The sequence below is a fragment of the Mobula birostris genome, chromosome 8 (genome assembly GCF_030028105.1).
Source record: "Mobula birostris isolate sMobBir1 chromosome 8, sMobBir1.hap1, whole genome shotgun sequence".
In the NCBI taxonomy this organism is placed as follows: Eukaryota; Metazoa; Chordata; class Chondrichthyes; order Myliobatiformes; family Myliobatidae; genus Mobula; species Mobula birostris.
In genome coordinates, this window is record NC_092377.1 from 129771150 (window position 1) to 129915328 (window position 144179).

General features: G+C 45.6%; 1 protein-coding gene across 1 annotated transcript; it reads right to left on the reverse strand.

Annotated features, from left to right (window-relative positions):
- Positions 1-42833: 42833 nt before the first annotated feature.
- Positions 42834-98059, reverse strand: LOC140201707 (alpha-tectorin-like). Its single transcript, XM_072266253.1, has 22 exons — positions 98031-98059; positions 89768-89962; positions 89239-89309; positions 85974-86020; positions 85322-85360; positions 77828-77958; positions 76042-76323; positions 75333-75470; positions 74616-74775; positions 71863-72272; positions 70943-71513; positions 67663-67862; positions 65913-66293; positions 64894-65168; positions 62784-63052; positions 59347-59466; positions 54209-54393; positions 51570-51727; positions 49820-50068; positions 47722-47881; positions 44829-44922; positions 42834-44503 (listed from the first exon to the last, which is right to left on the reverse strand). The coding sequence occupies exons 3-22, from the start codon at positions 89259-89261 to the stop codon at positions 44403-44405; spliced, it is 3993 nt and encodes a 1330-aa protein (XP_072122354.1). The 5' UTR covers positions 89262-89309; positions 89768-89962; positions 98031-98059; the 3' UTR covers positions 42834-44402.
- Positions 98060-144179: the final 46120 nt, after the last annotated feature.

Below are 144179 nucleotides of genomic sequence, written 5' to 3' on the forward strand. Positions count from 1 at the left end.
AATGACTTAGAGAGGTACATAGATAGGAAATATTAAGACAGATATAGGACAAACGCAGGTAGATGGGGTTAGTTTGGATCGGAATCTTGGTCAGCATAGACCAGTTGAGCCAAAGGGCCTTTTTCTCTGCTTTGTGACTCTGTCAGTGTCTGGGGAGTGAGGTGGTTCGACATTTCCCTCTGGTGGCAGTGTAGATTGCGGCTCCTCTCTCCAATTTTCCACTCCCTGGGTGTATTAATATAACCTTGCTTTTCACAATCAGAATCAGGTTTATTAGCACTGACACTTGCATGAGATTTGTTATTTTGTGGCAGCAGTACTCTGCAAGACAAAAAAAGTGTACAAGTTACAAAATAATTCACTTATGCAAAATATGAATAATGAAGCAGGGCTCATGGGTTCATGGTCCATTCAAAAGTCTGATGGCAGAGGGCAAGAGGCTGTTCCTGAATTGTTGAGTTTGGGTCGACAGGCTTCTGTACCTCCTTGCTGATGATAGTAATGAAAAGAGGGCATGTACCAGGTGGTGAGAGTCCATAGTGATGGATGCTGCCTTCTTGAGTCACAATATTTTGAAGATATCCTCGATGGTGAGGAGGGCTCTGCTTCTCCTGCACTCTCTCCAAAAACTTCCTGTAATGGCATGACCAGAACTAAATGCAATACTCTAGATGTGGTTTGACCAGGGCTTTATAAAGCTGTGACGTAACTTCTCGACTCTCTTGATCTCATTCTATGAGATTACAGCTGAACTTCCCGTTGCTTCAACTCCTCTTCTGTTCCATTTATCCTGCTCCCTCTGCCAGTCATCCGACCTACACCACATGCCAAGGCAGAGAATTGCCGAGATCCCCAACATAGCTGTAAAGATCTGATGTGTCCCAATTACAAATGACCACTCCCTGATCTTGTAACTGTCCACTTGATTGAGACGCTCCCACTGGGGAAAACAGATCTTCATCTCCCCTATCCCATCTCTTTAGGGACTGAGATGTGTCAGTAAGGTCAACATTCAGTTTACGAAACCCTGACCAATGTAGAGCTGGAGAATTATACAGCGCAGAGAGAGGCCCTTCAGTCCACATCCTCTATGCTGACCAAGTTGTCTACTTGAGCTTTTCCCATTTTCTCAGTTTGGCCCATATCCCTTTAAATCTTTCCCATCCATGGATCGGATCAAGTATATCTTAAACATGGTAATTCCACCCACATCTATCACTTCCTCTGACAGCTTATTCCATACACCAACGCCCTCTGTGTGAAAATTCTTCCCCTTTAATTCTTACCTCTCGCACCTTAAACCTCTGCCCTCACGTTTTAGACTCCACTACCCTGCGGAAAGGACTGTGAACATTCACCTTATCAACACCCCTCATGATTTTATAAACCTCCAAGGTCACCCCACAGCCTCCTTCAGTCCAGGGAAAACTGTCCCAGCCTGTCCAGTCTCTCCTTATAACTCAAGCCCCCCAGTCCGAGTAACATCCCCCTGAGTCTTTCCTTCACTCTCTCCAGTTTAATAACACAGAAACAGAATTAGGCATTTGGCCAATGGAGTCTGCTGTGCCATTCCATGTCTGAAGGAAGATAAGTCACCTGGATCAGTGTTCTGGAAGAGCTGGGTGAAGTAGGCGTTAGTAATTATCTTTCAAGAATCTCTAGATTCTCGAATGGTTCCGGAAAACTGGAAAATTGCAGATGTCACTCCACCAATCAGCAGTTGCGTGACACAATTACCAATGGTAGGTGATGTAGATGGTTTGGATATGATTCAATGCAGGACAACATACCACCGATCAATAGACCAATGGTAGGAACATTCCTGCTTCCACAACAGTATATTTGGATTGAACAGAACACCTCAGTGTGTTCATTGTCCAAATTCCGGAAGAGTGTTCCTGTGTGACAGTAGCAGCCTCACACCTCCCAGGTTCCCTAGAATTAGATTCCAATCTAGGAGTGTGTGCCAGCATCCAAAACCCCATACATAAACCCCTCAGAACTGGGCTGTCTGTTACTCCATTTCTCAATATAAACCCACAAGCCGCTCGATAAGATCCCATCCTGTAACCACCTGCCGTGGAACTGTAACTCTGTATATAAACTCCCACCCCACACCTCCCTTTGATCCCATGGATTAGATCTAAGCCTGTAACCAACCCCTGGGGTCTATGTTATTCTATATATAATAACCCCACCCAAGCCTTGGATTAGATCGTGCTGTTTACCCCACTTTCTGGGATCTGTTATTCTATATATAACACCCCGACCCAGCCCTGAATTAGGTCCCAGCCTGTAACCCACTGCGGAAATCTGTTTTACTATATATAACCCCACCTCCTTGAAACCCTGTATTATATTCCAGACTGTACCCTACTTCCAGGGATCTGTTACTCTATATATAAACTCCCTGAACCCTCGGATTAGATTCCAGACTGTTATTCTACATACTGGGTCACCCAGAATAGAACATTGAACATAGAATAGTACAGCCCAGTACAGGCTCTTCGGCCCACAATGTTGTGCCGACCCTCAAACCCTGCTTCCCATATAACCCCCCACCTTAAATTCCTCCATGTACCTGCCTAGTAGTCTCTTAAACTTCACCAGAGTATCTGCCTCCACCACTGACTCAGGCAGTGCATTCCACGCACCAACCACTCTCTGAGTAAAATGCTTTCCTCTAATATCCCCCTTGAACTTCCCACCCCTTACCTTAAAGCTATGTCCTCTTGTATTGAGCAGTGGTGCCCTGGGGAAGAGGTGCTGGCTATCCACTCTATGTATTCCTCTTATTATCTTGTACACCTCTATCATGTCTCCTCTCATCCTCCTTTTTTCCAAAGAGTAAAGCCCTAGCTCCCTTAATCTCTGATCATAATGCATACTTTCTAAACCAGGCCGCATCCTGGTAAATCTCCTCTGTACCCTTTCCAATGCTTCCACATCCTTCCTGTAGTGAGGTGGCCGGAACTAGACACAGTACTCCAAGTGTGGCCTAATTTTATAGTTTTATAGAGCTGCATCATTACATCGCGACTCTTAAACTCTATCCCTCGACTTATGAAAGCTAAAACCCCATAAGCTTTCTTAACTACCCTAACCACCTGTGAGGCAACTTTTAGGGATCTATGGACATGTACCCCGAGATCCCTCTGCTCCTACACACTACCAAGTATCCTGCCATTTACTTTGTACTCTGCCTTGGAGTTTGTCCTTCCAAAGTGTGCCACCTCACACTTCTCCGGGTTGAACTCCATCTGCCACTTCTCAGCCCACTTCTGCATCCTATCAATGTCTCTCTGCAATCTTTGACAATCCTCTACACTATCTACAACACCACCAACCTTTGTGTCGTCTGCAAACTTGCCAACCCACCCTTCTACCCCCACATCTAGGTCGTTAATAAAAATCACGAAAAGTGGAGGTCCCAGAACAGATCCTTGTGGGACACCACTAGTCACAATCCTCCAATCTGAATGTACTCCCTCCACCACCACCCTCTGCCTTCTGCAGGCAAACCAATTCTGAATCCACCTGGCCAAACTTCCCTGGATCCCATGCCTTCTGACTTTCTGAATAAGCCTACCGTGTGGAACCTTGTCAAATGCCTTACTAAAATCCATATAGGTCACATCCACTGCACTACCCTCATCTATATGCCTGGTCACCTCCTCAAAGAACTCTATCAGGCTTGTTAGACACGATCTGCCCTTCACAAAGCCATGCTGACTGTCCCTGATCAGACCATGATTCTCTAAATGCCTATAGATCTTACCTCTAAGAATCTTTTCCAACAGCTTTCCCACCACAGACGTAAGGCTCACTGGTCTATAATTACCCGGACTATCCCTACTACCTTTTTTGAACAAGGGAACAACATTCGCCTCCCTCCAATCCTCCGGTACCAATAATGTGGACAACGAGGACATAAAGATCCTAGCTAGAGGCTCAGCAATCTCTTCTCTCGCCTCGTGGAGCAGCCTGGGGAATATTCCGTCAGGCCCCGGGGACTTATCTGTCCTAACGTATTTTAACAACTCCAACACCTCCTCTCCCTTAATATCAACATGCTCCAGAACATCAACCTCACTCATATTGTCCTCACCATCATCATGTTCCCTCTCATTGGTGAATACCGAAGAGAAGTGTTCATTGAGGACCTCGCTCACTTCCACAGCCTCCAGGCACATCTTCCCACCTTTATCTCTAATCTGTCCTATCTTCACTCCTGTCATCCTTTTTTTCTACACATAATTGATGAATGCCTTGGGGTTTTCCTTTACCCTACTTGCCAAGGGCTTCTCATGCCCCCTTCTTGCTCTTCTCAGCCCCTTCTTAAGCTCCTTTCTTGCTTCCCTATATTCCTCAATTGACCCATCTGATCCCTGCTTCCTAAACCTCATGTATGCTGCCTTCTTCCACCTGACTAGATTTTCCACCTCACTTGTCACCCATGGTTCCTTCACCCTACCATTCTTTATCTTCCTCACCGGGACAAATTTATCCCTTACATCCCGCAAGAGATCTCTAAACATCGACCACATGTCCATAGTACATTTCCCTGCAAAAACATCATCCCAATTCACACCCGCAAGTTCTAGCCTTATAGCCTCATAATTTGCCCTTCCCCAATTAAAAATTTCCCTGTCCTCTTTGATTCTATCCTTTTCCATGATAATTATAAAGGCCAGGGAGCGGTGGTCACTGTCCCCCAGATGCTCACCCACTGAGAGATCTGTGACCTGCCCCGCTTCATTACCTCGTACTAGATCTAGTATGGCATTCCGCCTGGTCGGCCTGTCCACATACTGTGATAGGAATCCATCCTGGACACACTTAACAAACTCTGCCCCATCTAAACCTTTGGAACTAATCAGGTGCCAATCAATATTAGGGAAGTTAAAGTCACCCATGATAACAACCCTGTTATTTTTGCACCTTTCCAAAATCTGCCTCCCAATCTGCTCCTCTATATCTCTGCTGCTACCAGGGGGCCTATAGAATACCCCCAATAGAGTAACTGCTCCCTTCCTGTTCCTGACTTCCAATCATATTGACTCAAAAGAGGATCCTGCTACATTACCCACCCTTTCTGTAACTGTAATAGTATCCCTGACCAGTAATGCCACCCCTCCTCCCCTTTTTCCGCCCTCTCTATCCCTTTTAAAGCACTGAAATCCAGAAATATTGAGAATCCATTCCTGCCCTGGTGCCAACCAAGTCTCTGTGATGGCCACTACATCATAATTCCATGTATGTATCCAAGCTCTCAGTTCATCACCTTTGTTTCTGATGCTTCTTGCATTGAGGTACACACATTTCAGCCCTTCTACCTTACTGTCTTCACACCATTTATTCTGCTTCTCTTTCCTCAAAGCCTCTCTGTATGTTAGATCTGGCTTTACTCCATGCACTTCTTTCACTGCTCTATTGCTCTGGCTCCCATCCCCCTCGCAAATTAGTTTAAACCCTCCCGAACCATGCTAGCAAACCTACCTGCAAAGATATTGCTCCCCCTCGAGTTCAGGTGCAACCCATCCAATCTGTACAGGTCCCACCTTTCCCAGAAGAGATCCCAATGATCTAAAAATCTAAACCCCTGCTCCCTGCACCAACTCCTCAGCCACGCATTCAACTGCCATCTCCTCCAATTCTTACCATCACTGTCACGTAGCACTGGCAGCAATTCTGAGAACGTCACCCTTGAGTCCTGTTCTTCAGCCTTCTGCCTGATTCCCGAATCTCACACTTCAGGACCTCATCCCTCTTCCTCCCTATGTCGTTGATCCCAACATGTATCACGACTTCTGGTTGCTTTACCTCGCGTACCACGATGTCGTGCACCCGGTCAGAGACATCCCGGACCCTGGCACCCGGGAGGCAACAAACCATGAGGGTGTACTTCTCACGTCCACAAAATCTCCTGTCTGCTCCCCTGACTATAGAGTCTCCAATGACGACTGCTCTCCTCTTCTCCGTCCCACCCTTCTGCACCACAGGGTCAGACTCAGTGCCGGTGGCCCTGCCACCGTGGCTCACACCTGGTCGGTCATCCCCGACAACAGTATCCAGGACGGTAAACTTATTATTCAGGGGAATGGCTACAGGGGTGCTCTGCACTACCTGTCTGCTCACCTTCGCTTTCCCCCCTCTGACTGATACCCAACGACTTGCTTCCGACAGCCTATGTGTGACTACCTCCCTGTAGCTCTCATCTATGACTGCCTCATTCTCCCTTATGAGTCAAAGGTCATCCAGCTGCTGCTCCAGATTCCTTACACCGTCTTCCAGATCACCCAGCCGTATGCACTCTGGCAGATGTGACTCTGCGGGAGAGGGGTGTTCCCCCAAGACTGCCACATTTCACCTGAAAGGCACATCACCATCTCAGGAGACATTGTAAAAACTAATTGTGAGCGAGCTTGTCCTCCGCCTCTTCCCGTCGAAGCCTCTCAATTCAAAGCCTCAAAGCTCCACTCCTTCACTGGCCCACTCATGCACTGGCCGCTTCGCTTGAGCTATCCCTCTATTTATCTGTTTGAGCTTTTCAAAATATTTGGTCACCTGACCTCGACTGCCCAATCAGCTGCTTACTGCTGAGTCTGAACTATTCAAATCTTGATTGTCTAATCAACGGCTTTCTGCTGATCTATTCAAATCTTGATTGACTTGATTGCACAGACCAACTGCCAAAACTGCCAGAATCTCTCGAGTCAAAGCCTCAAAGCTCCACTCCTTCACTGGCCCACTCACGCACTGGCCGTTTTCTGCGGGAACGTAGATGCTAATAGCGGGAACGTTACAGGAAAAAAATATGATTATGTTGCATTTGTACAAGACATTGGCGAGGCTGCAAATGGAGCACGATATGGAGTTTTGTTCAGCCTGTTACAGAATGTAGAGGATAGAACTGTACAGCACACCGGGCCTTCCAACTTATATAAAGCAGCTCCACAATCAACCTAAAGCTTCTCTCTTACTCAACCATGAACTCTCTTGTTTTTCTTTCATCCATGTGCCTATCTAAGAATCTCCTAAATGTCCTGAATGTATCTATATGCCTCTATCACCACGTCCGGCAGTGTGTGCCATGCACTTACCACTCCCTGTAAAAACAATCTAACTCTGACATCTCACCTAAACTTTTCTCCACTCACTTCACCCCGATGTCCTCTGGTATTACCCACTGCCAGCTTGGGGAAAAAAGGCTCTGGCTGACCACTCTATCTGTACCTCATATAATCATATACACCTGTATCAAGTCACCTCTCACCCTCCTTCACTCCAAACAGAAAAGCCCTCACTCTCACAATGTGGGCGCTGGTAGCGGACCCAAATGCAAGATACAGACAATGAAGTACAAGGAACAAGACTTGACCAGAGTAGGGACGTGACCGGATACAAACAAGGAGCAGGGACAAGAACGCAGACTTGGGCTTGGACCCCGAGCCAGAGACTGGACAAGGACCCAGAACCTGGGTTTTGCCTCGGGCTCGGGCCCCAGAACTAGGCAAGGACATGACATGACTGCAGGACTGGAGGCTGGGGTCTTGAGGCTTGAGCTTGGGGACTTGGCTCTTGAAGTTTGAGGCTGGGGTCTTGGCCTTGAGGCCTGCAGGATGGTGTCTTGGGTCCTGAAATGCAGAGGCTTCGGTATGGACTCTGAGCCAGACACTGAGCAAGGACCCAGAACCTGGGACTTGACTCGGGCTCGGACTCCAAAACTAGGCGAGGACAAGACGAGGCTACAGGACTGGACATGGCTTGGGTGAGGAACTCCGGGGTAGGGCGAGACACAAGGGCAGGTAAAGGCACATGGACAGGACTCGGATAGGACTGGATTAGGCACAGACAGGACGAGGGCCTTCAGGAGCACGGACCCTTGAACGAGAAGAGACAGGAGCACGGAACACAGAGCTGGGACCCTTCCTTGGGAACAGGACGTAGGGCCGGGACTCACACCTACCACAGAGCCGGGATCCCTCCTTGGGAACAGGACGTGGGACCGGGACTCACACACATAACACAGAGCCGGGACCCCTCCTTGGGAGCAGGACGTAGGGCCGGGACACATACACAGAACACTGAACATGAAGAGACGGATCCGAACACCAGGTGGCGGCAAACGGCCGGACCCACCTAGCGAAGGTGAGGACACAGAGGGACAATTCCACACAACGAAAGACAGTTCCTTATCTTGACCGAGCAAGGCTCCGCTCTGGCTCCGGCGGGAACACTTCAGCGATACAGGCGGGGTATCCAGGCCAGGTGAGCAGGCAGAGAGTCATGAGAGGTATCCAGGCAAAGAGTCAGGCAAGGGGTGAAAGACAAGGAAGGGAACAGAACAGTCCAGCCGGAAATCCCTGGTTTGCAGAGGTATTTACGTCTCAGCCCCAAAACGAGAAACATGTGCCAAACAGAAACTGGGGAAAACCAGAAACCCCGGAACAAGGAACCGTGAACCGGAACAGGGACTTCACGGACCGGACCATGACACTCACTCGCTCAATCTTTCCCCATGAGACATGTTCTCTTATGGAAGCAGCATCCTGGTAAACTCCAAAGCTTTCACATTCTTCCCATAATGATGTGACCAAACATGAATACAATACTCAGTGTGGTCTCGTCATAGTTTTACAGAGCTGCAGCATTCCTCTGTGCAGCTTGAACTCAATCACCACACCTCTATCAAGTTGGCTCTCATCTTTCTTCACTCCAAAAAGAAAAGCCTTAGCTTGCTCAGTCTTTCCTTATAAGGCAGGATTTTGCAATCCAGACAACATCGGGGTAAAACCCCTCTGCAACCTCTCTGAGGCCTCCACATCACTCCTATAATGAGGTGACCAGAACTGAACACAATGCTCCACGTGTGGTCTAACCAGAGTTATATCGAGTTGTAACATCACCACGTGGCTCTTGAACTCAATCCTCCAACTAGTGAAGACTAACGCACCACATGCCTTCTTAACCACCCGATCAGCTTGGCATGGCAATTTTGAGGGATCTATGGACGTTGACCCCAAGATCCCTCCGTTCCTTGACACAGCCAAGAATCCTGTGGTTAGACTTGTAATCTGCGTTCGGCAGTACGGTAACGCCGTGGTTAGCACAATGCTTTGCAGTACAGCTGACCTGGGTTCAATTCTCGTTATTGCCTGTAAAGAGTTTGTACGTTCTCCTGATAACCACATGGATTTCCTCCCACAGTCTAAAACCTACCAGTTGGTAGGTTAATTGGTCATTGTAAATAGTCCCGTGATTAGGCTAGGATTAAATTGGGGTATTGCTGAGCAGTGTGGTTCGAAGGGACGGCAGGGCCTTCTTCACACTGTCTCCCAAATAATAAATAAATAAATTGATAGCGAGATAGACAGATAGGGAGATAGATAGATAAATAGACAGATCTGACCTTCTAAAGTGCATCACTTCTCATTTTTTTGAACTGAGCTCCATCAGCCAATTCTCTGCCCGGCTCTGTATGCGATAAGAACAATATCATTAAGCTGGAAAGAGTGCGGAGATTTACGAGAATATTGACCTGACTAGGGGACTGAGTTGAGAAGTTGAGCAGTCTAGGTTTTTTATTCAATGAAGCATGGAAGATTGCAGGATAACTTAAAGGTGCTTCTACCGCCACTTCCAGCAGTGTGTTCCATGCAATTACTACTCTTTGAGTGGGTAATTTACTCTTCTCTCTCTGGGATCACTTCTCACGCTCCAACAAAAAGTGTGTTTATTACCCTTGAGAGTATTGCGTGAATGGTAGAGAGCGGGGCAAGATGAGAGAGACAATAGGCTACAGGGAGGGAGGGAATCGATGCTACCGCTTTGAGGGCTGGCAGGAACTAAAACGGGCTGAATGCCCTTCTGAATTACAACCGGACAACTCGTTACGGGCGCACTGCTACCAGTGCACGACCTGGTGCCGCCGCACTTGGCTGTAGTAGATGTACAGAAAGCTCAGGAATCCGAGGAGAACGAAGGTAATCGAGACGGCAGCCAAGAAGTACCAGACAGCGATCATGGCGTTGCTCTCTGCCGCCGCTCCTCTCCCGTAAGGATCTAGCACTTTCAGGTGGAAAGAAGCGGCCAGTTCACCGGACACGTAGCACCTGTACGCCCCCTCGTCGTCCTTCTGCGCTCCGGCAATGGTGTAGGTGCTGCGCCCGGTGAGCTCGTCTAAGGAATGGGCGCTCCCTCGCCGTCCAGAGAGCTCGTCCCGCGTTATGTAGACGGAGTCCTTCCGCCAGGAGACCGGCGTGAAGGCGGAGGCGCCGGGACACCTGAGGCTCACGTTTCCGTTGACGTAGACCAGGTAAATCTCGATAAGGAGGATGCAGGGTAGGTCGAGCGGGACGGATCTCCGACCCGGCAGCTCCAAGCGCTTGACGTGCGCTCCGTAAGGTGATTCTGTGAGGCACGGAACCTGGCAGGGTTCCAGCGCTATCTCGGGACCCCGACTGGCCAGGTCGGGACGCCCGGCTGAATCCGAGATTTCGCAGGGCACGGCTTCTCCTGCCCAACGATGGGCCTGGCGTAGCAGAAACCGACGAGCCTCATTTCCCCGGGACGCTGCACCAGTCGCAATCTTGCCAGGCGTTCCAGACGCTGTAAAATTTCCACTGCTGCCCCTTTACTTCTCGAAAGGTGCTGGGTAGCGCCGGGACTCCGACGGACTTGTCCGAGAGGTGGGTTTTCCCTACGTCCTGGATGTCCGCCTCGTAGTAAGCCAAGTTCTTGCCGTCCATCTGACACATATAGACGCCGGAGTCCCGCACAGTGGCGGGTCGTATGGAGATGTGCGGCGGGGAGAACCGGCAACGGGACTGCAGATCGCCCAAGCATCCTCCCCTGAGCGGGACGGCCCCCGCTCCCACCAGCACCACCACCACGGAGCCGGGCTCCGAGCTGTTGGAGTACGCCCAGGTCACCTCTCCGGGCTGGGACGGGACGTTGGGACAGATCAGAGTGGCCGGGTTGCGGCTCAGAAACGGGATTAGGCACGACCGGTTTGGGTCGCAGGAGATCGAAGAGCCAGCGGACGCCGAGAGAGCGCTGGTCAAAAGCAGCGTTATTGGAAGAATTGGGGACACCACTAGTGTGACGCAGCTCAGCCGTCTTTCCATCTGCCCAGAGTCCTAAAGAGAGAAGTCCTAAAGATCTGGTTCCCTCCCCCATTTCCCCAAATCGCCTACGTTACATCTCCGAGAGACGGACAATGGTCTTGCACCTCAACAATGGAAACAGAGCGTACGGTTCGATGACGTCCTGGGGCAGAACTAGAGGCGGGAACATCACACTGCACGTGTTGTGAAACGACAAAAAAGCGTTGATTTTCGACCCGGTTTTAAGATAGCCCCTTCCACATTTGCACGTCCAAAACAAAGCACCCACGACCGGAACAATCCCTTTGACAGACCCTTGACTGGGTTACAGTCTGGGATCTACTCTATGGATTTCAAGGGGGTTATATATAAAATAACAGATTCCTTGGAGTAGGTTACAGTCTGAGATCTAATCCATTGATTGAAAGGTTTATCTGCAGGGTAGCCAGGATTTAGTTATGGGCTAGGATCTAATCCAAGGGAGGTTATATTGTAGGGTGATGTAATTAGCGTGTGTACATCATTTTCAACCACCGACATCAGAGTTGGTGTTTCAATTTAAGAGGCGGGTCACGTGATGACGTAGCTTTTGCCGCGCTTTGTGTTCAGTTATTTTGGAGTGCAATATGGAGCTGTACGGTTTTTTTTTAAATTAAACATGAAATAACTTATGTCGTTTCATTTGGCAAAACCTATATTGGTGACCCCGATTCCAGAGTTATTACGCATGTCGGCCAACGCAAACCTCACTAAGCCCACATGCTTCACTACAGTGTCAAAGCATGGTGTTGAGCGCCACATTCCCATAACTGGCCCGCCAGTCCGTGCCGCACGCGTAGAATGGGCCCAGAAAAGGTGGCACCGCGAGGGCTGAGTTTGCCAACATCGTACGTTGGTCGAATCGCCCCTCCTTATAGTTCTTAAATCCAATGGGGGTTGCCGCCTATGAGGCGATTACCGACGCCCGAACCAGACCAGCAGCCCGATTATTACCAGCTGTCTCAAATCCCAGAATTTCGGCAGATTAAGCCGGAAATTTATTTTTGCCAAAGTCGATCTAGTTGGGAGCTACCATCAGGTGTCTGTGCGCTTGGGGACCTTCCGAAAAACGCTGTGATAACCCCGTTTTGCCCTCTTTTTCTGCACATGCTGTTGGGGCTGAAAATGCAGCACAGACTTTCCAACGAATGATGGACTATCTATAGAAACCCTTAGCTTTTCTTTTTGCTTACCTGGATGATATACATAGGCCATTCATATAGGCGCAGAAACTGGCCATTTGGCCCATTGAGTCTGCTATGCTTTTTCATCATGGCTGATCCAATTTTCCTCTCAGACCCAATCTCCTGCCTTCTCCCCGTAATCCTTCATGCCCTGACCAATCAAGAATCTCTGAACCTCTGCCTTAAATGTACATAAAGACTTGGCCTCCACAGCTACCAAAGAATTTCACAGAATCACTACTCTCTGCCTAAAGAAATTCCCCCTCATCTCCATTCTAAAAAGATGCCCCTCTATCCTGAAGCTATGCCCTCTGGTCTAGACTCTTCCACATTCACTCTATCAAGGCCTTTCACCTTTAGATAGATTTCAATTAGGTGACCACTCATATTTCTGAATTCTAGTGAATACAGGCCAATAGCCATCAAACGCTCTTCATACGACAAGCTATGCAATCCTAGAATAATTTTTGTGAACCTCCTTTGAACCCTCTCCACTTTCAGCCGATCCTTTCTCAGATAAGGGGTCCAAACATGCTCACAATACTCCATTTGAGGCCTCAGCAGCGCTTTATAACCCTTCAACATTACATCCTTGCTTTTATCTATTACGCTTGAAATGAATGCCAACATTGAATTTGCCTTCCTCACCACAGACTCTACCTGAGAATTAACCTTAAGGTAATCCTGTATGAGGACTTCCAAGGTCCTTTGCACCTCAGTTTTTGTTTGTATTTCTCTCCATTTAGAAAATCTTCAACCCTTTCATTTCTTCTACCAAAGTGCATACACTTTATGGCACTCTATTCCATCTGCCATTTCTTTGCCCACTATCCTGATCTGTCTAGTAAGTCCTTCTGTAGCCTCCCTACTACCTGCCACTCAATTTATCTTCAGACTTTGCAACAAAGCCATCAATTCCATCATCCAAATCATTGACATATAATGTAAGAAGAATCAGTCCCCGCACAGGCCCCTGTGGAACACCACTTATCAGCCGCATCCGTTCAGATAAGTCTCCCTTCATTCCCACACTTTGCCTACTGCCAATCGGCCACTACTTTATCCATGCCAGAATCTTTCTTGTAACACCATGGGTCTTAGCTTGGTAAGCAGCCTCATGTGTGACAACTTGTCAAATGCATTCTGAAAATCCAAGTACACAACATCAACAGATTCTCCTTTGTCTATCCTGCTTGTTATTTCTCCAAAGAATTCCAACAGATTTGTCAGGCAAGATTTCCCCTTGAGGAAACCATGCTGATTAGGGTCTCAGTATGCTGACATGCACAGTAACTCTGGAATTGTCCGAGGGAACCGGGGTCACCAATATAGGTTTTGGTGAAATCACCAAAATGATTTCATTTCATTTTTTACCAACCGAGCAGCACTGCTCCCTCTGACTTCCTGCCTGTCCTTTCGATACAATGTGTATCCATTGGACATTAAGCTCACACTTATAATCTTTCAGGCATGAGTCAGTGCTGCCTACAACATCAGAACTGCCAAACTGAAACTATGCTGCAAATTCATCTACCTTTTACCGCATACTGTGCGCATTCAAATAGAACACCTTCAGTCCTGTATTCACCCTCTTTGATTTTGCCCATCTTTTACAATGCAACTCAACTTGTTGACTACAATTTCTCCCTATCCTTGCTACATATTGCCTCTGTTTGTAAACCAGCTGCCTCATCTTCAGCACTATCATCTATCTTTCCTACGATACTTCTTGCGTTGCAATACAGGCAGCTCAGGACACCACACCTTGCTCAACCTTTTGATTCCTAACTTTGTCTGAGGTCTTACCAACCTTCGCCTCCACAACCTCTCCACTAACTGTTCTAGCACTGTGGTTCCCATCCCCCTGCAACTCTAGTTTAAACCCCAGCATGCAGCATTAACAAACCTTCCTGTTATGGTCAGGTGTAAACCATACCGTCTGTATAGGCCCTACCTTCCCTAAAAGAGAGCCAATGATCTAAATATTGTATGTTTTCCCTCCCCCACCACACCAACTCCTTAGCCACATATTAAACTGTATAATCCTTCCAGTTAGGCATCATCAGCGCATGGCACAGGTAGCAATCCTGAGATCACAGCCCTGGAGTTCTTGTCCTTTAACATAGCACCTAACTCCCTGAACTTCCTACGCAGAACTTTGTTGTTCATCCCACACACGACATTAGTACCTATGTGGATCACAACTTCTGGCTATTCACCTTCCCACTTAAGAATGGTGAGGATTCGATTCAAGATATCACGGATCCTGGCACCCGGGAAGCAACATACCATCTGGGAATCCTGTTCTCGCCCAAATAACTTCCTGCCCATTCCCCTAATTAATCACCCTGTCACCAGAGCGTGCCTCTCCTCCACCCTACCCTTCTGAATCAGACTCAGCGGGATGATTATTAATGCTGCTTATTGCCTGGTTTGGTTGTCAGTCACAAACAGGAGGACATTTACAGACGCTGGAAATCCAAGCCACACACACAAAATGCTGGAGGAACTCAGCAGGCAGGCCGCATCTACAGAAAAGAGTAAACAGTTGAGGTTGCAGGCTGAGATACTTCAACAGCACTGGAGAAAAGAGGTGAGAAGTCAGAGTAATAAGCTGTGGGGGCGGGAAAGGAAGAATACAAGATCGTAGGTGATAGGTGAAACTGAAAGGGGGTGAAGTAAAGAGCTGGGAAGTCGATTGGTGACAAAGGGATGCAGAAGGGGGAATCTGATAGGAGAGGACAGGAGGACAGGATGTCATGGAAGAAAAGGAAGGGGGAGGAGCACCAGAGGGAGGTGATGGATTGGTAAGGTGTTAAGGTGAGAGAGGGAAATTAGAAAGGGGAATGGTGAAGGTGGGAGGGATGGCCCATTACCAGAAGTTCAAGCAGTCGATGTTCATGCCTTTAGGTTGGAGGCTACCCAGGTGGAATATAGGGCGTTGCTCCTCCAACCTAAGTGTGGCCTCATCGCAGCAGCAGAGGAGGCCATGGCTGAAAGAAAGGCATGCATAGCTGGGACCCATGTGAAAGTCGACAAAAAGGCAGGACTTGCATGGGTCACACCTATCCCTGCTTTTTTGTCGGCCACGTTGAACAGTCTATGTTCCAAGCCTACACTGGTATAACTTCCCAACTTTTCCTATGCTGCATTGATGTCTGCATTGGTGCTGCTCCCTGCACCCATGCAGAGCTCACTGACTTCATCAACTTTGCCTCCATTTTCCACCATGCCCTCAGATTTACCCGGTTCATTGCTGAAACCTCTTTCCCCTTTCTCCATCTCTCTGTCTCTGTCTCTGGAGACAGCTTATCCACTGATGTCTATCATAAACTCACTGACTCTCACAGCTACCTGAACTATACCTCTTCCCACCCCGTTACTTGTAAAAATGCCATTCCCTTCTCTTAATTCCTCCATCTCCACCGCATCTGCTCTCGATGAGACTTTTCATTGCAGAACTGTCCTCCTTCTTCAAAGAATGGGGCTTCCCTTCTTCCGCCATCAATGCTGCCCGTAACCACATCACTTCCATCTCATACACGTCTGCCTTCATCCCATCCTCCCACCACCCCGCCAGGTATAGGAATCTCTTGTCCTCAGCCACCATCCAACTGCCTCCGCATCCAGCACGTAATTCCACTTAACTCCCGCCACCTCCATTGCGATCCCACCACCAAGCACATCTTTCATTTCAACCCCCGCACCACGACTATCTGCTTTCTATAGGGATATCTTCCTACGTGACACCTTTGTCGTTTCATCCCCCCAACCCCCGACACATCCTTGCAAGCAGAAGAAGTGCGACAACCGCCCCCGTTACTTGTCCCTCACTACCATTCAGGGCCCCAAACAGTCCTTCCAGGTGAGATGACACTTCACCTGTGAGACTGTTGGGGTCATCGACTGTATCCGGTGCTTTCAGTGAGGCCTCCTGTATATCAGTGAGACCTGATGTACATTGGCAGACCACCAATCACCTAAGCTCTGTCGCCAAAAAAGAGGGATCTCCCAGAGGCCACCCATTTTAATTCCACTTCCCTTTCCAATTCAGATATGTCAGTCCATGGTCTCCTCTACTGTTGTGATGAGGCCACACTCAGGTTGGAGGAACAACACCTTACATTCCACCTGGATAGCCCCAACCTAATGGCACTTTTCGAACTTCCAGTAAAGTTCCCCTCCCCCCCCTTACTATTCCCCATTCACGTTTCCGTCACTCACCTTATCACCTTACCTGCCCATCAACTTCTCTCCTGGTGCTTCCTCCCCTTTTCTTTCCTCCATGGCCTTCTCTCCTCTCCCATCACCGTGCACTTCTCGGTCAAAACATCGCTCAGGGACCTCAGAAAGCTTGCGTGGCACGGCCTCTGGAAAGACATGTATGACTGGGCTGCAGCCTGTGTGGGGTGCCAGTGTTCAAATATTAACCATCATACCCAGGCGCCATTGACACTTTTTGAGGCCCCTGAGTGACGTTTTGACCACGTCAATGTGAACCTTGTTGGTCCTCCCACCCCCCACCCACAGTTTCACGCACCTCATTACCATGGTAGAGGGTCATCCCCCTAGCATGAACGACAGCTGCAGACGTGGCTCGGCCATTCATCAGCACCTGGGTTGTTCGATTTGGCACCCCATCTGATACTTCCTCTGAGCCCAATTCATATCAGACCTCTGGGCTGCGATGGCCTAGAACCTCGGCGTTAGGTTACTCGCACCACGGCGTATCACCCGTAGACCAATGGCCTATGCGAGCGGTTTCATCGCTCCTTAAAGGCTGCTCTGGCTTCTAATGCTTGGTGATAACATGCCTGATGCCACCGCCACCTAGTTGACCACTCAATAGAATTCCAGCGACCTCAGTATATTCAATTCCTTTTCTCCTATTCCTGCTTCTCATCACGGTGTACAGCACATATGGGTTCCTGTTGACCGACATTTCGCCTCGCTTGTTTTCGTCCGCCATTATGCACGCCAATATCCCCTTAGGCCCCCTTACGATAGTCCGTTCCGCATTTTGGAACGAGAAGAAAAGACATACATTGCACATCCCTCCCCACTCTCGGTAGAATCTACAGGAGGCGCTGCCTCAACAAGCAAAGATTCCCGCCGTATGAGCCATACCTTCTTCTCGCTGCTCCGTCCCACCTCCCAGCTACCACCTCCCTCTCTCTGTGACCCACTACAGCCCTCTCTGTCCCTGAATTCCCACCGGCTCCTACACCCTTACCAATCTTCTTGTTCGTGTCTCTGTTAGCCCCTCCAGCCCCTACACCACCTCTGTGACCCGCTCTAGTTACTACAAACTTCCCCATCTTTTGGAATCTCTATGGTTCCTACACTATTCTTCATCTCTGTAATCCGCTCCAGCTCCTACACTCCTCCCCATATCTGTGACCCGTCCGGCACCTACATTCCTCCAATCTCTGTAACACCTTCCAACACCTACCCACGTCCCCTTCTCTGTGACCCGATCTGGCCTCTAAACCCTTCCCTGCCTCTGCGTCCACCTTCAGCCCATGTCTTTAACTCACCGCTCTGGGCCCTAGACCCTCCCCAACCCTGTGATCCTCACCAGCCCCTTTACCCCTCTCTGTATCTGTGATCCCCTCTGGCCCATGCTCCCCTTTCTATCTCTGTGACCCTTTTCACTTAGGTGATACCTTTCTCAGCGGTGACCTCTGTTGATAAAATATTGCGCCCTCTCCCGATCTGCAGGTGAGAGATAGTCTGGGAGGTGCTTGATGGGGACATGGGGAGGGCAAGTCGCAGGAATACAGAGATTAATCATCTCGAAGTCCGGTATGGACAAGAATGTTTGTATATTGTAATGGGTCGATCAGGGCTGAGGGAGATTAGAGCCGAGTGCTGTCCTGTTTACCAGCGACAGTGACTGACATTTGATCTATCTCTCTGTCTCTCTCTCTCTCTCTCTGTTCTTCTTCCTTCTATTGCACCTTCTCTTTCCACTTTTCTTATTTATTTCTTTTTTCTGTTTTATTTTTTCTTCTTACCTCTTTCTCTCACCTTTTCCTTTCCCTTTCCCTCTCCTATTCTACATATTCGCCTATCACTCTTGCTCCTCGCTCTCTTCTTTCACACTTTCTTCTCTGCTCCTTTCTCCTCCCCTTTTTTCTTCCTCTCTCCTCCCTCTCATCTCTCGCTCACCTTCCTCTTCTTCATTCGTTCTTTCATTCTCACTCTTCATATTTTATCTTTCCCTTTTTCATTCCTTTCCTATTTCTCCTTTTGATTTCACTTTCGCTGTCCCTCTCTCCACTCCCCAATCTCTCTCTTCAATTTCTACCCTCTCTCATTTTCTCTCTCTCCTGCCATCCGTCAGGCGACTCAACCCACTCTCCCTCTCGACAATCACTTCTCTCCCTTACCCTCTCTTACTGGATCTCACTTTCGATCTCTCTGTCCCTCTATCTTCCTTCCTCCCTCTCTCCTCTCACTGCACTCCCCCCCTCCACCCCCGCCCCCACAGGAAACGGACCCATCCAACTCTGGCAATTCCTGCTGGAGTTGCTCCTGGACAAATCCTGTCAGTCCTTCATCAGCTGGACCGGAAACGGCTGGGAGTTTAAACTCTCCGATCCCGATGAGGTGAGATGCTTCTCGTCGGCCAGATGGAACTGGAATTGGGGTTGGAATTGTTTTATTGTTGACACAGGTACCGAGATGCAATCTTGTTTATACAGATAACAAGTACAAAGTGAATTGAGGTTGAACAAGCTAAAACAGTAACAATTCGGAATAAAGTGTAAATAAAGACACGGAAAGTGCAGTGCGGTGCACTGCGCAAAGTTATAACGAGGTAGATTGTGAGGTCAAGAGTCCATGTTTTCAAGAGCCTGATAACAGTGAGGTAGAAACTCACTTTGAGCCTGGTGGTATGTGCTTTTCAGGTTTGTATGTTTCTTTTGCCCGATGTGACAGGGGAGAAGAGAGAATGTCCAACCTCCGTACTCAAGAAAAGAGGAATGTATCACAGAGGGAGCGCAGTGCAGATTCAGCTGAAGCGTATTGAGTAGGTTAATGTCAGTAGCCTCTGTGCCACTGATTCCATATCTGATCACTGTTCACAGTTCTGTTCCCCTTATCAACGGATGCACTTGCCTGAGAGGGAGTGTGGTGAAAAGTCACCAGACAGGCTTTGGAAACGCGTAGGTTTGCAGACGGAAAGAGATGAAATAGTCTTGGACTATTATTGTGACATGTACCGCGATAGAGTGAAAAACTTTTGTTTTGCATGTCATCCACACCTATCATTTAATTACATCAGTTCATCGAGATTGTACAAGGGAAAAAAACAGAATGAAGAAAAAAAGTGTAAAGGTTAAAGTGCAGTGCAGCCAGACAATAATGTGAAAGGGCGATAACGAGGTAAGTTGTGAGGCCAAGAGTCGATCTTATCGTATAAGTGAAATCAAATTTTTAACTGCAAGATAGAAGTTGTCCTTGAGCCTGGCGGTCCGTATCTGATTTGATCTGAACCAAGCACCAGTACCAACAGGAATTCTTCTCTCTCTTTCTCCTCTTCTCCTCGCTGCTCTTCTCACTCCACTCTCCTCGTAGCTCTCTCTCGCATCCCTCTCTCCCTCCCTCTCTTTCCCCCTCCCTCTCCCCTCCCCGCTCTCTCTCTCCATCGGCCCCTCCTCGCCCCTCCCCTCTCAGGTGGCCAAACGTTGGGGCAATCGGAAGAACAAACCTAAGATGAACTACGAGAAGCTGAGTCGTTGTCTCAGGTACTATTACCACCGGGACATCATTCAGAAGACGTCAGGCAAACTCGACGTCTATCAATTTGCCTGTGACGTCCAAGGCCTTCTGGGAAAGACACCCCAGGAAATCCACGCTCATCTGAATGTCAAGCCAGGGCCGGGACCTTGAGGAATTAAAGCCATTTTTTCGTGTTACTTAACATAAGGTTTGAAGACAGAGAGTGACACATTGGATTCACTTGAAAATTGGAACTGGTAAACGGTCTAATGATTAGAGTTGCTCAGCACTCAAACAGGCCCTTCGGCTCAACTCGTTTATGCTTGTCCATCCAAGCTCGTCCAATTTGCCTGCACTTGGCCCTCGAAACCTTTCCTATTCCTATACCTGTCCAAGTGTTTATAAATGCTGTTATTGTACCTGCATCAACTACTTCCTCTGGCAATTCGTTCCATATTTAGACTGCACTCTGTGTGAAGCAGTTACTCCTCACGTTGACTGTAATTCTTTCTCCTCACACCTTAAACCTGTGCCGCCGAGCTTTAGACTGCTCTGCCTTAGTGAAAAGCACTGTGTCCGTCCGCTTTATCTACGCCTCTCATAGTTTTATAAACATCTAAAAGGTCACCTCTCAGCCTCCTTCACTCCAGGGAAAACAGTGCCAGACGCATCAATGAAAGGGAATAAATTCTTTGGGTTGAGGCGCTTCATCAGGACTGGAAGGAAAAGTGGCACAAGCCAGAGGAAGAAGGTGGGGGTGGGGGGAGAGGGAGGAGTAAATCTGGCGGGTGATAGTTCAATCTGGCTGAGACGGGGAAAGTAGGAGGGTGGGGGAGTGGTGACAAAGTGATTGATGTGTGAAACGAGGAGGTGATAGGTGGAAGAAGAGAGGATCTGACAGAAAAGGGCAGTGGATTTAGAATGAAGGGGAGGGGCTGGGAACCAGACTGAAGAAAGCGTGGGCTGGTTATGATGGTGGGGAGGGGAGAGTGGGTGAGAGGGCAAACAGAATGAGAGAAAAAAGAGGATGAGTGTCGAAGATAGAAACAGAGGGGAGTGGATACTAGAGGTTAGAGAAATCAATGTTCATGCCACCAAGCTGGAAGCTACCAAGATAGAATACAGGGGCCACACAGGTTGCTGGAGAAACTCGGCAAGTCAGGTCGAAGCTAAGCGGGGCAATAAACCGTCGACATTTTGGGTCAAAATCCTTCATTAGACTAGAAAGTAAGGAGGCAGCAGCCAAAATAAGGTGTGGGAGGGGAAGGAGTAAGAAAGGAGGAGGTAGAAATTTACTGAAGGTTAGAGAAATCGACCTTCATGCTATCAGGTCGGAGGCCACTCAGACTGTATATGAGGTGATGCTTCTCAATCTGGGTTCGGCCTCCTCATAGCAGTAGAGGAGACCACGGGCACACGTTTTGGAATTGGAATGGATGGCCACCTGGATGTCCTGTCAAAGCAGTGCCCAAATCTGCATCGGGTCTCACTGATGTAGAGGAGGCCGCACGGGGAATACTGGGTATAGTAGATGGCCCCATCAGACTTGCAAGTGAAGTGTTATCTTACCTGGAAGATCTGTTTAGGCACCTGAATGGTGGTGAGCGAGAAAGTGAAGGGACAGGTTCATCACTTGTCCCTCTTACGGGGGTAAGAGCAAGGAGAGAGATCAGGGGAGAGGGACGAAGACAAAGTTCAAAATACATATGTGTCACTATATACAACCCCGAGATTCATTTTCTTGTGGGCATTCTCAGCAAATCTATAGAATAGTAACTATAACAGGATCAACCAGAGTGCAGAAGAGAACAAACTGTTCAACTGCAAATATAAACAAATAACAATAAGTAATGAGAACATGAGATAATGAGATAAAGCGTATTTGAAAGTGAGATCACTGATTGTGGGAACATTTCAATGATGGGGCAAGTGAAGACGAGTGTATTTACCCTTTTGTTCAAGAGCCTGATGGTTGAGGGGTAGTAACTGTTCCTGGACCTGGTGGCGAGTGTCCCGTGACCCTTGTACCTTCTTCCTGACGGCAGCTGCGAGAAGAGAGCATGATCTGTGGGGTGGGGATCTCTGATGATCAAAGCTGCTCTCCTACGTCAGCGTTTCATGTGCGAAATGGTTGAGAGGGCTTTACCCGTTATGTACTGGGCCGAATTCACTACAGTTTGCAGGATTTTCCGTTCAAAGACATTGTGTTTCCATATCAGTAAATATACTCTCCACTACACATCTATAGGTGTTTGTCCAAGTTTTAGATGTCGTGCTGAATTTCTGCAAACTCCCAAGGAAGTAAGGGCACTGCCGTGCTTAATTCACATTTGCATTTACGTGCTGGGGCCAGGAATTTTAAGCTGCTAACACTCTCTACCTCAAATTCTCCGCTGAGGACTGGCTCATGGGCTTCTGTTTCCCCTGTCTTGGTCTATAATAACTTACTTGTTCTTGGTCTTGCAAATTGAGTGACAAGTCGTTGTTATGACACCACTCAGCAAGCGAGACAAGTGAGTCCTGTAGAGAGTGATATTAAAACTGATTGTGAATGTAGATTATGATTTAGACTATATGCTGGATTAGAATTAGGCCATTTGGCCCATCGAGTCTGCTTCACCGTTCCATCATGGCTGATTTATTATCCCTCTCAACCGCTTTCTTCCACCTTCTTATTAGGCGCCATTCAACCTCCATTTTGAATATACTCAAAGACTTAGCCTCCAGAAGCGGCAATGAATTTCACAGATTTATCGGTCTCTGGTTAAAGAAATTCCTCCTCACCTCTGTTCTAAAGAGGCGTCCTTCTATTGTGAGTCTGTGCCCTCTCCCCTTTCTGTTTCCCGCAGGGATCGCTCCCTACGCGACTCCCTTGTCCATTCGTCGCCCCAGCCCTTCCCACCGATCTTCCCCCCGGCACTTATCCTTGTAAGCGGAAGAAGTGCTACACCTGTCCTTACACTTCCTCCCTCACCACCATTCAGGGCCCCAGACAGTCCTTCCAGGTGAGGCGACACTTCAACTGTGAATTTAAAAACGCAAACACGAGGAAATCTACAGATGCTGGAAATTCAAGAAGCACACACAAAATGCTGGTGGAACGCAGCAGGTCAGGCAGCATCTACAGGAAGCGGTACAGTCGAAGTTCCGGCAGAGACCGTATGTCAGGACAAAGGGTCTCCGCCCGAAACGTCGACTATACCTCTTCCTATAGACGCTTCTTGACTTGCTGCGTTCACCAGCATTTTATGTGTGTTACTTCACCTGTGAGTCGGCTGATGTGATATACTGCGTCCGGTGCTCCCGGTGTGGCCTTCTATATATTGGTGAGACCCGACGCAGACTGGGAGACTGTTTCGCTGAAAACCTACGCTCTGTCCGCCAAAGAAAGCGGGATCTCCCAGTGACCACACATTTTAACTCCACGTCCCATTCCCATTCTGATACGTCAATCCACGGCCTCCTCTACTGTAAAGATGAAGCCACACTCAGGTTGGAGGAACAACACTTTATATTCCGTCTGGGTAACCTCCAACCTGATGGCATGAACATGGATTTCCCTAACTTCCTTTAATGCCCCTCCTCCCCTTCTTACCCCATCCTTTAGTTATTTTTACACCCCCCCCCTTTTGTTTCTCTCTGTCCCTCTCACAATAATTCCTTGCCTGCTCTCCATCTTCCTCTGGGTCCCCCTCCCCCTTTCTTTCTCTCTGGGCCTTCTGTCCCATGATCCTTCCCCTTCTCCAACCCTGTGTCCCTTTTGCCAATCAACTTTCCAGCTGTTAGCTTTTTCCTCCCTCTCCCGTCTTCTCCTATTATTTCGGATCTCCCCTCCCCCTCCCCCTCCCACTTTCAAATCTCTTACTATCTCTTCTTTCAGTTAGTCCTGACGAATGGTCTCGGCCCGAAACGTCGACAGTACCTCTTCCTAGAGATGCTGCCTGGCTGCTCGTTCCACCAGCATTTTGTGTGCGTACCTGTTATGTCTCACCTGATTTGGATGGTTATTTTATTTCTAATTACTAAATCTCGCCTCACAGATTTGATTGCTCATTATCGTGTGTTAAACAATTAGCTTTCGTTATCAGGGCGGCCATTTTATATCTTTGTATGTTTCATTGGTAGTTAGAAGTCGAAGGAATTTCAATCAATATTTGAATTTCCTTTCATTAGAACACCGGAAAGTACTGTCTTGAGTACTGTAACCGCGTTGGTGAATAACAAAACCGCTTCCAACTACAGCTATGCCGGAACTGGAGTTATAGGCCTGATCAGCTTGAGAAACGGGGAAAACTCGAGTGAGGGCAGAACTGGAAGAGTGGTATCCCGCCGAGGTAATGTAGACTGCTCACTTCAACAAACTCGTCCTGACCCTAGACTTCTAGCAGGGAGCCAAAGTCTGCGGGAGCTAGGAGACCTGCTATTAGAGTTGCAGGCTGCCAAAACTGAGAACTACTGACGTGGCTTGTCTGCCTCGACTCTACACAACGAATTCATACTATCTTGGAGAAACTCCCCTTTAGTCTGCAGGAGAAATGGACTTCTGAGATGCTAACTGGAAAAGAAAGTCACTTTCCCACTTTCTCCTTTTCTAGTTTCATCCGGACTGAAGCAAAATGAAGATCGACCTCATCTTCAATGTGACCGCCTCTAGCTCAGCGCCAGTTAAATCAGAAATCTGTTTGAGGCCCTGTCAGGGTGCACAGGACTTAGATGGACAGAGCTATCCAAAAATGATAATTCTAAAATCACAGAAGATCCTAACAAAGAGCGTCCTCTACATCGGAAACCACACCCTCTCCGGAAGTGTAGAGGCGTCAGAGAGAACCCTCCAGAGGAATGAAGGGATTTCCTTAAAAAACACTCCATATGTTTCCGCTGCTGTTCCTCAACCAGCCGCCGGGCGACTGACTGTAATGTTGGCATCCTAGTGCTCTGAATGCGACAGAGACAAACACATTTCAGCTCTTCTTTTTGACCTGCCTCCCTGGTCTGTGTAGACCATCATAAGTATCTGCTTGTAGCATGAAGGGGAGGGAATCCCCTTCCTCCCTGGTTGCCACCTCTTCCTGTTCTGAGGTCTGTGGGGAAAACTCTGCCAGTAAGTCGTGTTGAAGGATCTGCCTCGTCAATGATTACCCAGAAGGATCAGGATGTATGTTGTCTTGAACGATCAGTGCAATAAGTCTCCAGCTAAATTATTTCCTCAACGTCTTCAACATGACCGATGGAGCCTCACCTTATACACTTGAGACATATGTAAGAGTGTCACAGATGGTTGGGCGAAGAGCAAGAAGTTTCATTGTCGAATCTGTTGATGGAAAAGACTCCTTTAGCTCTTCCCACGCTCCTGGAGTGTGAGGAACTTCCAGACAACACAAAGGAAATCCTCACTCCAGAAGCAGCGACTTACCACACTCGGCTGAGGTCCCTAGCCACCAAAATACCATCACTCGACCTGGGATCTTGTTCCTGCTTGGAACAGACATCATACACAACCTACTCGAGCTACGGAATTGGCCTCCAAATGCTCCCTTTGCGCAGAGTTTAGCACTTGGGTGGGTCATAGCAGGAGCCGTCTGCCTAGGAGGTGCACACAAACCTTCATCTGTGTACTTGTTCAGAACTAGCATTCCAGAAAAACGGCGCCCCAGTCTGATGGCTCCCTGCCTTTGCACCATCCAGCTTCGGCCAGTTCTGCCAGCCTTCTGTCTCTCCCGCCTTGACCTCACAACAGATTTTTGATAAGAAATACATGGGTGAAGCTGCTTTGCCCATATCGAGGACAACAAACCAGCACCTTCCATGGATGACCTTACTTTCCTGAGATTGATGGATAACTGGTTCCATCATGACAGCTCAAAGGGACGAGTGGCACATTTCCCCATCTGTAGCACATGACAACACCACCCGAACAGTCGTGAGCAAGCAGTTGCTTTCACGTATGCTCAACAAACGTCCTAAAATTACTGGGGAAAGAAACGAACAGTATAATTGCAAAACTAGAAATTTGGAAAATGGTTGAAACATGAACACCGGTTACAAATCTGTTAAAACGAAGACAATATATTTTTTTTATATAGATTCCAGATTTGTTTTGGACTCTGTATTTTTCATACTATCTAATTGGCTTATTTGGAAGTTTGGATGGTGATCCCTCTTGAAAGACAGAATTTTACTTCTGTACTTCGAATCCATTTGAAGGTCTTGTTATTTTTTAGTATTTGACTGTGCTATTCAATTGATCGGGAGCATTAACTCTAATATGTTTAATATTAGAAACCATAGAAAAACTACAGCACAGAAACAGGCCTTTTGGCTCTTCTTGGCTGTGCCGAACCATTTTCTGCCTAGTCCCACTGACCTGCTCACGGACCATATCCTTCCATACACTTCCCATCCATGTATCTGTCCAATTTATTCTTAAATGTTAAAAAAGAACCTGCATTTACCACCTCGTCTGGCAGCTCAATCCATACTCCCACCGCTCTCTGTATGAAGAAGACCCCCAATATTCCCTTTAAACTCCCCCCCTCACCCTTAACCTATGTCGTCTGGTTTTTTTTCTCCCCTTGCCTCAGTGGAAAAAGCCTGCTTGTATTCACTCTGTCTATACCCATCATAATTTTATATACCTCTATCAAATCTCCCCTCATTCTTCTACGCTCCAGGGAATAAAGTCCTAACCTATTCAACCTTTCTCTGTAAATGAGCTACTCAAGTCCTGGCAACACCCTTGTAAACCTTTTCTGCGCTCTTTCAACCTTATTTATATCCTTCCTGTAATTTGGTGACCAAAACTGAACACAGTACTCGAGACTCGGCCTCACCAATGCCTTATACAACCTCATCACAACATTCCAGCTCTTATACTCAATACTTTGATTAATAAAGGCCAATGTATCAAAAGCTCTCTACGACCCTATCTACCTGTGACACCACTTTTAGGGAATTTTTTATCTGTATTCCCAGATCCCTCTGTTCTACTGCACTCCTCAGTGCCTTACCATTTACCCTGTATGTTCTACCTTGGTTTGTCCTTCCAAAGTGCAATAGCTCACACTTGTTTGTATTAAACTCCATCTGCCATATTTCAGCCCATTTTTCCAGCTGGTCCAAGTCCCTCTGCAGGCTTTGAAAACCTTCCTCACTGTCTACTACACCTCCAATCTTTGTATCATCAGCAAATTTGCTGATCCAATTTATCACATTATCATCCAGATCATTGATATAGATGACAAATAACAATGGACCCAGCACTGATCCCTGTGGCACACCACTAGTCACAGGCCTCCACTCGGAGAAGCAATTCTCTACTACCACTCCTTGGCTTCTTCCATTGAGCCAATGTCTAATCCAATTTACCACCTCTCCATGTATACCTAGCGACTGAATTTTCCTAACTAACCTCCCATGTGGGACCTTGTCAAAAGCCTTACTGAGGTCCATGTAGACAACATCCACTACATCCACTTTCCTGGTAACCTCCTGGAAAAACTCCAATAGATTGGTCAAACATGACCTACCACGCACAAAGCCATGTTACTCTCCTTAATCAGTCCCTGTCTATCCAAATGCTTGTAGATTCTGTCTCTTAGTACTCCCTCCAGTAACTGACCCACTACCAACGTCAAATTTACCGGCCTATAATTTCCCGGATTACTTTTCGTTCCTTTTTTAAACAACGGAACAACACGAGGCACTCTTCAATCCTCCGGCACCTCACCCGTAGACACCGATATTTTAAATATATCTGCCAGGGCCACTGTAATTTCAACACTAGTCTCCTTCAAGGTCCGAGGGAATACCCTGTCAGATCCTGTGGATTTATCCACTTTAATTTGCCTCAAGATAGCAAGCACCTCCCCCTTTTCAATCTGTACAGTTTCCATGATCTCACTACTTGTTTCCCTTAATTCCATCGACTTCATGCCAGTTTCCTTAGTAAATACAGATGCAAAAAACCCATTTAAGATCTCCCCCATTTCTTTTGGTTCCGCACATAGCCGACCACTCTGATCTTCAAGAGGACCAATTTTATCCCTTACTCTTAATATACCTGTAAAAGCTCTTTGGATTATCCTTCACTTTGACTGCCAAGGCAACCTCATGTCTTCTTTTAGCCCTCCTGATTTCCTTCTTAGGTATTTTCTTGCACTTTTTATACTCCTCATGTACCTTATTTACCCCCTGTTTCCTATACATGTCATACAAGTCTCTCTTCTTTATCAGAGTTGCAATATCCCTTGAGAATTAAGGTTCCTTATTCCTATTCACTTTGCCTTTAATCCTGACAGGAATATACAAGCTCTGCACTCTTTCAAATTTTCTCCTTGAAGGCTTGCCACTAACCAATCACATCCTTGCCAGAGAACAACTTGTCCCAATCCACGCTTTTTAGATCCTTTCTCATTTCTTCAAATTTGGCCTTCTTCCAGTTCAGAACCTCAACCCTAGGACCAGATCTATCCTTGTCCATGATCAAGTTGAAACTAATGGTGTTATGATCACTGGAACCAAAGTGTTCCCCTACACACCCTTCCATCACTTGTCCTAGCAACACACATAAAAGTTGCTGGTGAACGCAGCAGGCCAGGCAGCATCTCTAGGAAGAGGTGCAGTCGACGTTTCAGGCCGAGACCCTTCGTCAGGACTAACTGAAGGAAGAGTGAGTAAGGGATTTGAAAGTTGGAGGGGGAGGGGGAGATCCAAAATGATAGGAGAAGACAGGAGGGGGAGGGATGGAGCCAAGAGCTGGACAGGTGATAGGCAAAAGGGATATGAGAGGATCATGGGACAGGAGGTCCGGGAAGAAAGACAAGGGTGGGGGGGGGGGAACCCAGAGGATGGGCAACGGGTATATTCAGAGGGACAGAGGGAGAAAAAGGAGAGTGAGAGAAAGAATGTGTGCATAAAAATAAGTAACAGATGGGGTACGAGGGGAAGGTGGGGCCTTAGCGGAAGTTAGAGAAGTCGATGTTCATGCCATCAGGTTGGAGGCTACCCAGACGGAATATAAGGTGTTGTTCCTCCAACCTGAGTGTGGCTTCATCTTTACAGTAGAGGAGGCCGTGGATAGACATGTCAGAATGGGAAAGGGATGTGGAATTAAAATGTGTGGCCACTGGGAGATCCTGCTTTCTCTGGCGGACAGAGCGTAGTTGTTCAGCAAAGCGGTCTCCCAGTCTGTGTCGGGTCTCGCCACTATATAAAAGGCCCCATCGGGAGCACCGGACGCAGTATATCACCCCAGCCGACTCATAGGTGAAGTGTTGCCTCACCTGGAAGGACTGTCTGTGGCCCTGAATGGTGGTAAGGGAGGAAGTGTAAGGGCATGTGTAGCACTTGTTCCGCTTACACGGATAAGTGCCAGGAGGGAGATCAGTGGGGAAGGATGGGGGGGACGAATGGACAAGGGAGTCGCGTAGGGAGGGATCCCTGTGGAATGCAGAGAGAGGTGGGGAGGGAAAGATGTGCTTAGTGGTGGGATCCCGTTGGAGGTGGCGGAAGTTACGGAGAATAATATGTTGGACCCGGAGGCTGGTGGGGTGGTAAGTGAGGACCAGGGGAACCCTATTCCTAGTGGGGTGGCGGGAGGATGGAGTGAGAGCAGATGTACGTGAAATGGGGGAGATGCGTTTAAGAGCAGAGTTGATAGTGGAGGAAGGGAAGCCCCTTTCTTTAAAAAAGGAAGACTTAAAAAAGGATCACTTGTCCTAACTCGTTTCCTAACAGGAGATCCAATATTGCATCCCCTCTAGTTGGTACCTCTAGATATTGATTTAGAAAACTTTACTGAATACATTTTACAAACTCTAAACCATCTAGACCCCTAACAGTATAGGAGTCCCAATCAATATGCGGAAAATTAAAATCCCCTACCACCACAACTTTATGTTTCCTGCAGTTGCCTGCTATCTCTCTGCAGATTTGCTCCTCCAATTCTCGCTGACTATTGGGTGGTCTATAATACAACCCCACTAATGTGGCCATACCTTTCCTGTTTGTCAGCTCCACCCATAAGGACTCAGTAGACACGCCCTCTAATCTGTACTGCCTGAGCACTGCTGAAACATTTTCCCTGACAAGCAATACTACCCCCCGCCCCAACTTCATTTCTCTGCCTCTATCAAATCTGAAACATTGGAACCCTGGAATATTAAGCTGCCAATCCTGCCCCTCCTGTAGCCAAGTTTCACTAATTGCTATAACGTCATAATTCCACATGTCAATCCACGCCTTCAACTCGTCTGCCTTCCCCGCAATACTCCAGCATTGAAATATAAACACCTCACAAGATTTTTACCACCACTCACAACCTTTCTATTTGCGGCTTTGATTGAACTTTTAACATCACTTATTTTTACCCCAGCCACACCGTCAGCTCTGGCACTCTGGTTCCCACCCTCCTGCAAATCTAGTTTAAAGCCTCCCCAATAGCACTAACAAACCTTGCTGAAAGGATATTGGTCCCCTTGTAGTTCAAGTGTAACCCGTCTCTCTTGTACTGGTCCCACCTGCCTCAGAAGAGGTCCCAATGATCCTGAACTCTGAAACCCTGCCCCCTACACCAGTTCCTAGCCACTTGTTCATCCTCCAGAGCATCCTATTCTTACCCTCACTAGCACGTAGCACAGGTAGCAATCCTGAGATTACCACCTTCGAGGTCCTGCTTTTCAACTTCCTACCAAGCTCTCTATACTCACTCTCCAAGATCTTCTCACTCTTCCTTGCTATGTCATTGGTACGGATGTGCACCACGACATCTGATGATCACCCTCCCACTTCAGAATGTCATGCAAGCGATCAGAGACATCCGTGACCCTGGCACCCGGGAGGCAACAAACCATCCTGGATTCTGTGTCACGACCACAGAACCTCCTATCTGTACTTCTAACTATCGAGTCCCCTATCACTACCGCTCTCCTCTTTTTCCACCCTCTCTTCTGCACTGCAGAACCAGACTCGGTGCCGGAGATCTGGTAAGTCATCCCCCCAACAGTATCCAATGCGGTATACTTGTTGAGGGGAATGGCCACAGGGGAACCCTGCTCTGCCTGCCCTTTCCTCTTCCCTCGCCTGAAAGTGACCCAATTTCCTGTGCTCTGCTCCTTTGGCGTAACTACATCCCTGTAGCTACCATCTATAATCTCCTCATTCTCCCGTTGTTGTTTTTTTTGTGACAGCCATAAGTTCAGTTGGTGTCATCTTTTACAGGTACCAGGCGGGTAGTGTTATGTCTGTCCTGATTTGGATTGTTATTTTATTTCTAATTGCTATATCTCACTGCTTACTTGTGGATCCACAGCTGTTGTTGATTGCTCATCGCTGCGTTGTTAGGCAATTAGCTGTCGTTATCAGGTCGGCTATTTTATATCTTCGTACATTTCATTTAGTAGTTAGAAGTCGAACGAATTAACAGGGAGAGGCTGTGCAAGTCAGGACGTTCTCTAACTTTCGATCACTCCCCTTTGTCCCTTATCCTTATCTCTGCGATCCTTTTACCCCTCTTTACATTCCTCCCGCCCTCACCACCTGCCCATTGTCCACATCTTCCTTCCTTCCTTCCTCTGGTTTCCCAACTACTCCACTTTATTCCATATTCTCCAGCCCTTTGTCTCTTCGACGTATCGTACCCCAGCGTCTCAGATCATCTTCTTTCCGCTCCCTCCTTCACTGATGTACGTACCCACGCACAAATACACATACGGACGCACGCACACGCTCAGCATCTGAGATCGTAATTTGGAGCTTCCAGGCGGCTTCTCTACCGACTGCGCCACTGTTCCACCCATAGATGTTTTTTACATTGAAATGATTTATTGAAGTAAAGTTTAAGCTAAACCCCCCACTGCCATTTATATTTTTCTACAACAAATTTATCACCAGTCATTTTTCCTCAACAGTACCATGTCCCTCGTAATGTTGAAAATATATGCGGTCAGATATTTTGTATATAAATGCGATTTAAAAAAAAACAGTTGTCATAATTTTTTCTTGGCTTCGTATGGCTGTAATTTGCACTGATGTGGTTCAAAATTATAATCAGGGTTGTATTTACTTACTTAGTTGACGTAACATTCTACATTTTGCAATAATAAAGACACGAAATAACTATATATTACTGACTATTGCAAAACAAGAATACTGAGAGTGTGATTGAAGGAAATTGGAAAGGGGATGTCAGAGTTAAGTTTTTTATACAGAGTCTTGGGTGCTTGGAACATCCTACCAGGTGTGTGGTGGAAGCAGATATATTAGGAACACCTAAGAAACTCTTATGCACATAGATGATAGAAGAATGGAGGAATTTGCGGGAGGGGATGGTTAGATTGATCAGAGTTGTCATTGTCTGGTCCGTGAAGTCCGTTTTCCGGTTCACGGTCCGGTCCATCGACCCTCGCTCCAGGTTTTCCTGTCTACTCTGTGTCTGTTCTTGTTGAGCTCTAATTGAGTCAGCTGATGCTCGTTGGGGCTGGCTGCATAAATACCTCCAGAGACCAGGGCGAGGCTGCTGGATTGTTCTTGTCCTTACTCCTTGTATCCCTTCCTCTGCCTTCTGTTTCCTCGCCTGAAGCCCTGCCTTGTCTTGCCGGTAACTCTTGCCTCGCCTGAAGTTCTCGTCTCGCCTTGCTTTGCCAGAAGCCTTGCCTTGTCTTGCCAGTAACTCTCGCCTCACCTGAAGCTCTCGTCTTGCCATGCATTGCCTGAAGCCTTGTCTTGTCTTGCTGGTAACTCTCGTCTCGTCTCGCCTGCAGTCTTGTCCTGGACCCACCCTGTACCTAGCTCCCTTCCTGTCCCTTGCCTCCGTCGGGTAAGCCAGGCCGTCTTGCCGTTACCTGTGGTTGGTTCTGTCCCTTCCTGTCCCTTGCCTCCGTTGGGTGGTGATCCGCGCCCTGCCCAGGTGAACCGCGCCCTGCCCAGGAGGAGCCTGCCTAGCCTCAAGCCTGAAGACTCCAGCCTCCTGCCTAGCCTCAAGCCTGAAGACTCCATCCTCCTGCCCAGCCTCAAGCCTGAATACTCCAGTCTCCTGCCTAGCCTCAAGCCTGAAGACCCTAGCCTCCTGCCTCCTGCCAAGCCTCGTCTCCAGCCTCTAGCCTCAAGCCTGGAGACTCCAGCCTCCTGCCTCCTGCCAAGCTTTGCCTCTAGCCTCAAGCCTGAAGACTCCAGCCTCGTCCTGCCTGCCTGCCAAGCCTCGTCCTTGCCTAGTTCTGGGGTCCGAGCCAGAGGCAAGACCAAGATACTGGGTCCTTGTCCAGTCTCTGGCTCGGAGTCCAAGCCCAGGCTCCTAGCTCTCTTGTCCAGTCCTGTTCCGGGTTCCCGGTTTTCGTGTCCATGTCCTTGCCTTCAGCCTGTATCCTAGTCCTGTCCCTAGTACTTCAGTGTCTGTGTCTTGCACTTGGGTCTGTTCCCAGCCACCTCCGTATGACAAGAGTAGGTTAAAAGTTCGGCGCAACATTATGGGTTGAAGGTACAATGTTATAATATTGTCATATGTTCTATGAGGCAGTGTTGATGGAAGGGGAAGAAGCTGTTCCTGAATCAAGTGTAGGTCTTCAAGCTCCCGAATATCTTCCCGTAAGAGGTCATGTATTAACGAGCTGAGGGTCCTTGGTGCCAGGTGTCGTCTTCTTGAGGCATCTATTCTGTCCCAACACAATGATGCAATCACAAAGAAGGTGCATCAGTGGCTCTACTTCATGAGGAGTTTGAGGAGATTTGGCACGTTACCAAAGGTTCTTTCACGTTTCTACAGATGTGCCATGAAGAGCATTCTGACTGGTTGCGTCACTGCCTGGTACGGGGGCTCCAAAGTGCAGGATTGCATGAGGCTGCAGGGGGTTATCGATTTAGTCAGATTCAGAATGTTCATGTCCCTCTCCACCATCGAGGGCATCTTCAACATGCATTGCGTCAAAAAGGCATCGTCCTGCAAAGGACCCTCACCATCCACACATCACTTTCGTCAGGGAGGAGGTACAGGAGCCGGAAGCTCAACATTGAATAATTCAGGAACACATTTTCCCCCTCGGATATTGGATTTCTGAATGGTCCATGAAGCCATGATCGCCACCTTGCAATTCGTCTTTTGCACTATTTAATATTCTGTAGTTTACAGTAATTTGTCTTGCGATGTACTACTGCTGCAAAACAATTCATTTCACGACATATGTCAGTGATAATAAGCCTGATTCTGATAAGCCTGGTTCTAATTGTAAGGGCAGAGGGGGAAAGTGTAAAGGGGATATGCAGGACAAGTTGGGTTATTTCCCCACACAGTGGTTCGTGCCTGCAATGTGCTGTGAAGGCTGGTGATGGAGGCGGATACAGTAGAGGTGTTTCGATAGACACATGAATGTGCGGGTAATGTGGGCCCTGTGCAGGCATAAGAAATGTTGTTTAATTGGCTTTGTGTTTTCACAGAAATTGTGGGCTGAAGTGCCTGTTCCTGTGCTATAGTGTTCTATGTAATTTATAAGAACTCATAATTTTTAATTCACTCTTTTAACAATTAAGGGTAGCTCAATTAATTCTCCAGTGAATCTATGTAAAGGGAGAGCAGAAACTGCTTTCCAACAGAACTGATTATCCAGTGAGCCGGAATCCAGCAGTTCAGGGTACCTCACTGAAAGTGGCCACAAAAGTGACAGGGTGGTACAGAAGCAATGCCGAATGCTTGCGTTTATTAGTCAAGGTGCTGAGTTCAAGGGTCATGAAGTTATAAAACTGTGGCTGGGTTGCAGCAGGATTATTACAATCAGTTTTGGTTGCCCCATCGCAAATAAGGGTGTCGAGGCTTTGGAGAGGGTACAGAAGAGGGCTTCTAGGATGCTGTCTGGATTAGAAGACGTGAGCTATGAGAAGAGGTTGGACAGACCTGGGTTCTTTTCTCTGGAGTGGTGGAGGCTGAGAAGAGACATATGTTTATAACACTATGAAAGACATGGATAGAATATACAGTTAGTATCTCTTTCCCCCAGTGTTAAAATATCTGACATTAGAGCGTCTACATTTAAATTGGGGGGTGGGCGGCGGGGGTGATAAGATCAAATGATATGAATTGGGTGAGTTTTGTTCACACAGAGTTGTGAATTCCTGAATGTGCTACCGGGGTTGTGGTGGAGGCTAAAATGATTGAGGTGTTTAAGAGGCTATGAGATAGACAGGTGAAACTATGCAGGGAATGGGGGTATATGGATCATGTGCAGGCTGAAAGGATTAGTTTCGTTAGCATTTTGGTTTATTTATTTCTGCACAACATCATGCGACAAAGGGCTTGTTCCTGTGCTGTACTGTTCCAGGACCTTTGAGAGCTGTACATAATTATGAGGGACAAAGAAGGTTTACCAAGAATGTTGTTTGAACTTGAGGGTCTGAGTTATAGGGAGAGGCTGGGCAGGCTAGGACTTCATTCCTTGGAGCGTAGGAGACTGGAGGAGGAGGGTGATCTTTTTTTTGTAATTTATTTTTTATTGAAGTTCATCATCAAACAAAACTTGCCATAAGATGTTATTTCAGTTACTGTACATACATATCATATAGTCATATTTGTCACATATCTCCACATAATGTTTATCTGAGTAATACACTTATAGAAAGGAGAGGAAAAAAAAGAACAATCGAAAGAAGAAAACTATGTACAAAGTAGGAAGTAATCTTTTTTTTTACAACATATTCATTGACTTGTGAGAATAAAATCAGGCCTATGAGGTGTTATGTAGTTCAACCATTTTTTCCCAGTATGAATCAAATTGTTCCAACTTATGATTAACAGATGCTGTTATCTTCTCCATTTTGTAAATGTCCATTGTAATTTCCACCCATACATTTAAAGTGGGGCTGTACTGTGATAACCATTTCCTGGTAAGGGTCTTTTTACCGGACACCAGCAGTATATTCATTAAATATTTATCTCTTTTCAACCATTCTTGAGGTATAAACCCAAAACATATGGTCTTACTCTCTAAGGGTATTTCACATTTAGGGTTGTCTTGTAGGGAGGAGGGCGATCTTATAGAGGTGTATACAGTCATGGGGAATCAAAAATTAGAAGGAACAAGTACAATGTTGGGGGGCGGGGTTAAATTTTTAGAGCAGCAGCAATAGTTCCACACAATGTTGTGCCAACATTTTAACCTCCTCTATAATGAATCTACACCCTGCCCCCCCCCATGGCTCTCCATTTTTCTGTCATCCGTGTCTGTCTCTAAGAGTTTCTCACTTTGACAATAATGTATCTGCTTCTACAACTGTACCTGAAAGACCGTTCCATGCACTCATCTCTCTCTATGTAAAGAACTTGCCTATGACACCCCATTATACTTTAATCCTAAAATTATGTCCCCTGGTATTAGCTACTTCTGCCCCGAGTGAAAAAGAAGTCTGACTACCCACTCAATCTATGCCTATTATCATCTTGTACATCTCTATCAAGTCGCCTCCAACATCCTTCGCTTCAAAGGAAACAGCTCAAACTCACTCAATCTAGTATCCTCATAAGACATGACTTCTAGTCTAACCAGTGTCTGGGTAAAACTCCTCTGCACCCTCTCTAAAGCTTTCACATCCTGCTTAAAATTAGGTGACCAGAACTGAAGACGATATTCTGAGTGTGGTATAACCAGAGTTTTATAGAGCTGCAACATTACTTTATGGCTACTGAATTCCCAGACTAATGGCCAACACACCATATGCCTTCTTATCCACCTTATCAACTTGTGTGGCAACTTTGAGGGAATTGTAGATGTGGACCCCAAGATCTCTCTGTTCCTTCACCTTCCAAAGTGAATTCCTTCACACTATTCCAGATTAAACTCCATCTGTCACTTCCCAGCCCAGCTCTGCATTTTGTCAGCCCCGTTGTAACCTACGAGAACTTTCTATACTGTCTACAACGTCACCAAAATCCATATCATCTGTAAACTTACCAACCCCCCTCTCCACTTCCTCATCTAAGTCACTGATTAAATATCTCAAAGAACAGGGGCCCCAAAACAGACTCCTGCAAAACACCACGTGTCTTCGACCTCCAGTACGGTCCATCTACAACTACACTGTGCCTTCTATGGTCAATCCAATTCAGAATTCACACAGCCAAGTTTCCCTGGATCCCACACTCCTGACTTTCGGAGTGAGGCTACCATGGGAAAACTGATCAAAGACCTTACTGAGGTCCATAGATATCACAACCACCGCTCTACCTTCATCACGAACGTTGTCACATCCGCAAATAATTCAATCAGGCTCGTGGGGCATAACCTGCCTTTACAAAGCCATGCTGACTATCCCTAATCAGACCATGCTCATAGATCATGCCTATAAGAATCTGCTCCAAAAATTTGTCCACCACTGAAGAAATGCTCATTGTTCTATAACATAGAACATAGAACATAGAACATAGAATAGTACAGCACAGTACAGGCCCTTCGGCCCAGAATGTTGTTCCGACCCTCTAACCCTGCCTCCCATATAAGCCCCCACCTAGTAGTCTCTTAAACTTCAGTAGTGTATCTGCCTGCACCACTGACTCAGGCGATTCCACGATTATCCCTACTCCCTTTCTTGAACAAAAGAATAACATTTACCACCCACCGTCCAGTCATCTGGTACTATTCTTGTGGCCAGTGAGAATGTAATGATCATCGCCAAAGGCACAACCATCTCTACCCATGCTCCCTGTAATAGTCTGGGCTATATCAAGTCCGACCCCGAGAACTTGTATTGTAGGATACTGTAACTGTTGGAAAAGTACAATACATAATTCACTACCACCGACATTGAGGTGGGGTTCACTTTAAGAAGCTGGTCTGTCGTGATGACGTAATTATCATTACGTCACGCGAGTTTCTGTTACCGCGATTTGTGTTCAGTTTTTGGAGTACAATAAATGAATTAATGTGTTTTTTCTCAAACTTAAAATACTTCACGCCGTTTTCTTTGTGAAAACCTACATTGGTGACCCCGATCCTCTAGGACATCCCCGAGTTCTTGAACATGCCGGCCAATGCAGTCGCTCTGAAACTACCGGAGGGTTGGAAGCAAAGTGCTATTGCTTGGTCTGTACAAGCCGAGGCCCAATTCATACTGCGAGATATCTCCGCCGACAACACAAAATTTTATTAAGTGGTGGCGTCGGTCAGCAACACCACGACTGTAAGACTGGCAAGTCTACTAGAACACCTACCTAGACACGACAAATAAAAATCGTTGAAAACTCACCTTTTGCAGTCTTTTGAACTACAGGTATTGGAGCCTAAGCGCGCCGAACTGCTTCTCTCCTTGTTCGGTCTTCGGGATGCTAAGCCATCGGAGCTAATGGGTCACATGTTGCCTCTCCTGAGAAATCTCCATACTTGTTTTATTTTTTTTTAAAAGTCTTCACGTAACAAATGCCTGATCAAGTTCACATGGTCCTCGCTAATGCATCTGTGAAGGACTATAGGCTGCTTGCTAAAATGGCTGTCAGTCTACGCCCAGCCAGGCAGAGGTGCGTCATTCCTCCTAATCCTGCTTCAGTAACCCTGGTCAGAAAAGCCTCCAACATAAGGAGGTCCGCGGCTACGAAACAGACAACGCCAGATCTGTGTTTTTACCACGCTCACCTTGGTACGAACGCTAGGAAGTTCCGACCGCCTTACATCTTCGACAGTGCCAGCTCATCGGGACATCAGAGATCTGTGAACACTGTGGGTTCCAGCTGAAGAGCAGCAGGATCCAGACTTACAGAATACGACGGGCGACGCACTGCTTCAGTGGGCATCGTAACACATGGGACTTCGTCCTGGCGAAAGTGGCTTGACCACTGCTCGGTGCAGATTTCCTCTGTGCCCAAGTACTGTTAGTCGATCTAAGGAATGCGGCTCGTGGATGTCAAGGACATTCCTGCTCCCCCAATGAGTTCCCGACAACGACTCTGTAAGCGCATTTCCCATCGCATGAGTTTATTCGACAGCTGGGCGAATTCCCGAACCTCTCCAAGCTCACATTCCCTGCTACAGTCACACAACATAGGATTGAACACCACACTCCCACAACTGGCTCGCCAGTCTATGCCAACATGGAAAGCCTTGGTATTGTACGCCAGTCGAGTGGCCCCTGCGCTTCGCTCCTCCATATGGTCCCTAACGCCGAAGGTAGTTGCCGCCCATGTGGCGATTACCGACGCCTTAACGAGGTCACCACGCCCGATCGTTACCCGGTCCCACAGATGCAAGACTTTTGGACAGATTCGTAAAGTTATTTCCTTTTTTTCCTAAGTTGACTTAGTTAGGGGCCACCATTAGGTACCTACGTGCTCGGAGAACATTCCGAAAACGGCTGTGATAAGCTCGTTTAGCCTCTGAGTTTCTACGCATGTCATTTGGGCTGAAAAGTACAGTAGAGACTTTCTAACGGCTGGACGTCAGTGCATCCAAACCCGAGCACCGACAGTATCTTATATCCCCACACTTTCCGAGAGCTTAAGCCAACATGAGTTGATTATTCACCCTTCGAAGTTCCAGTTTGGGTTGTCAACCATCCCATCTCCTCAGAAACCCCTCCTATCAAAAGTAGTCGCTAAATGGATTTCGCTCCATCGCACACTACTAAAAATCTGCAGAAGTTTTAGGCATGGTGAATTTCTATCACCGCTTCATTCCGCGAGCTGCTCAACTTATACTTACCCTGTATAGTGCACTTAAAGGAAATGCCCATAATCACATGCTTGTCTGGTCAGTCCACATAACCCGGGCATTTGATGACACCAAACAAGCTCTTTCCAACGCGACCCTACTAGCGCACCCGCTCCGCAACACAGCTCTGGACTTTACTACTGATGCTTCTGACGCTGTGTGTGCTGTGCACGAATACTTGGTCGGAGGTGTGTGGCGTCTCCTCGTATTTCTTCAGCCGGCAGTTCAGTCCCTCCGAAAGGAAGTACAGCATGTTTGACCGTGAGCTTCTTGGTTTCTATCTAGCTGTCAGCCATTTTCGTTTTCTTCTAGAGGGTCGTTTGTTGACCACAAACCCCCCCCCTGAACGCGATGGCCAAAATATCAGCCCCCTGGTCTGCACGGCAGCAACGCCAATTGACCTACTTATCAGAGTTCACAACTGACATATAACATATCAAGGGAAAAATAATGCTGTGGCTGACTGCCTCTCATGGCCTGTCGTTCAGGCCATACACATAGGAATGATTATGCTGGCATGGCAGCCGACCAAGCTACTGACCCAGAGGACCAGGTTTACCGAAAAGCAGTCAATGGGCCTGCGGTTGGATGACATTAAGTTCGGGGAAGCTGGGGCTCTCTCTCGTACGATGTGTCATCCGGTCGCCCTGATTCCATGGTGCCAGCAATCTGTAGGCGGACTTTTTTTTATGAGCTTTGACCTGCGACTAATCCAGACCGGAAGTTTTGAGAGGAGGGGACTTCAATCAGGTCCACAGTCCGAGTACAAAAGGCAGTAGCAGATCGCTTACAGCGAAAGAGAACTTTGACCAGCGACCAATCCGAATATTGGAAGTCTTGAGAGGAGAGGTTTTCAATCAGGCCCACTGCCCGGGTTCAAAAGTCGCTACAGCGAAAAAGAGCTTTCACCACAGATGAGCTCGCGTTTGGGATTGATTAGCAATCGTGTGAGTAGGCAGAGTCGTGTGAGTAGGCAGAGTCAGAATGATGATCTTGAGGCTTTAGCTCTTCAATGCTTCAGCGAAGTGTGGTTCAGCCAGGGAAAGGAACTGAAAAGAAAACATTTTTCCCCATCCCGTCTTTATATCTGCTCAGCTAGGACCTTAGAGATGCCAGGCAGCGCAGTTGAAGGTTCCTGTTACGGGATGTGGTAAGGCAGAGAGACCTCCAGTGACCCTGATGACTACAACGGCGAAAAGTGCATCCAGCTGCAGCTTCTAACAATCCGCATTAAAGAAATGGCGGAGTAGACTCAATGGGCCAAATTGCTTAATTCGGCTCCTAAGTCTTATAGTCTAATTTCATACATAGCTTATCGCATCTGGGCCGGAAGGCCTCTCAGAAATTGGTTGCACTAAAGTCTGAGTGGCACGGTCTTAGAAAGGACGTGTGTGATTGCACTGCAGCCTGCGTGGAGTGCCAGCGGGTAAAAATTACCCGTAATGTCCAGAAGCCCTAGCAACTTTTGAGGTCCCTGAGTGGTGGTTTGACCGTCTCAATGTGGACCTTGTTGGTCCTCTTCCACCCTCCCAGATACACCTCATTATTATGGTTACCGTACCACCAGGTGGCCTTAGGCCCTGTTATGATGGCCTGTTCCTGATTTTGGAACAGAGGGAAAAGCCTTTTATCATAAATAAGATGAGTAAACCTGAATATATTTAGGTAAATCACCTTAAACTGGCTCACAAAGATTTGCAGAGTTCTGCTACCATGCCCCTGGAATCAGGACATGACCATGAGCATGTCAACATCCCTCAGGATGAGCCAGAAGCACCTGCTGTTTCTCCACCCGTGGAGCATAGGACCCGAGCCAGGTTGCTCGTCCAAGCTCCGACCAGGCTCACAAAGCCGGTTTTAGTGATTTTTTTTGGCGGGGTGGGGGCTGTGTAGGGAATGCAATTGGTGGAAAAGCAGATAATTCATAACCTCCGATATTAAGTTGGGGTTCACTTTAAGAGGCTGGCCTGACGTGATGACGTAATTGCACGAGCTTTTCTGTTACAGTGCTTGCGGTGCAATAATTGAGTTGTTACAGTTTCTCTTAAACATGAAACACCTCGTGTCGTTTTATTTGTGAAAATGTACAATATATCCTAAGGCTTTTCAAAAGTTCCAGCACATCCTCTTTCTTAACGAATATGCTGTTGTCACATTTGTCAAGGTCCCTGTCATTGGTGGAAACTGAAACAAAGTATTTATTAAGGACCTCCCCGACTCCTCTCACTCCAAGCACAATTCCTCTTCTATACTTGATAGCTCTTACCTTCACACCAGTTATCCACCTGTTCTTCACATACATGTAGAGCATATTGGGGTTTTCCTTAATCCTACTGGCCAAGGCCTTCTCACGCGCCCTTCTGGCACTCCTAAATCCATTCTTCAATTCCTTCTGTGGGCGTAAATATGCTTATTGCTTCCTTTTTACAAGTTGTTCGTAATCTCTTTTCAATCATTGTTCTTTCACCGTATTGTCCCTTCCCTTCCTCAATGGAACAAACCTATCCTGGAGTCCACACTTTGATTGTACATTTCCCTAAGTACATCTATTCCCAGTTTATGCACCCCAGTTCCTGCCTAATAGCTTCAGAATTCCCCTCCTTCAATTAAATACTTTCACATACCATCTGCTCCTATCCTTGTCTAAGGCTATGTATGGTAAAGGTTGTGATCACTATCCCCAAAATGCTCACCGACTGAGCAATCTGATACGTGACCTGGTACATTGCCTAGCACCAGATCCAGTCTGGTCTCTCCCTGCTAGTTGGCCTGTCCACATATTGATTCGATAATCATTCGTGGACACACCTCACAAATTCTGTTCTACCTAAACCTTTTGCACTAAGGAGTGCAAGTCAGTATTAAGGAAGCTGAAATCACGTGTAGCCCCCTGGTAAACCTCAGGCTCGCTCAGCTCGCTTTAGTCAAGGGGGAGCAGCCTTCGGCCCCGTCAAACTGAGCAATCAAGTTTGTGTAGATGCTGTGTGATGTACCCCACCATGCCAAATAACAGACAGTACACTATATGTGATTAAATGATTACATTTTATAATTCTTACTTTGACTATGTAGATAGTAAAGGAACATAATAAGAACTGTTTTTTAAAAAAGAAAAATGCGCCATTATTATTAGCCAGTTCGTGCACACATCGTTGGAGCTCTTACAGAAACGGGTCCTCTTTCCTCCAGTCGATGTTCGCCGAACTCTGCCGACCCACGAATGGGACCACCCTCGGTGATCGACAAAACGCTCTACTCGAGTCTGTCCACGTCTCCACTCCTCGCCGAAGACCCTGCGCCTCGGACTCCCGCTCGGGGTCCGTTCCGTCGCTCAGTTTACAGCATCGCGTCTTCTCTCTCTGTTCCCATCCGCCTTCTGCCCAAAGCCCGCGAAAACAATAGCTTACAGACACACAAGAAAGAATAAAATCTATCCCAATTGGTTAGCAAATGAATACAATTCTCGTTATCAGTAATTATAACCCAAGCAAGCTGCTAGAGAGAGAACCACTGTCTCAGTGGTTAACATCACAGAGAAGCCATTTTTTTTAACATACTGTAACAAAGAGGTCATTTTATTAGTGTTAGCAATAACATAAAAGAAGAAACCCCTTATACACGCATGAAAACACCCTGTTATTTTCCCACCTTTCCATAATCTGCCTCCCAATCATCCTCAGTGTCTCTGTTGCTATTGACTTAAATAGGAACCTGAGGGGTAACATTTTCACCAAGAGATGGGTCTATGGGATGAGCTGCCAGAGGAAGAGGGTGAGACAGGTGCATTGACAACGTTTAAAGGACAGTTGACCAGGGACATGGATTGGGAACCTGAAGCTGAATATAGGTCAGGCATGGCAAATGAGACTAAATTAGATGGGGATCTACGCTCAGTGACCACTTTATTAGATACACCTACTGGTTAATGCAAATATCTAGTCAGCTAATGGCGTGACAGCAATTCAATGCATAAAAGCATGCAGACAAGACCAAGAGGTTCATTTGTTGTTCAGACCAAACCTCAGAATGGGGAAGAGATGTGATCTAAGTGACTCTGACTATGGAACAATTGTTGGTGCCAGATGAGGTGGTTTGAGTATCTCAGAAACTGCTGACCTCCCGGGATTTTCACACACAACAGTCTCCAGAGTTTACGGAGAATGGTGTAAAATAGAACATCCAGTGAGTGGAAGTTCTGTGGGTGCAAATGCCTTGTTAATGAGAGAGGTCAGAGGAGAATGTCCAGACTGGTTCAGGGTGTCAGTGAATAATCACACATTACAACAGTGGTGTGTAGAAGAGCATCTCTGAATGCACAACTTGTGGAACCTGAAGTGGATGTGATGCAGTAGGAGAAGATCACACTGGGTTCTACCCTTAAAGTGGCCACTGAGTGAAAGTCACCATAGGCCAGCTAATCGCACCGGCCTGTTGCCATGCTGTATGAGTCTTTGATATTGAAATATCCATGTACTGAATACTAACATTCAACATAATAATTTGCTTTGATGAGTATAGTTTATTCAGAAAGGAGCATCAGAGACTGAAAAGGTCACGACACCGAAACCACACACAAGATTCTATCAATACGGGAGAGAATGCAAAAGGGTATGATTGTTTTATCGATCGAGATTGACTTAACATTGGATTACAAAACTAAAAATGGGCCCTCAAATTTGTAGAATATGTTGAAGGAACAGGCAGTTGAGGAAAAGGAAGCCAGACGTCAGTGGAGAGCTGGAGATCGCGTGGTTGCCATCGAGCATGAATCCTGTCAAAGAAAAGTGACACAGTGTTAGTATTCATACAGGGAAGGGATGTGTGTGTGTGTGTGTGTGTGTGTGTGTGTGTGTGTGTGCGTGTGTGTGTGTGTGTGTGAGAGAGAGAGAGAGAGACGGAAGGAGCGGGGGGAGAGAGAGAGACGGACGGAAGGAAGGGGGAGGGGGAGCTATTGGTGATGTTCACACCTAGGACTTCAAACAAGACACCTATGGATGTACCTTTGAACAGAGTGTTTAAGGTAGAACAAGAGTTGCGCACACAATGAATACAGCAGATTTAAAGGCCCCAGTAGTTTTATTCTGTTTTTGACGTACCTGCAGTACTTCTCCTTTTGAGTGGGCCAATGCTGAAAGTTCCTGTTTGCTTAGTGCCTCCAGCATTCCTAGCGATTCTCTGGAGTGGACAATTCTGAAATATACACAAGAGGTATCACTGCTTGTTATCATGCAGAACAGAGGGACCTAGAGGAACAGATGCAGTCTTTCCTGAAAGTGTGACACAGACGGACAAGGTGGTGAAGATGGCAGGATATCGTATTATTGGTGTACAGGACATCAGTGAGACTGCACGGAGTACTTCGTCACGCAGCTTTAGGAAGGGTGTCAGTAAGCTGAAGAGGATGCAGCAAAGATTCAGGAGGATGTGACCAGGACAGGAGAGCTTGAGATATGAGAGGCTGGGCAGGCCGGGACTGATGTCTCTGGAGCGAAAGAAGCTAAGGGGTGACCTAATGAAGGTTTACAGGATTACAGAGGATGTACAGGAGCCAGAAGACCCACATTCAGTTTTTCAGCAGCAGCTTTATCCTCTCTGCCATCAGATTAATGACTGGCCCAGTTGCATTATTGTTTTTCTGTTATGACTTATAGACATATTTTATGCCATGCATGATACTGCTGCCACAAAAGAACGAATTTCACATCAAACACAAAGGCGGGATTCGTAGTAATGTGGGTCCATGTCCACAGATCTCTCACAGTTGCCAAGCAACTTGATAAGGTGCTTAAAGAGACTTATGGTGCATTTGCCGTAATTAGGTAGGGGATTGAGTTCAAGATCAATAAAGAAATGTTGCAGCTCTTCAAATTCTGGTTAGACCACACTTGGGGTATTGTGTTGGAGTTTGTTGGCTTCATTATAGAGAGGACCTGGAAGCTTTAGAGAGGGTGCAGAGGAGATTTACCAGGATGCTACATGGACTAGAGATCCTGCCTTATGAGGAAAGATTAAGCAAGTTAGGGATTTTCTCTTTAGGGTGAAGGAGGATGTGAAGGAGGATAATAGCGGTGTGCAAGATGATGAGAGGCATAGATGGAGTGGAATGGCAGCAACTTTTTCCTAGAGCAGCCATGGGTCATACATTAGGGCATACGTTAAAAGCGATTGGAAGAAAGTATAGGGTAGGGTAGGAGTGGTATGTGTGTGGCACGCACAGCCAGATGTGGTGGTAGAAGCACCACGTATTAATGATACATAAGAGACTCTGAAGTACATGGATGGAAGAGAAATGGATGGCTCTGTGGGAGGGAATGGTTAGATTGATCTTGGAGCAGGTTAAAAGGTCGGCACAACATTGTGGGCTGAAGGGTCTGTACTGTGCTGTTCTGTTCTATGTTCTATATAAGACAGTGTTAATAAACATGATTCTGATTCTGAAACGTGGGCAGATGGGATTAGGTTACAAGGGACACTTTAGTCAGCATGGACCAGTTGGGCTGAAGGGCTTGTTTTTGTGCTGTCTGACTCTATGACGGTATAAAGAAACCTAACCCTATGCCGTCTAATGTGTGTGACTAAGGAGATGAAACATTTTAATTTAATAGAGTGGTTAGTTGAGAAGTAAGATTTTATCATCTCGGATTTCCTCAAGGTTTATTGCAGATTGGGTCCGTAGTAAAGAAGGCAAGTGCAGTATTAGCGTTCATTTTGAAAGCACTAAAATAGAAGGATGTAATGCTGAAGCTTTATAAAGTGCTGGTCAGACCATATTTGGGACACTGTGAGCAAGTTTGAACCCCACATCTAAGGAAGGATGTGCTGGCTCTGGTGAAGGCTGAGAGATGGTTTATAAATTTTAATGTACGAAGAAAGTTTCATGTCTCTGGTCCTGTTCTCAGTGGAGATCAGAGGGATGTTGCGGAGGCAGGGGGGGGGGATAATCTCACTGAAACACACAAGGTACTGAAAGGCTTGCGTAGAATGGACATGGAGAGAATGTTTCCATCAACAGGAGAGTCTAGGATCTGAGGCACAGATTCAGAATAAAGTGATGTCCCTTTAGAACAGAGACAAAGTTCAATTTCTTCAGCCAGGGGGTGGTGAATCTATGGAATTCATTGCCACAGACCGCTGGGGAGGCCAATTGATTGGATATATTTAAGGTGGAGGTAGATAGGCTCATAATCAGTCAGGGCATCAAAGAGAATGGCGTTGAGAAAATCTAGACATGATTGAATGATGGGGAAAATCTGATGCCTCCAAAGAACATCCTTTGCGTGGAACACACACAAAAGTTGCTGGTGAACGCAGCAGGCTAGGCAGCATCTCTAGGAAGAGGTGCAGTCGACGTTTCAGGCCGAGACCCTTCGTCAGAACCTTTGCATGGATGCTGCATGATCTGCTGAGTTTCTCCAGCGTTTTGTGTGTGTTACTCTGCATTTCCAGCATTTGCAGTCAATAACCTTGACATTGAGTTTGGAGGCTTGTGTGTCTCATTGACCTGGAGAGGTCTGCTGGCTGGAGTCAGGTTATTATGCTTTGGCTCTTCGTAAGGTCACTCATGCCAAACAGGTCAAAGGGTAGAGGTCAGACTGTGTGGTTTACTAGTCCTCCAAGTTCAGGAGATCAGATCAGGGCGAACAACCTTGATTGGTCAAACAAAATTGTTACCGAAACAGCAACGAAGAATCCTACATCTGAGTGTGATGGTATTGCTGGGTCTCCACCGGGGACTAGCATGTCTGAAAGTAGAGAACCCTGAGAAGTTGCTACTGACATGATAAAGGAAGCCCTGAAACCACCAAGACCAAGACCAAAAAATGGTCAAGGGTAGACAGAGATGGAAGACCTTTATTGCTCCCCTAAGCATCAGCAGCGTGGGGGCAGTAAGTAAGCAGATTTGATGGGCATAATAGGCTATTTCTGCTCCTGTATCTTATGGTCTTATTAATGTATCAGCGTAGCCACAAGGATGGGATGTGGGCTTACCAGTGAGCACTGGGTCGTTCGGAAATTGCACAGCTGAATTTGACAATGCACATAGACATCATTCACCTCGCCCTGAAACTTAAAAGCTGAGAATTTGAATCGGCAAATGGGGGAGACGCCGCTTTCTTCAATCACCACCTCACTGAGAGAATTCGGGCACCTGCGTAAAAAATAAATAAGAAAACATATTAGACACTGGGAGTGCTGGAGCTACTCAGATTGGCAAAGCTAACTCCGTTTCTCATACAGAACGTGTAGGACCTCAGCATCCATGGAAAGCAGTAGACAGTCGGCGTTTCAGCCCAAGACCCCTCATCAGTACTGGGAAGCCAGAAGACGGCGGCAAGGGAACGGAAGGAGTAGGAGGACAAGCTAGAAGGTGGTACGTGCTCCTCCCCTTCCCCGAAACACCTTATTCTGGCTTTGCACCCCTCCTTTCCAGGGCTGATAAATAGACTCAGCCTGAAACTTCAACTAATCATCCCCTTGCATGGATGCTGCCTGACCTGCTGAGTTTCTCCAGCGTGTTGTGTGTGTGTTACTCTTCATTTCCAGCATCTGCAGAATCCCTTATGTTTATAACTGTTTCCCTATTTCCGACCTGCTGTGTTCTTCCAATCTGTTTTGCTTTGTTACTGTTTCGGAATGTACGTATCCTTTGAAAGTGTATGCATTAATTGGTATAGGTGTATCTTTGTATCGTGTACCGAGATACAGTGAGGCTTTGGCCTGCCTGTCATCCACCCCGATAATTTAATATGCAAGTGCATCGAGGTAGTGAAAATGAGAAACAGATTGCAGAACATAGCTTTACTGAGAAGCGTTATAGTGTTACAGAGGGTGGTCTGGAATGCGTGGTCTGTATCACAGTTTTATGCAGCAACAGCTTGGCTCGTGGCCACAAGATGCTGCCGGGTGTTGTGAATACGGCTCAGCACTTCACGGAAACCAACCTCCCCTCTATGGATTGTGTCTGCACTTCCCACTGCCTCGGTAAAGCAGCCAGCATAATCAAAGACCCCACCCACCCGGGACATGCTCTCTTCTTCCCACCCCCATCAGGAAGAAAGTACAAAAGCCTGAAACCACAGACCACCAGACACAAGGAGAGCATCTATCGGGCTATTACAAGACTACTGAATGGTCCCTATTACGATAAGATGGACTCTGGACCTCACAATCTACCTTGCCGTCACCCTGCACTTAGCTGTCTGACTGCAGTGCACTTTCTCTGTAACTGTAACACTTTATTCTGCATTCTGTTATTTTCCCCGCTCTACCCTGATGCACAGATGTGATGAAATGATCTGTACGGATGGCGTGCAAGATGAAGCTTTTCAAAGTAGCTCAGCACGTGTGACAATAATAAACTAATTTTCCAATTAACCACCAACTCAACTTGAATGTTAAACTTAAAGGAATGCTGAACTCGAACTCCCCACCTCCTATGCACTCTAATTTCTGAATGATCTCTGGAGCCATAGAGCACTACGCCACAGATAAAGGCTCTTTGACCCATCTAGTCCGTGGTGACCATCTTCTGCCTTGTCCCATGCCCCCGTACCCAGACTATTTCGCTCTCAACCATATACCTATCCAAACTTATCTCAGAACCCACATCCACCACTTCTGTTGGTAGCCCAATCCATATTTTCATCACCCTCTGAGTGAAGATAGTCCACACTTTATTCTTCATAACAAAGTGCATCACAATACCGCCATGGATGGCCCCAAGCCCGGCTGCGAAAGGAGGAGGGTTGGACAAGGGGTATGCAAACCCACCCTGTAAAAACCCAGGGCTACAGAAACGCCAACAGATGCTCCAAAGACCTCATCCCTGGGAGAGAAAGGATCTTTGCCCAGAAGATGTATGAAATCACGTGGTGAAAGTGGAAGCCACAGGGCTGATCAAACTTCTACAGGCCCAGGGCAGAGGAACTTGGCGAGCTGCTGTTGGCATACTATGCCCCAGTGGTGATGACGGGTTTAACAAGAAAAAATAGTGCAAAACACATTTCCCTCCACTGCATTCCATCTGCCAATTCTTTCCCAATTCTCCCAATCAGCACAAGACTCCCTTCCTCCGAGACGTACTTACTGATTGGTTATAAGTCCCCATTTAACCTGTGATGACGGGTCGCTTATGGGAGTGGCCCAGCAGTTCTCCAGTGTCGCTACGAACTGGTCAGCATCAAGGCCCTGGACGTGAATCCCGATGTAAACCTGACTCCCGACATCGAGGAAGATGGGCGTCTCGGTGTAGGCCTGGCTGTATCGCGCATCGCGGTACATGATCATTGTCGCTTCGAAGCGCTCGGTACCAGTAGGCAACACGATGCTTACAACGCTGTTTAATGAAAGGAAGACTTGCTTGAAATCACAGAACATAGGGCAGTAACAACAATGATGAAACTACAACAAAGAACCACAATAACATACGAGAAGTAGGCTATTGCAAAATCTATCTTGCCTCACCATTCATAAGACATTGGACATTGAACAGTACAGAACAGGAAATGGTCCTTCGGCCCCCCAATGTTGTGCAAAACCAATTAAAATAGTAAACAAATGTCCAACTAAACTAATCCCTTCTTCCTACATAATGTCCATATCTTTCCATTCCTTGAACATTCATGTGCCTATCTAAGGACTTCTTAAATTCCTCTCCGGTATCTGCCTCCACCACCACCCCTGGCAGCACAATCCAGGCATCCACCACTCTCTGTGTAAAAAGATTCCCTCTCACATCTCCTTTATCTGGAATTACACATCTTGACCCTGGAGAGAAAGATGCTCAGTAATTTTCATCATCTTAAGGACATTGATCAGACGGTTGTAGACTCAGCCAGCTCCATCATAGGCATAACCCTCCTCTCCCCACCATTGAGGAAAGTTTCAAAAGGTGGCCCCTCAGGTATGGGGCACCCATCATTAAGGTCCCTGACAATCAGGATCATGGCCTCTTCTCATTACTGCCATTGGGGAGGAGGTACAGGAGCCTGAAGACCTACTCTCAATGATTCAGGAACACCTTCTTCCCCTCTGCCATCAGATTTCTGAACAGTCAATGAACCCATGGACACTACCTCATCATTTGTCTATGTTTACACCATTTGTTTCTTCGTATAATTTATGCTTTTTTTTCACTGCACTCCCTCCGCAAAACAACAGACTTCATGTCAGCTGAGTCAGTGATAATAAACCGGGTTCTGATTCTGGAGAAATACAACATCTCAGTTTTAATGGCATGCCTCGTTATTCCGGGGCTGGTAAATTACCTCACTGAGCCCGTACATTGTTGGGATGTGGGAGGTAACGGGGTCAGGAGATGTTTTCTGATGCTAATTAAGATCGGCGCCCGTTCCATCAGCACCCCACTCACCAGCCCCATGAACAATCCCTCCCTCCACCTCCGGAACACACTGGGCATATTCGACAGAATACACCATGCTTACTTACCCTGGGCTACTCCAACAGCCCTTTCTGAAATCTCCTCCCAGCTCTGCCTGCTCGGTAAAGAAGGCAGTGGGGGTGGGGGGTGCTGGCAGGGAACAGTGTCTCCCACAGGATTCCACCCCCTCCCTTTCTGACTCAGAAATCTGTCAGCCATTCATTCGGTGCTGCTGGATCTGAACCTTGGGATCCTTCCCGACCAGAAACGCAACCATGTGACTATCTCCCCCACACAGACTGCACCAAAGAGGTGGCTCACTCCCACCTTGTCACGGGAGGTGGTCAGGGATTATGTAAAAAAATAATGGTCCTGTCAATGAAACCCAGCAACTGTTGAAAATTAATAAAAATTAAAGTTGTTGACAATGATACACCAGGCGACATAAAGACCTTACCTCTTCACAATGCTCCCCAAAGGAAGGGACAGATTAATTGTCAGCGGGACTGCGCAGGAGAATTCTACGGATAGTGCCCGGTTCCTTACAACAATTCCATTTCCTGCACCATTATATCCGTGGACAGTGTTGGAATGTATAAAGTGTGTTCTATTTACCTAGTTGTTAGAAAACATCATATTATTGAGTCATAGAGTATGGAAGTGAGCCCTTCGGCCCAACTCATCAATACTTGAGTGTCCATATTAACTTTGTCCCTCTTTCCTCATAGATGCTGTCTGACCTGCTGAGTGTTTCAAGATTCAAGATTGTTTATTATTATTCTTTAGTAAACAGGCGTAAAGGAGAACGAAATGATTGTTACTCTGGATCCAATGCAGCATAACACACATACACACACATCATTAGCTTAAAAACACAAAATATAAGAGTAACCACTCTCGTAAAATACAATGTACTCATTTGTTTGAGCGTGAGATGAGATGAAGGTGTCCCTTTAGAACAGAGATGAGGAGGAATTCATTTTGCCAGAGGGTGGTGAATCCGTGAAACTTATTGCCACAGATAGTTGTGGGGGCTAAGTTATTGAGTGTATTTTATGTGAATGTTGATAGGTTCCTGATTAGAAAGGGCGTCAAAGGTTATGGTGAGAAAGCAGGAGAATGGGGTTGAGAGGGATAATAAATCAGCCATGATGGAATGGCGGAGCAGACTCCCTGATGGGAGTGGGACAAGCAGTCCCTGAGCATCTCTGGAGCTGCACACTCCAGCATACTCTGAGATTGTAGGCATTGAATTGTACAGCACAGATTCAGCCCACCCTGTCTAGGTCAATTGTAATTCCCCTCCATAATAATCGTGCGTTAATCTCATACCTCTCCATGTCCGGTTCATGCAGATACGTGCCCAGATGACACGCAAATACGGGTACTGCTCCTGCCCCCACTGCCTCCTCTGGCAGCTCATTCCACAATCACGAAGAAGGCACGCCCGCACTTCCACCCCATTAGGAGTTTGGCGAAATTTTCTATATCACCAAAGGAGCTGGAAGACTTCTCCAGATGTACCATGGAGAGCATTCTGATGGTTTGCATCACCACCTGGTACAGAAGCTTCCGAGCACAGGATCGCAAGAGGCTGCAGTGTGGTGAGGTGAAGACCCAGCTATCTCGATCAGGAGCACTGCCCCCCAACCATCGGGGACAGCTTCTAGAGGAGGTGTTTCAGTGTCACTCAGTGTAAGACATGCCCTCTTCTCAATACTAGAGAAAGACCCGCACTCAATGGTTTAGGAACAATTTCTTCCCTATCACCATCAAATTTCCGGTTGCTCCCTAAGCACTTAGATCACTCTTCCTCTTTTGCACTACTTACGTATTTACAGGGTTGAAAGGTCAAATGCTAGTCAGCACGCACTTAAGGTGAGACACGGTAAGTTTAATTGCGATGTGAGGAGCAAGTTTTTTTAAACCGAGATTAATGTGTGCCTGGAATGTACTGCCAGGAGTGCTGGAAGTGTTATTTAGATAAATAAGCGTATGAATGTGTGAAGTAAAAGGAATCTGACAGTACGCTATGGGATAAAGGGCAGGAGGTGGGTAACCAGAGGGACGTAGGAGGGGGGAGGAGAAGGGGGAGGGGGGCCAGAAGAATGAGAGAAATCAACGGGGGAATTGGAATTTGCTGTTGGAATTGGTTTATTGTCATCACGTGTACCAAGATACAGTGAAAAGCTTGTCTCGCATACTGTTCATACAGATAAGATCATTACTCAGTACATTGGGGTAGAACAAGGTAAAACAATAACAGATTGCAGAATAAAGTATAACAATTACAGAGAAAGTGCAGTGCAGGTAAACGATAAAGTGCAAGGTAGATTGTGAGGCTAAGAGTCCAATTCGTTTCGTTGGAACTATGGAACTACAGTATCCCATAACAGCAGGATGGAAGCTGCATTTGAGGCTCGTGGTATGTACTCTCAGACTTTTGCATCTTCTGCCCAATGTGAGAGGGAAGAAGAGGAACTGGCCGTGATCGGGGTTGGAGGGGTAGTCTTTGATTATGCTGGATGCTTCACCAAGGCAGTGGGAAGCTTAGACAGAGTGAAGCTGATTCCTGTGACGTGCTGAGTTGTGTCCATGATTCTTTGGATGTTTCTTGCGGTTATGGTCAGAGCAGTTGCCATCGCAAGCCGTGATGCATTCAGATAGGATGCTTGCATGGGACATCGATAAGTGTTGGTATAAGTTATCAAGGACACGCCAGATTTCTTTTTGTAAAGACAACCCCAGAAGGACTAGCATATAAAAGCAAGGATGTACAGCTTAGGCTTTATAAGGCGCTGGTCAGACTGCATTTGGAAGTTAGTACTTTGACAAAAATTGGTAAGGGTGGACGGGGACATGCCAGATTTCTCCAGCCTGGGTCTGACATCATTGTGGCAGTAGAGGAGGCTATGGACAGGCATGTTGGTGTGGGAATGGCATGTGGAATTGAAATTATGGCTACTGGGATCAATATATAGGGGGAACGTCGACTCAGACCATGAGAGGGCTGCGTCGGGCCTTTTCATGCCTTACAAAGGGCAGATTGGAAGTCTGTGTGGGGCGCTAATCAATATATAATTGGTATGTAATTACCTGGAGCTTCGAGCCGCAGGATCTTTGATGGCTGTTGAAAGTGAACATAGTCCTCCCGTGGCTGAGACTGGCCTTGCAGTTGGGATCATTCAGGTGAAGAGATTGAGCCACCCACCCATCGCTGAATAAAAGGCAGCGTGCGAATGAGATGCTGCTGTTGGAGCCATTGCACGTTAGCTTGTAGTCTGCAAAAGGAAGGCCATTTCCGTCAGTAACTGAGAATTGACAGGGTCGGTTTCCGAGTAAACAACATCAATAGCCTGCCCAGGTACAAACAGGTGTACACCATGGACAGTAAAGTTCACCAACACTTCCAATCCTTCAAGGGGGTAAAGATATTTGACATGCCCGATTAAACCTCTCAAATGTTTATCGATGAGGGTTCTTATTAATGGATACCACCTTCCTGAGGAATCACCTCTTAAAGATGTTCTGGATGTTATCACTGCACCATGAATGGATGTGTCATGGCTTGTACTGCAATTGCTCTTCCCATAAAAACAAGAGACTGCTGAGAGCTGTGGACACAGCTCAGCACATCATGGAAACCAGCCTCCCCTCCATGGACTCTGTCTACATTTTTCACTGCCTCGGTAAAACAACTAGCATGATCAAAGACCCACCCACCCTGGAAATTCTCTCTTCTTCCTCCTCCCATCAGGCAGAAGACACAAAACCCTGAAAACACAAACCACTAGCTCAAGGACACCTTCTGCCCTGCTGTTACTAGGCCATTAAATGGTTCACTAGTTTAATTAGTTGCACTCTTGATCTTGAAATCTACTATATTGCCTTGCACATTATTGTTTACCTGAACTGCATTTTTTCTGTAGCTGTTACAATTTATTCTGCATTTTTATTGTTTGACCTTTGCACTGTGTAATGAATCGATCTGTATCAATCTAATGCAATACAGGTTGTCCACTCTATCTCAGTACATAAACCGTTTTCAGTTCAATTTCTTGATGGGGTCCCTATCCCTCGGGCATGAAATTGATGAGAACAAGGTTGGTATTTAACTGAGTGGGTAAACAGACTGGTCCAGATAGGGTAATGGATCATACCCCATCTAGCTAACTGACTATTCTAGTTAGAATGCCGAATAAAGGCCATAAGACACAGAGCATAGAGCTAGAATATAGGACATTAAACTTGGAACAATACAGCACAGAAACAGGACCTTCAAGCCTCACGTCTGTATCCAACATGAATCCGCTCTGCCTGCCGCACATTCCAGGCTCCCACCATGCTCTGTATGAAAAGCTTGCCCCGCAGATCTCCACTGAACTTAAATGTATGCCTTTTGGTGTTGGACATGTCAACCTGGGAATAAGATGCCAGCTGACTACCCTATCTATGCCTCTCATAATTTTATACACTTCTATCAGGTCTCCCCTCATCCTCCACTGCTCCAGAGAAAACAACCCAAGTTTGTTCAACCTTGCTTTGCAGTACATACCCTCTAATCCAGCAAGCATGCCGGTGAACTTCTTCCTGCATCTCCTCCAAAGTTTCCATATTCTTCCTCTGATGTGGCGAACAGCACTGCACACGACACTCCAAGTGTGGCTGAACCTAGGTTTTATACAGCTGCAACGTGCCACGTTCTCTCTCCTGTATTTATCCCCAACCGATGAAGGCAGGCATGCCATTTGCTTTCTTCCCCAACTTGTCTTCTTACGTTGCCACTTACGATGGTCTTGAACCCCAACATCCCTCTGTATATATGTGCTGTTAGGGGCCCCGCCCGTAACTGTCTGCATTTCCCTTACAAGTGCAGCACCTCACACTTGCCTGGATGAAGCTCAACCCAGATCTGTGACCGATTTATATCCCGTTACATCTTTCGAAAACCCTCTTCACTGTTCACAACACGGCAATTGTTATGTCATCTGTATGTAAACTAACCAACCTACCTCCAGAGAAAAACCTTGTTTTACATGCCATCCATACAGAACATTTCATTAGAGCCCCTGTATCCAACACATCATCCAGTGCAATATCCCCCATCTCCAAAGGAATCCTACCACTAACCACCTCCCCACCTCTCCCACTTTCCACAGGGATTTCTCCCTCTGCGACTCCCCTGTCCATCCATCCCTGTCCACAGGTCTCCCTCTCGGCACCTATCTCTGCAAGCGGCCCAACTGCCACACCTTCTCATTCACTTCCTCCCTCAGTTCCATTCAGTGGCCCCAAACAGTCCTACTAGGTAAAGCGATACTTCACCTGTGAGTCTGCTGGGGTCGTCCACTGTGCCCAGTGTTCTGATACGGTTCTATATTGGTGACACCAGTCGTAAACTGGGGGACCACTTGGTCGAACACCAACGCTCCATCCACCAAAAGCGGAACTTCCCAGTGGCCGAACATTTTAATTCTGATTCCCATACCCATTCAGAAATGGGCTCCATGGCCTCTTCTTGTGTCAAGATGAGGCCACCCTCAGGGTGGAGGAGCTACAGCCTCCGACCTGATGGCATGAATATCGATTTCCCCTCTTCTTCTATTACCCACTCTAGCCTTTTACCTCTTCCTATCTCTATCACCTCTCCCTGGGTCCCATCCTCCTTCCCTTTCTCCTATGGTCCGTTCTCTTTGCCTATCAGATTTCTTCCTCTCTAGCTCTTTGTCTTCCCTACCCACCTGGCTTCACCTATCAGCTTTTAGCTATCCTCCTTCCATTCCCCCCACCTTGTGTCTTCCCCTTTCCTTATCAGTTCTGAAGAAGGGCCTCGGCCCAAAACATCCACTGTTGATACATTTCCACAAATTCTGACTGGCCTGCTGAGTTCCTCCAACATTTTTTGTGAGTTGCTTTGGATTTCCGGTACCTTCAGACTTTCTCGTGTTCATTATTTCATTGCACTGCTGCGTTGAGGAGTACAAGGGAAAAGCATAAAAAAGTATAATAAACTGCGGCAATTACAGAGAAAATATAGTGCAGGCAGACAGTAAGGTGTAAGGTCATGACGAAGTGGACTATAAGGTCGAGAGTCCATCTTGTCATACTGGAGGACTATTCAATAGTCTTCTAACAGCAGGGTAAAAGCTGTCCTTGAGCCTGCCGATGGGGTGGGGGGTAAAGAGAGAGTGTCCATGGGAGGTGAGGTCTTTGATTATGTTGGCTGATTTACTGAACTGGTGAGAAGTACAGACAGAGTCCATGGAGGGGAGACCAGTTTCAGTGATATACTGAGCTGTGTCCATAACTCTCTGCAGGGCAGTTACTGTCAAGCCGTGATGCATCCAGATTGGATGTATTCCCAATGCTTCATCCATAAGAATCACTGAAGGCCAATGGGGACATGCTGGATTTCTTGTGTGGAAGTCTAAGCTATAGATGTGTCGTGGACAGTATATTGACTGGCTGCATCACAGCCTGATGTGGAAACACCAATGCCCTTGAACGGCTCAATCATCAGGCTCTTGAACTAAAGGGGATAACTTCACTCATCTTCACTTGCCTTATCATTGAAATGTACCAAAAACCAATGGACCCAGTTACCAGGACTCTGCGTCTTATGTTCTTGCTATGGACGTATTTATTTATCTATTGATCAGTTAATCTGTCTATTTGTTTGTTTATTCACTCATTCATCCATCCATCAATTAATCTTTCTATTTATTTATTGATTGATAATTGCTGTCCTTTGCACAATGATTGAATGCCCAAGTTGGTGAGATCTTTCATTGATTCTGTTATGTCTAATATTCTATTATGGATTCATTGAATATGCCCATAAGAAAATGAATCTCAATGTTATAGATGTTGACATATATGTCCTTTGATAATTTCTCTTTGAACTTTGAAACCAGGGTATGACTAGAATATAAAATCAAGGATGTACTGCTGAGAATTTATAAGGCACAGGCTAGACCACGTTTGGAATATTGTGAGCAGTTTTGGGCCCCGTATCTAATGAAGAATGTACTGACATTGGATAGCGTCCAGAAGAGGTCTACAAGAAGGATCAGAGAAAGAAAAGCTTAATTATGAGGAGCGTTTGATGTCTTTGGGCGTGTCTTGATGGAGATCACAAGGATGGGGAAGGGGGTCTATCTTTATTGAGACTGCCTGATAGTAGAAGTCCTGGATAGAGTGGACGTTGAGGGGACTTTTCCATCTCTATGATGCCACAGCATCAGAGTATTTAGAACTAAGATGAGGTGGAATTTATTCAGCCAGCAAGTGGTGAATCTGTGGAATTTGTTCCAAATTTGGGTGTATTTAAGGCGAACATTTTTAGATTCTTGATCAGTAGGGGGTTTTGAGGGTTATGGAGGGAGAGTGGAGTTGAAAAACATAACAACGTTTGAATGGCAGACTCAATGGGCTAAATGGTTTAATTCTTCCCCTAAACCTCGTGTTGCACCTGTGCAAGAATGCACTTTGCTTTTTACACTAAAATGGGCTTTATTTCATGTTCTAATTGTGTTCTTTCTTCCAAAAAATATAGTTTAATTTATGCTTAGTTTGTATTTTTCTCTGAACATCGCTTCCAATGTCTTTAATTTTAATTTAGCTCTGTGATTATATGATGCTAATTGTCAACGATGATGTTACAAGCATTTCACTGCACACGTGCCTGACAATACACTAGACTTTGACTTTGACAGCCTGGTATGGCAGAGAGTTACAGGTTCAGCCACCTCCATCATTATTGAGGATATCTTCAAGAGGCTGTGTCTCAAGAAGGCGGCACCCATGGTCGAGTACCCTCGCTCTCCGGAACATGCTCTCCTATTATTACCATAATAAGGGAGGAAGCACATGAGCCTGAAGATTCACTCTCAATGAATCAGGTACAGCTTCATCCCTTCCACCATTAGATTCCTGAACAGTCCATGAATGCTACGGTATCATGCTATTCCTCTTTCATACTAATTATCTTTTGCTGCTTGCAGCATTTTTGTGCCTTGCACTGTACTGTTGCCGCAAAACAACAAATTTCACAGCATAGGAATGTCAGAGATAATTAACGTGATTAAGATACTCGCTACTTCCAGAGTAACGTGTACCCTATTGGCCTCCATCAGCCTTGTAGTACTTGCTGTAATAAATAAACATAATTGCAAACTTATCAGCTGTTCAATGGCGAACAAAATTAATTCAGGAAGAAGAGCTTGCTCCATTACCGTAAGTGCGGTGATTGGCGAGATTGGTTGTCGTATTACAGAAGCAGCCGTAATTGCCTCCTCGCTCTCCACACCACTCTTCAGCCGTGCATTCCTGATCTCTGCATGGATTGGTTATCGCTGAGGAAAACACCGGGGCGTTAGTTCACCGCGAGAATCAAACCTCGATGGATCTACACACACAGACATTCAATGTTGACACAAACCTGGCTAAATAGTCTACCCCTCCCCGCTCGCCCCCTGTGGGTCGTGGAGTGATACACAAGGTTAAATAGAACAATGTTGCACAGAGTCAGACAGACCGCAGAGTACGTTACCCCGAGAGCAGCATTACAGGTACTAGAGGTTAGACCACACTTGGAGAATTGTTATCAGTTGTGGCCACCTCATTATAGGAAGAATGCGTAAATTTTCGAGAGGGGGAAGAGGAGTTTTACCAGGACGCTGCCAGGATTAGAGAACATGTCTTAGGAGGAAAGGTAAAGCAAACTAGGCTTTTCTCTTTGGAATGAAGGATGATGTGAGGAGACGCAATGGGGGTGTCTAAGGCAATAGGGGCACAGATGAATAGACATCCAGGGACATTTTCCAGAGTGGCATTGGCTAATACTAGAGGGCATTCCTTTTAAGTCAAGTGAGGAATATTTAGGGGAGATGGCCGAAGGGTGGGCTTTTACACCGAGAGTGGTAAATGCATGAAACACACTGCTGGAGTGTAGTAGAGGCAGATACAGTAAGGACATTTAAGGGCCTCTAGGTAGGGATATGAGTGAAAAGAAAAATGGAGGACTACGTGGGAAGGAATGGTTATACAGACCGTGCAGTAGGTTAAAAAGTCGGCACAACATTGTCTTATGAGGATAGATTGAGTGAGCTAGGGCTTTTCTTTTTGAAGGGAAGGAGGATGAGAGGCTACTTTATGGAGGTGTACAAGATAAGAGGGATCAATAGAGTAGAGAGCCAGAGACGTTTTTTCCAATACAAGGGGGCATAATTTTAAGATGTCTGGAGGTGGGGGTGTGGGGAAGATGTCAGAGGCAATTCAAACATAAGTTTTTTTGCAGAGAGTACTGTGTGTGTGGAACACACTGCCAGCATAGTGGTAGTAGATGAAAATACTCGGGAGATATTGAAGAGACTCTCAGATAGGCAGACGAATTATAGGAAATGGAGGTCTATATAGGAGGGAAGTGTTAGATTGATCTTAGGCTAGGTTAAAAGGCCAGCACGCATCATGGGCCAAAGGGCCTGTACAGAGCTGTTGATCCCTAGGGGAATGAAGAGTGGCTAAAATGGGGTGGATAATACCACGAGGGGAATAGGCAGGGTGAGGGCATCGTCTTTTCCTCTCATTCGGGAAAATTAAGAACTAGAAGGCAGAGGTTCAGAGTGGAATGGGAAAGATTTAATAGGACCATTTTACTGAAAGGGTGGCTTAGATGTGCAGTGAGCTGCCATTGAATGTGATTAGGGCAGGTATAATAACAATTTTAAAAAGACGTTTGGAAAGGTAAACGGATAGGAAAGGTTTGAAGGGATATAGACCAAATGCAGGAAAATGTAACTAGCTTGGACTGGACACCGTGGTTGGCATGGATTGGTGGGGCTGAGGGGCCTGTTTCCTCTAACTCGATGAGAAACTGAATGAGCGGAGCTTGTTCAGCCAACAGAGGCTGGGTCTGTCCTTCCTGAAGGCTGAAGGGGGGACTTAATCGAGGCATACTAGGTCACCAAAGGCAGATCAGATTTAGTAACCTTCTTTCCAGAGCAGAGATGGCTAAAGGTTTAGGGTGAGCATAGGCCGGTTTGGAGGAATCTGTTTTTATAATCCCTCCCTCACCAGACGGTGTTTGGGATCTGGGAAACCCTGCCTGAGCACCAGTGCTTTCCAGCACCCCGTCATTCACTGTTCAGAGTAAACTCTTCACCATCCTCAGACCTACATGAGAACATAAGAAAATCTGACTGAGTGGTGCCACGACAACAATCTCTCACTCAATGGCAGCAAAACCAAAGTGCTGATTGTTGACAACATGAGGAGGAAGTCGGAGGCCCATGAGGCAGTCCTCATTAGGGGATCAGAGGTGGAGAGGGTCAGTAACTCTAAGTTGTTAGGCATTATCATTTCAGATATCTGTCCTGGAACCACCACATAAATGCCATCAAAATTAAGGCACGACAATATCTCTATTGTCATAGAAGTTTACGTAGATTCAGCTTGTTACTTAAAAGTTTCGCAAACTTCCATAGATACACAGTGGAGAGTATCCTGACTAGCTGCGTCACAGCCTGGTACAGAAACACCAATGCCCAGGATCAGAAAAGTACACTGATTTTGTTCATTTACTAATTAATCAAAAGCACGCATACCAGGATGAATTCCTCCATCGATAACTATTAGGAATTAGTACACAATTTTATAGCGCTGTAGCAGTATTGGGAGTGTTCTAATTGACTCCATATTTCATTTAAATACATAATATATTACTCAGTTAAATGGTAGTTTGTCTTTTTATACCATTTTAATTATTTCCATGAAACTTCAGCTAATAAGGACAGATGCTTAATTGAGCTAAAACGTACTGGTCCTGATGTTCCCCAATGAACTAGAATCCTTTGTATTGCCATTTGAATTTTTTTGTATTTGCACACTTTGTCATCTTCTGCACATTGGTTCTTTGCCAGTCTTTATTTATGTCCAACTTTTCATAAATTCCATTGTATTTCTTTTTATGTAAATGCTTGCAAGAAATTGAATCTCATGGTGGTGTATACATACTTTGGTAAGAAGGACCTGCCCAAAGTCCAGGGAATTTTGGTAAATTATCACAAATATATCTATTACAACTACTGCCAATTCTTTCAGTGTCCTTAAATGTATCCCACCAGGACCAGCGGACATGTCTACCAGTTTGTTGATCACCACACCCTTTAGTGTCAATGAGTGTATCGAGGTCCTCACTTCCCATTGCAGCCCTAAAATCTCCCTTTGTCATGTTCGACGTGTCTTTGTGAAAACTAACAGAAAATAGTCACTCAAGGCCTCAGCGATATCCACATAAACTATTATAAATTACCCCTTCTCATCTTACAAGTTCCTACGTCCACGTAAGCAACCTTTTCCGTTTTATACAATTACCAAAACTTGTACTGTCCTTTTTTTATATCTTGCGTTACTTTACTTAGATAATCATTCTTCTGCTTCTTTATTGATCTCTTTATGGTTCTTTCTTTCTTTATAAAGTCTTCCTAATCTTTCAGTTTCCCACTAACTTGCTCTGGAACTAAGGTCACCCTGACCAAAATAAAATTGAGAAGAATTCCTCCCAAGACCCCTTGCACCTGAAGTTATGCCCCCTGATACCACACACTTCTTTCATGTGGCGGGAGACTTTCTAGAATATAGGAATGAACAAAAATATATTTGTAGTTCTTACGGCAAATTCTGGGATTGCGCAAGGCGGGAATATGCACCCCCTCGAGGATGCATCCTTTCTCGTAAGTGGTGATGGCTCTGCAAAGCCGTGTACCATTCGTGCCATGGAGGCACAGATCGTACACACAGGACTTGTAAAAGTTCTCAGGGTCCAGACGACGGTGACAGGCAGCGAAGGGTCCGGCGATGTCGAGGATGATGGAGCACAGGGACTCAAAAGAGGGAGACTGGGGACACCGAAGTTCGGTCACGTTGGAGTTATCTTCACACCTACAGGAGAACAGAATTCAGTGCATGGCAGGCCAGTTATGGTAGGAGGCCATTTTGTCTGCGTGTGACCTGTTCCCCCGTGAGATTGTGTGTGTGAAGGAGGGGTACCCCATGTGTGTGTGAACGATTGACAGAAGGAGACAGAGAGAGAGAGAGAGAGAGAGAGAGAGAGAGAGAGAGAGAGAGAGAGAGAGAGAGAGAGAGACAGAGAGAGAGAGACAGAGAGAGGGATATCCCCTCCAGTGGTGGGTCAAAGGACCTGTTTCTGTGCTGTACAACTTGATGCATCTGATACTCAGTGATGCTAATCCATTTCCTTTGCCTTCACATTCTCATCCGCTCTCGCCACCAAACCCTTCCCCTCCACCTCCAAGAGTCTCCCCTCGCCCAGACTCCAGCTGGAAATTTACAGTGATTGGTTAATCCTCTGAGCCTGGATCTCTGGGTTGTGGGACAGAACCGCCTCCTCCAGGAAGCAGTTAAGCAGTTACACAGGTTGCGGGGGTGCTAAGGAATGTAGACAACAGGCCTGTCTTTATTAGTCAGCGAATGTAGGTATAAAACTCTGGTCTAGAGTATCGCATTCAGTTCTGGTCACCATAGTACAGGAAGGATGTTGAGGATTCGAGGAGGGTGCAGAAGAGGTTGCCCAGGATGCTATTTGTATCAGAGGGTATGAACTATAAGGACTATTTGGACTAACCTCGGTTGTTTTCTCTGTAGGGGCCAAGGCTGGGGGAGAGCGGATGGAAGTTTATGAGATTACGAGAGAGGTAGAAAGAGTAGACACGTAGAATAGTTTCCTACAATCCAGAAATATCTAATATCAGAGGATATGCATTTAAGGTGAGAGGGGGAAAGTTGAAAGGAGGTGTGCGGGGCAAATTAAACTGCACTCAGCCCCTCTTACACAATGTCCATATCCCTGTATATTCATGTGTCTCTCTCTAAGAGCCTCGTAAATGCACCTATCGTATCAGCCTTCACCAACGCCCTCCCCCCAGCAACGCATTCCAGGCCCCCACCACTCTCATTGACCCACACAATTGCTTTGAACTTGTCCCTGCTCACCTTAAATGTATGCCCTCTAGTATTAGATATTTCAACCCTGAGGAGAAAGAAACCGCCAGTCTACTCTTTCTATGCCTCTCATCATCTTATAGACTACTATCAGGCCTCTGCCGCTCCAGAGAAGACAATAGGGTGGGGAAGAGAGTGTTTGGCACTCTTCCTTCATCATTCCAGGCACTGAGTACAGGAGATGGGACGTCATGCTACAACCTATACAAGATGTTGGTGAGACCACACTTGGAGTACTGTACTGTATGCAGTTCTTGCCACCCAGCTATGGGAAGAATGCCATTAGACTGGGGAGGGTGCAGGAGCGACTCACAGGGATGTTACCAGTGATGGAGAGGCTGGACAGGCTGGGACTGTTTTCCTGGAGTGAAGGGGGCTGAGGGGTGACCTGATAGAGGTTTATAAACCATGAGGGGGAAAGATAAGGTGGATGGTCACAGTATTCCCCTGGGGTCAGGGAATCTAAAACCAGGGGGCAAGACGGGAAGGAGAAGATTTAAACGTACAGGTTTCCACAGACGACGAATGTAAGGAGTTGATGGAGGAAGTGGCAGAACCAGGTACATCAAAGACCTTCAGAAGATATTTGGACAAGTACTTGGACAGGAAAAGTTCAGAGGGATTGATTGTGGAGTGGGTTAGTAGGTTGACTCAACACTGTGGGCCGAATGGCCTATCCTGGCTGTTCTGCTCCATGTTCTAAGATGCTTTCCCTCAGCGAATGGGACTGTATAAACAAGTGTTCTGCAAGCCGTTCCCACCTCTGAGAGCTGTTGGTGATTCCCCAGGCGTAGCCGGGCTCGCTGCCATTTCTGGAAGGCTCCAGATCGTCATCAGAAGGATCGTCATTCCAGTTGCCACACATCCCACGCAGGAGGCCGGCAGAGGACAGTCCTACCCTCACAAAGATGGTCCCCTCCCCATCGAAACGCACGTCCAGCTGGGACGCTGTGACTGCTATGACATCACCACCCACACTGGATACGCGGGCGAGGGAGGGGCTGGTGAAGGGTAGAGAGATGAGTGCCCCGTTCATCTGAGAGGAAAAGCAAAGTGAGAAGTTAGTTTGGTTGTCCACTTGATACCATTCTGTCTTCCTCCACACCGTCCCATCACTCAGACCCGAGGTCAGACACAGAGTAAAGATCCCTCGACAATGTCCCATCACACACTACCGGGGTCAGACACAGAGTAAAGCTCCCTCCACACTGTCCCATCGCACACTCCTGGCATCAGATGCAGAGTGAGGCTCCTTCCACACCGTCCCATCAACTCTGAGTTTATTGTCTGATGCTCAAGCCTATGTATGCACAGGTGCAAAGAAAAACTTGCTTGCCGCAGCATCGCAGGTACTGAGCGTCGGAGACACAACATTCACAAGCACGGTAGTATAAAGGTCAGCGCAGCATTTTACAGCACCAGCCTCACTGATCGTGGTCCAGTTCACGTCGCTATCTGCAAGGAGATTTCACTTTTCCCCATGACCACATGGGTTTTCTCCTGGTGCTCCAGTTCCTCCCACAGTAACCAAAGGGTTGGTAAGTTGTGGGCATCCTATGTTGACACTAGAAGTTTGGCAACACTTGCGGGCTGCATTACGCTGCACAATACTCTATGCAATCACTACTACAGTCTATAACAGTCACTATTCTGGTCTATGCTGCTGACTCTCCTCCTCTCTACACACTCTAGTCTACCTCCTACTGTACGCTACTCACTGAACTCACTACGCTACTCGCCGCGCTGCTTGGCTCTTCGTGGTTCATCCCTCGCCACTCACCGTCGGCGGCCTTCCCCTTTCAAGTACGAAGTCGGCGCCCACCAGCTGGACCCTGACACGGGTGACCCCCTCTGCCATCTCGCCTTCCTGCCACTTCTCCGCCGTCACTCGAAACCAGGGGACGGAGGCATTGCAGCAGACCTCGGCCAGCGTGTGTGTGCAGTAACCCCGGAGGTTGGCCAGTCGGCTGTCGAAGGTGAGGAGGTGGGCCCCTCCGCCTGTGACGGTGCAGAGGGCCTGGGCGGTGAAGCAGCCCCTCCTGCCCCCGCGGATGGTGCACACCTCCCCAGCCCCGCAGCCCAAGGGGACGCACTGGACCCTTCTTCCCTGGGAGCACTGGCAAACCTCCGCACACTCTGGAGACACCCTTCGCTCTCCCAACTGCAAATAGACAGAAAGACATTAGTTCCTGGCTGAGAGACAGCCACTGTAACAGTGTGTAAAGACACTGGCTCGAATCTCCAGAATACGGGTTCGATTCCAACCTCCTGCCCTGCGTACTTATGTGCAAATTAGAATATGTGTGTGCATTAGAGACAGTGTGTGTGTGTGTGTGTGTGTGTGTGTGTGTGTGTGTCTGTGTGTGTGCGCGCTTGTGCGTGAGAGAGAGACTGAGAGAGACGCATGGAGTTAATACACGTGTTTATGCATGTTAGAGACCATCTGTGCGAAACACAGTGTGGGAGTGAGGAAACTGCATACGTGTAACAACTCACACAAAATGCTGGAGAAACTCCACAGGCCAGGCAAAAGAGTAAAAGAGTTGACGTTTCTGGCCCAGACCTCGTCGACTGTTTACACTTTTCCATAGATGTTGCTTGGTCTGCTGAGTTCCTCCAGCATTTTGTGTGTTGTTTTGGATTTCCAGTATCTGCAGATTTTCCTGGGTTTGTATACGTGTATGTGCTGGTGAAATAGGTAATGTGTGGGTACTTTAGATACAGTACATGAGAGAGACAGACAGATCGGGACAGAGACAGATTCAGAGAGCCAGAGCAATTGAGAGAGCGAGAGAGGGCCAGAGAGAGCCAACGAGACGACACAGTGCCAGAGCGATAGAGAGCCAAAAAGAGCCGAGAACGAGAGCGCCAGAAAGAGCCGAGAGCGAGAGCGCCAGAAAGAACCAGAGAGCGAGAGAGACAGAGAGCGCTACACAGAGCCAGGGCGAGAGAGCCAGAAAGTGCCAGAGAGCATGACGCAGAGCCAGAGCGAGAGAGAGACAGAGACAGAGAGACAGAGAGCGTGATACGGAGCCAAAGTGAGAGAGCCAGAAAAAGCCAGAGAACTGGAGAGACAGAGTGCGTGACGCACAGCCAGAGCGAGAGAGCCAGAAAGTGCGAGAGAGCGTGACGCAGAGCCAGAGCGAGAGAGAGAGCGCCAGAGAGGCGACACAGGGCCAGAGAGAGAGCGCATGACGCAGAGCGAAGGAGGGAGAGCGCTAGGGGGGAGCGCGAACGGGAGGGGGGGAGAGCGAGCGACAGAGGGAGTGTGCGCGCACCACACGGAGCGAGCTGGAGGGGGAGAGCACGCGAGCCACACGGAGCGAGACAGCGAGAGCGCGAGATATAGAGATAGAGATAGAGACGCAAAGCCAGAGCGAGCGAGAGAGGTAGACAGTGAGACGCAGAGCCACTGTGAGCGAGAGAGCACGAATGAGTATGTAAATGTGTGTGGAAAAGCTCGCAGCATTAGGCCACAGTGGTTCACGGGTCCATTTGTGGGTAAGACCGCGACGAGACTGAGCTCTTGCCTTCATGTAGACACCGTGATGCAAACAGCCGCAGCGATCCGGGGGGACGCATTCGCTCCCGTCGCGGATGTAGCCCGGATCACAGAAACACCCTTCCGAGCACGACTCGTTGCAGTGTAAAGCGGGGGAACTGAAGACACAATCCCGGCCGCACTCATTCCCACACGCCTCATAGTGACTGTTGGCCGGACACCGGATGCCTGGAAGAGAGAACGACAGAATAAACCTCGCCAACGCTCTGCGCAATACTCTCAAACCTTCTCTACAAGACTCTGTACATTTTGCTGCCTCGGTGAAGCCAGGAAAGCTTGCCGTACCCCTGCTTCCCCCGGAAGCTAAAGAAATTCAGCGTGTTCCCGATACCCCTCCCCCGATTTATTACCATCATCCATAGAAAGTACACCGCGTGAGGCGGGGTCTTTGATTTATTGGCTGTTTTTCTAAGGCAGCGAGGTAAACATGCGCTATGATAAACTTACTTGCAGTAACATCACAGGCACATGTCAGCATCAGATAAACCATATTCACAAGAAAAAACATATTTTACAAGGAAGAACACAATTAGAACAACAAAAGTTCATTGTAGTGCAAAGTTGATATACTGAGGCGGTGATTAGGGGTGTGCCGGTTGGTTCAGGAACCGAATTGTTGAAGGAAAGTAGCTGTTCCTGAACCTGGTGATGTGGGACTTCAGGCTTCTGTATCTCCTGCCCCACGGGAACCGTGAGAAGATAGCATGGCCCTTTGATAATGGATTTTGCCGCCTTGAGTCAGTACCTCCTGGTGGGAAGGGATGTATTGGATTGAGCCCACGACTCTGATGGCCTTTTCCGTGCTGTAATTGTTATATGGTTATATGTAGTGCAAAGTGGTCCTGGTGTTGCTATACTGAGATACTGATTAGGGTTGTGCTGATTGGTTCAAGAACCGAATTGTTGAAGGGAAGTAGCTGTTCCTGAACCTGGTGATGTGGGACTTCAGGCATCTGTATCTCCTGCCCGATGGTAATTGAGAGAAGATGGCGTCGCCCGGATGGTGGGGATCTTTGATGACGGATGTTGCCTTCTCAGGTGGGACATTCGGGGGCTGAGGCGTGACCTGACAGAAGTTTATAAAGTCACGAGGGGTTCCAGATCAACAAAGCAAGGTCCCCTTGTGACTTATCAAATGCCTTTCTGAAAATCATATTACCAAATATGGTACCCCTATGCCATATATGGTTTTTCCAAGGCATTTGATGAGATACCCCAGGCAAGGCTTATTGAGAAAGTAAGGAGGCATGGGATCTAAGGGGACATTGCTTTGTTGATCCAGAACTGGCTTGCACACAGAAGGCAAAGAGTGGTTATAGACCGGTCATATTCTGCATGGAGGTTGGTGATCAGTGCTGTGCCTCAGGGATCTGTTCGGGGACCCCTATTCTTTGTGATTTTTATAAATGACTTGGATGAGGAAGTGGATGGATGGATTAGTAAATTTGCTGATGACACAAAGGTTGGGGGTGTTGTGGATAGTGTGGAGGGCTGTCAAAGGTTACATCACGACATTCATAGGAAACAGAACTGGGCTGAGAAGTGGCAGGTGGAGTTCAACCCAGGTAAGTGTGAAGTGGTTCATTTTGGTGGGTCAAATATGATGGCAGAATATAGTATGAATGGTAAGACTCTTGGAAGTGTGGAGGATCAGAGGGATCTTGGGGTCCGAGTCCATAGGACACTCAAAGCTGCTGCGCAGGTTGCCTGTGTGGTTAAGAAGGCATATGGTGTATTGGCATTCATCAACCATGGGATTGAGTTCAAGAGCTGAGAGGTAATGTTACAGCTATATAGGATCCTGGTCAGACCCCGCTTGGAGTACTGCGCTCAGTTCTGGTCATCGTACTGCAGGAAGGATGTGGAAACTATAGTAAGGGTGCAGAGGAGATTTACAAGGATGTTGCCTGGATTGGAAAACATGCCTTATGAGAATAGGTTGAGAGAACTTGGCCTTTTCTCCTTGGAGCGATGGAAGATGAGTGATGACCTGATAGAGGATAAGATGATGAGAGGCAATGATCATGAGGATAGTCAGAGGCTTAATCCCAGGTCTGAAATAGCTAACACGAGAGGGCACAGTTTTAAAGTGCTTGGAAGTAGGTACAGAGGAGTTGTCGGGAGTAAGTTGTTTTTTTTTAAACGCAGAGAGTGATGAGTGCGTGGAATAAGCTGCCGGTGACAGTGGTGATGTGGATGCAATAGGGTCTTTTAAGAGACTCCTGGTTAGGTACATGAACGTTAGAAACATAGAGTGCTATGGGTAACCCGAGGTTTTTTCTAAAGTACATGTTCGGCACAGCATTGTGGGCCGAAGGGCCTGTATTGTGCTGTTGGTTTCCCATGTTTCTAACAATCCCTCGCGAGACATTCCACCCATTCCAGAGATTAGTTCGTTGTGACCCCAGTCTTATCCTGGTAACACGAGATCTTGAGGGATCCAGGGAGAGCTGGCTAATTAGATCCCGATTGCTCAGTGGTAGGAAGCAGAGGGTGCTGGTTGTTTCTTGGACTGGAAGCCCAGGACTGGTGGTGTTCAGAGCTCGGTGTTGTGACTATCTACTTCAGTGTTTGTCATTGTGATCTACATTATTAATTTGTAGAAGGCACGATACATGAATTTGCGGATGACACCACAACAGGCAGTGTCGTTGACAGCAAAGATGGTCATCAGGATTTACAAGATTGACTGCGTAAGTGGGCTGAGAAATGGCAAGTAAAGTTTAATTCGGATAAGTGTGAGGTTTTGCTTTTTGGGGAGACAAAGGAGCGGGAAGGGTTTTCACAGTAAACGTTAAGGTCCTGGAGAGCGTTGTAGAACGCAGGGACCAAGAAGTACAGGTACATTGGTCCCTAAAAATGATGACACAGGTAGACAGGGCAGCGAAGAAGCCGGTTAGCACGCTGCTTTCATCAGCCAGGGCTCTGAGTAGAGGAGTTGAATGTAAGATGTTGTTGCGGCCATATTAGAAATGTTGTACTCACCCTATTGTAGTAAAGTTGTCATTAATATGGAAAGGGATCAGATGAGATTTACGAGGATGTTGCGGGACTCGAAGACCTGAGATATGGGGAGAGGTTGGGCAGGTTGGGACTTTATTCATTGGATCGTAGAAACTCAGGAATACTCTTATAAACGGGGCATAGATAGGGTACACGCATAAAGTTCCCCACCCCCAGGGCTGAGGAATCCAGAACTAGAGGGCTTCGCGCTTGAGACCCTGATATTTCCGACAGGCGGACCCTACCGCAGAATGTCTCGGTCCTCCAGGGCTCTGGCCTCATCCCGACTGAGCGGCAAGCCTCGGCATAGCTGGAGAGAGCCTGGCAGAGGGAGGCCTCCAGGCCGCCGGTGGCGCATAGGTCATAGACGCAGCTCTGCTCGAAATCCTGAGGGTTGATAGCGGCATGGCAGAGTCGGAAGGGGCCGGCCCGGACTCCGAGGAGGCCGCAGGAGGACGACAAGGAGTAGCGCTCCGCCTCGGGGCAGACTCCGCACCTACCGGTGCAGGAGTCCCGGCATACGTCCCGTCCGCTACCGCCGTCCGCCCTCCAACTGGCCCCGAATATCCCCAGCGAGGTCGTAAGGTTCCCGCTGCGGGTGCGCATGTCGTCGGAGGGGTCCCCGTTCATGTTCCCGCACATCCCACAGACGGCTCCGTGATAGGATCCGGGCAGGGTGATCGATGCGCGGTGGGAGCCATCGTAGGTCACGGTCAGTCCGAAGTCCGCTGTCGCCCTCATAGTGAGTCCGTCCGTCTGGACTTGGAGTCGGCCGTCCTCCAGGAAGACCGGGACGGAACTGCGGGTCCCGTTCACCTGCAAGAGAATCGTCAGGGCTGTATCAGTCCCAAGACAAATCCCACAGCCCCGCATCAGTCCCAAAACAAATCCCACAGCCCCGCACCAGTCCCTCAACTCATCGCACTGCCGCCTTCTCTCCCATAGCACTGTCAGTCCCTAAACCATGCCCATTGCCCACGCTCTCCCCATCGCCTTATCAGTCAGCCCTGAACCTAATCCCACTGTCCCATTTCAAACCCCAAACATTCAATCCCAATCTAATCACAATCACTCTCCGCCCAGATAGCGTCCGGCATCAGGACGAATTCCACCTATTTCAAGCCAAAGTTAATTGAATAAAACAATTATTCTCCCGCCGATTTACCAGGACGTAGTCGGCAGTCCCCTTGAGCATGATAACTTCAGTTCCGTAGACCAGGAGACGGACGAGTCTCACCCACGATACGGCCTCGCTCCCGCGGTTCTCGTTCGCTCCCTCCACCCTGTAGTAGGTCAGGTTGTACAGATCATCACACAGCTCGGACAGGACATAGGTGCACGTCCCCTGGAAGTGGATGACCCTCTGGTCGAAGGTGTAGTAGTGGGGGTCTCCGTAAACGTTGCAGGTCTTCATCGAGACTGGGCGGCAGGCGTGGAACGGTGGAGCAGGGACGCAGATTTCGACCGCGCCGCACGGTTCAGAAACACACGTTAGCGACCCCGCCGAGGAACATTTACATTTGGTTTGGCAGCTTCCATTGACCCACACTGTCTGATTTTCCCGAATGTACTTTCCTGTGGAAATATTTAATGCGTTACACACTTACTCCGGAGCAACCCCCCAGGTTAACAGGAATCAGAATCCGGTTTATTGTCATTGACATATGACACGAAATTTGTTGCTTTGATTTCTGAATGTTTCGTGCACCCATGAACACTACCGAGATATTTCTCTTTTGCACTATCCAACTTCTCTGTCGATCTCTTTATCTATCCAACTATTTATCCATCTATCTACCTAATTTATTTATTTATGTACAGTATGTATATAGTCCATATTTATTTATTCATTCTCTAATTTAGTTGTTTATTGTAACGTATAGTACGTTTAAGTATTGCACTATACGGCTGCAACAGAACAAGATTTTTCACAACGTTTGTCAGTGATTTTAAAAAACCTGATTTTGATTCTTTTTTTTGCAGGAGGGGTACTTTACAATCTCCTCCCTTTCAGGATTGAGGGCAATATTGAACATCAGAACAGCGAAACGCTTCAACTGCTGTTGTCTTCCGTTCTGTACTTTACCCTCTAGGCTTTTGATCCCTACCACTGATTGATTTTGGGTCCAATTCTACACCTTCCCTTCATTCATGTACCTAGAGTTATGGAACCATAGAAAAACACAGTACAGAAACAGGCCCATCGACTTATCTTAACCATGTCGAACCATTTAAACTGTCCACTCGCATCAACTTGCACCGACACCAGAGCCCTCCATACCCCTACATCCAGACTTCTCCAATTGACATGCACCGTTTGCGCTGGCAGCTCGTTACCTTCTGGGTGAAGAAGTTTCCTCCCATGTTCCCCTTAAACTTTTCACCTTTATCCCTTAACCCATGACCTCTAGTTGCAGTTTCACAACCTCAGTGAAAAAAGACGGCTTGCATTCACCGTATTTATACCCCTAATAATTTTGTATATCTCTATCAAATCTCCCCTCAATCTTATACGTTCCAAGGTTTCAAGTCCAAACCTTGTACAATCTTTCCTTATAATTCATGTCAACCAGACCCAGTAATATACTTGTAAATGTTCTCTGTACTCTTTCAGCCTTATTAACACCTTTTCTGTAGGTAGGTGGCCAAAACTACACACAATACTCCAAATTATTCCTCATTGTTGTCTTATACAACTTCACCGTAACATCCCATCTTCTGTACGCACTACATTGATTTATGAAGGCAAATGTGCCTCTTAACGACCCTATCTGTCTGTGATGCCACTTTCAGCGATCTAAGCTTCTCTTAAATGTTGTAATTGAACACACACCTACGACTTCCACTGGCAGCTTATTACACACTCACACCACACGCTTAGTGAAGAAGTTCTCCTTTAGATTCCCCTTACTCTTAAGTATTTTACTTTAACGGATAACATCTAGTTCTGCATGCACTCACCCTATCTATACCCCTCAAACTTTATACACGTCTATTCAAGCTCTACCCCCTCACCCCGCCATTTCCCGCACTCCAGCGAATAAAGTCCTAACCTGCTCAGCTGTCTGTGTAACTCCAATCCTCAAGTCCCGGCAATATCCTTGTAAATTTTCTCTGCATTCTATCACGCTTATTTCAATTTTCTTGCAGACCAAGACCCCCATTCAAGTCAGCCCCACTTGCCAGTGTTTGGCCCACATTCCTCAACACCTTTCCTATCCGTGTACCTGTCCGAGTGTCTTTTGAACTGTTGTCAATGTACCTGCCTCAGCAACTTCCTCTGGCAGCTAGTTCCACATATGGACCACCCTCTAAGTGAAAAATGCCCTCAGATTCCTGTTATTTTTTCTCCCCTCTCACGATAAATCTGTGCTCTCTGTTCTTGTTTCCCCAATTCTGTTCATTTACCATATCCATAACCTAATGGTTTTATACTCCGCTGTAAGATCACTTTCCAGTGTCCTACACTCCAATAAATAAAGTCCAAGGTTGTCAAACCTGTTCCTATATCTCAGTTCCTCGCGTGCTGACAACATCCGTGTAAATCTTTTCTGCGCTCTTTCCAGTTTAGTTAAGTGTTCATACCATCTATGCTCGTCGTGAGTTTAACATCACGATAAGATCGCCCCTTAGGCTCAATCGCTATCAGATTAATATCAAATTAAAAGTCCAGTGAAGCATAATTAAGTTGATATAATCAGTTCAGAGTGTATCTGTGATCACAAGAGCAAGAAATGGGACTTAATTGCAAATTATATTCTCCGCAAACTAGAAATCGGGCGCTGGGGGTGGGGTGGGGGGGGGGGTAGTGGAGGGGAAGAGAGAGATAGGAGAGAGTGGAAGTGTGTGTGACAGGAAGAGAGCTATTCTAATTAAAAGCACTGGTTCAATTCACTAATTTAATTGAATATTCCTTACCATTATATATACAACCCCCGAGTGCTTCGAATGCATCCGTCCTGAAGACCCACCGACCAGGTTCGTCCACGTTGCTAATTGTCTCGATATCGATGATCTCTGACGTCTGCGACCCAGGAATCATGAAAAATCTCGTGGAGTCCCCGCTGTTGAAGCCAGCCTGTTTGGGGATGGGGTGGGGTGCGGGGGTTGGGGGTTTGGTGGTAGACATTAACTCCGACAATCCGTTATCGCGGATTCCTTTATCTTGAAACCCGCCGGAACCCCACTTCCCGCTCGCTTTAAACTCACCGAGAACCCGTTTCCTGCTCGCATTTAACCCAACGGGAACCCGTTTGACGCGATGGAGTGGGCGGGATAATTTGTTTCTTATAGTGCGGGAGTCTAGCACTAGCGGGCACAGCCTCAAAATAGAAGGTCGTCTCTTCAGAACAGATATAAGGAGGAATTTCTTTAGCTATTGGACGGTGAATCTGTGGAAGTCATTGGCACGGGCGGCTGTGGGGGCTAAGTCATTGGGTATACAGTATTTAAAGAGAGGTTGATAGGTTCTTGAGTAGTAACAGTGTCAATGGCAAAGGGCAGACCAGAGGAGAATGAGTTCTGAGGGACAATAGAGAAGCTACGATGGAATGGCGGAGCTCACTCGATGAGCCTAATGGCCCAATTCTGCTCCAATGTCTTACTGTCTCGCTTTCCTATTCTGATCACATATACCTGTGCTGGAGTCCCGCCAAGTCCGGTCAACGTGTTGCCACCACTCGCTGTCCCGGTAGTCCATTCAATATTCCCGTAGTTAAAGATGATAAATGATTGTAACCCATTGGTAATCAGGACCGCCTGGAAACTGTTCACCTACAAGGTAAAAAATAGTCACACTGTGACGCCGAGTGTGAAAGGGCGGCGAAGATTCGATATTACATACGAGAGAATATCTGCAGATGCTGGAAATCTAAGCAACACACGCAAAATGCTGGTGGAATTCAGCAGGCCAGGTACGATCTATGGAAAAGAGAAACCAGTCGAGCTTTACTGATGTGATGATGAAGGTCTCGGCACGAAACGTCCCGAAAATCTTTTCCATCGATGCTGCCTGGCCTGCTGAATACCTGCGATATTACGTAGACGTATTACACTCAGAAACAGTTTTAATTCACAGCTTTTTAATCTAATGCGGTAGTATAACATCGAGGTTAAATCAGTGAGGGCAGGAAACGGGGTCGGGTGGGTTTCACGGGAGCAGGAATCGGAGTCTCCGTGTGTTCAAAGGGAGCGAGAAGCGAGGTCTCAGCTGGTTTAAGGGGGCGAGGAACATCAAGTAATAAACTGCTTGACCAATAATTGACTTCTGAAATGACACGGGACCGGATTATTGGAAATTGATCTCAGAAGCCATACTGGGTATTCGAATGTACTGAATGAATACCTTGGAGGACCGGGAGCCATAATAAGTAACGTTATCCCAAGTAGCCACAAACACCCAGCGGGCTTGAAATTCGAGTCCGGGTGAGTACTTGCGGACGTCCGCCGTGGCCCGTTGCAGTAACGCTTCCTCGGTACTCTCGCGATAGTAGATGTTACCTCGCAGGGTATTGTCTATATCTGCCCAGAACGGGGCAATGAAGGCGCGCCCATCCGATAGTGGGAATGTGGTAGAGGTGTACTGGCTCACGGGCACGACAAAGGAGATGACACCGTTGTTGTTGACCTGTGGGGTTTAGCATTAGTAGCGTTAATCGGTGCAGCAGACCCCACGCCTTACCACAGAGGGTAAGAACGGTTCCAGGGCCGACAGTTCATTCAATTCCCCGCAAACACAGACATTCCTCGACCCGCTGAGGTCCTCCGGATTGTTTGTTGCTCCAGATTCCACCCCCATTTTCTCTCTCTTGTCTCTTTTCAGAGTCACTTTGTAACAGAATCGAGCTATTCGCACCATCAAGCCTCCCCCGCCGTTCCATCGTGGCTGATTTATTATCCTCGTCAACCCCACTGACTGAACAAGAACCTATCAGCCTCCGTTTTAAATATACCAAAATGACTTAGCCTCCTCAGCTGTTTGTGGCGCGATTTCCACTGATTCACAGCACTCTGGCTTAAAAAAATTCCTAAATTATGTTTTCAATGGACGTCCCTCAATTCTGATGCTGTGTCCTCTGTTGTTAGACTCCCCCATTATAGGAAACAGCCTCTCTACGTTCCACTCTCTTTAGGCTTTTCACTTTCCAATAGGTTTCAATGAGACCCCCTCTCATTTTTCTGAACTGCAGCGAGTACAGAGGCAGAGCCATCAAACGTTCCTCATACGTTAACCCTTTCACACCCAGCATCATTCTCGTGAACCTCCTCGGGCCCTCTCCGATACCAGCGTATCTTTTCTTAGATAAGGGGCCAAAAACTGCTCACAATGCTCCAAGTGCAGTCTGAAAAATGTCTTATAAAGCCTCAGTATTAAACACTTACTCTTATATTCTCGTCCTCCCGAAATGAATGCTAATATTGCATTTGCCTTCTTCACCACTGACTCAATTTACAAGTTAGCTTTTAGGGAATGCTGCACAAGGACTCCCAGGTATCTTTGCAGTTCTGATTTCTGATTTTTCTCCCCATTTAGAAAATAGTCTACGTTTTTATTCCTTCTACCAAAGAGTATGACCATGCACTTCCCAATACGATATTGCAACTGTCTTTTCTTCGTCCATTCTCCAATATTATATAAATCCTTCTGCAGACTCCCTGCTTTCTCAACACCACGGACCCCTCCACCTATCCTTGTATCATCCTCAGTTTTGGCTACAAAGCCGTCAATTCCATTATCTTAACCATTGACAGATATCATGAAAAGAAGCAATCCCAACACCAACCCTGTGGCGGTGCTGAACTAATTAAATTGGCATCTCAATGCCTAACTAAAGTAATCCTGCCTGCCAAGACAATACCCATATCTTTCCATTCTCTGCACATTTGTCTACCTATCGAGGAGCCACTTTAAATGCCTTTACATATTTGCCTCCACCACCATTCCTGGCAACACATTCCATCCACTCACTACTCTGTGTGTAAAACATTTGACCCCACATCTCCCATGAAACTACCCCTTCTCACTTTAGAAGCAGGCCCTCTACCCTGGGGAATAGACACTGTCTGGTCGACTCCATCTATGCCTCACCAGGGAGAAGCCGCCTCATCCCAAAACACACCAGTGCACTTACATACAAGGAGTTGTAGGATCTTTCAAAGAATGGGAACGATGTTGAAATGGTTATGCTTGGGGAGCTTCCATCATCGCTGACCGGAGTGGTGATATCGCCACTACTGTGACCAAATGGGTAGAACAAATCGCCTGTAAAACCACAGCAACATTGAGTTCACCATTGCAGAAATAGGCACCGTTACAATTATTCTTGAATATGACATGAGAATCAGCCAGTGTAATCAAAGACCCCAGCCACCCCAGATGTTCTCTGGTCTCCCCACTCCCATTGGGAAGAAGACATGAGTACCTGAAAACATGTACCACCTGGCTCAACGACAGCTTCTGCTCCACTGTTATGAAACCATTAAATGGTTCCTTAGTGCAATAAAAAGGACTCTCAGCCTCACAATCTCTTCTCCTCATGGCCTTTGCACCTTATTGTCTGCACTGTGCTTTCTCTGTCGCTGTTACACTTTGTTCTGCATTCAGTGACCACTTTACTTCGTTCTACCTCAAGGCACTGTTTAATGTGAAGACCAGCTAGCTGAGATTCTCCCTGACATCTTCAGCATCTCCCTGAGCAGCGCCGTCGTTCCTACGTGCTTCAAGGCCGCCACAATCGTCCGCGCGCCGAAGAAGCCTTCAGTGTCCTGTCTCAACAACTACCGTCCCGTCGCACTCACATCCATCATCATGAAGTTTTTCGAGAGGCTCGTCATGAGGCACATCAAGACCCTGCTGCCCCCCTCACTGCCCCCCACTGCAGATCGCGTACCGTCCTAACCGTTCAACAGACGACGCCATTGCCATCACCTTCCACCTGGCCCTAACCCACCTGGACAGAAAACACACGTACGTTCGAATGCTGTTCATAGACTTCAGTTCAGCATTCAACACAATCATTCCTCAGAATCTGTTTGGAACGCTGAGCCTACTGGGCCTGGACACCTCCCTCTGCAACTGGATCCTAGACTTCCTGACTGGGAGACCTCAGTCAGTCCGATCGGAAGCAGCATCTCCAACTCCATCACACTGAGCACGGGGGCCTCCCAGGGCTGTGTGCTCAGTCCACTGCTGTTCACTCTGCTGACCCACGACTGTGCTGCAACACACAGCTCGAACCACATCATCAAGTTCACCGATGACACGACCGTGGTGTGTCTCATCAGCAAGAACGATGAGTCAGCATACAGAGAGGAGGTGCAGAGGCTAACGGACTGGTGCAGAGCCAACAACCTGTCTCTGAATGTGAACGAAACAAAAGAGATGGTTGTTGACTTCAGGAGGACACAGAACGACCACTCTCCGCTGAACATTGACGACTCCTCCGTAGAGATCGTTAAGAGCACCAGATTTCTTGGTGTTCACCTGGCGGAGAATCTCACCTGGTCCCTCAACACCAGCTCCATAGCAAAGAAAGCCCAGCAGCGTCTCTACTTTCTGCGAAGGCTGAGAAATGTCCATCTCCCACCCCCATCCTCACCACATTCTACAGGGGTTGTATCGAGAGCATCCTGAGCAGCTGCATCACTGCCTGGTTCGGAAATTGCACCATCTCGGATCGCAAGACCCTGCAGCGGATAGTGAGGTCAGCTGAGAAGATCATCGGGGTCTCTCTTCCCGCCATTACAGTCATTTACACCACACACTGCATCCGTAAAGCAAACAGCATTATGAAGGAAACCACGTACCCCTCATACAAACTATTCTCCCTCCTGCCATCTGGCAAAAGGCACCAAAGTAATCGTGCTCTCACGACCAGACTATGTAACAGTTTCTTCCCCCAAGTCATCAGACTCCTCAATAACCAGAGCCTGGACTGACACCAACCAACTGCCCTCTACTGTGCCTATTGTCTTGTTTATTATTTATTGTAATGCCTGCACTGTTTTGTGCACTTTATGCAGTCCTAGTCTAGTAGTCCAGTACTCTGTAGTCTAGTGGAGTTTTATGTTGTTTTACGTAGTTCGGTGTAGTTTTTGTATTGTTCATGTAGAACCATGGTCCTGAAAAACGTCTCGTTTTTACTGTGTACTGTACCAGCAGTTATGGTCGAAATGACAATAAAAAGTGACTTGACTTAACTTGACTAATGATCTGATCTGTGTGGACTTTACGCAAGATATATCTCGATACATGTGACAAGAATATTCCAATTCCAGTTCGTCTGGTAGCTCATTCCATATACTCACACCCTCTCTGTGAAAAACATTACCTTTAAGTTTCACCCTCTCTTTTTCAACCACTGCCCTCTAGTTTTGTACTCCTCTACCCTGAGGTAAACAACTGTGAGTGCTATCTATAAACCCGGTAATGCGTATTGGTTAATTAATGTCACATGTGACCTGATATAATTAAAAAAAAACTTTGTTTTGCATGCCATCCATACAGATCATTTCATTGCAATGGTGCATTGAGGGAAAAATGAATAAAGTCGTACATTTACGAAGAAATTGCTGTGCTGGTCAACAATAAGATGCAAGATCATAACGAGATAGATTGTGAGGTTAAGAGTCCATCTTATCATATGAGGGAACTATTTAATAGTCTTATCACCATGGCGTAGAAGCTGTCCTTGAGCCTGGTGGTACATGCTTTCAGGCTTTTGTGCCTTTGGCCCAATGAGAGAGGAGAGAAGAAAGAATGTCGAGGATGGCTGGTATCTTTGATTGTAGAATGCAGAACAGTACATCACAGCAAAGGCCCTTCATCCCATGATGCTGTGTGACCTGTATAAACCCACTCCACATTCAACCGATCCCTTCCTTCCTATAGAGCCCACAACCCGGCAGTTTTCTATCATTCATGTGCCTATCTAAGATTTTCTTAAATGTCTCCAATGCACCTGCCTCTACCACCACCCCAGGCACTGCAGTCCACACACCCACTACTTTGTGTAAAATACCTACCACCGATATCCCGCCAAACTTTCCAACACTGACCTTCAACCTGTACAAGAAACCTTACCCCGTACATCCCCACTTATTTATTGGCCTCTGGTGACCTGGGGAAAAACATGTTGGCTCTACATTCGATCCATGCCTCTCCTAATTTTATACACCTCTATCAAGTGCCTCTTAACTTTTGTCACTTCATAAAGAAAAGACCCATCTTATTCAATGCAATGCACTCAAAATGTGTAGGAACTCAACAGGCCAGGCAGCGTCTATGGAAAACAGTCACCAGTCGACGCTCTGGGCCGAGACCCTTCAACAGGACTGGAAAAAGAGACGAGAAGTCAGAATAAGAAGGCTGGGAAGGGTGGTGAGTGGAGAGTACAAGGTAGTAGGTGATATGTGAAACCAGGAGGTGGAGAGCGGGTGAAGTAAAGAGCTGGGAAGTTGTTTCGTGAAAGAGAAAAAGGACCGGAGGTGGGAGAATCTGATAAGATTGGGTAAAAGACCATGCCAGAAAGGGAACCAGGACAAGCTCCAGAGGGAGGCGATGGGTTCGTGCCATCAGGTTGGAAGCTACCCTGATGAAATATAAGGTCTTGCTCCTCCAGTCTGAGTGTGGCCTCATTGCGGTAGGAGAGGAGGCCATGGACTGACACGTTGGAATGGGATTGGGAAGTAGAATTGAAATGGCTGGCTACCGGACAATCCTGCTCATTCTGATGGATAGAGTGTAGGTACTTAGTGAAGTGATCTCCAGATATGTGTCAGGTCTCACCAATAACTCAAGAGGCCACGATGGGAGCACCGGATACAGTGGATCACTACAGCAGATTCACAGGTGAAGTGTCGCCTCACCTGGAAGGACTGTTTGGGGCCCTGAATGGTCGTGAGGAAGGTGGTATAGGACTAGGTGTGGCACTTGTGCCTTTGCAAGGATACGTTCCAGGAGGGAGATCGATGGGGAGGGACAAGTGGACAAGGGAGTCATGTAGGAAAGCGGAAAGTGCAGGGGAGGGGAAAGGTGTGCTGGTGGTGGGACTCCATTGGAGATGGCGGAAGTTACAGAGAATTGTGTGCCGCATGCGGAGACTGATGGGGTGGTAGGTGAGGACAAGATCCCTTTCACTGGTGTGGCATTTGGAGAATGGGGTACGTTTGCAGATGTACGTGAAATGGAAGAGATGCGGGTGAGGGCAGTCTTGGTGGTGGAGGAAAGAAAGACTCTTTCTTTGAAGAAGGAGGACATCTCATTAGTTCTGGAATGAAAAGCCTCTTCCTGAGAACAGATGCAGCGGAGACAGAGGACGACAAGTGACAGGGTGGGAAGAGGCATAGGCCAGGTAGCTGTGAGAGTCAGGAGTGTATAAAAGATAGCAATAAATAGACAGTCTCCAGAGATAGAGACAGAGAGATCGAGAAAGGGGAGGGAGATGTCTGAAATGGACCAGGTAGATTTGAGAGCAGGGTGGGAGTTGATGAAGTCGACGGGCTGAACATTGATGCAGGAGGCAGCATCAATGCAGTTGTCGATGTAGTGTAGGAAGAGTTCGGGAGTGATACTAGTGTAGGCTCGGAACATGGACGGTTCTACCCACCTTGTTCAACATTTCTTCACTGAGGCAGTGAGATTGTCACTCCTCAACTTCCTTTCCTCCAGGGAAAACAGTCCCTGTCTATCTATCATTTCCTTGTAACTCAAGCCTTCCAGTCCCAGGAACACCCTCGCGAGTCTTCCCTGTATCATCTGCAGTTTTATGACATCCTCTTGTAGTTGGGCGACCAGAACCTAACACAATACTTCGTGCAGTCTCCTGATGTCTTGTGCAACTGTAACATAACGTCCCAACCCCTTTTCTTATTGCTCTGACCAGAATAACAAACGTTCTTTTCACCGCTCTGTCCACCTGTGTCACTACTTTTAGGGAAGCTTTATCTATCTCTCTTTCTTTGATTCTGTCTAGTATTAAATACATATCTGGCCAGAAATATCAGCACTCTTTTTCTGCATAGGGAGAGGCTCTTGGCCCATCAAATCTGTGCTGACAATTTTAGTCAAGGCATTCAGTTAAAGAGTAAGAGCGTTGCGTTACAGCCTTATAAAACAGTAGTTAGGTCACATTTGGGGCATTGCATTTAGTTACGGTCGCCCATAAACAGCAAGGATGTAAAGGTTTTGGAGAGGGTGCAGAAGAGGTTCATCAGGATGCTGCCTGGTTAGGAGGGCATGAGATATAAGGAGAGGTTGGACAAACTTGTGTTGTTCCCTCTGGAGCAGAAGAGGCTGAGGGGAGATCCGAAAGAGGTTTATAAGATAATGAGAGGCATAGATTAGAGAGATGGTATCTAATACTAGAGGATGTGTGTTTAAGTTGGCGGGGGGGGGGGGAGTTCAAAGGAGATGTGCGGGGCAAGTTTTCTTACACTGAGAGTGGTGGATACCTGTAATATGCTGCCTGAGGTGATGGTGGAGGCAGATATGATAGGGGTGTTTAAGAGACTCTTAGCTAAGCACATGAATGTGCAGGGAATGGAGGGATATCGACATTGTGTAGACAGAAGGGATTAGTTCTGTTAGTTTGGCAGAACATTGCGGGCTGAAGGGCTGTAATGTTTTGTGTTTTATGTACAGTTATCACGTGGAGTGATTTTGTGTGCTTTTAACTCTTGCCATGGTAGTTCATAGTTAGCCCGATACTATTACAGCTCAGGGTGTCGGAGTTCAGAGTTCAATTACGGCATCCTCTATAAGGAGTTTCTACGTTCTCCCTGTGTATGTGTGGGATTCCTCCACGCACTCCAGTTTTCTCCTACAGCCCAAAAATGAATACTGGTTAGTAGGTTAATTAGTCAATAACCTACTAACCAGCAAATTATCCAATGTTTAGACTAGGTTTGATGTTTGACTTGTAGGGCTGGAAGGACCTGTTCCTCGCTTTATCGCTAAGTAAATAAATAAATCTTATTATTGTCTTATGCACACCTGTAACATCTCGTCGAGGAGTACAGAGTATAATATGGGCAAACACGATTAGCGTGTTTGCAGCAAATATGGTTATAATTGTTGTTGCAGGTTTGTCTGGATAGTGTGTTTTGATATGGGATTCACAAAGCTGAGATCAAGGAGATAACTAGAATCAATTCTTCTTGGGTTCGATGTGGAAATTACAGCTCGTGTCACCTGCAGCCAAGCATGAAAGGGAAATGGCCTAGCATGGCAATTCAAACACTCAGCAGTGCCGGGGTCAAGGTCGCAGTCAAATTTATTATCAGGAGCACAAGTACACGTGTGCACTGGTGCAAAGTAAAACTTGCTTGCAACAGCATCACATATGCAGGGCATCAGATGGACAACATTCGCAGGGAAAACATGAATTTGTACAAAAACACAACCTTACAAAAAAAAGAACACAAAACGAAAATAAGAGTCTAATTATAGTACAAAATGCTACTCCTGTTGCTGTACTGAGGCAGTGATTAGGGTTGTTCTGTTTGGTTCAAGAAGCAAATGTTTGATGGTAAATAGCTGTTCCTGGACCTGGCGGTGCATGGGCTTCAAACTCATGCACCTGCGAAGAAAGGAGGACTCAGCTCAATATATCAGGGGTACATCCCACTGCACCATCAGTTGTTTCCACAGGAGATATTGCATTAAAAAGGCAACGAAATGTATCAGCTATCACAGAGTGAAGCAAATTCAATGGGCTGAATGGCCTACTTCTGCTGCTATGTTTTATTAATATCCATCATTAAGTATCCTCACCATCTGGTCTAGGCCATGCCATCTACTTACAGGTCCCACTGGCAGGAGGTACAGAAGCCTGAAGTCCCACACCACCAGGTTCAGGAACAGCTCCTTCCCTTCAACCAACTATTTTGTTCTTGAACCATCCGGCACACCCCTAATCACTACCTAAGTATAATAACACTGGAACCACAAAGGGCTTCGCTGTTTTGTCCTGTTTCTGCTCTTTCTTACAACAATTATGCATAATTTATGTTTGATTTCGTTTTTTTCTTCTTGTGAATGTTGTGTCTCTGATGCTCTGTGTCTGTGATGCTGCTACAAGTACGTTTACTATTGCATCTGTGCACACATGGGCTTGTTCATCTGACAATCAACTCCAATTCAACTTTAAAAGTTCAAAGAAATTTTTTCATCAAAGTGCATTTGCTTTACCATATATTGTATAACCCCGAGATTCAATAAATCTAATAACCATAACAGAATCAATGAAGGATCGCACCCAACAGAGCGGACAATCAATATGCAAAATATAACAAACTGCGCATATACAAAAGGAAAAAAACAAAAATATTAACAATAAATAAATAAGCAATAAATATCGATTATATGCTGTGAAGAGTCCTTGAAAGTGAGTCCATAGGTTGTGGGAACAGTTCCGTGATGCTTTAAAATGGCAAAGTTCATCCTTCCAACCTATACACAATACGCAGGTGGTGAAGATGTCGGAGGATGAACAGGTCGATGTAGGATCGGGGCACGGAGTTGAAAAGGTGTGTAACGGAGAGCTCGGGATAACCGCTGCACTCAGAGCGTAGGCGCCCAACAAACCTCGCAAAGGAAGACACGATAATAATTTGCAACGACTTACCCAAAGAACACACTGTTAAAGCTACCTCCGATAGGAAAACTGTGATGGAGATGGAAACGCGCATTAGACATGCTGGAATTGTTTCTAAGTAGGCAGTGTCATGGAGTTGTATAGAACGATAACAAACCCCTCAGACTATCGAGTCCACGGCATCCATCAGACTCACATTGACGTCAATGCCATTTCATTACCCCTGAATCCCACCGACCCGTAGGATGGTGTCGGCTGTTCACAGTAGCAGATTAAACCTGTTCGTCTATTTTAGGTAGGTGGGCGGAAACAGCAGCTCCCGAGTCGAACACTCGAAATCTCTCCCTCTTCTTCTCCCTCCCCTCTTTCTCTCCCACTCCCTCCCCCCTGCCCCCCCCCGCCCTCGCCCTCCCCCTCCCTCTTCCACTTTCCCTCCTTCTCCTTCTTCCCCCTCTTTCCCTGTCATACGTACACACACACACACACACACACACACACACACACACACACACACACACACACACACACACACACACACACACACTGGTGAAGGTTGAGATCCAACCCGCGTCTCTAGATCTTGGAGCTAATAGAAAAGATATTCGCGTTCACTTCATGTTTAGTAACAGTGGCCTGCACAATAATATCATATTTGGCAAATCTTCTTGTTCCAAATACTCACCGTAACATATTAGCAACAGTCTTCCTGACTGGATTCCCATGGTGAAGCTAAACAAGGAAATAGATCATAGATATATTAACTATCACTAAAACTCCACAACAATGCATAAATCTTCTACAGAAATCAATAGAGTCAGGTCTTTACTAAAGGAGGAAATAGTAACATTGTTTAAATGTCACAAGTGAAGCCCAATGAGATATTCCATGGCATGAGCTTTTGTCATGACATTGAGTGGGGTTGGTTTGACTCTGATACAGGGTTGTTTGGGAATTAGTTTGGGGATTGACACAGGGCTCGGGGACTGATACTGCCCACTTCACTCTATCAGTAGGGCTGAAAGGCCTCTTTCCGTACAATGTGATACACCCTGCCCTGTCCCTTGAAGATCTGCAATGTTTCAGTATGGTCACTGCCTGTTCTTCTAAACTCCAAAACAAGTAGATTGAATTTCATTTGCCCCTGGAGCTAGGACTACCCTTTTAATCAAGAAATTAGTTCCGCAATGCTTTACTAGACTGCAGTCAACATCATATTATTGTTAAATAAGAGTAATAGTACTATGCCCCAGATGGGACCTTACTAAATGCTACACAGCTATAACATTGCCATGGTGATTTCATGAGAAAAAGGAGGAATAGTAGAAGAGAACAATTCATAAGGAGATTGTTAGCCCGATATTAAACTGGTTTAAAACTGAGATCCAATTACAACAATGGTATTTTGGGATTACTTGATACAATCCGATGCTAAGATACAGATGCTTGTATATAATTATACCTAAATTATATTACTTGGTAGAACACAGAACAGTACAGAACAGAAACATACCCTTCAGCCCAATGTCTGTGCTGATCATGAGGGAGAATTGAATTAAATCTCTTCTGCCTACATGTGATCCATTTCCTTCTGTTCCCTACACATTCCTGTGTCTGTCTAACAGCCTCTTAAATGCCTCTGATTTATTTGAATTGGTAAATTGGTTTATTATTTGGTAAATTTCTTCCACCATCATCTCTGCCAAAGCATTCCAGGCACCCACCACCTTCTGTGTAAAAAACATGCCCATACATTTCCTTTGAATTTCCCCCCATCACCTTGGATGCATGCTCTCTGGTATTAAACATTCTGACCTCGGGAAAAAGGATACGACTGACTACTCTATCTCTACTTCTCATTATCTTACACAGCTTTGAAGCTTTGGATACTACCTCATTTTTTTAATATACAGTATTTCGGTTTTTGCACATTTTTTAATAATCTATTCAATATTCATAATTGATTTACTTGTTTATTTATTATTGTTTTATTTTATTCATTTTTTCTCTCTCTCTGCTATATTATGTATTGCATTGAAGTGCTGCTAAGTTAACAAATTTCACGTCAGATGCCGGTGATAATGAACCTGATTCTGATTCTGAAGCTCTATCACATCCCCCCTCAGCCTCTGCTACTCAAGGATGACAACCCTGTTTGTCCAACCTCTCTTAACTGCTCAGGCCCTTTAAACCAGGCATCATACTGGTGAACCTCTGCCAGACCTTCTCCAAACTCTCCATATCCTTCCAGTAATAGGGTGACCAGAACTGCAGACAATATAATGTATGAAGTGTTGGCCTTCATCAGTTAGGGGATTGAATTCATCATCCATGAAGTAATATTGCAGCTTTATTATGCTGTTAGACAACACTTGGAGTATTGTGTTCACTTTTGGTTGCCACATTATAGGAAGGATTTGAATGCTTTAGAGAGGTTGCAGAGGAGATTTACCAGGATGCTGTCTGAATTTGAGACATTGCCTAATGAGGAATGATTGAGTGATCTAGGGCTTTTCTCTCTGGAGTGAAGGAGGATGGGGGATGATGTGATAAGATGATAAGAGGCATGGAGAGAGTGGACAGCCAGCACTCTCTTTGTAAAAAAAAAACTTGTCCCATGCATCTCATTTGAACTTACCTCCTTCCCCTCACCTTAAATCCAAAGCAGAAATGGCTACTACTAAATGATGTTAGTTTAAGGTGACTGGAAGAAAGTACAGGGGAAATGTCAGAGGTGTCTTTTCTTTTACACTGAGAGTGGTGAATCATGGAACACATTTCCGGGCCTGATGGTAAAGGCAGATACATTGGGGACATTTAAGAAACTCTTAGATAGACAAGAAAGAAAGAAAAATGGAGGGTTATGTGGGAAAGGTTAGACTGATCTAATGGTTGGCACAACATTCTGGGCCAAATGGCCTGTACTCTGCCATACTGTTCTCTGTTCTAATACTCCATGGGTAGCCCAAACAGAGATTTATACAGCTGCAAGGTGACTTCCTGAGTCTTGTACCCAACGCTCCAACCCAGCAAACCCTTTTTGCTGTTGGACTCTGGCCATATTATTTGCCAAGGGAAATCTCACATGCAATTGTGGTTGTTGGGTACATCGCTCCCTCTGCCAACCCAACGTTGGCGTGTAACATCAAATACACCGTCATAGCCAGATTACAAACCCAGCACCAGGTGCCAACTCTCCAGCGTTCCGTACAACCACACCATGACCTCCCAACATTCACAGTCATTGCCCTGGCTGTTGGAGGCTGGCATGCTATTTTCTCTATTTACGTTTATAATGGAATAAAGTCCCAGCTTTCTCAACCTTTCTCGATAACCCAGCCAACCTATAAACTCTAATATTGCCTCAAACATAACTTCTTTTTCTCTATCAACTTCCACTGTCGTCGTTGTGTTTATTTTTCATGCATTTTATGATAATTTATGTTAATTTATAGACAATAAAACCAAAGGATAAAGGAACAAAATGAGACCATTTGGCCCATGCAATTTTCCTCACAGCCCCAATCACCTACCTTCTCCCCATATCCTTTTATACCCAAACAAATCAAGAATCGCTCAAATTCTGCCTTAAGTATGCATAAAGTCTTTGCCTCCACAGCTGCCTGTGGCAGAGAATACCACAGATTCCTACTAGCTGGCTAAAGAAATTCCTCCTCCTCTCCATTCTAAAAGAATATCTAAAAGCCTGGTCTTAGAGTCTCCTACCATAGGAAATACCCTTCACATCCATTCTATCAAGGCCTTTCATCATTTGAAAGATTTCAATGAGGTCACCCATCATTCTTCTGAATTCTAATGAACACAGGCCCAGAGCCATCAAATGCGCATGATACAACAAGCTTTTTAGTCGTGGCCCATCAGGATTTATCTTTGTTATGTTTGTCATATACTGCTGCTGCAAACTGCTAACGTTCATGGTGTTTACTCACCGGCTAGGTGCACCGACAATCATAGACTTCAACTTGAAACTCTAGACAAACCTTCCTTGGAGCCTCATGAGCTGAGGGGAGAAATGATATTAGTTGATAAGTTCATAGTTGAGAGGCATAGACCGTCAGAAACTCATCTTTCCCAAGGCTGGAAATGTCAAGCTGATAGGCTGGACATAGTTTTAAAGTGAGAAGGTAAACTTAAAAATGTGTGTGTGGGGGTACTTTTTTCTTAACACAGAATGTGTTCAGTACATGTAATGGGCTGCCAGGGGTGGTGGTGGAGGCAGACATGAGAGGGGTGTTTAACACGCCTTTAGACAGACACGTGAATGTGTGGGGAATGTGAGGGATACGGATCAAATACAGGCATTAAAAAATGGCTTCATTTAGTACTGTGTCCAGCACAGACATTGTGGGCTGAAAAGCCACTTCTTGTGCTACGTTTATTTACTTTGAGATGTTCGAAGTTCTAGCTACCTTGTTTAAATCACAGACATCTCAAACTACTCTTCCGCAATATACTCACTTCTGGCGTTTTCCAAGAATCTATTGCCACTCTCACCGTGCCCACTGGAGATGGTGGAGTCAGCTGACTCGATCCTCACACCACCACGGTCCGTGTGGGAAAGGGATTCCAATGGAGCTGATAGAGTTTGGGGATAGTCTGCACGTGGTGGTGGTGTAGTACCACTACAAAGGCGAGCTGTGGGACCTGTAGTAACTGATCAATACAGTAGAATGGAGATCAATAGATGGCTTATCATCAGTGACCTTCCCCAGCAACAACACATTCAATGGTCAAAGTTCAAGGTACATTTTAATCCAAATACATATGTGTCACCATATTAACTGTGAAATTCGTTTTCTTTTGGGCATACTCAACAAAGCTGCTGAATAGTAACTATAACAGGATCAATAAAAGATGGCCCAACGAGGATGTTCAGTTAAATTGTAGAAGACAACGAACTGTGCAAATGCAAAAAGAAAAAAATAACATAAATAAACAAGCAATGAATACTGGGAGCATTCCAGAACAGTACCCAGCTTGGGTGGGGGCTCCTGCCTCCTGCTCCTGCTGAGTTTGTGGACAGGTTGCCATCTCAGGCCGCTGGTAGACCCCCAGATAGAGGGGGCACATAGTGCACCATAAACCAAAATTCCCATCGAAGCTAGCTCTACTTGGCCACATTCGACCTATATCCTTTTAAATCTTTCCCATCCTTGTACCTATCAAAGTGCCTTTTAAATGTTGTTATTGTAGCTGCCTCAACCAGCTTTTTCAATAAACGTACCACCCTTTGTAAAACCGTTGCCCATCAGGTTTATATTCAATCTTAAGCATCACATCAAAATGCTGGAGGAACTCAGCAGGTAAGACAGCATCTATGGGAAAGAGCAAACTATAGGTGTTTTGGACTGATACCTTCATCAGGGCTGGAATGGAAGAAGAGAAGTCAGAGTAAGAAGCTGGGGTTGGGAGTGGAGGAAGAAATGCAAGTTGCAGGTGATAGGTGAAACTGGGGGGGCAGTGGGTGAAGTAAAGAGGTGAGAAGTTGATTGGTGAACGAGACAAAAGGCTAGAGAAGTGGAAATCTGATAGGAGAGGACGGAATATCATGTAAGAGAGGGAACGTGAAGAGGCACCAGAAGGAGGTGATGGTCAGGTATGGGGATAAAGAGAAACAGGAAAATAGGAATGGAGAATGGAGAAGGAGGGGGTGGGGGGGATAATTACCAGAAGTTCAAGAAATGGATGTTACCCAGATGGAATACAAGTTGTTTCTCATTCAACCTGAGTGTGACCTCATCGCAGCAGTCATCTCAGTAGTTCTGGATTAAAAAGCCTCACTCTGAGAGCAGTTCCGTCGGAAACGGAGGAACTGAGTGAAGGAACTGGCATTTGTACATGTGACAGGGTGGGAAAGGGTATAGTCCAGGTAGCTGTGAGAGCCAGTGAGCTTATAAAAGATATCAGTAGATCAGCTGTCTCCTGAGATGGAGTTAGAGAGACCAAGAAAAAGGAGAGAGGTGATGAAATGGACCAAGTAAATCTGAGGGCAAGGTGGATGTTGGGCTCAAAGTTCATGAAGTTGATAAGCTCAGTGTGGCTGCAGGACACAGCATCAATGCAGTTATCAGTGTAGTGCAGGAAGAGTTGGGGAGTGATTCTGGTGTAGGCTTGGAATTTGGACTTTTCCACGTATCTGGGGAAAAGACCTGCAATGCTGGGGCCCATCTGAGTGCCCATGCCTACACCTTAGAAGGAAGTAAGGTGAGCCAAAGGAGAAATTATGGCGGCTGAGGACTAGTTCCACCAGGAGGAGGAGAGTGGTGGTGGAGGGGATCTGGTTTTGGTCTATTGTCCATATACAAGCCGGGAACATTTAGGACCTCCTGATGGGTGATAGAGGTGTATAGGTTCTGGACATATGTTGTGAAAAAGAGATGATCAGGGCCAGGGAACCTAAAGTAATTGTAAAGACCAAGAGTGTGTGAAGTGTCTCGCATATAGGTAGGAAGGGACTGATCCAGGGTTAATAAAACAGAATCGAAGTATCAGGTATGCAGACACAAGTTCGGAGCAGGAGTAGGCAGAAACAATGGGTTTACTGAAACAAATAGGTTTTGGCATCTTGGGTAGGAGGTAGAACTGGGAGGTGTAAGTTGAGGAAGCTATGCAGTTGGTGGCAGTGGATGAGAGATCCCCAGAGTCAGTAAGGTCAGTGATGGTACAGCAGACAATGGCCAGGTGCTCCTTACTGGGTCCTACAAATCTTCCCCTTCTCATCTTGAACTGTGCCCTTCGGTTTTTGATTCCCCAACACTGGGGAAAGGACTGTGTGCATTCACCCTATGTCAGCCCTGCATAATTTTCTACATCTCTATCCAATCACCTCTCAATGTCTAATGCTCTAAAGGATGAAGTCCTGGCCTTTCAACACTTTCCCTATAACTTGGATCCTATTGTCCTGGCAATTTGCTTGAGAAACTGTTTTGCATTCTTTCTAGTTTAATAACATAGGTACTTCCCCCAAGCAGTAAGACTGATCAACAACCCCAACCCACCACCACTACTTTATTGCTTACTGTCTGAGTGACCCTATGTACAGACACACCTGTGCCGAGCATTATATACCTATGTAGATAAACTATCTTATGTATTCATATTTATCCTTCTTTCATTATTGTGTTTGTTATCTGATTGTGTTATTTTTGTGCTGCAGATCCAGAGCAACATTCTTTCATTCTCCTTTACGTATCGGTACTGGAAATGACAGTAATCAATCTTGAGTCCCGGAATTTAACATGACACTATGGGAGATACACCCTTGTGTGTTGACATTTTAAACTATGTAAGATTATTCTAACCCTTGCGTTCCTGGTGACTCATGCTTCTTATTCCACGGAGCTAGCAGACAGATTACTTTCTCAGGTCTCAGTTGTTCTCCAAGATAGAGGATGCACATGGTGATCCTGATGACCAAGGTTCCCATATAAGCTATCTCTATTTGGCCACATTTGGCCAATACCCTTCTAAACCTCTCCTATCAATGTACCTGTCAAGGTGCGTGTTAAACGTTGTTATTGTACCTGCCTCAACCACGTCCTTACATGTCATACCACACTTTGTAAAAATGTTGCTTATCAGGTTCCTGTTACATATTTCCACTCTCATCTTAAACCAATTCATTCTGATTCTTGATTCTACCACTCTGGGGAAAGGACTTTGTGCATTCACCTTTATAATTCCCTAAATCTCTAGAAGATCACTTCTCAGTGTCCTGTGATCTGAGGAATAAAGTCCTAGCCTATCCACATTCTCCCTTTAACTCAGCCCCTCTTGTACAGGCAATTTCCTTGAGAAACTGTTTTGCATTCTTTCTAGTTTATTAACATAGGTACTTTCCCCAAGCCATAAGAGTGATCAACAACCCCACCCCACCACCACTACTTTATTGCGTGTTGTCAGAGTCACCCTATGTACAGACACACTTGTGCCGAGCATTATGTACCTATGTAGATAAACTATCTTATGTATTCATATTTATCCTTCTTTCATTATTGTGTTTGTTGTCTGATTGTGTTATTTTTGTGCTGCAGATCTGGAGCAGCATTCTTTCATTCTCCTTTACGTATCGGTACTGGAAATGACAGTAATCAATCTTGAGTCCCGAAATTTAACATGACACTATGGGAGATACACCCTTGTGTGTTGACATTTTAATCTATGTAAGATTATTCTAACCCTTGCGTTCCTGGTGACTCATGCTTCTTATTCCACGGAGCTAGCAGACAGATTACTTTCTCAGGTCTCAGTTGTTCTCCAAGATAGAGGATGCACATGGTGATCCTGATGACCAAGGTTCCCATATAAGCTATCTCTATTTGGCCACATTTGGCCAATACCCTTCTAAACCTCTCCTATCAATGTACCTGTCAAGGTGCGTGTTAAACGTTGTTATTGTACCTGCCTCAACCACGTCCTTACATGTCATACCACACTTTGTAAAAATGTTGCTTATCAGGTTCCTGTTACATATTTCCACTCTCATCTTAAACCAATTCATTCTGATTCTTGATTCTACCACTCTGGGGAAAGGACTTTGTGCATTCACCTTTATAATTCCCTAAATCTCTAGAAGATCACCTCTCAGTGTCCTGTGATCTGAGGAATAAAGTCCTAGCCTATCCACATTCTCCCTTTAACTCAGCCCCTCTTCTACAGGCAATTTCCTTGAGAAACTGTTTTGCATTCTTTCTAGTTTATTAACATAGGTACTTTCCCCAAGCCATAAGAGTGATCAACAACCCCACCCCACCACCACTACTTTATTGCGTGTTGTCAGAGTCACCCTATGTACAGACACACTTGTGCCGAGCATTATGTACCTATGTAGATAAACTATCTTATGTATTCATATTTATCCTTCTTTCATTATTGTGTTTGTTGTCTGATTGTGTTATTTTTGTGCTGCAGATCTGGAGCAGCATTCTTTCATTCTCCTTTACGTATCGGTACTGGAAATGACAGTAATCAATCTTGAGTCCCGGAATTTAACATGACACTATGGGAGATACACCCTTGTGTGTTGACATTTTAATCTATGTAAGATTATTCTAACCCTTGCGTTCCTGGTGACTCATGCTTCTTATTCCACGGAGCTAGCAGACAGATTACTTTCTCAGGTCTCAGTTGTTCTCCAAGATAGAGGATGCACATGGTGATCCTGATGACCAAGGTTCCCATATAAGCTATCTCTATTTGGCCACATTTGGCCAATACCCTTCTAAACCTCTCCTATCAATGTACCTGTCAAGGTGCGTGTTAAACGTTGTTATTGTACCTGCCTCAACCACGTCCTTACATGTCATACCACACTTTGTAAAAATGTTGCTTATCAGGTTCCTGTTACATATTTCCACTCTCATCTTAAACCAATTCATTCTGATTCTTGATTCTACCACTCTGGGGAAAGGACTTTGTGCATTCACCTTTATAATTCCCTAAATCTCTAGAAGATCACCTCTCAGTGTCCTGTGATCTGAGGAATAAAGTCCTAGCCTATCCACATTCTCCCTTTAACTCAGCCCCTCTTCTACAGGCAATTTCCTTGAGAAACTGTTTTGCATTCTTTCTAGTTTATTAACATAGGTACTTTCCCCAAGCCATAAGAGTGATCAACAACCCCACCCCACCACCACTACTTTATTGCGTGTTGTCAGAGTCACCCTATGTACAGACACACTTGTGCCGAGCATTATGTACCTATGTAGATAAACTATCTTATGTATTCATATTTATCCTTCTTTCATTATTGTGTTTGTTGTCTGATTGTGTTATTTTTGTGCTGCAGATCTGGAGCAGCATTCTTTCATTCTCCTTTACGCCTGTGTACTGGAAATGACAGGAATCAATCTTGAATCCTGAAGCTGTAATGTGACATTACAGCACAGTATACATTCTTGTGTGTGGATGATTTAACCTATCTAAGATCAATCTCATACATCATTCCTGTAGCAGGGTGACAAGATCTGAAGAGCGTACTCCAGGTGTTGACTCACCAGTGTTCCATACTGTTTCCCAACATTCGCACTCATTGTCTTGTCTGACCTGCTATTTGCTCTTTATATGCCCCTTATGATTCTGTGAAATCACATCTTAATCTTCTGCACTGTAAGGAATATATTCCCAGTCTACCCAACCTTTCTCTTTAACTCAGCCAACCTGAGAAACCCTAAAACTAACTCAAACTTCATTTCTTTTTCTCCGCAAACACGAGGAATTCTGCAGATGCTGGAAATTTAAGCAACACGTATCAAAGTTGCTGGTGAATGCAGCAGGCCAGGCAGCATCTCTAGGAAGAGGTACAGTCGACGTTTCGGGCGAAGACCCTTCATCAGGACGAACTGAAAGAAGAGCTAGTAAGAGATTAGAAAGTGGGAGGGGGAGGGGGAGGGGGAGGGGGAGATCCAAAATGATAGGAGAAGACAGGAGGGGGAGGGATAGAGCCAAGAGCTGTACAGTTGATTGGCAAAAGGGATATGAGAGGATCATGGGCCAGGAGGCCCAGGGAGAAAGAAACGGGGAAGGGGGGAAAAACCTAGAGGATGGGCAAGGGGTATAGTCAGAGGGACAGAGGGAGAAAAAGGAGAGTGAGAGAAACAATGTGTGTATATAAATAAATAATGGATGGGGTACGGGAGGGAGATGGGGCATTAGCAGAAGTTTGAGAAGTCAGTGTTCATGCCATCAGGTTGGAGGCTACCCAGACGGAATATAAGGTGTTGTTCTTCCAACCTGAGTGTGGCTTCATCTTTACAGTAGAGGAGGCCATGGATAGACATTTCAGAATGGGAATGGGACGTGGAATTAAAATATGTGGCTACTGGGAGATCCTGCTTTCTCTGGTGGACAGAACGTAGGTGTTCAGTGAAACGATCTCCCAGTCTGCGTGGGGTCTCGACAATATATAGAATGCCACATCAGGAGCACCGGATGCAGTATATCACCCCAGCTGACTCACGGGTAAAGTGTCACCTCACCTAGAAGGACTGTCTGGGGCCCTGAATGATGGTAAGGGAGGAAGTGTAAGGGCATGTGTAGCACTTGTTCCGTTTACAAGGATAAGTGCCAGGAGGGAGATCAGTGGGGAGGGATGGAGGGGGGGACGAATGGACAAGGGAGTTGCGTAGGGAGCGATCCCTGTGGAAAGTAGAGAGAGGGGGGAGGGAAAGATGTGCTTAGTGGTGGGATCCCGTTGGAGGTGGTGGAAGTTACGGAGAATAATATGTTGGACCCGGAGGCTGGTGGGATGGTAGGTGAGGACCAGGGGAACTCTATTCCTAGTGGGGTGGCAAGAGGATGGAGTGAGAGCGGATGTGCGTGAAATGGGGGAGATGCGTTTGAGAGCAGAGTTGATCGTGGAGGAAGGGAAGCCCCTTTCTTTAAAAAAGGAGGACATCTCCCTCGTCCTAGAATGAAAAGCCTCATCCTGAGAGCAGATGCGGTGGAGACGGAGAAATTCTGAGAAGGGGATGGCATTTTTGCAAGAGACGGTGTGAGAAGAGGAATAGTCCAGATAGCTGTGAGGGTCGGTAGGCTTACAGTAGTCATCAGTAGATAAGCTGTCTCCAGAGATGGAGACAGAAAGATCTAGAAAGGGGAGGGAGGTGTCGGAAATGGACCAGGTAAACTTGAGGGCATGGTGAAAGTTGGAGGCAAAATTAATGAAGTCAACGAGCTCAGCATGCGTGCAAGAAGCAGCGCCAATGCAGTCGGCGATGTAGCGAAGGAGAAGTGGGGGACAGATACCAGAATAAGTTTGCAACATAGATCGTTCCACAATTATGACATGATTATGACTTCTTTCAGTTAGTCCTGACGAAGGGTGTCGGCCCCAAACGTCGACTGTACCTCTTCCTAGACATGCTGCCTGGCCTGCTGCGTTCAGCGGCAACTTTGATGTGTGTTGCTTTCTTTTTCTCCATCAACTTTTCAATCCTAGCCTGGTGGGTGCCTGTAATACGCTGCCCGGGTGGTGGTGAGGCAGATATGAGAGAGGTGTTTAAGAGGCCTTTCGGCAGGCACGCAGATATGGGGGGAATAGAAAGATGGATCATATGCAGGCACGAAAAAAAACCTTCATTTAGCATCGTGTTCGGCATAGACATTGTGGCAGAAAGGCCTTTTCCTATGCTACGAGATGGTCCAAGTTGTACCCAAATTATTTAAATCATGGACATCTCAACCTACTCTTCCGCATCAACTCTTTAATCTATTTATTTCCGTCCTTTGGCCAGAATTTATCGCCCCTCTCTTCCCGCCCACTGACGAAGTGGAGTGGGGAGGGGGTGCCAGCTGTCTTCACCCTCAAACCGTCACAGTCCGTGTAGGAAAGGGGTTCCTCCGGAGCTGTCGGGGCTGAGGGATAGCCCGTGGGTGGTGGCGTACCATTACACCCAACACGACAAATGCCATTTGGCCCATCAGTCTATGCCTTTTGTTGACCTGTATTTGAGCTACCATTGATTTCTGACGCAGGGAGACACCGTCTCAACCCGCCGCACCACCCTGCCGTTCTCGACCCTTCTATCTGTGGGAGAGGTTGAGTGATCGAGAACGGTTTTCGGAGTATCCCTGGCCAGTAAGTGAAGTTCGTTCAGTTCGGGGCGTACACTGAAACCGCAGCGTCTTCCTGGACCCTTGATTTTACCTGCCCACTCCTCCCGGTGCAATAAACCCCTTCCCTTAAAAATCCCCTGTCTCGAATTTTTTACCACTCACTCACCTGCAGCGTGTCACATCCAGGGCGCTCGAGGATCGTTTGAGAATTTCGTCCCGACCAGCCTTAAATAGAACTCCGATGCGTTGTCATCTCCCCGTGCTATTTCCTCCGGCGATGCTCACGGATTGGATCAGCAAAGTGCTGATAGTCAGTGTGCGGCACGGAAGGATTCATTTTCGTTGGGTTTTCCCCACACTCCTGGTAAATTTCCGTCATGTAACTGTGTATGCCAGTAGCTGTGACGGCTCACTGACCGATATAGTTTCGAATGAATGGGATGGAGCAAATGTAAGAAACGATTAAGGAAATAAGGACTGTCGGGATGGGAGGTGATGATGTACACAGTTAGCTTTCATCTCCTCCACCCGCACTAACTCCTGTTCTTAAATCCATCACTCTCATTACAACTTTTTAAAAAGCTAGATTACAATTTTTTGTAGGTCTGATGAAGGGTGTTGACTTAGTTTCTATCCTCCACAGACGCTGACTGACCTTTTGAGACTTTCCACCAATTTACCAATCACGAAATGTTGACAGTGATCATCTTCCAACCGACCGAAGGCAGAAGCTTAAACACAGCCCCAAACCCACCACCCACCCGCCGCCACACACACACACACACACACACACACACACACACACACATACAGGGTCATAGACCCACACAATAAACCGAAACGTCGACTGTACGGATAGAATCAGAGAGGACAGGAAAATTTTTAATTGGGGAAGGGCAAATTATGATGCTATAAGGCTAGAACTTGCGGGTGTGAATTGGGATGATATTTTTGCAGGGAAATATACTATGGACATGTGGTCTATGTTTAGAGATCTCTTGCAGGTTGTTCGGGATAAATTTGTCCCAGTGAGGAAGATAAAGAATGGTAGGGTGAAGGAATCATGGGTACCAATTAGGTAGAAAATCTAGTCAGGTGGAAGAAGGCAGCATACATGAGTTTTAGGAAGCAAGGATCAGATGGGTCTATTGAGGAATTTAGGGAAGCAAGAAAGGAGCTTAAGAAGGGGCTGAGAAGAGCAAGAAGGAGGCATGAGAAGGCCTTGGCGAGTAGGATAAAGGAAAACCCCAAGGCATTCTTCAGTTATGTGAAGAACAAAAGGATGACAGGAGTGAAGGTAGGACCAATTAGAGATAAAGGTGGGAAGATGTGCCTGGAGGCTGTGGAAGTGAGCGAGGTCCTCAATGTATACTCTTCGGTATTCACCAATGAGAGGGAACTTGATGATGGTGAGGACAATATGAGTGAGGTTGATGTTCTGGGGCATGTTGATATTAAGGGAGAGGAGGTGTTGGAGTTGTTAAAATACATTAGGACGGATAAGTCCCCGGGGCCTGACGGAATATTTCCCAGGCTGCTCCATGAGGCGAGGGAAGAGATTGCTGAGCCTCTGGCTAGGATCTTTATGTCCTCGTTGTCCACGGGAATGGTACCGGAGGATTGGAGGGAGGTGAATGTTGTTCCCTTGTTCAAAAAAGTTAGAAGGGATAGTCCAGGTAATTATAGACCAGTGAGCCTTACGTCTGTGGTGGGAAAGCTGTTGGAAAAGATTCTTAGAGATAGGATCTATGGGCATTTAGAGAATCATGGTCTGATCAGGAACAGTCAGCATGGCTTTGTGAAGGGAAGATCGTGTCTAGCAAGCCTGATAGATTTCTTGGAGGAGGTGACCAGGCATATAGATGAGGGTAGTGCAGTGGATGTGATCTATATGGATTTTAGTAAGGCATTTGACAAGGTTGCACACGGTAGGCGTATTCAGAAAGTCAGAAGGCATGGGATCCAGGGAAGTTTGGCCAGGTGGATTCAGAATTGGCTTGCCTGCAGAAGGCAAAGGGTCGTGGTGGAGGGAGTACATTCAGGTTGGAGGATTGTGACTAGTGGTGTCCCACAAGCATCTGTTCTGGGACCTCTACTTTTCGTGATTTTTATTGGCGACCTGGATGTGGGGGTAGAAGGGTGGGTTGGCAAGTTTGCAGACGACACAAAGGTTGATGGTGTTGTAGATAGTGTAGAGGATTGTCGAAGATTGTAGAGAGACATTGATAGAATGCAGAAGTGGGCTGAGAAGTGGCAGATGGAGTTCAACCCGGTGAAGTGTGAGGTGGTACACTTTGGAAGGACAAATTCCAAGGCAGAGTACAAAGTAAGTGGCAGGATACTTGGTAGTGTGGAGGAGCAGAGGGATCTTGGGGTACATGTCCACAGATCCCTGAAAATTGCCTCACAGGTAGATAGGGTAGTTAAGAAAGCTTATAGGGTGTTAGCTTTCATAAGTCAGGGGATAGAGTTTAAGGGTCGCGATGTAATGATGCAGCTCTATAAAACTCTGGTTAGGCCACACTTGGAGTACTGTGTCCAGTTCTGGTCGCCTCACTATAGGAAGGATGTGGAAGCATAGGAAAAGGTACAGAGGAAATTTACCAGGATGCTGCCTGGTTTAGAGAGTATGCATTATGATCAGAGATTAAGGGAGCTAGGGCTTTACTCTTTGGAGAGAAGGAGGATGAGAGGAGACAACATAGAGGTGTACAAGATAATAAGAGGAATAGATAGAGTGGATAGCCAGCGCCTCTTCCCCAGGGCACCACTGCTCAATACAAGAGGACATGGCTTTAAGGTAAGGGATGGGAAGTTCAAGGGGGATATTAGAGGAAGGTTTTTTACTCAGAGAGTAGTTGGGGCGTGGAATGCACTGTCTGAGTCAGTGGTGGAGGCAGATACATTCGTGAAGTTTAAGAGAGTACTAGACAGGTATATGGAGAATTTTAAGGTGGGGAGTTAAATGGGAGGCAGCATTTGAGGGTCAGCACAACATTGTTGGCTGAAGGACTTGTAATGTGCTGTACCATTCTATGTTCTATGTTCTATGTACTCTTTTCCATTGATGCTGCCTGACCTACTGATTTCCTCCAGCATTTTGTATGTGTTGCTCGGAACTCCAGCGAAGGACGTGGCTCTTGGACCAGGTTTGGCTCGGTTCTTGGACTCAGCTTTATTAGGCTCTTGGGTACGGAGCCGGAATCCTCCTTGGAGCGCAAGGCTGGGACCCTTCCAGGAAGCAGGGCCGGGATGACTGCCGAGGAGACTGCCAAGGAGACTGTCAGGGATTCAGATCAGAAGGGGAAAGGAACAGTCCAGTTGGAAATCTTTGGTTTGCAGGGGTATTTACGTGCCAGCCCAAAACCAGAATCAGGTGCCTCAATTAAGGCACCCATGGAACAAGGGCAAACAGGAAAACCCGTAATAAGGATCGAATAACTGGACCGTGAGCCAGAACGCAGATTTCATGGACCGGACCATGACAGCAGATTTTCTCTTGTTTGTAAAGAGGTGCAGGTGTGATCTCTGTAAAGCCACCTCAAGGGTGAAGTGGATAGCACTGTAAAACCATCTCACGGGCGCACCAAACTGGAATCAACGAGGAATGCTTGAAAACTTTAGCAGGGTTTGAATGCTATCACCTCTGCCAAGTTAAATCAAGCAGGAGACACCAGAGCTTCACTCCGAGCTGAGTTCAATGCCTTCTATGCTCACTTTGACTGTCCATACATGGGGGAACTATTGCAGACCCCCACATCTCCCTATGATCCTATGATCTGAAGCAGACATACAGCTGCCCTCAGGGGAGTGAATCTAAGGAAAGTATTTGGACCGGACGTGGTACCTGGTCATGCTCTAAAGACCTGTGCTGACCAACTGGCTGGAGTGTTCACTGAGAACTTTAAACTCTGGCTTGGCAATGTGAGGTACCCACTTGATTCAAGCAGGCTTCAAGTATATCAGTGCCCAAGAAGATCGTGGTGACCTGCCTCAATGACTGTCGCCCGGTTGCACTTACATCCACAGTGATGACGTGTTCTGAGAGGCTGGTGATGGAGCATATCAACTCTTGCCTGACCTCTTGCTCCATTCCCATTTGCCTCCCGGAGCAACAGGTCCACAGAGAATGTCATTTCTTTGGCTCTTCACTCAACATTTGGACAGCAAAGATACATACATCAGGATTGCATTTATCAATTACAGCTCAGCATTTAATATTATCATCCCCTCATAACTAATCAATAAGCTCCAAGATCTTGTCTTCAGTAGCTCCTTGTGCAATTGGATCCTGGATTTTCTCACTCGCAGATATCAGTTAGTTCAGATTGGCAGGAACATCTCCTCCATGATCTCTATCAGCACAGGTGCACCACAGGGCTTTGTGCAAAAGGTAGAAGGCCCTGCTCTACTTGCGTTACACCAATGACCGTGTGACTAAGCACAGCTCTAATAATATATACAAGTTTGCTGATAACCCCACTGATGTGGGCCAAATCAAAGTTGGTGATGGATCAGCATACAGGAGGGATATTGAAAATTTGGCTGAGTGGTGTTGTAACAGCCTTTATTCAATGTCAGCAAGACAAAGGAACTGATTGTAGACTTCAGAAGACAGAAACAGAGGCCCAGGAGGCAGTCCTGATTAAAGTATCAGAGGTAGGGAAGGTTAGCAACTTTAAATTCCTGGGTGTGACTCTTTCAGAGAACCTGTCCTGCACCCAGCATTTAAGTGCAGTTATGAAGAAAGCACGGCAGCACCTCTACTTCCTTAATAGCGTGCAGAGGCTTGGCATAACAAACCTCCTTAGATGTGTAGGAGAGAGTGTATTGACTGGATGCATCATGGCCTTGTATGGAAACACCTAAGTGTTAAATGGAAAATCGTACAAAAGATACTGGATCCAGCAGAATACATCATGGCTAAAACCCTCCTAACCATTGTGCAAATCTACATGAAATGCTGTCGTAGGAAAGTAGCATCCATCAGCAGAAATTCTCAGCACCCATGCTCGTTTCTCACTGCTGCCATCAGGTAAAGGGTAGAAGAGCCTCCAGACTCATTTCACCAGGTTCAAGAACAGGTGCTACCCCAAAACCATCAGGTTCTTGAGCAAAGGGGTTAACCACACTCACTTATCAATCCATTGAGATGTTCCCACAACCAATGATCTCACTTTAAGGACTCTTTATCTTGTTATTTCATGTACTCGTTATTTATTGCTATTTATTTATATTTGCAATTGCACTGTTTGATGTCTCCTGCTATCTAGTTTTTTCACTGATCCTCTATAGATTTGCTGAGTATGCTTGCAGGAAAATGAATCTCAGGGTTGTATATGGTGACATATATATACTTTGACATACCTTGACCAATACACCATGTGCTCTCCTAACCACTTTATCAACCTGCAAGACAACTTTGAGGGATCTATGGACTTGGACCCCAAGTTCTATCTGCTCCTCCACATTGCTAAGAATTTCACCATTAATCTTTTTGTCTATCTTCAAGTTTGACCTTCCAAAGTAAATCACTTTGCACTTCACCAGATTAAACTTCATCTGCCACTTCTCAGCCCAGCTCTGCATCCTATCAATGTCCTATTGTAACCTACAGCAGCCTTCTACACTCTGATGACACTACCAACCTTTGTGTCATCTGGAAATTTATTAACCTAGCCTCCCATTTACTTATCCAAGTCATTTATAACAATAGTCATAATCATAGTCATACTTTATTGATCCCGGGGGAAATTGGTTTTCATTACAGTTGCACCATAAATAATAAATAGAAATAGAACCATAAATAGTTAAATAGTAATATGTAAATTATTCTAGTAAATTATGAAATAAGTCCAGGACCAGCCTATTGGCTCAGGGTGTCTGACCCTCCAAGGGAGGAGTTGTAAAGTTTGATGACCACAGGCAGGAATGACTTCCTATGACGCTCTGTGTTGCATCTCGGTGGAATGAGTCTCTGGCTGAATGTACTCCTGTGCCCACGCAGTACATTATGTAGTGGATGGGAAACATTGACCAAGATGGCATGCAACTTAGACAGCATCCTCTTTTCAGACACCACCGTGAGAGAGTCCAGTTCCATCCCCACAACATCACTGGCCTTCCGAATGAGTTTGTTGATTCTGTTGGTGTCTGCTACCCTCAGCCTGCTGCCCCAGCACACAACAACAAACATGATAGCACTGGCCACCACAGACTCGTAGAACATCCTCAGCATCGTCCGGCAGATGTTAAAGGACCTCAGTCTCCTCAGGAAATAGAGACGCCTCTGACCCTTCTTGTAGACAGCCTCAGTGTTCTTTGACCAGTCCAGTTTATTTTCAATTCGTATCCCCAGGTATTTGTAATCCTCCACCATGTCCACACTGACCCCCTGGATGGAAACAGGGGTCACCGGTACCTTAGCTCTCCTCAGGTCTACCACCAGCTCCTTAGTCTTTTTCACATCAAGCTGCAGATAATTCTGCTCACCCCATGTGACAAATTTTCCTACCGTAGCCCTGTACTCAGCCTCATCTCCCTTGCTGATGCATCCAACTATGGCAGAGTCATCCAAAAACTTCTGAAGATGACAAGACTCTGTGCAGTAGTTGAAGTCCGAGGTGTAAATGGTGAAGAGAAAGGGAGACAAGACAGTCCCTGTGGAGCCCCAGTGCTGCTGATCACTCTGTCGGACACACAGTGTTGCAAGCACACGTACTGTGGTCTGCCAGTCAGGTAATCAAGAAACCATGATACCAGGGAAGCATCCACCTGCATCACTGTCAGCTTCTCTCCCGGCAGAGCAGGGCGGATGGTGTTGAACGCACTGCAGAAGTCAAAAAACATGACCCTCACAGTGAAGAACAGAGTTTTCCGGGACACCACTGATCACCGAACTCAAGACAGAAAACGCTCCATCTGCTACCACATCTACCTTCAGTGGGCAAGCCAATTCTGATTCCACACATCGAAGTTCCCCTGTCTCACACCTCCTGACTTTCTGAATTAGTTTCCAATGGGGAATGATGTCGAACAGCTTACTAAAATCCATTTGCATCCACTGCTCTGGCTTCGTCAAAATATTTTCTCAATTCCTCGAAAAAGTCAGACTAGTTCGTGAGGCACAACCTGCCATTTCACAAAGCCACGTTGATTATCGCTAATCAGACTATACTCATAAATTCTCTGTCTGAGCATACTCACCAATAATTTTCCATGACTGATGTAAGACTAACTGGTCTATAATTCCCAGGGTTATCCCGATTAGCCGTTAACCATGAGGTGAATTTATCTGTATGTATAGCATTTAAAACTGTGTTTTTCACTGTGACAATAATAAAACAATCCTAATCCCAATATGATCACAAATTACAGTCACAATTTGCAAACGGATGTGGATGTAAACACTGTAATACAACATATAACATTAGACATTGAAGGTAGAAAATTCCAGCACAGGAACTTGGCGCTTTAGCCCATGATAGCTGTGTCAAATACAATTCCAAATTGAACTACATCTCTTTTTCTTACAAACTGTCCATTCCCCGCACACTTCTGTGTCTATTTAATAAACTCTTAAACACCTCTATCGTATCCACCTCCATCACCAACCCTGCAAATCTTTTTCGAACCTTCCTCCTCCCTCTGTAAATTCAGGCCTTCTGGGATCAGTCATTTAAACTCAAACCAATTACCCTCTCTATGCCTCTCAAAATATTATAAATTTTTCCCTAATCTCCTGCTGCTTCAGGGAGGGTGCAGAACAGGTTCCCCAGGATGCTGCCCGGATTAGAGGGCATGATCTATAAGGAGTGGTTGGACAAGCTAGACCGGTGGAGGCTGAGAGGAGACCTGATAGAAGTCTGTATGTTTATGAGAGTATAAATATAGTTTGTAGCTTTCTTTCAGGGTTAATATGAGATGAGAAAGTTTAAAGGAGAAGTATTTTACACAGAGAGTGGTGGGTGCCTGTATTGTTTGACAGGGTGGTGGAGGTAAGAGTCAATTAGACAGGCACATGAATGTGCAGAGAATGGAGGAATGTAGACTGTCTAGGCAGAAAATGATTAGGCATTAAATTACAAGTTTACTTAAGTGTTAAACAGCGTGAACAGTGAAGTGGGTGAGGTGAGCAGTCAAACCAGTGGAACATCCTCTGCTTTGCAACCTCCCACTGCACTCTGGTTTCTAGTTATTCTTGTGATTTGATCTCATAAATCCCTTTATGGGCCTCAATTGTCTTCCCACTCTGTGAATGACAGATGTAGGTCTGGATGTAAAATGAGTCAATATTCAGCTACTGACACAAAAGACAAAGTGTTTTAATCGGAAAGGCAGTGATTCAGAACAAAATATAGCACTCTGTGACCACTTTATTAAGTATTTCCTGTACCTAATACAAGCGGTCACTGAGTGTATGTTCATGGTCTTCTGCTGTGGTAGCCCATCCACTCCAAGACTTGACATGTACATTCAGTGCTGCATTTCTGCACACCATTTGTAGTAATGCATGTTTATTTGAGTTACCGTGGACGTCCTGTCAGCCCGAACCAGTCCAGCCATTCTCCTCTGACCTCTCGCGTTAATAACGCATTTTGACCACAGAACTGCTGTGGACTCGATGTTTGTTTTTTTTTTTTGCTTTTCACACCTTTGTCTGTGAACTGACATAATTATCTAACGTGCTTTTACCGCGCTTTGTGTTCAGTGTTTGGAGTGAATGAGTGGTTACTGTATTTGATAAACATAAAACGCTTTCGTTGTTTTTATTTGCGAAAACCTACATTGGTGACCCCGATGCTCGAGAAGGATTCCAGGTTTATTGAACATGTCGGCTAATGCAATCGCTTTCAAACTGCCGGCAGTTTGGCAACAAAATGCCGTTGCTTGGTCTGCACAAACCGAGGCCTCGTTCGCGCTGCAAGAAAGCTCCGCCGACAGCGCCAAAAATTTCAATGTGGTAGCGTCGCTCAGCTCCTAGAGAGGCGAGTCTACTAGAACACCCGCCTGAACATGATAAATACCGATCGTCGAAAACTCGCATTGTGCGGACATTTGCACAATCGGAGTCTGAGCACGCCAAACAGTTGCTCTCCTTGGTCAGCCTCGGAGCTAACTGACAACATGCTGTCTCTGCTGGGAAAGCACCATCCTTGCTTTACACTCAGCCAGGCAGTGGTGCCTCCTTCCTCTACCTCAATAAGCCCAGTCAGCAAGGCCGCCAACATGAGAACGTCCGCGACTGCGAAGCTGACGACGCCGGGCCTGTGTATTTACCACGGTCACTTTGGTACGAGCGCTACCACCTTGCAGCTCCGATAGTGCCAGTACGTCTGGGCATCAGAGCTCTGAGCACCGGCTGCCAGGGTCGTGTACTGTTCATTACGAGCGCCCTTTCGGGGCGACGTTTCTTGTGTGAGACGGGTGCACAAGGGAGTGAGATGCAGCATCGCCTATTGATGAGAAGGCAAAGAACGACGAAACCTCGCTGGAGGCCGCAGGATCCAGACTTACGGGTGACCTTCTGCTTCAGTGGGGGTCGCCACACATGGGAATTCGTCGTGGCTAAAGTGGCTACACCTCTGCTCGGAGCAGATTTCCTGTCTGCCAAGGACTGTTAGTCGATCTTACAAACTGCCGGTTTCTGGATGTCAAGGACTTTGGGTCGTTACCCCGCTCCCCAAGTAAGTTCTTCACAACGACTCTGTCAAGTGTATGCACCATTGCATGTGATTTTACTCGACTACTGGACGAATTCCCAAACCTCACCAAGCCCACATTCTCCACTACAGCCACAAAACATAGGGCAGAGCACCACATTTCTAAAACTGGCCTGCCAATCCATGCCCGCACTCATAGACTGCACCCAGAAGAGCTGGCAATCATGAAGGCCAACATGGAAAGACTCACCAATGTATGCTGGTCGAATAGCCCCTGGGCTTCACCTTTCCATATGGTCCCCAAGTCCGATGGTGGTTGTCGCCCAAGTGGCGGTAATCGACACCTTAGTGAGGCCTCCACCTCCTCGCACAACCCCCCCACCCCGTTATTGTTACCCGGTTCTACAAATCCAAAACTTTCTGGCTCATTTAACCTAGATATTAATGTTTCCAAGGTCAATCTAGTTGGGGGCTACCATCCGATGTCTGTGTTCTCAGAAGTTATTCCCAAAACGGCTGTGATGCCATTTGGTCTGAAGCATAGATATTCCAACGGCTGATAGACTCTGTGTTAAAAAGATTTAATTTTTCTTGCTTGTCACCATTGCATCCAAAACCTAGCATGTACCTCATCTCCGCGCATTTTTCAAGCGCTGAAGCCAACACGGGATGACTATTAACCTTGCTAAATGACATTTTGGGCTGTCAACAATTGACTTTCTCGGCCATCACATCTTGCAGAAGCTACGAAACCTCTCCCATCAAAAGTAACCACTACTAATACTAAAAATATTACAGAAGTTTTGAGGCATGGTGTATTTATCAGAATCAGGTTTAATCTCACTGGCATATGTCATGAAATTTGTTAATTATACAGCAGCGGTACAATGCAATACGAGATAAATAAACAAAAAAAATTGAATCACAAGAAGCATATATCGCTATATTTTATATTTAAATTAAGATAAGCAGTGCAAAAAAAATAGAAATAAAAAATAATGAGGTAATGTTCATGTCTTCAATGTCCATTTACAAATACGATGGCAGAGGGGAAGAAGCTGTTACTGAATCACTGAATGTGTGTCTTCCGGCTTCTGAATCTTCTTCCTGATGATAACAGTGGGAAGTGGGCATGCCCTGGGTGGTGCGGTTCTTGCTTATGGAAGCTGCTTATCTGACGCACTGCTCCTCGAAGATGTCTTGGATACTATGGAGCTCGCAGAGCATTCTGCGAGCTGCTGAAATTGTTCTCCCCTGTATAGTGCGCATGGAGTACCCCTAATCACATGCTTGACTGGTCAGTGGACATGACCAGGGCATTTGATGATTCCAAACGAGTTCTTTCCATCGCGAGCCTACTGGCGCACCCACTCCTCAATGCACCCATAGTCATTACAACTGATGCTTCAGACTGTGCTGTGGGTGCTGAGCACGAACAGTTAGTGGGAGGCGTGTGGCAGCCGCTCTACTTCTTCAGCCAGCAGCTTCGTACCCCCCGAAAGGAAGTACAACACTTACGACCGTGATCTTCTCAGTTTCTATCTGGCTGGCTTCCATTTTTGTTTTCTTCAGAGGGTCGCCATTTCACAGCGTTCATGGACCACAACCCCGTCATGCATGCATTGGCCAAAATATCAGGCCCTTGGTCTGCATGGCAGCACCGCCATCAGACAGGATCACAATGCTTCTTTTTGTAAATTCTGTTGGGGGCGGGGGAGGAGTTGTGCAGGGTAGCGTAATGGGTGGAAATGTACATAATTCACAGCCACTGACGTTGAGTCGGGCTGCCGGTTAAGAGGCTGGCCTGATGTGATGACATCATTATGTAAAGTACCTTTACCACACTTTGTGTTCAGTGTTTGGGTACAATACATCAGCAGTTACAGGTTTTCTTAAACACAAAATGTCTCCGTCATTTTCATTTGTGAAAACCTACAGTCTTTCACTGTGGGGCAAAAGCTGCCCCTGAGCCTGATGGTATGAGCTTTCAGCGTTTGTAGTTTCTGCCTGATGGAGGAGGGGAGAAGAGAAGCTGTCCAAGGTAGGTGGGGTATTTGATTCTGTTGCTTCTCTATTGAGACTGTCAGAAGGAGTCTATGGAGGGGAATCTGTGCTGTGCTGAGTTGTGTCAACAATTCTCTGGAGTTTCTTGCAGTCACATGCAGAATAATTGCCGTACCAAACTGTGAAGCCTCCCGATAAGATTCTTTCTATAGTGCATCGTTAAAGTTGGTGAAGGTTGATGGAGTGAGTTATGTTATGCATAGGTTCCATTTTTACAGAAACCCACAAGTCTTGATCACATGGATAAGTTTGCGGAGGAATGGCAAATTGGGTTTAAGTCAGATAAGTGCAAGCTGTTGGATTTCAGGAAGGCAAATCCAGATGGGACTTAAACAGTGAACAGTAGGACCCTGGGGAATGTTGTAGAACAGGGGAAGTTTGGAGTACAAGGGTATTGTTTTCTGAAAGTGGAGTTACAGTTATATCGGATGGTGAAGAAGGTGTTGGCGTGCTAGCCTTATCAGTCACGGCACTGAGACCAGATATTGGGATGTCGTGGTGCAGTTGTGCAAGATGTTATTGAAGTCACACTTAGAGAATATTCTACTGAGACTGAGGTGTGACCTAATAGAGGCGTATAAAAACACAAGAGGCAGAGACAGGGTAAATGCTCAGAGTCTTTTTCTCAGGGTTTGGGAAATCAATATCTAGGTTTAAGGTGGGGGAGAGAGCTAATAGGAATTTAGGGGCAAGCTTTTTTCAAAGGGTATTATGAAATTGGAATAAACTTCCAGAGGAAGTGGTTGAGGCAGGTACACTAATAGCAGTTAAAAGACAACAGGTATATTAACAAAATTTAAAGGATGGTGTACACTGCAAACATCATGCACCAGTGGTGAAGGGAGTGTTTTCGGAGAATAGATGGGGTGCTGATTGAACAGACTACTCGGTCCTAGATGGTATCAAGCTTCTTGACAGTCATTGAGGCTGCTCTCACCCAGAGAAATGGGAAGTGGCCCTTCGCACTCCTAACCCATGCCTTGCAGACGTGGGAAAGGTAATGCAGTGGATGAGGAGTGCATGGACTAACTCCACCCAGGAAAGTGGGGAGTGTCCCATCACACTGCTGGCTTGTCCCTTGTGGGAGACAGATAAATGTTAATGTGGTGGATGTGGAGTGCGTGGCTGAACACTGGCATGGCAAATGGAGAGTTTCTCATCACAGTCCTGACTTGTGCCTAGTCAGATGTCGGGGGTGGGGGCGGTGTTGGAAAAGAGTTGGAGGTAATGTGGCGGATGCAGAATACATGTACTTAACTTCACCCAGGCAAGTGTCCCATCACATAACTGATTCGTGCTTGCAGATGTGTGTGTGTGTGTTGGGGGGGGGGGGGGGTGGCGCGGTGTTTGATAGGTTTCCAAGTTGATCTAGTGTGTGATTTGATGGGAATCTGTGGGTGGTGGTACTCCCCTGAACCCAACACTATGTGTTAGGAAAATGCACTCTAAGGTCTTCCATTGGTCGGGTTGACCATGCATGTTGCGTCCTATCTCTCTACTGATATGCAAGCTAAGGCAATACAATATGGTGAGCAAGCTGTTGAGGGGGGAATGTGTCAGAATAACAGTATTGCATGTACATCTCCCATGTATTTCTTTCTAGTATTATTGAATAAATATAAATCCTGCTCTTCCAGACCACCCTTCCCTTGTAATAACCTTGTGTAACCTGAGAAATGCCTGCACTGTTATGAACAGCAGATGCCTTTCTCTTACTGACATTAAGAACAAGATTGTTGTTGCAACACCACTCAACCAGCCGATCTACCTCACTCCTGTACACCTGCTCCTCACCTGATCCAGTGTCTTTTAAAGGTCATCGTTGTATCTGAGGGGACCCAATATCCTGGCAATGAGATTTACTAAGGCTATTGTGGAGAGTTTAAACTAGAATTGCTGGGGGTTGGGAACTGAACTGAAGTGACGGAGGAAAGGGAAGTTGGCTCACAAATAGAGAAAGCTTGGAAACAGTGCGAAAGGGAGGATAGGCAGGTGATTGAGAAGGGACGCACTCAGCCCGATGGTCTGAGATGTGTCTATTTTAATGCGAGGAGTATTATAAATAAAGTGGATGAGCCCAGAGCGCGGATCAGCACATGGAGCTATGATGTTGTGGTCATTACAGAGACTTGGATGGCTCAGGGACAGGAAAGGTTCCTTCGAGTGCTAGGCTTATGATGTTTCAGAAAGGACAGGAGGGAGGCAAAAGAGGTGGGGCAATGCACTGTTGATCAGAGATAGCGTCACGGCTGCAGAAAAGGAGGAAGTAATGGAGGAGTTGTCTACGGAGTCTCTGTGGGTGGAAGTTAGGAATAGGAAGGGGTCAATAAATCTACTGGGTGTTTTTAGTAGACCACCCAATAGTAACAGGGACTTCGAAGAGCAGGTAGGGAGACAGATTCCGGAAAGGAATAATAATAACAGGGTTGTAGTGATGTGAGATTTTAATTTCCCATATATTGATTGGCATCTCCCTAGAGTGAGGGGTTTAGGTCCGGTGGAGTTTGGTAGGTGTGTTCAGAAAGGTTTGTTGACACAATATGCAGATACGTCCACAAGAGGAGAGGCTGTACTTGATCTCGTATTGGGAAATGGACCCGGTCAGGTGTCAGGTCTGTCTGTGGGAAAGCATTTTGGAGATACTGATCACAATTCTATCTCCTTTACCACACATTGAAGAGGGATAGGAATAGACAAGTTAGGGAAGCGTTTAATTGGAGGAAGGGGAAATATGAGGCTATCAGGCAGGAACTTGGAAGCACAAATTGGAAGCAAATGTTCTCAGAGAAACGTAGGGAAGAAGTGTGGCAAATGTTTAGTGGATATTTGCGTGGGGTTCTGCGTAGGTACGTTCCAATGAGACAGGGAAAGGATGGTAGGGTACAGGAGCAGTGGTGTACAGAGGCTGTTATAAATCTGGTCAAGAAGAAAAGAAGAGCTTACAAAAGGTTCAAAAACTAGGTAATGATAGAGATCTAGAACATTTATGAACATTTGGAGAGGCATAAAATGATTAGGAATAGTCGGCATGACCTGCCTTTGACAAAGCCATTTTTTGAGCATGTCACTAGACAGAAGGTCCAGCCGTAGATGTAGTGTATATAAATTTTAGCAAGGCATTTGATAAGGTACCCCATGCAAGGCTTATTGAGGAAGTAAGGAGGTATGGGATCCAAGGGGACATTGCTTTGTGGATCCAGAACTGGCTTGCCCACATAAGGCCAAAAGAGGTTGTAGATGGGTCATATTCTGCATGGAGGTCGGTGAGGAGTTGTGTGCCTCAGGGATCTGTTCTGAAAACCCTTCGTGATTTTTATAAATGACTTGGATGAGGAAGTGGTGGGATGGGTTAGTAAATTTGCTGATGGCACAAAGGTTGGGCGTGTTGTGGCTAGTGTGGAGGGCTGCCGGATGTTACAGCGGGATATTGATGAGATGCAAAACTAGGCTGAAAAGTGGTGGATGGAGTTCAAACCAGATAAGTGTGAGGTGGTTTATTTTGGTAGGTCAAATACGATGGCAGAATATAGCATTAATGGTAAGACTCTTGGCAGTGGGGAGGATCAGAAGGATCTTGGTGTCTGAGTCCATAGGACACTCCAAGCTGCTACGCAGTTTGACACTGTGGTTAAGAAGGCATTGGCCTTTATCAATTGTGGGAATGAGCTTAAGAGCTGAGTAGTAATGTTGCAGCTGTATAGGACCCTGGTCAGACCCCACTTGGAGTACTGTGCTCATTTCTGGTCGCCTCTCTGTAGGAAGGATGTGGAAACCATAGAAAGGGTGCAGGGGAGATTTACAAGGATGTTGCCTGGATTATGAGAATGGGTTGAGTGAACTCTGTCTTTTCTCCTTGGACCGACAGAGAACGAGAGGTGACATGGTAGAGGCGTACAAGATAATGAGATGCATTGATTGTGTGACTAGTCAGAGGCTCCTTCTCAGTGCTGAGGTGGCTAGCACGAGAGGGAATAGTTTTTCGGTGCTTGGAAGAACGTACAGAGAGGATGTCAGGGTTAAGTTTTTTACACAGAGTGGTGAGTGCGCGGAATGGGTGCCGGCGGCGGTGGTGGAAGCCTGGATAGGTACATGGAATTTAGAAAAATAGAGGGCTATGGGTAACCCTGGGTAATATCTAAGATAAGGACATGTTCAGCACAGCTTTGTGGGCTGAAAGGCCTGTATTGTGCTGTAGGTTTTCTATGTTTCTATGTAAGTGCCAGAACGTTTTCTGTCTGCAAGCTTGTTCCATATATCCACCATCCTCTGTGTGAAGCGCTGTACAAGATATTAATGTGACAGCACTTGGTGTAATGTGTGCAGTTCTGGTTGCCCAGCTTTAGGAAGGATGTCATTAAGCTGGAGAGGGTGCAGGAAAGATTCACAAGGATGCTGCCAGGACTGGAGGGCTTGAGTTATAATAGTCCCTGAATAGGCTGGGACTATTTTCCCTGGAGTGAAGGCAGCTGAGGAGTGACTTTATAGAAGTTTATAAAATGATTAGGAATGTGGTTAAGGTAGGTAGTCACAGTTCCATGGAAAGGGAATCAAAAACCAAAGGGCATAATTTTAAGTTGAGATCAGAGAAATAGGAAGGGTGAATTTTACACCCAAAGAGCTGCCAGAGAAAGTAGTTGAAGCAGGTACAATGACTTGGACAGGTACATAAATAGGAAACCGGCCCCTCCGGTGCATGATGTCTGTAATATGTCAATTAGGGTACTGTGCACAATTCTGATTTGATGGAGACAGACGTGAGAGTACGGAGGAACATCTGGAGAAACTTCTGAAATGCCCGCTTCGCTCCCTCTGCTACTGTGTGGTCCAGAATCTCCGGAGCAGAAGGCTCCGAATCTTCGGCTTTGCTTGCTTCGGCGACCGGGGCGAGGTCGAAGGCGCTCCGCAGAGGATGGTGCTTGGAAAGCTGTATCGGAGGGGCTGGTCGGAGGCTCGAAGTTTTCGGATGGACGGACTTAGTGTCGGCTGTGGTCGGCTGCTTCAAATGCATCGGCAGTTGTCGGTGCCTGGAGGTTTATGGCAGGGAGTTTCTCCCTTTGCCGCCTGCTATCGGGGTCTCGGGAGCCGATCTCGTCTTGATACTTTTTTTTTATCGTGCCCATTGTTGTTCTTTATCAAATTATCGTATTGTTTTGCACTGCTGTAACTATATGTTATAATTGTGTGGTTCTGTCAGTGTTAGTCTTCAGTCTGTCCTGTTTTTCAGTGATATCACCCTGGAGGAACATTGTCTCATTTCTTAATGCATGTATGCATTTCTAAATGACAATAAACGAGGACTGAGTGTTCTCATAATCTAAAAATATATAGTTAGAGCGATATAGGACAAACACAGGTAAATGGCATTAGTTTGGATCGGAATCTTGGTCAGCATAGACCAGTTGAGCCAAAGGGCCTTTCTCTGTGCTTTCTGACTCTGTCAGTGTCTGGGGAGTGAGGTGGCTCGGTATTGCCCTCTGGTGGCAGTGTGGATTGTGACTCCTGGTTCCTATTCACCATTTCGGGGGTAGTGGAGGTATAATTTGTCCATCAGTGCTAATCACCCCATCCTTGATCAAGCTGTCCCACCGTGAACACGATCTGTTATGAGTCAGCATGATGCTTTCAGATCAGGTCATGCATAGCACATACCTCCGCCACACTAATCAAGTGTACAGGGGCTAGCGACCCTTGTGCCTGTTCTCTGAGCAGCATCTGATTGGCCTATCAGAGTTCTCTTTGGGAACTAGTTGACTTGATCAGCATTTCTGATCTGGCTATTGCTCACGATTTCAATCAATAAAAGAAATCCCTAGGTATATGAATACAACCTTGCTTTTCAGAATCAGAATCAGGTTTATCAGCACCGATACTAGTATGAGATTTGTTGTTTTTTTTTTGTGGCAGCAGTACTCTTCAAGACATAAAAGTGTACAAGTTACAAAAATAATTAACATGCAAAATATGAATAATGAAGCAGGGCTCATGGGTTCATGGCCGATTCAAAAGTCTGATGGCAGAGAGGAAGAGGTTGCTTCTGAATTGTTGAGTGTGGGTCTCCAGGCTTCCGTACCTCCTTGCTGACGATAGTAATGAAAAGAGGGCATGACCCAGATGGTGAGAGTCCATCGTGATGGATGCTGCCTTCTTGAGTCACCATATCTTGAAGATATCCTCAATGCTGAGGAGGGCTCTGCTTCTTCTGCACTCTCTCCAAAGCCTTCCTGTAATGACATGACCAGAACTAAATGCAATACTCCAGATGTGGCTTAACCGAGTTGGGGGCGCTGTTGAGCCATGAGCAAGTACAATGCACCCTCCTGTAGCTCCGGCAGATTTGATATTAAAACGTCATTTACACAAAGTCAATTTGAGGTTTAGGGTGGCAGACGAAGGGGAGGTGCTCTTCAATAGATACCAGAAGGAGAAAGAGTGAAGGAGTGCGCTACAAAATGCCGAGAAGAGGAATGGGTAAGGCAGAGACGAACGACGAAACAGGCCCAATTGACGCCTCGGAGCTCATGAGTGAGGGCCACGTGGAGCCAAGTGCACAGAGTATGGACAGCAGTGCGGTATTGGTGGCCATAGAGTCACTACATGCAGAGCTAACTACAATGAAGTCAGACATCTGTAAGAAATTTGAAGAAATAGTTGCAGAGGTAGCGGCCTCTTTGAGAAGTGCAATTGCTTCGTTGAAAGCGGAAAATGACGCTGCGATTACCGTATTGAAAGCCCAATAGAATACACGAGATCAAACTCTGAACGAAAGAGTAGAGTCGGCTAATGGAGCTTCGGACATAGCTGTGGAACTGGAAAGCAAGGCGAAACGACTTTGTGGGCAAGTTGAGAACTTTCTGAAAAATGCCTGGATTTAGAGGGACGTTCGAAACGACAGAATCTGAGAATTGCGGGCCTACGAGAAGGGGCGGAAAATGGGCAGAAGACAAGAGATTTCGCGGTACAGATGCTAAAAGAAGCTCTGAACCTGGAAGAAGCTCCGGTGATAGACCGAGCACATAGAGCACTTCGGAAGCGCCCGGGGGGCGACGAGCCGCCTCGACACCTGATCACGAGGATCCATTATTGCCATGTATTTGAAGATATAATGCAGAAAGCGATAGGTACCAAGAATCTACAATATCAAGGACAAAGGATTCAGATCTTCAGAGACCTTCCATCCACGGTGGCTAAACGACGTGCGGCTTTCACACCGGTCAGGAGGTTGCTGCGGAATAGACCCGGAATCACGTTTTGCCTCCTCTATCCCGCGAAGCTACGAGTGACGATTAATGGAACCGATTACAGATCCAGAAGAAGCTCGCCGGTATGCGGAACGTCATTTGGGAAATGCTGCCAATTGACTATGCACAGTGAGAAGGAACCCCTTACAAAATGAAGATGCCCCGGATAAAATTCTGCGGTAGGAAATTGTGAACGTTTCGAACATTAATGAGGCCCTGCCTCTAATCTCTGTAGAAAACAGGACTCTTTGAGTTATATTTGGATTGTACTATTTCGGATCAAGGCCCTATGAGTGCACAGATTGCAATAAGAGTTGGTCTAAACTGGTATTATATGAGGAGTATGTTGTTAATGGTGCTAGACTTTCTGGTGCGAGAGTAAGTTATAGGTTTGAGAATCACACTTACTTTAACATCTCGATAATCTCTGTTCGCTAGTTTTTCTCGTTTTTTTTCATTCTGATGCCAGATTTGGCTTTGTGACCAGCTATATAACTGGGGAGCTACGAAATGGGTTCAGAGAAGTGTTAGAGATCGAGAAGTTATTCCTTGAGTTATGACTAGGTGTATTTGTGTATGGAGATATGGATTTTTTGTTGGTTATTTCGAGCTTTTAAGGGTGATGGGTGTTGTGGGGGGAGGGAGTGACAGGGGTAAGGGAGTGCTGTTTCGGGTCCATTCATTTCTAATGACCGATAGATTTACAAGGTCCAGAACAGATCAAAGACATTATCATACAGATGTTAAATGCTGAGATGATTGGAGGTCAGTGAACAATAAATCGTTTTACTTTTTGTTCCTGGAATTTAAATGGGATTAATGAGCCGGTGAGAAGGGGTAAAGTGCTGTCTCACCTAAACTCGCTACAGGCCGATGTGATCTTCTTGCAGGAAACACATTTGAAGAATGAAGCTCACTGCAAAATTAAGGGCAAGTGGTTAGGCCAAATATATTCCTCAAAGCTTACAATGAAATCTAGGGGTGTGGCAATAACTATTTGCAGAAACATTCCATTTCGTCACCTAACAACAATAGCGGACAAGGATGGGAGATATGTTCTAGTTACTGGGGAAATACAATCTCTGCCAGTTACCTTACTGAATATCTACGGACCAAACAGGGATGGCCCGGAATTTAATTAGATGAGTTCGAGGATTGATACCAGAGGTCTCTAGCACTAACCTGATTATTGGAGGGGAATTTAATTTTGTTCTGGATACATATTTAGACAGATCTTCCAATCAGAGTGCATTACCATCAAAGGCAAGTAACCTGCTGAAAACATATATAGACAATATGAATCTGTGTGAGATATGGAGACTATTCAACCTGTCACGTACCCCGTGATGGGTTAAAGAACCAGCAGAGATGGTAAACATTTTGGAATCCAGTATTGCTATTAACTAACATTATTTATTAGTAACTACGCAATACAGTAATTTAAATGCAAATAAATCAAACAGGTTAGCAATGATTATACGTAAGTACGTGTGGAATATATAAGAAAACCAAGCTTCTTCAAGTCTAGGGGTAAATACATACAGTCTTACGATGATGCGTAAAGTTCAGTACAGTTCGTGGTATTTTGAGTAGTGATGGAGAGAGAGAGAGAGAGAGAGAGAGAGAGAGAGAGAGAGAGAGAGATTTGAGTCTTCAGGTGAGCTGACGCCATCGATCTTCCCGTTGTCCTCCGAAATCCTTTAAGCGTCACCGACTGTGACCGCAACAAAGGGGATGGTTCTTCTGTGGTAGAGCTATCAACCCAGGTGAGGGTTGGGCACACAAATAACTCCCCACCGGTCACACCCTGTCCAGACTGAGAGAGCCACTGATTGATCCGCCTGATCGATCCTCCAAACACTCACTTTTTCTGTGGGCCCATCAAAGCTCCTTCAGTGTCCAAAATCATGTGTTGCAGGTCTATCCTCTGACCTTCGATTTATCTCACCGTACTGAGTACCAACTGTCTCTCAAATAACTCCTCCCTTCTCTGTCTGTGTAAGAATGTACAAGCAGGCAATGTCCTTGGAGAAAGTATCAACAACTTGTGAGCAGGCTTTGTCTCTCTCTGTCTTAAAACAAGATGTTTGTGTTAAATAACTCTCTCTCTCTCTTTTCAAAAACACAGTTCATAGGGGTAATCGAGCACAGTTGATAGGGGTAATTCAGGACCCATAAGACCATAAGACAACCGAGTAGAAGTCGGCCATTCGGCCCATCGAGTCTGCTCCGCCATTTTATCATGAGCTGATCCATTCTCCCACTTAGTCCCACACCCCCGCCTTCTCACCATAACCTTTGTTGCCCTGGCTACTCAGATACCTATCAATCTCTGCCTTAAATACACCCAATGACTCGGCCTCCACTGTCGCCCGTGGCAACAAATTCCATAGATTCACCACCCTCTGGCTAAAAAAGTTTCTTCGCATTTCTGTTCTGAATGGGTGCCCTTCAATCCTTAAATCGTGCCCTCTCGTACTAGATTCCCCCATCATGGGAAACAACTTTGCCACATCCATTCTGTCCATGCCTTTCAATATTCGAAATGTTTCTATGAGGTCTCCCCTCATTCTTCTAACCTCCAAGGAATACAATCCAGAGCGGACAAACGTCCCTCATATGTTAACCCTCTCATTCCCGGAATCATTCTAGTGAATCTTCTCCGTACCCTCTCCAAAGTCAGCACATCTTTCTTAAAGAAGGAGACCAAAACTGCCCACAGTACTCCAAGTGAGGTCTCACCAGCACCTCATAGAGCCTCAACATCACATCCCTGCTCCTATACTCTATTCCTCTAGAAATGAATGCCAACATTGCATTCGCCTTCTTCACCACTGACTCAACCTGGAGGTTAACATTAATGGTATCCTGTACGAGGACGGCCAAGTCCCGTTGCATCTCAGATCTTTGAATTCTCTCCCTATTTAAATAATAGTCTGCCTGTTTATTTCTTCTGCCAAAGTGCATAACCATACCCTTTCCAACATTGTATTTCATTTGCCACTTCTTTGCCCATTCTTCCAATTTATCCAAGTCTTTCTGCAGACTCTCCGTTTCCTCAGCACTACCGGCCCCTCCACCTATCTTCGCATCATCAGCAAACTTAGCCACAAAGCCATCTATTCCATAATCCAAATCGTTGATGTACAATGTAAAAAGAAGCAGCCCCAACACGGACCCATGCGGAACACCACTGGTAACCGGCAGCCAACCAGAATAGGATCCCTTTATTCCCGTCACAAACCCAACAGGGAGAGAGTATTCATTCCACTCTAGAGTTCATAATGTATATACTAGGATTGACTATTTCCTCCTTGATGGCAAAATACCACCACAAGTCGATAACGTAAGATATCATAATACTGTCATCTCAGACCACAGCCCTGTTACTTGTTCACTGGAGCTGGGTGAATCGACACAAATACATAGAAATTGGAGGTGTAATCCTCAGCTTCTTACAAACCCAAAATTTTGTGAGTATTTAGAATCGCAAATTTTATTGTTTTTTGTGACAAATGATAATAGTGAAACACCCCCAGGACTACCATGGGAAACATTTAAAGCTTATGTTAGAGGATGTATAATTTCTTTTCAGTCTTCCGTAAAGAAACGTAGTAGAGCAGAACAAATAGAACTAGAAGAACAAATACGTAAACTAGACACGGAGAATGTGCGACAACCATCCGCAGAAAAATACAACAGAATTTCAGCATTAAAATACAAACTTAAGCAAATACTCTCAGAAAGGATGTTCAGAACCTTTATGTTTACAAAACAGAATTTCTTTGAATTTGGTGATAGACCACATAGATTGCTGGCAAGACAGCTATGCAGATTGGAAAGTGATCGGGCCATGCATAAAATCAAATCAGACTTGGATGCTCCGTTGATGTCATACAAAGACATAAATCAAAGATTCCATCAGTATTATGAAAAAGTATATGCATCTCAATCTAATGTACTGACGGGGAGCGTGCATACATTTCTGGACACTTGTAGGCTACCTTCACTCAATCTGACGGAGTGTCAGGCTTTGGAAGCAGAAATTACGAATGACGAAATGGTAAGAACAATACGATCCCTCAAAAATGACAGGAGTCCAGGTTCGGATGGAATAGGTAATGAGTTTTATAAGACGTTTAGTAACTTATTAGCACCTTATATGGTAAGGATGTATAGAAAGTCGTTTGAAACCGGCAGGTTACCCCAAACCCTGAACGGGGCCATTATCACGCTTATACCGAGGAAGGACAAAGACCCAGAGGACGCAGGATCTTATAGACCAACTTCACTGCTAAATTCGGATCAGATATTTTTGGCTAAAACGCAGGCAAGGAGACTCAGTCAGCAGATAAATGAATTGGTACACTCAGATCAAACAGGGTTTATCCCTAAAAGGAAATCTTTCCATAACATCAGGCGCCTTCTGAAGATATTGCATTCCCCAAGACACCCTAAGGAACTCTTCATAATATTAAGTTTAGATGTTGAGAAAGCATTCGACCAAGTGGAATGGCAATACCTCTGCGAGGTTTTGAAAGAAATTGGAATGGGAGACAAATTTATAACTTGGATTAAACTACTGTACAGTAACCCTAGTGCTAAAATGCTAACTAATCAGACCCTCTGGGAACAATTCAATTTGCACAGGGACACAAGACAGGGCTGTGCCTTAAGTCTCTTATTGTTTGCGTTGACCCTGGAGCCACTGGCGGAGACTATATGTTCTCACCCCAAAATTCATGGGTACAATACAGAATATATTACCAACAAAATTTCCCTTTATGCAGACGATGTTATGTTGTTTGTAACAAAAGCATATATTCTAGTTTTGCTGGAAATAGTCAATTTATTTGGCACTTTCTCGGAGTATAAGATTAACTAGGGGAAAAGCGAATTATTCCTGGTCCGAGTAGAAGAACAGGAGGTGCTTAAACAATTTCCATTCAAAATATCCCTTGGAATTGTAATAACCAAAAAGTATAGATCTCTATTTGAAACAAATTTTATCCCTCTAATTGAAAAGATTAAAGAGAAAATAGAATTTTGGAAGAAACTCCCAATTTCTTTAGTAGTAGAGTAAATACAGTCAAGATGATTTTTCTTCCTCCACTGCTCTATCTATTTCAGAACCTGCCCTCTATCTTACCAAAACCTTTTTAAAGGATTAGATTCGATAATTCTACCTCTTATATGGAATTATAAAGCCCATCGAATTAAGAAAGAACATCTCTGCAAGAATAAGACTAGTGGGGGGCTGGCACTACTCAACTTTATTTGTTATTACTGGGCTGCTAACGTTAGCCATATAGTGTACTGGATAGATGATACAGTTGTACTTCCTGGATGGTTGGAGATGGAGCGTGAGGATTGCCTACCATATTCCATAGGGGCTATCATTATGTCCCCTATTCGGTTAAATAAAGCCTGTTATAGAGGCAATCCCATTATCCCTAGCACCCTACAGATGTGGGGACAGATGGGGAAGCATTTGAAATTCAGAACACTGTACAGTCGACGTTTCGGGCCGAGACCCTTCGTCTTGACGAAGGATCTCAGCCCGAAACGTCGACTGTACCTCTTCCTAGAGATGCTGCCTAGCCTGAAGCATTCACCAGCAACTTTTATGTGTTTGCTTAAATTCCAGCATCTGCAGATTCCCTCGTGTTTGCATTTTTAAAGAAACTCAAAACATTATCTTTTCTTGTACCTATATCAGTGAACCCCTCTTTTATCCCCTCATGTAGAGATGGGGTCTTTGATCCATGGCGAGAATTAGGGATACGTAGCGTTGGAGACTTATACATACAAGGGATTTTTTTGCGTCATTTCGGCAGCTGCAGGACAAATTGGGTCTGCAAAAGAATCGTTTTATCAAGTATCTCCAGCCAAGACACTGTATAAGATCGCATCTTTCGGGCTTTGAGACGGCAGAACCTGGTAAAAATAGATCATCATTTAAGATCATGTTTATGGACAGAACACATCATTACCTAGCTGTATGATGCCATACAAAGCAAGTGTCATACAACAATGGATAATATTAAAAAAGAGCAGGAAAATGAGTTGGGTACAGTGATACAGGAGGTTATATGGAATGAGGCTTTGCAGTATGTTAACTTCTGTTCCATCAATGCCAGGCATTGTTTAATACAATTTAAAATCCTACATAGACTACATTACTCAAAAGTAAGGATTCACAAAATATTCCCAGAGAAGTCCCCAATGTGTGAGAAATGCAAGTCGTCGGAGGCAAATTTGTTACATAGTTATGCTTTATGTCCCAGGATACAAGAGTATTGGAAGCAAATATCTGAGGTCCTAACGAAGGTACTAAAGGTTCAGATAATACCAGACCCCATCTTAATACTTTTTGGAACTTCTGCGAGGTGAAATAAATTCCAGGCTACCCAGCAACAACTGCTGACCTATGGCATAATTAATGGAAAGAAACTCATACTGATGTCCCGGAAAAAGGAGGAAACTCAGACAATGGCTGTCTGCATTAATGGATACTCTGCATCTAGAGAGGATAAGATACGTTATGAAGGACAGACTCAAGGAATTTGAAAAAATCTGGCAACCATTACTGTTGTATTTAGAAGAGACCGACAGCTGAACCAAGTGTCGTGGGTGGTAGGATCTAAACATCACATACTGGAGGGGCGAGCTGGGAAGGGGGAAGGAGCCGGGGCGATAGGGTTTCCTTTGCTTTTTGCTTGTTTACTATACATATATTCATATCATTTCCATTATGTTGTTATAAGAAAGAAAGGAAGAAAAAAGAAGCATTGTACTTTAAGGCATTGTCAGTTGCGGTTAAGCTGATGTTGCTTCACAATAAAAATATTTGAAAACAGATGTGGCTTGACCAGCGTCTTATAAAGCTGTGACATAACTTCTCGACACTCTTGAACTCATTCTGTGAGATTACAGCCGAACTGCCCGTTGCTTCAACTCCTCTTCTGTTCCATTTATCCTGCTCCCTCTGCTGGTCATCCGGCCTACATCACATGCCGGGGCAGAGAATTGCCGAGATTCCTCAACATCTGTGTAAAGTTCTGATGTGTCCCAATTATAGATGACCACTCCCTGATCTTGTAACTGTCCACTTGATTGAGACTCTCCCTCTGGGGAAAACAGCTCCTCATCTCCCCTATCCTGTCCCTTTTGGGACTGAGATATTTCAGTAAGGTCACCATTCACTTTACGCAACCCCGACCAATGTACAGTTAGAGAATTATACAGCACAGGAACAGGCCCTTCAGCCCACATCCTCCATGCTGACCAAGTTGTCTACTTGAGCTTTTCCTATTTTCTCGGTTTGGCCCTTATCCCTCTAAACCTTCCCTATCCATGGATTGAATCAAATATATCTTAAGCATTGTAATTCTACCCACATCTACCACCTCCTCTGACAGCTTATTCCATACACCCAACGCGCTCTGGGTGAAAATTCTGCCCCTTTAATTCTTACCTCTCCCAACTTAAACCTGTGCCCTCATGTTTTAGACTCCACTACCCCAGGGAAAAGACTGTAAACATCCACCTTATCACCACTCATGGTTTTATAAACCTCTATAAGGCCACCCCTCAGCCTCCTTCACTCTAGGGAAAACAGTCCCAGCTTATCCAGTCTTTTCTTATAACTCAAGCCCCCCAGTCCCAGTAACATCCTCCTGAGTCTTTCCTGCACTCTCTCCAGTTTAATAACACAACAACAGAATTAGGACATTTGGCCAATGGAGTCTGTTGTGCCATTCCATGTCTGACGATACCTTCAAGCTGAAACGTCTGACGGCAGATAAGGCACCTGGACCAGGGTTCTGGAAGAGCTGGCTGAAGTAGGCATTAGTAATGACCTTTCAAGAATCACTAGATTCTGGAATGGTTCCAGAAAACTGGAAAATTGCAAATGTCACTCCACCAATCAACAGATGCCTGACATAATTAGCAGTGGTAGGTGATGTAGATGGTTTGGATATGATTCAATAAGCAATAAATATCGAGTATATGCTGTGAAGAGTCCTTGAAAGTGAGTCCATAGGTTGTGGGAACAGTTCCGTGATGCTTTAAAATGCCAACATTCATCCCTCCAAGATATACACAATACGCTGGAAGGCCTGACGCAGGTGGTGAAGATGTCGGAGGACGGACAAGTCGATGTAGGATCGGGGCACGGAGTTGAAAAGGTGTGTAACGGAGAGCTCGGGATAACCGCTGCGCTCAGAGCGTAGGCGCCCAACAAACCTCGCAAAGGAAGACACGATAATAATTTGCAACGACTTACCCAAAGACCACACTGTTAAAGCTACCTCCGACATGAAAACTGTGGTGGAGATGGAAACGCGCATTAGACAGTTGCGGGAACTTTACGTCAGATCCAATGGAATTGTTTCTAAGTAGTTTGTAAGTCATAGATTTGCATTGAACGATAACAAATCCCTCAGACTATCGACATCCATCAGACTCACATTGAAGTCAATCCCATTTCATTCACCTTGAGTTCCCACCGACACGTAGAAGGGGGTGGTGGATGCGGGCAATTCACAGTAGCAGATTAAACCTATTCGTCTATTTTAGGTATGTGTGCGGAAACAGCAGCCCCCGAGGCGAACGCACTCCTCGCCCCATTTCCCCTCTTCCTCTCTCCCTCCCTCCCTCTCCCTCTCGCCCTCCCCTCCCTCCTTCTCCTTCTTCCCCCTCTTCCATCCTTTCTCTCTCTCTCTCTCTCTCTCTCACACACGTGAAGGTTGGGATCCAAACCGCGTCTCCAGATATTGGAGCTAATAGAAAAGTTATCCGCGTTCACTTTCTGTTAAGTAACAGTTGCCTGCACAGTAATATCATATTTGTCAAATCGTCTTGTTCCAAATACTCACGGTAACATATTAGAAACAGGCTTCCTGGTTGGATTACCATGGTAAAGCTAAACAAGGAAATAGATCATAGATCTATTACTATCACTAAAACTATCACTAAAACTCCACAACAATGCAAAATCTTCTACAGAAATCAATAGAGTGCAGGTCTTTAACCTAAGGAGGAAATAGAAACATTGTTTAAACGTCACAAGTGAAGGCCAATGAGATATTCCATGGGATGAGCTTTTGTCATGACATTGAGTGGGGTTGGTTTGGCTCTGATACTGGGTTGTGGGAGGAGCTGGCCACTGGGATTAGTTTGGGGATTGACACAGGGCTCGGGAGCTGATACTGCCCACTTCACTCTATCAGTAGGGCTGAAGGGCCTGTTTCTGTGCTGTGTGATACACCCTGCCCTGTCCCTTGAAGATCTGCAATGTTTCAGTATGGTCACTCCCTGAACTTCTAAACTCCAAAACAAGTAGATTGAATTTCATTTGCCCCTGGAGCTAGGACTACCCTTTTAATCAAGAAATTAGTTCTGCAATGCTTTCCTAGACTGCAGTCAACATCATCACATTTGTTAAATAAGAGTAATAGTACTATGCCCCAGATGGGACCTTACTAAATGCTACACAGCTATAATATTGCCATGGTGATTTCCTGAGAAAAAAGAAGGAATTGTAGAAGAGAACAATTCATAAAAGAGACTGTTAGCCTGATCTTAAACTGGGACAAGACTGAGATCCAATTATAACAGTGGTATTTTGGGATTACATGGTGTAATCCATTGCTAAAATACAGATGCTTATATATAATCATACCTAAATTATATTACTTGGTAGAACACAGAACAGTACAGAATAGGAACATGCCCTTCAGCCCAATGTCTGTGCTGATCATGAGGCTGAATTGAATTAAATCTCTTCTGCCCACATGTGATCCATTTCCTTCCATTCCCTACACATTAACGTGTCTGCCGAACAGCCTCCTAAATGCCTATGATTTAGTTGAATTGGTAAATTGGTTTATTATTTGTTAATTTTCTTCTACCATCATCTCTGCCAAAGCATTCCAGGCACCCACCACTCTCTTTGCAAAAACATGCCCCACACATACCTTTTGAATTTCCCCCCATCACCTTGGATGCATGCTCTCTGGTATTAAACATTCTGACCTCGGGAAAAAGGATACGACTGACTACTCTATCTCTACTTCTCATTATCTTACACAGCTTTGAAGCTTTGGATACTACCTCACTTTTTTAAAATACAGTATTTCTGTTTTTGCACATTTTTAATAATCTATTCAATATTCGTAATTGATTTACTTGTTTATTTATTATTATGTTTTATTTTATTATTTCTCTCTCTCTGTCTCTCTGTCTCTCTCTCTCTCTCTCTCTCTCCCTGCTATATTATGTATTACATTGAACTGCTGCTAAGTTAACAAATTTCACGTCAGATGCCGGTGATAATGAACCTGATTCTGATTCTGAAGCTCTATCACATCCCCCCTCAGCCTCTGCTACTCAAGGATGACAACCCTGTTTGTCCAACCTCTCTTAACTGCTCATGTCCTTTAAACCAGACATCATACTGTTGAACCTCTCCAGGAACTTCTCCAAAGTCTCCATGTACTTCCTGTAATGGGGTGACCAGAACTGCAGACAATATAATGTTTGAAGTGTTGGCCTTCATCAGTTAGGGGATTGAATTCATCGTCCATGAAGTAATGTTGCAGCTTTATTATGCTGTTAGCGCACACTTGGAGTATTGTGTTCACTTCGGGTTGCCATATTTTAGGAAGGATTAGAACGCTTCAGAGAGGTTCCAGAGGAGATTTACCAGGATGCTGCCTGAATTTGAGACATTGCCTAATGAGGAATGATAGAGTGAGCTGGGGCTTTTCTCTTTGGAGTGAAGGAGGATGGGGGATGATGTGATAAGATGATAAGAGGCATGGATAGAGTGGACAGCCAGCACTCTCTTTGTAAAAAAAACTTGTCCCATGCATCTCATCTCAAACAACCCCCTTCCCCTCACCTTAACCTCAAAGCAAAAATGGCTAATACTAGATGATGTTAGTTTAAAGTAACGGGAGGAAAGTGCAGGGGGGAAAGTCAGAGGTGTCTTTTCTTTTTACACAGAGAGTGGTGAGTCATGGAACACATCTCCGGGCCTGGTGGTAAAGGCAGACACTTTGGAGACATTTAAGAAATTCTTAGATAGACAAGAAAGGAAGAAAAAACGGAGGGTTATGAGGGAGAGAAAGGTTAGATTGATCTAATGATTGGCACAACATTATGGGCCAAAGGGACTGTACTCTGCCATACCGTTCTCTGTTCTAATACTCCATGGGCGGCACAAACAGAGTTTTATACAGCTGCGATGTGACTTCCTGAGTGTTGCACCCAACGCTCCAACCCATGAAAGCAAGCTTCTTTATCAACATTTCTAATTGTGCGGCCACTTTCAGGGAGCTGTGGACCTGGATCCGAATCTCTCACTGTCTTACTGTATATCAGTGAGAACTCAATCCCATCTCTTGACAGCAAAACAATCCACCAGCTTCTTTTTGAATCTTGGTAATGTTGGAAATAATGTTGTTCAGGAAGATTTTTGAAATCCAAGAATAGGGCACAAATCTCATTGTTGTGGCTATTTTATTCAATGTTCATCGAAGTAGTGGGTAACCAGTGCCACTTTGAACAGTGAGCAGTGCAAAGGGAAAGCAGGCAAGCAGGAATGAAAAGTGAGGCCAGTAACAAAGAAACTGGCGATTGCGCCAGGAAGCTCAGCAACGCCTCTACTTCCTCAGGAGGGTAAAAAGGGCACATCCCCCACAGATGGAGACCATGTGTCATGAAGGTTCACCAATACCTTTACTTCCTCAGGAGGTTAGAGAAATTCGCCGGGTCCTCTTTCAAGCCTACCACTTTAATCAATACTCCATTCTGTCCAGATGCATCACGGCTTGGTCCGGTAACTGCTCTGCCCGTGACCGCAAGTAGTTGCAGAGAGTTGGGGGCACAGCTCAGCACTTCATGGAAATCAGACTCACCTAAATCGGCTGTCTACTCTTCCCCCTGCCTCAGTGAAGCAGACAGCATAATCAAATACACAACCCACCCTGGACATTTTCTCTTCTTTCCTCTCCCATCAGGCAGAGGACACCAAAGTTTGAAAGTCCATACTACCAGGTTCAATGACAGATTCTATCCTGCTGTTATCAGACATTTGAATGAACCTCTTGAATGATAAAATTAGACTGTTGACCTCACAACTTACCCTGTTATGATCTTGCATATTACTGTTTACTTACACTACACTTTCTCTGTAAATGGTACACTTTATACTGCGTCCTGTTATTGTTTAACCTTGTTCTACTTCGATGCAATGTGCAATGATTAGACAAGCTTTTCATTGTACCTTTGGTAATAAACCAATTCCAATTCCAATTGATAGACAGGCCAGGTCTCCTCTCAGCCTCCTCTGCTCCAGAGAAAACAACCCATTTTTGTCCGCCCTCTCCTTATAGCTCATACCTTTTAATCCAGGCAGCATACTGGTGAACACCTTCTCCACCCTGTCCAAAGCTTCCACACCCTTCGTGTAAAGGGGTGACCAAATCTGCACAAAGTACTCCACGCGTGGCCATAAGCAAAGTTTTCTACAGCTGCAATGTGACTTCCTGATTCTTCTATACTCTGTGCCCCAACCAATGAGAAGCCTTTTATCTAATTATCTACATGTAGAGAAGTCTGCTATATGCCTCTTTACCACCCTGTCTACTTGAAACTTGGTACATATGACAATAACAAAGCAGTACCAATCTATTGCAAACTAGTTTCAGCAGGTTAGGTAAGGGAGCCTTCTCTCATAGGAATAGTCTGTGAACAATAGAAAGTCTTGGTGAATACTGCCTTGACATGTCAAGCTTGCAGATAAAGAAATATTAAAATCTACGGAATAACGACAGCCAATCAGGTAGTTCTATAGCCAGATAATCAAGCATAAAGAAGATGAAACCTCACTTTCCCTGTTTCTCTGTAGCTATTGAACTTTATTCTGCTATTATTTTACTGATGCAGCCACACCCACAGTCTACTTCGTTAGGAGCTTGCAGAGATTTGGCATGTCTCCAAAGACCAGCAATTTCTACAGAAGTATGGCACAGAGCATTCTGACTGGCTGCATCTCCGCAAAGTATGGAGGCTTCAATTTATAGGATCGCAAATGGCTGTGGAAGTTGACGTCTGAACCAGGTACAACCCTTCCCACAATTGAGGACAACTCCAAGAGGCAGTACCTCACTATGAACCCTCAACATCTGAGGCATGCCTAGTTCACCTTAGTAACATCAGGGAGGAGGTACAGGAGCCTGAAGACCAACACTCAACGATTCCGCGACAGCTTCTTCCCCTACACCATCAGATTTCTGAATGGTGCATGAAACCATGAACACTGCCTCACTATTCACTTTTGCACTATTTATTTTTGTAGCTTATAGTTTTTTTTAATGTCTTGCAAAGTACTGCTGCTGCAGAACACCAAATTTCACAACATGTATTAGTGGTAGTAGACCTGATTCTGATCCTGACAATTTTTTCACTGTACCTCGGTACTTGTGACAGTAACGCACCAATTCCAATTCCAGTTTAAAGTGACAAGTAAAGTACAATTTAAATAGCAACTAAAACCTTATTTCAATAAGGGCAAGCAGGAAGAACTGTAGTAACTGATTGATACAATAGCATGGAGGTCAACAGTTTGTTTATCACCAGTGCCCTTCCCCAGTTGCAACACATTCAACGTTCAAAGTACAAGGTAAGTTTTATTATCAGAGAGGCATAGACCGTCAGAAACTCTTCTTTCCCAAGGCTGGAAATGTCAAGCTCACAGGCTGGGCATAATTTTAATGTGAGAATGTTAACTTAAAAATGTTGGGGTTATGTTTTTTTTTAACACAGAATGTGTTCAGTGCATGTAATGGCTGCCGGGGTGGTGGTGGAGGCAGACATGAGAGAGGTGTTTAACACGCATTTAGACAGACACGTGAATGTGTGGGGAATGTGAGGGATACGGATCAAATGTAGGCATTTAAAAAACGGCTCCATTTAGTACTGTGTCCAGCACAGACGTTGTGGGCTGAAAAGCCTGTTCTTGTGCTACGTTTATTTATGTTCGAGATGTTCGAAGTTCTAGCTACCCTGTTTAAATCACAGACATCTCAAACTACTCTTCCATAATACCTCTAAGGCTGGAAAGGAAGGAGAGAGGTCAGAGTAAGAAGGAAGGGGGGAGTACAAGGTGAGAGGTGATAGGTGAAATAGGGAGAGGAGAAGTGAGTGAAGTAAAGAGCTGAGAAATTGATTGGTGAATAAGACAAAAGGCTAGAGAAGTGGAAATCTGATAGGAGAGCACACCATATCATGGAAGAAGGGAAAGGGAGAGAGGCTCCAGAAAGAGGTAATAGCCAGGTATGTCAATAAGGTGAGACAGGGAAATAGGGATAAGGAATGAGGAAGGAGGGGGGATAATTACCGGAAGTTGAAGATATCGATGTTCATGTCATCTCGTTGGAAGCTACTCAGACGGAATACAAGGTGTTGCTCATTCAACCTGAGTGTGGCCTCATCACTACAGTAGAGGAGTCCATGGACTGATATGTTGGTATGGGGATGGGAAGTTGAATTGAAAGAGGTGGCCACAGGGAAACTCTGCTTTTTGATGTGGTCGGAGCAAAGGTCCTCAGAAAGGCGGCCCCCGAACTTACATCAGGTCTCAACGATATACAGGAGGCCACGCCAGGAGCACTTTGTAGGTGACCCCAACAGACGTGCAGGTGAAGTGTTGCCTCACTGGAAGGATTGTTTAGGCTCCAAATCATAGTGAGGGAGGAGGTGTAAGGGCAGGTAAGGCACTTGTTCTACTTTCTAGCGTATGTTCCAGGAGGGAGATCACTGGGAGGGACAAGTGGACCAAGGTGATGTGTAGGGGGGCAATAAGTGCGGATAGCAGAAGGTGGAGGTGGGTGGAATGCTGTGTTTGGTGGTGGGATCCTGTTGGAGATAAAGGGATTTATGGAGAATTATCTGCTGGATGCAGAGTCTAGTGGGTTGGCAAGTGAGGACAGGGAGAATCCTCTCCCTGATGTGGCAGCAGGAGGATGGGCAGATATGCAAAAACTGGAAGACGTGAAGGTGAGGGCAGCATTGATGGAGGAGAAAGCCAAGCCCCTTTCTTTAAAGAAGTAAGACATCTCAGTAGTTCTGAATTGAAAAGCCTCACTCTGAGGGCAGTTCTGTCAGAAACGGAGGAACTGAGTGAAGGAACTGGCATTTTTACATGTGACAGGGTGGGAAGAGGTATAGTCCAGGTAGCTGTGAGAGTCAGTGGGTTTATAAAGGTTATTAGTAGATAAGCTGTCTCCTGAGATGGAGTTAGAGAGATCAAGATAAAGGAGGGAGGTGTTGAAATGGACCAAGTGAATCTGAGGACAGGGTGGATGTTCGACTCAAAGTTCAGCGTGGGTGCATGACACAGCACCAATGCAGTTATCAATGTAGCGCAGAAAGAGTTGGGGAGTGATGCTGGTGTAGGCCTGGAATTTGGGCTTTTCCACGTATCCGATGAAAAAGCCTGCAATGCAGGGGCCCATGTGAGTGCCCATGCATACACTGTTGAAGGAAGTGAGGTGAGCCAAAGGAGAAATTATGTATGGTGAGGACTAATTCCACCAGGTGGGGGAGAGTGGTGGTGGAGGGGATCTGGTTTTGGTCTGTTGTCCAAAAATAAGTAGAGCACATTTAGGACCTCTGATGGGTGATGGAGGTGTATAAGTACTGGACATGAATAGTGAAAATGAGATGATCAGGGCCAGGGGACTTAAAGTCATTGTAAGGATCAAGAGTGTGTGAAGTGTCTCGCATATAGGTAGGAAGGGACTGAACCAGGGTTGATGAAACAGAGTCGAGGTATCAGGTATGCATACACAAGTTCGGTGGAGCAGGAGCAAGCAGAAACAATGGGTTTACTGAAACAAATAGGTTTTAGGCATCTTGGGTAGGAGGTAGAAATGGGAGGTGCAGGTTAAGGAAACTATGCTGTTGGTGGCAACAGATTGGAGATCCCCAAAGTCATTCAGGTCAGTGATAGTAGAGGAGACCACGGCCAGGTGCTCCTTAGTGGGTCCTACTAAATCTTTCCCTTCTCATCCTGAACTGTGCCCTCTGGTTTTTGATTCCCCAACACTGGGAAAGGCCTGTGTACATTCACCCTATGTCAGCCTGCATAATTTTCTGCATCTCTAGCCAATCACCTCTCAATATCCTATGCGCTAAAGGATAAAGTCCTGGCCTTTCCACACTTTCCCTATAACTCGGCTCCTATTGTCCTGGCGACATCCCTGTGAACCATTTCTGCAATTCTTTCTAGTTTAATAACATAGTTAAATTCCCCAAGCAGTAAGGCTGATCAACACCCCCACCCCACCACTACTACTTTGTCATTTACTGAAGGAGTCACTCAATGTACAGACAATCCTGTGCCGAGCATTATGTACCTATGTAGATAAACTATCTATGTATTCATATTTATTGTTCTTTCATTATTGTGTTTGTTATCTGATTTTTGTTTTCATGCTGCAGTTCCGGAGCAACATTCTTTCATTCTCCTTTACACCTGTGTACTGGAAATGCCAGTAATCAATGTTAAATCCCGGAATGTAACTGTTATGGTCCGGTCCGTGAAATCCGTATTCCGGTTCATGGTCTGGTCCATCGATCCATATTCCAGGTTTTCCAGTTTTCCCTTGTCCTGTTGTGTGCCTTAATTGAAGCACCTGAATCGGATTTTGGGTTGCTACATAAATAGCTCCTGGATTCAGCTTTATTTGCTGGACTGTTCCCTTCCCTTCACCTTGCTCCCGGAGCCCAGCCTGAAGCCTGAAGCCTGAAGCCTGAAGCCTGAAGCCTGAAGCCTGAAGCCTTGCCTACCTCGCCTACCTCGCCTGAAGCCTTGCCTGAAGCCTTGTCTCGCTTACCTCACCTGAAGCCTTGCCTCGCCTTGCCTGGTGTAAAGCCTTGCCTGAAGCCTTGCCTCGATTTGCCTCGCCTGAAGCCTTGCCTCGATTTGCCTCGCCTGCCTCGCCTGAACCCTTGCCTCGCCTCGCCTGAAACCTCGCTTCGCCTCGCCTCGCCTGAAACCTTGCTTCGCCTCACCTCGCCTGAAACCTTGCTTCGCCTCGCCTCGCCTGAAGCCTCGCCTCGCCTGAAGCCTCGCCTGAAGCCTCGCCTGGCCTGGCCTGAAGCCTCGCCTGGCCTGAAGCCTCGCCTGGCCTGAAGCCTCGCCTGGATTTGCCTCGCCTGAAGCTTGCCTCGCCTGTAACCCTCGCCTGCAACCTTCCCCTGCACCGCTGTCGAGTTCAATCGCCGGAGCAAGATAAGTGTTACGTAGCCGGCAACAATGAATATCAATCGAGACAGGTTATATAAAAACAACCAAACATTTATTAAATATGATAAACGATAAAAAAAAAAATGAAAACCTTAACCGGAAGTTAACCGCTGTGCAGCCGTTCAGCAAATCGTCACTCGGCACTGGTTCTTAAAGCGTTAAATGCGAAAACAGTTCTGAAAGCGGTAAAGTCAGATATAGTTCTTAAAATGGTAAATTCGACAGTCCAACAGATTTATACGTTCAATTAGGAGAGACTTCTCTGGAGAAGGACTTCTTCATAGACGCGACTTTCCTGTTGTTTCTGTCCACAGGATTCACGATGCTGGAAATAAACTGTTTAAAACAACTGACCATAAGTTCTAGAGAGCAAATCCCACATGAACTCCTTGCTCTCTTGCTCTTACATCATTCTCACACAAAAAAAAATCACAGCTCTCCTTGAGGCATGTGACACCTCCCTCCAAAATAAATTTTGGTCTCTTAAAGAATAAAATTTTAACAATTTATACAAACAAAATACAAAGGTATAAAATTTACAACATACACAATATATACAGTCTTATCTTTCAGCACTTTACAAACTAATATACAGTAGGAGTGTTACAAATCTTAAAATACCATTCCATAAAAACAAATTATCATTGTACATTTAACATCTAGATAGACAATCAGTGATCACATTATCTTTACCCTTAATATGAGTGATCAAAATATTGTACTCCTGTAACATTAAACTCCAATTTAATAGTCTTCTATTTTTGTTTTCCATCTTACTCACAAACACTAATGGATTGTGATCGGTATAAACTTTAAGTGGTTTATGAGTAGTACCAACATACACTTCAAAATGTTGCAAAGCCAAAACAAGAGATAACAATTCTTTTTCTATTGTTGAATAGTTTCTTTGATGGGCATTAAATTTTTTAGAAAAATAAGCTAAGGGACGATCAACTTCATCACCATCATCTCTTTGAAGTAACACAGCTCCTGCAGCTTCATCACTAGCATCTACAGCTAACGAAAATGGTTTTTCAAAGTCAGGAGATTTAAGTACAGGTTGACTACATATTATAGTTCTCAATTTATCAAATGCTTCCTGACAAGACTCTGTCCAAACAAACTTATCATTTTTCTTCAAGAGATTAGTTAATGGAAGAGCAATGTTCACAAAATCCTTACAAATTTTTCTGTAATATCCTACCATACCCAAGAATCTTCTACCGGTTGGAGTGGGTGCTTCTACAATTGCCTGAACTTTTGCTTGCACAGGTGCTAATTTTCCCTGATTCCCAACATAACCAAGGTAAGCCACTGTGGCATAACCAAATTCACTTTTAGCTAAGTTAATACTTAAGTTAGCTTTTGATAGTCTCTCAGATAGCTCCTCCACTGCAGTAATATGTGCTTTCCATGTATTATTTCCTGTAACTAAATCATCAATTTAGGCATCTGTATCTTTTAATCCCTGAATGCCGCTATTAATCATCCTTTGAAAAGTATCTGGTGCATTCTTCATCCCAAATGGAAGAACATTATATTCATATAACCCAGTTGGGGTTACAAATGCTGAAATCTCTCTACCTCTATCCGTCAATGGAACACACCAATAACCTTTTAACAAATCGATTTTTGTAAGGAATTTGGCTTGTCCAACTTTATCCACACAATCATCTACCCTAGGAATTGGATATGCATCAGTTTTTGTCACAGCATTCACCTTTCTGTAATCTGTACAAAACCTAATACTGTTGTCTGGCTTAGGCACCATAACACACGGTGAACTCTAATTCCAATTAGAATGTCTAATACTATCATTCTCTAACATATAATTAATTTCTTGTTCAGCAAGTTCACATTTTTCCCTGTTCATTCGATAGGGCTGTTGTTTTATGGGTTTTGCATCTCCAACATCTACATCATGCATAGCTACGGTGGTTCTTCTAGGAACATCTGGAAATAAATCTCTATATTTAAAAATTAACTGCTTCATCTGCTCTCCCTGATCTGGCTGTAAATGAGCTAATTTTTCATCAGTATTTTCTAGAACTTTTGAATTTGGTAACCTCACTGAAATAATGTTGGGTTTAAAATGAGTTTCAGATGAATCCTCCATTAAGTTTTTATCAAGATCAGTCTCATTATTGATCACAACAGTCATAGTAGCAACTTCTCTCTCATAATACGGTTTCATCATATTTATATGACACAACTGTGTTGTCTTTCTCCGATCTGAGTTTTTTACCACGTAATCTCCATTAATTTACCTTAGATTTAATCTCATAAGGACCATGAAATTTAGCTTGTAATGGGTTTGTTTGCACTGGGAACAGAACCAGCACCTTATCCCCAGGCTTAAATGATCTCATCCCAGCTTTCTTATCATTCCAAGTCTTCACCTTCTCTTGAGCTAAGTTTAAATTATCCTTGGCCAAGCTACAAGCTTTATACAATCTTTCTTTAAATTTTAAAACATAATCTAGCAAATTAGTGTGTACCTCTTTATTAATCCACTGTTCCTTCAAGAAGGCCAAAGGTCCTCGAACTCCATGCCCAAACACAAGTTCAAAAGGACTAAAACCTAATGATTCCTGTACTGCTTCCCTTACTGCAACTAGTAGTAAATGTATACCTTCATCCCAGTCCTTTTCATTTTCCACACAATATGTCCTAATCATAGTTTTTAATGTAGAATGAAATCTCTCCAAGGCTCCTTGTGATTCTGGATGATAGGCTGATGAAATAATCTGTTTTTCTCCCAATGTATAAACCATCTGTTGAAACAACCCCGACATAAAATTACTACCTTGATCCGATTGTATTTCCTTAGGCAAACCAAAATAAGTAAAGAATTTTATAAGAGCCTTTGTCACAGTGTTGGCTGTTATATTCCTAAGAGGTACTGCCTCTGGAAACCTAGACGCTGTGCTCGTAAGAGTTAACAAATATTGATGTCCAGTTTTAGTCTTTGGCAAAGAACCTACACAGTCTAGAATGATTTCTGAGAACAGCTCACAGAATACTGGAACTGGTTGCAGTGGGGCCACTGGAGTAACTTGATTAGGTTTACCTATAATTTGACACGTATGGCACGTTCTACAAAATGTCGCTACATCTTGTCTTAAACTAGGCCAAGAAGAATGTTTAGAAACTGTGTTCATAGTTTCCTTTACACACAAATGACCACCCAAAGGAATACTATGAGCCATAGTTAAAATCTCATTTCAGTAAATTTTAAGAATTACTACCTGATTATTAACTTTTCATTCCTCACTAGCAGGAATAGTAGGCGATCTCCACTTTGTCATTAATACCCCCTTTTCAAAATAATATCCTACTAGTACTTTTTCAATTTCAAGCTTGTTCTTTTAATTTAACTACCTCAGGATCTCTACCCTGCTCTGTTATCATCTCATTCCGAGATAAAGACAAATCTTTCTGGTCAGACTTACCACCAAAATCCTGATCAAATAATGTAGGTAAGAAAGTTTCTGATATATCCTCAAAATTCGAATTTTGATTTGAACCATCATGGGTAACAACCTTATCCTGTACATCAGTCTTTTTAGCCATAGCTCTTGTTACAACACAGGAAGAATCTGTGTTAGAATCCCTCTGTGGTTCCTCAGAATTTGAATTTATTGTCAAAGGCACTTCAGGAAAAACTTGACCACCTGCTAAATCATTTCCTAAGAAAAGAGAACTATCTTTCACAGGTAAACTGGATTGTGGTCCTACTTTAACAATCCCTGTAACTAATCCTGACCTTAAATTTACTCTATGTAAATGTACTGGCATAAGGGCACTCCCAACTCCTCTTATATAATTTACCTCAGCAATGTCGGACTCATCACTAAACTTTAGCACACTGTCTAATATTAGTGATTGAGAAGCTCCAGTATCTCCAAGTATTCTTATTGGTACTGAACTGGATCCTTCTTTCAAGGATACAAATCCTTCTGTTGTAAAATTTTCATATCCCTTCTTAACTTGGTCAGACTCTGACACATCTTCCTTAGTATTTCCTAAACCCTGTGAATTTACAGGTGTTTCAATTTGCTGCAAACAAGCATCTGGAACTACTTCTTTCTCTTTCTTTTTCAATCGAAAGCAATTAGCTACTACATGTCCAGGTTTCTTACAATAATTACAAATAATACGAAAATGTCTTTCCTTCACATGTCTCCCTTCATCCTTACTTTTCTCACTAAATCCAGGTTTACTTTCTGGTTTACCTTGACTCTCTGTGCTATTTTTCCTTTTAAAATTTTTACCTGGAGAAAACTTAATCTTGTGAATTAAAACATACTCATCAGCTAATTTAGCAATGTCCTGCAATGTAGCAGTGTCCCGTTCATTTAAGTATGTTCTCAGTTCAACAGGAATGCTTCTTTTAAATTCCTCCTGCAAAATCAGATCTTTTAATTTATTATACTCCCCATTCACATTTTTAGAGGAAACCCATCTCTCAAAACATACAGATTTCTCACAGGCAAATTCCGCATAAGTTTTTTCCACCAATTTCTTCAAATTTCTGAATCTTTCTCTATACGCTTCCGGAACCAACTCATATGCCTTTAAAATATGCTGTTTAACAATATCATAGTTCAGTGCTTGCTCACATTTAAAGCTGTATAAACTTGTTGTGCCTTGCCTTTAATTACACTTTGTAACATTACTAGCCATTGCTCTTTCGGCCACTTTAAAGTCAGAGCAACAGTTTCGAAATGCTGGAAATACTTGTCCAGTTCAGCTTCAGAAATGGAGGAGCCAAAATAACCTCACGACTAGCAATAAACTGTTTCTTAGAACCAGAAGGCTGATTCCCGGACTTTAATTTCTGCATCTCTAGCTCAAATTTCCTCTGGTTTTCAGCTTCTCTTTCTTTAAATTCCCTTATTTTATTTTGCTCTCTTTCTTCAAATTCCTTTTTTTATTAGCCCCTCTTTCGGCCATTTCCGCTTTAAATTTTTCAAACTTTAACTGTTCAAGAAGTAACTGCATTTCCAGATTACTCATCGGAAACTTATCTAACACCTCATCTTCAAACAGTTTCAAAGTAATATAATGCTCAGCGATTTGTCTTTGTATCAACGCCTTGGTGGTATTCTTCGTAATTCCTTTAATATCTAACCTCCTAGCAATCTCCAATACCTCAGGTTTTCTCGCATTCACTAAAGACACCGGGTCAGGCGTGTCCATAAACCCATCAATATTCATTGTTGCCGAATACCACTCACAAACCAATCAAACTAAAAAAAATCGGGTATTTCCCTTTTCCAAATCAAAATGGCAATTACCAGCACTTAAACTCAAAATCGGAACATATCCCACGAGCCCCCACAGATTATTTACGTAACTGGCAACAATGAATATCAATCGAGACAGGTGAGATAAAAACAACCAAACATTTATTAAACACGGATAAACGATAAAAAAAAACAAATGAAAACCTTAACCGGAAGTTAACCGCTATGCAGCCGTTCAACAAATCGTCACTCGGCACTGATTCTTAAGTGTTAAATGCGAAAGCAGTTCTTAAAGCGATATAGTTCTTAAAATGGTAAATTCGACAGTCTAACAGATTAATACGTTCAATTGGGAGGGACTTCTCTGGAGAAGGATTTCTTCATAGACGCGACTTTCCTGCTGGTTCTGTCCACAGGATTCACGATGCCGGAAATAAACAGTTTAAAACAACTGACCTTAAATTCTTCCAGAGAGCAAATCCCGCATGAACTCCTTGGTCTTTTGGCAAGAGTTATCTTTGAAGCAGGTCACTACTCCTTCAACGAAGACTCAATAAGGTCGATCCTTTGTTAAACTGCTGAACGATGCCGACGCCTCTCAATCCTTCGGGTCCCGTACTTTGATAAAGTCTTCAATCTCCCGTACTACTGCTGGAATAAGGTAAATCAACACATCTAGCAAAAATTGCCAATCCAGCACTATTGTACCTTGCAACAGAACGTGACAACCGTTTTAAAAATGAAACTGCGTCATAAAAACAAATACGCAACAGAAACGGAGACACAGTACTTTCTAGCTGGAAATCGAAAAACTAAAAACTAACTGCATCATCTGGGGTCTTCCCTTATATACCCGTGGTGCACATGTCATCACGTGACATCACATCGGAGGGAAAATTACATCAGGTGACCTCTAAAAGACCATTACATCATTCTCACAAAAAAAAATCACCGATCTCCTTGAGGCATGTAACATAAGGAACTGTCTATCGTTGTTTTGAACTGTCTCTGTGTCTACGCCTTCACTAGGTAGGTCTGGGCGTTTGCCGCTACCTAGTGTTGAGATCTGCCTTTGTGTCCTCGCCTTCGCTAGGTAGGTCCGGCCGTTTGCTGCTACCCAGTGTTGTGAACTGTCTCGACGTGTTCAGCATTCTGTGTATGAGTCCCTGCCCTTCATCCTGTTCCCAAGGAGGGGTCCCGGCTCTGTGTTCTATGTCCCTGCGTCCCTGTCTCTCCACCGACCAAGGCTCTGCGTTCCTGTCTCTCCCTTGAACAAATCAAGGCTTTATGTTCTCGTCCTGTCCATGTGTCTCGCCCAGCCCAGGAGTACCTCGCCCAGCCCGGTGCTGGAGTTCCCTCGTCCAGTGCTGGAGTCTCTCGTCCTGTGCTGGAGTCTCTCGTCTAGTCCAAGCCACGTCCAAGTCAAGGTGTTGTGTTCCCATCCTGTCCATGTGCCTCGTCCAGTCCTGTAGCCACGTCATGTGGTCGCCTAGTTCTGGTGTCCGAGCCCGAGTCAAGACCCAGGTTCTGGGTCCTTGTCCAGTCTCTGGCTCGGAGTCCAAGCCCAGGTTCCTAGTTCCCAGTTCCTAATCCTGGTCCCGCTTGCCTCGCCAATGTCCTACCCCAAGTCTGTGTTTTTGTCCCAGCTTCTAGTCTGCATCCAGTCACGCACCTGACTCTAGTCTCTAGTCCTATTCTGTTCCTGGTACCTCAGTGTCTGTGCCTTGCATTTGGGTCCGCTCCCAGCGCCCCCTTTATGACAGTAACATTACACTACGGTATATACACCTTTGTGTGTTGACATTTTAATCTATCTAAGATTATTCTAACCCTTCCCTTCAACATCATTCCTCAGCAGGTTGCCAAAATCTAAACAGCATACTGCAAGTGTTGACCCACATAGCGTTCTGTAGAACCACAACATGATCTCCCAGCATTCGTGCTCATTTCTCGGTCAGTTGGAGGCTGACAGCTTCTTCCCCTGCACCATCAGATTTCTGAATGGTGCATGAAACCATGAATACTGCCTCACTATTCACTTTTGCACTATATATTTTTGTAGCTTATAGTTTTTTTTTAATGTCTTGCACTGTACTGCTGCTGCAGAACACCAAATTTCACAACATTTATCAGTGATAGTAGACCTGATTCCGATCCTGACAATTTTTTCACTGTACCTCGGTACTTGTGACAGTAACGCACCAACTCCAATTCCAGTTTAAAATGGCAAGTAAAGTACAATCTAAATAGCAACTAAAACCTTATTTCAATAAAGGCAAGCAGGAAGAACTGTAGTAACTAATTGATAGAATAGCATGGAGGTCAACAGTTTGTTTATCACCAGTGCCCTTCCCCAGTAGCAACACATTCAACGTTCAAAGTACAAGGTAAGTTTTATTATCAGAGAGGCATAGACCGTCAGAAACTCTTCTTTCCCAAGGCTGGAAATGTCAAGCTCACAGGCTGGGCATAATTTTAATGTGAGAATGTTAACTTAAAAATGTGGGATTTAGGTTTTTTTTTTTAACACAGAATGTGTTCAGTGCCTGTAATGGGCTGCCAGGGGTGGTGGTGAAAGCAGACATGAGAGAGGTGTTTAACACGCATTTAGACAGACACGTGAATGTGTGGGGAATGTGAGGGATACGGATCAAATGTAGGCATTTAAAAAATGGCTTCATTTAGTACTGTGTCCAGCACAGACGTTGTGGGCTGAAAAGCCTGTTCTTGTGCTACGTTTATTTATGTTCGAGATGTTCGAAGTTCTAGCTACCCTGTTTAAATCACAGACATCTCAAACTACTCTTCCATAATATCTCTTTTATATATTCACTTCTGGCGTTTTGCAAGAATCCATTGACCCACTGGAGATGGTGGAGTCAGCTGCCTCGATCCTCACACCACCACAGTCCGTGTAGGAAAGGGATTCCGGCGGAGCTGATAGAGTTTGGGGATAGCCTGCTCGTGGTGGTGTAGTATCACTACAAAGGCGAGCACTGTGAACTGTAGTGACTGATCAATACAATAGCATGGAGATCAATAGATGGCTTATCATCAGTGATCTACTCCAGTAGTAACATATTCAAAGGTCAAAGTTCAAAGTAAATTTTAATCCAAATACATATGTGTCACCATATTAACCGTGAAATGCATGTTCTCAACAAATCTATAGAATAGTAACTATAACAGCAGCAACGAAAGACGGCCCAAGGGGACGTTCAACTAAATTATAGAAGGCAAAAATACTGTGCAAATATGAAAACAAAAAAAATAACATGAATAAGCAGGCAATGAATATTTGGAACATTCCAGAACAGTATCCTGCATGGGTGGGGGCTCCTGCCTCCTGATCCTGCTGGGTTTGTGGACAGGTTGCCCTCTCAGGCCACTTGTAGACTCCCAGACAGAGGAGGCACATGGTGCACTGCAAACCAAAATTCCCACCGAAGCTAGCTCTACTTGGCCACAATTGACCTAGATCCTTTTAAACCTTTCCCATCCTTGTACCTATCAAAGTGCCTTTTAAATGTTGTTATTGTTGCTGCCTCAAACACTTCTTTCAACAAATATAGCACCCATTGTAAAAAGGTTGCCCATCGGATTTATATTCAAACTTAAGCATCACACCATAATGCTGGAGGAACTCAGCAGGTCAGACAGTATCTATGGAATAGAGTAAACTACCGTTGTTTTGGACTGATACCTTCATCAGGACAGGAAAGCAAGAAGAGAAGAGAAATCAGAGTAAGAAGGTTGGGGGGAGTGCAGGAAGAAATGCAAGGTGGCAGGTGATAGGTGAAACTGGGAGGGGGCAGTGGCTGAAATAAAGATCTGAGAAGTTGATTGGTGAATGAGAGGGAACAGAAAATCCTAGTTCAATGGCCGTGCCCAGCCTAGTACCCAAGAGCCGAGCCACGTCCCGTCCTGGAGCAGCGTCCCGTCCAGGAGTGCCTCGTCCAGTCCAAGAGTCAAGAGCCGAGCCAAGCTGAATATGGAGTTCCACGCCCAGCCCACTGCTGGAGTACCTCGTCCTGTGCTGGGAATTCCTCGTCCCGTCCTGAAATCTCTCGTCACGCCCAAGAACCTCTCCTTGTCCAAGCCCCGTCCTAGAACCTCGTCCAGTCCATGTCAAGGCTTCGTATACCCTGTACTATTTTTGTGTCTGGCCTGTTCCTAGTCTGGATTCGGATTCCGAGCCCGAGTCAAGACCCATCTTCCGGGTCCCTGTCTAGTCTATGGCTCGGAGTCCGAGTCCAGGCTCCTTGTTTCAAGTTCCTTGTTCAGGTCTTACGCTCCCAGTCCAAGTCTTAGCCCAGGCCCTGTGTCCTTGTCTCATCCAGGACCTGTGTCCATGTCCAGCATCGTTTCCTCCCGACTTCCCTTGCCTTCTTGTCACCCCCAGTCCTGTTCCTAGTACTTCAGTGTCTGTGTCTTGCATTTGGGTCCGCCACCAGCTCCCCCTTATGACACTGCTAGGCTTTAGATGTTTCGGAAAGGACAGGAAGGGAGACAAAAGAGGTGGGAGCGTGGCACTGTTGATCAGAGATAGTATCACGGCTGCAGAAAAGGTGAAAGTCATAGAGAGGTTGTCTACAGAGTCTCTGTGGGTGAAAGTTAGGAATAGGAAGGGGTCAATAGCTCTAGTGGGTGTTTTTATAGACTACCCAATAGTAACAGGGACATCGAGGAGCAGGTAGAGAGTCTGGAAAGGAGTAATAATAACAAGTTGTTGTGATGGGAGATTTTAATTTCCCAAATATTCATTGGCATCTCTATAGA

Bases quoted from the DNA above. Each gene is read 5' to 3' on its own strand.
- LOC140201707 (XM_072266253.1), bottom strand. From the start codon at position 89,261: ATGATTGTCGGTGCACCTAGCCG. The intron at 59,467-62,783 runs GTAAGAACTACA...TGTTTTCCTCAG, and splicing joins GCGCAATCCCAGAATTTGCC to CGATAACCAATCCATGCAGA. The intron at 44,504-44,828 runs GTACGTCAAAAA...TTTCTTTGACAG, and splicing joins CAAAAGGAGAAGTACTGCAG to GATTCATGCTCGATGGCAAC.